The 144,179-nt window shown below is 41.2% G+C and overlaps 1 protein-coding gene across 2 annotated transcripts; it reads right to left on the minus strand.

The window, feature by feature from the left end:
• Nucleotides 1–2,040: 2,040 nt before the first annotated feature.
• On the minus strand, nt 2,041–113,340 carry khdrbs3 (KH domain containing, RNA binding, signal transduction associated 3). Of its 2 annotated transcripts, XR_011311097.1 has the most exons (11): nt 112,886–113,340; nt 64,103–64,221; nt 53,755–53,871; nt 45,521–45,667; nt 44,371–44,510; nt 35,613–35,793; nt 22,257–22,339; nt 8,053–8,105; nt 6,035–6,174; nt 3,786–3,840; nt 2,041–2,218 (listed from the first exon to the last, which is right to left on the minus strand). XR_011311097.1 is itself a non-coding variant. In XM_069703382.1 (9 exons), exons 1-9 carry the CDS (start codon nt 112,974–112,976, stop codon nt 6,083–6,085), a joined length of 1,023 nt encoding a protein of 340 aa, XP_069559483.1. In that variant the 5' UTR covers nt 112,977–113,340; the 3' UTR covers nt 5,011–6,082. The 2 variants fall into 2 exon arrangements, 1 of the variants encoding a protein (XP_069559483.1); XM_069703382.1 differs by lacking the exons at nt 2,041–2,218; nt 3,786–3,840 and having other exon boundaries at nt 5,011–6,174.
• Nucleotides 113,341–144,179: the final 30,839 nt, after the last annotated feature.

The following is a 144,179-nucleotide window of genomic DNA, read 5'->3' on the forward strand; positions in this document are numbered from 1 at the left end:
GATGATATTTACTTTCTTGTTGTGAGTTCCATGAGTAGATCTCATGTCTGAAAGGTCATTATGGAAGCAGAAACAGCAGCTGGATCGCTTAGCTTAGTTTAGCAGAAGAAATGTAAACAGGGTGAGCAGCTCGCAGCTCGCTCTGTTCACAAATGGCAGAATCAAGCAACCAACACTTTTAAAGAAAGTGAATTTAAAAAACAATGATTCAACCAGTTCACAAACAACCAGAGGATTCTATACGATGTTCCTGGTCCAAAAAACAGTCCCACTCAAAAACCCACCTGATTTTTTTTTTTTTGCTTTAGATAAACCAGATGTAACATATCTATTAACAAGCTTTCAATGTGCTGGAGGCAGACATGTTGAACAGAGCAAGGTTAGCCATTTCTCTCTATTTACATCTTTATGCTAAGCTAACTGTATCTAGGACAGCGTGCTTTCATCACATTTGATTAACAGTCCTGACAACATATACAAACGACCCCATAGTTCATATTTTGATTCAAATGTTGCTGTTCTGATTGGTACACAAAAACACACATTTTGTTGTAAGCTCCGCCCACTTTAAATCGGTAACAAATTACATAAAGACAAATACGGAAATATTTTATTGGAAATAATGGGAACTGTTGTACTGTTGGCAGACACATAGATTTTTTTTTTTTAGATTTTATACACTTTATTAATCCCCGAGGGGAAATGTCTTCACTACAGCAGGGGGCTCCCAGGGGGGAGATGCTGCAGCAGGCTGCCACGACCGCGGCGCCAGATAACCTGACCTGAGGTGCATGTTAGTGAGTTCACGTAGGACCGAGTCACTCGCAGGAAGAAGCTGATTCAGAAAACAGGTTCTGGTGGCCTTTAAACTAGTATTTCTGGTTTTGCTGCAGATCTCTCAGTGGTCCCAATGTTCACGACCCATCGATTTGTATTCTACTGTTGAAATGGACTTGTCTCCCTGTGACAGATCCCCCCTGTCAGTTTTAGCCCCCCCTCCCTTAAATGCATTCTTAATCAAATAAGCTGCTCTTACTTTATTAACTCAGACAAGCTCACTCCAGATAAGCCTGTCGCTTTAAGCCACTTCATAGTGGGAATCAGCCCCCGGAGGTGATGAGAGTTGACTCCGGGAGCCCGAGACGCGAGCTTTAGGTCGCCGTGTTATTGTCTGAGGCTTGGCCCGAGGCTCCGGAGAGAATCACTTCCTCTAATGGAAAACTATTGTCTGCCACCGAGGACATGCGACTGTGTGGAATACGGATCAGCCTATCTGGACTTATGCACAAGACAGAATGAAGCTCTCCATCCGATAGAAAGCTATTTTGGAATTGTAATATCCACCGAAGTCGATTCTGATTAAGCAATACATCTGGAGTCGACTGTATTCGTGTGCGAGGCCGGGTGGTGTTTTTCCAGCATCGCAGTGATGCACACAGAAAAAAAGAAAAAAAAACAGCATAAAAGAAGAAGAAATAGCAACCTTTTCTCTCCGTGCTGTCCCACATTTTAACTCCGGCAAGGGGACTTAACATCAAAAAACTGTCATTATAAAGCAACAATAAGGCACTCGGTGAATTCTTTATTCACTGGGTCGGATTCTATATAGGTTAATGAGCACAACAATTGGAGAATAAAAGTGTCTTTGCTAGAATTATAGAGTCCTTCCCTTAGCATATTGCATTATTTACCATTCCTTCCACCGAGGTGACGACTCACATCTAATGCGAGAGGGAGACACACATCCCCTCCAATAACAGTTGGAATCAAGAAAAAAAATGCCGGTCAGGTTCACAGTCAGTTCAGAGCACTCCTGTGTGTATGTAAAATGTATACAGAGGCAGAGGAGCTCTGAAGGAAATATTCTCCCCGACAGATCGTCATCCCAGAGGATGAGGAACTCCATTTGCCTCACGGGTCTCCTCCCCCTTCTTCCTTTTCTCCGAAGAATGATGATGTGTGATAAATGCATTACCCCCCCCCCCTCCCTTCCTCCCCCTTCACTTCCCTTCCCTTCCTCCTTCCCTCCAAACCCCTCAACCCTCCCTGGTTTCTGCATCTCAACAGGTCACTCCATCTCATCCACTGCAGGATTCACCTCAGTCCAGACTGTGAAAATCCACCGCCGAGGGGGGGAATCCTGACTGAAGCTGGACAGTCTGACTTCATGTGGGCTTTAATGTTGAGACCCAAGTTCATGGTGTGTGGTTCATCAAGTCTATTAATAAGGAAGGGAAGAAGAAAGAGAAGTACAATATGAGGTTTAATAAAAATAATAGAAAAGAAAAGCAAGAAGGATTTTTTTTTTCCAGTGCTCTCCTTTGACACATTCTTTGTATTGCAGAAGTTTTCGGCGGATGCAATTAGTCCGGCATCACGTTTCTTCACTTAATACAAGGACAGAGTGCCATTTTCAAAATGCAGCTACAGGGACCCCGTTGTGGGTCAGATGACACAGAGTGTTCTTACACACTAATTGCATAGGTACAAAGAGAGGCAGCGAGTCTGGCAGGACAGGAAATCCCCTGAGAGGACTGACGGAGGGTCTAACGGCGGAGCTGAGGGTCGAACTAGATTCAATTCTGGAGGATTTCGAGCGTTCCGGAAAAATATTTTTATCGTTAAACATCCATCAAGAGAGCATTAAGTTGCCTCAAAGTCACATTAATATTTGATGTCATGATAACACTGTGTCCTCCGCAGAATTTTTCATTTTGTACTTCTTAAAGGTTTTTAAATAGACACTCAAACGGTTCGGGACCATCATTTGACAATTTCTCTGCGGGTCACACCCTCATCCGGGAGGATTTCTTTTGTTATGACTGTTACTAACCTTAACCCAACCCACATAAAGTGCTTGAATTGCATGGTTAAGATAGATACATTAACTATTCTTCGTTTTTCTGTAGACGTTTTATGAATTTGGAAAAGTATCCATATTCAAAATATTCTTGACCGTCTTAGGTTAGGTCTTAGGCCATAGGTTAGAATATTATTATGTTTTTAGTCATGTTATGAGCCTTATTTAACTGGTTATATGGCACTGTTTAGATCAATACCAATTATATATTTATACTTTATACAGCATCACTGAATGTCCAAAAGAACACTTTCATTTTTTCTTGGAATCTTTTGACGTATCCGCCTTTCAAGATCAAAACATTTTAAATTTGACCCGTTTGAGTTTCTGTATATTATCATGTTCACATGGTCAAAATCATACCAGACACATTCCATGTACTTTTTGATAATTGAAAGAACTGTTAAATTAAGTAGAATACTAAGAGTCACCAGATCCAGCCTTCAAGCATTTTATATTTTTGACCCTTATTTGACTCTGTAAAATCTGTATGATGCATTTACATGCATAAATTCATCAAAGGTATTCTCATTTAAGTGCATGGTTATATTGTATGAGTACAGTACGAGGACTGAAAGGAAGCTGAACTGAAGCTACTGACAGTTTTTCCGCAAACCTCTTGGTACCTTTTCAAGAATCCCCAACAGTCACCAGATTCAACCCTGAACCCTATTTGACCCCAAATATTAACTATGATATGACATGAATAAAAGATGATTAGAGACATACACCTTTTAATCAGTGAAAGAACTGTAAAATTAGGCTGTTTGCCATTTTTTTCTGCGGACTCCTTTGAAGTCATTCAAGACTCTCTGAGGTTTGCCAATCTTTTTGACCCATATTTGACCCCATAGTTTCAGTTTATTTTGATGTTTACATGCAAAACAGCATCATAAACACTTAACACTTAATGCAGCAAACTCACCTTTAGCACCAGTGAGATAATTGGATGCAAGGTCCTGTGTAGCCGGGACTTTGACCTAGAAAGGAATATAAACAACAGTATGACCAGGCAAGTTGTTCATATTTCATCACTAATAATATACAAACAAATGCCAACACACATCATATTTTATGGTTCAATTATTGTAACAGAGGATATATTTTATCAAAGTCTTAGGATAAAGTTATTTCACTACACAGTTTGTTGAAATATTACTGCTATTTATCAAACTTTTTTACAGTGTTTTTTTTTTTGTTACAGATATCTAATTATTCCCAGCTTTGTGTCTAGATTACAGAGACAGGAAAACATGTTACATTAAAGTTTAGAGAGGGTTTATGAGCAACTACGTTAGGGGAGAGGTTAAACTGGGTCAGGTTGTTTACCTTGTGGAACGGAGGTCTTTTTAAACAGCTACTGCCATCCTCTCTCTGCGGAGGTCAGCTGGGGGTCATTTAGAGTCTCTTTAATGGACGGGGCAAAGGCAGGCTCTTTAAAGGACTGGGAGAGGGTCACATGACCGGAGGAGAACAGAAAGAGCAAAACAAGAAGAGAGAAAGAGAACCTTCCACCCCCCCCCCTCCAACCCCTCCCCCTCCCCCCACCTCACCCTCTCCATCCCCCGCCCGACCCCCCGCACCGCACCGCACCGAACACGGCCCCCCAGAGGAGGTCAGGGGAGGCTTTTGGCGGGGTCGCTACGGGGCCGCTTCTGTCAGAGTAAACACTCAGGAAGTTAATGTGTGTTTACTGATGACGGCCCGACGTGATCGGCATTCGCTTCACATTGAATTATGTGAGCAAACAGAACGGATAGAGTTTCAAGAGTGGCGACGTCGTTATCGCTAAATCCTCTAAATCTCAGTCGGAGAGATTTCCTACGAAATGCATCACATGGCGCTCAAATACAAATAGGAAACCACTCTTATCAGATTACCAAGGTCATCATCAAGGTCAAACAGCCATCCGCTGCGTGCACTGTTTATATGTACTTTTGGTAATGCCATCTTGGGATTTTAAGCTGGACCATATGATGTTTTAGTCTGTTTTTCATTTTAAGATAATAATAATCATCACAGTTTGAGTCGTTACAGGCTTCTACGCGGTTCCTAAATATTCCAAACGTATCGAGTGTTTTCATTTGGGTTTGTTAGTTTAAATTATGAGGCTTTTTAGGAGTCCATAATTATTCTCTTCAACACAAGTGTTTTCTTTCAAAATGTTTATTCAGCATCAACAAAGAAGAAAATATTAAAGGGCTTACATAAGCTCAAAATCAATATAGTTGATCAAATCTCCAGATGGAAGTGATTGCCAATTCATCAGCGTGTGATTTCGTAAACTTTTTCGAACTCATGATTATGCCTTCAAAGTCAGAAAAGTATCTGGTTTTTAAATCAAAAAATGACATCAAAGTTATTTATTTAGATCTAAAAGAATCACAAACATGAAAAAGCTCCCGGACTGTTTTGCAGCTCTGGTTGTTCGGTGTACATAAAAGTATGCGCAGCTATTTATAGATGTGTTTAAGTGGATGTTTGGGGGCATAATCAATGGACACAACTACACAGGCTTTTTTTCAGAATAAAACAGCTGACAATATCCACAGTTGCACACCATGCTTCTATAAGCCCTTTAACACTAACGACCTATTATTTTACAAAAAGGAGGGAAACAGCAATACAATATGTATACAGTATGACTTTTTCTCTTTTCCAGTTTGTAAATGTTTCATTTACAGGGGGACACAATTTCACCAATTACCCTTCAGAAAAATGTATCTACAGTACTGCACTTTCCTAGAACTAAGCTACTACAATTTAAAGTGATCAACCACGCAGTTGAAGGTTTAAAGAAGAGAGGGTTATAAATTACGTTGCGCTGGTAGCTGTGTAGAGGCGAACAGCTTATAGTGGTTCACTAATCATTACCGAGTAAAATAGCCTGATTCAATGTCATTCTTCACAATCACATAGCTGAGAGAGAAACTTAATGTTCTATGGAGTCTTTCTTAATCCTAACGTCCACTCGATTTCTCCTGGGAAAGGACAGATTGCTTAAATTTCTTGACACATGTTACCCAGTGGGGAGTATGTTTTGGTATTCAGGGGGATTCCATAAACCAGTTTTGTCTCATTCGGTGTCTCGCTATCACTCTTTCATTGGATTTATTTTGCGGTTTTAAGTTTTCAATTCTAAAAAGGTGGGAGCGTCCATAAAAAATCCATTACTTGGGTTGAAACAGCCATGAGGACTCAGGTGCGGGTTGTATAAACAGTTCAATATCTGGAGTATGGCTGATCTCTGTACACTCCCTTGGTTGTTCGTGCTGCCGGAGCCTTGCCGCGATTGTTTGCCCACTCTTCCTGACCTGATTCGGAAGACAAGAGAAGAAACAGATGGGGAGTGATTACAGAGGCACCGCACTTTAATCATTCACCCATAACAACCCGTGTAAGTCTTCCAAGCTGTATGCAAATACAGTCGAGACGCTCCGTGCTGCAGGACGTCGGGAGCACTCGGGAGTGCGTGGCATCGGCGTGGCTCGTAAAAACAAAAGCCCCGTTCTGAGCGGAGAGACTCCGACCAAGAAGCTTGACTTTCACCTGGAAGGATTCATCTCCGATAATTGAATGAGAGGATCAAATAGCTACTTGAAAAGGACCCGTTTAGTGGCTCCCAGCATAAAGGTCACAATTACCATTAGCCCAAATCAGCACCACCACCCCGCCCCCTCCTCCCAACACACACACACACACACACACACACACACACACACACACACACACACACACACACACACACACACACACACACACACACACACACACACACACACACACACACTACTGTCAATGTGAAAGTGCCAGTATCGATGGCACCCTTTGTCTGATCTTCAGCCAGCGCTGAGACTCCCCTCGAGCGGAGCCGCACAAAGGCTTGTTTTTTTGTTTTCTGTGTACTGGCTCTCTGTTGGCAGCACACAGCCAATACCCCTTAATTAAACCTGTCACCCTTCCACTGACAGTCACTTTGAAGAAACACACCAAGGTAACCTTGTGTTTTGAGAACAAGGAGGCACATCAATGCTGTTTATCTGTTTCCTTTGAACTGTCACCCTCTTCTCTGTGTGACCTGCACGGGAGCATTTAAAGAAAAAAAATGATGTGCAGGTAGGCAACGCTCTAATGAGCAGAGGCTGCTCTTCCGTTTGTTTGGTCCAAAAAGTTGGGAACGTTTTTAATGGAGTCGACTTACTTCCAAAAAAAACACATTTTAAATCTGTAAAAAGAAAATATATACTGCAGGCCGTCGATCTGGTTTTACGATGCAAAAAATATGATTGCCATCTTTACACTTGGATCACCTCATAAGTACCCGTCTGTATTATAAAAGGACAAAATGTCTCAAAGGAAAATCACAACTGTATCTGTTATATAGCTTCAAGACATGTAAAACATGTTTTTAACATACTGTAGTTATGCATCACTGTGAATAAAAAGTAGCTCATTATAACATCTGTGTGCTGAAAACTGCCTCTTCTATATCTGCACCTACATAGTGAGACTTTGTAGAAAACAAATCTGTTCACGCCACAACCGCACTCTAAATAACTGTTTATGGCGAACTCGTTTTATTCTCCGGTTCAAACAAAGGCCACACATACCGAGCGTTTATAAAAGACGGATCAACCTTCAGCTGTACAGCCGCACGGTCAACTGCGCAGTGCAGTGCTGCGTATTAGCTCCACTATCATTGGAATGCACTCTGCAGCAGGTACGACCTTGGCCCATTTCTTACTGTATCTTGTCAGGAGCTGACACAGGACTGTTGAGCATAATGCCAGCGGTGGGAGTTTGGACACAACTTGGGAAAAACTTTATGCGAGTCAGTGGGGAAGGGTTTTGTTCGTAACGATTTTGTGAAAATGGGTTAAAACAGCACAAGAAAATTTGGATTTGGTGTCCAAACATTTACAACATGTTCGTTTTGGGTGGGAAGGGTATTTCCTGTTAGTCAGATGACATTAAAAGTGATAATGGTATTTAGGTGTCACCTAAATATCCAAATGAACTGAGGACATTCACTTTAAACATCATCATTTCGAATGTGTTCAAAGAAGCACACAATTAGCCAGGTGCTATGGCAACCGACATGAAGCCAGCACAGCAGAGGCAGGAAATGGAAATACATATTGTTCTGATAGTTGACATTATAAATACCGGAGGACAAAAGGTCTGCGACTCACCGTACGAATCATAGGACTCCCCGCTGTGTCCGTATTCATAGTAGTCATCTGAGCTGGAAACAAACAGAACAATCAGGCGAGTGTTAGAATCTGGAGATGAACGAAAAAAAACAATCCTGCATCAAACAAATTGCAACTATCAGCAAATGAATTGAATGCAACTTATTTTTACTTGTATTATCATATTCATTACGATAAAGGAAGTGTTTTTTTTTTCTTTTCTTCAGGTATTCATACTGCGCTGGAAATAAAAGTAAGAAACAAACTGAAGGCAGCGTTCAATCACTCAAAAGTTTGGCCACATTTGTGGTTCTACAAGGCAATTTTCTCCACCGTATCTGTGCACAACCTTCCAGTTCCATATCACTGCATATGGAGATCTATGAGAGGTGGCAACTTTAATGAAAAATAAAAAGACGGGGAGGCAAGTTGCACAGCGCTTCATTTCTCGCTCATTTCTTTCTTTCTTTATTTGCGGTCGCCAGTGAGATGCTGACAGAACAATCCTGCGTCAGTATCATTCAGTAACAGCGCTATCACTCAAGAGAGGCAATTCATCATAAGGCTGCCACTGAGCCGACACCAGCCATCACAGCTGGGTCCTCTCCGCCTGCCTGTCAGTCAGTCTGTCAGCGACAGCAGCACCTCTCTGCTCTCCAGATTAGAGGGCTGAAAGCACCGTCCAAAACCCAACACAGCACATCAACGCCGGCTGACTGCTGAGGGCACAGAGGTGACAGTAATGACACACCGGAGTGGAAGTAACGAATTTCTATTTTACTCCTGTTACCGTAAGAGAGGAGCTTTCTGCGGCACGATCTCAGAAAGCCAAACGGAGGTCCAGGAGGTTGAGCCGGTCCACTCCTTTATCAAATTACACCACAGTTAGCAGCTCGCCAGGAAATCAATTTTATACAAATCCAGCCTGCTGTTCAGTCTGCTGTCAGTGAGCAACGTCTGCTTCACAAAAACAAGCTGTACCATTGTGAAAACATTTAGTAATCATCAACTCCGCTTTGTTTATTTCAATAAGCTCCAAAAGATTCACTGATGCACCTCTTGGTGTTTCCTCCACTAATGAGGATACAAACGACTATCCAAGGAAATGATTTGGTGATTAACTATTACATACTACAATAAACATTTAGTGTTCATGTTGCAGAAGATTGCATTACTTTTTACTGATGGGCAATTTTAAGCTATATGCTATCGTTTTGCTAAATAATGCAGTTGCTTCACGTTATCTTATCTGTCATCCAGCTAACTTGCTGGCTTTGCTGGCACACTGAATTGTTTGTGGCAAAATGATTAGAAATATACAAACTAATAGAGTATAATAAACCTATGTTAGCCTGTTGTGGGGGGAAATGAGGTGCTTTGCTAATACAGGCTGAATTCTGAGAAAGCAGTAGTTCAACAATCAATTCACCCAAAATAGAAAAAAAAAACCAAAAAAAAACACTTTTTTAGATTTTTTTTTTTTTTTAGATTAGGTTTTGAAATATCAGTGTTTTCTATTTCTGCCGCGCTAACGCAATGGAAGTGATTGAGATTTAACGTGGTGCTCACCATTGAAAAACAACATTTTAAGAATTTGACTGTAACGTGTCTTTGCAGAAACAGTGTCTCTGTCCTTTGAGTTGTCCAGGGCGATGGGGACATTATGCCTAAACGGAAACTTGAATTTTTGGTTTATATCTTTATGCCGAATACATAATACACAAAAAATATAAACCTTCATTTTTTTTTTGGCGGAGGAGGCAGAAACCTCCAAACAAATGTGAAATCTTGGGCTGAGCAAATGCAGTGCAACTTTGGTCTAATCCTTATTCTGACAGCCTAACTGACACTGATAATCATAATCTGATTGGTTGTTTTCCTGAAACCATTTTTCAGGAAGGATAAACAACGCGGCCAATTGAGGACAGAGTGAGGAATCGTTTTAAGAGCACTGTAGAGACTCAATGAGACATGAGACAGCCCCCTAAAGAGGCTCGCGCCTTAAGTCAGGCTTAGCATACATTTTACACAGTCCATAATTCAACCACAAACAATGCCAAGCCAGCAGAAGCAAACAAGGCTGCTCCCCTGTGCTACAGCCGCCCTCCAAGCAAGAGGCGCTGCGTTTTCCAGTCAGCCGCTCGCAGCTGAAGTGCCACCAGACATCTGCCAGGGATGTCAAGGCACTGGAATATCTCTGACACCCCTGAGAGGGAGGAGAGGGGGGAGGCCGAGTGTCACGTGACAGCACGGATGCGTTTCGGCTCGTCATGTTGTGTACCCTGAGACAAGACCTGACAGGACACTAAATAATTAGATTTCACACAATACTAAAATGCGGTGTATTCCAGAGGGGTCTAAACATCAGTTTTATGACTGACAGAAAATCTATTTGTCACAATCACAGGTGCCTGCAGACACATTGTGAAGTGTTGGATAATTTTGGGCTTTCCTGTATGGCGCTGTCGTATTCAGCAATAAAATACACCCATATAAGACAAACCAGGGTAATACACAGCACTGCTTAAACCTTTTTAAAGGCTTGCTTACATGCTCCAGACTCTCATTTTTCTTTTAATGTATTTTCACTGTCTCACAAAAACTGGAAGCCAGGATTCCTGTAAAAAAAAAAAAAAATAAATAAAAAAAGGCCATTTTTAGCACTTAACTCTTGAAGTTTCTCTGTTGCTAATGGCGGAAAGCACCGATAATAGTAGTGTGCTGTGCTGAAAGCTGCCAGTGCAGACCTGCTCTTTGCACAAAGGAGAAGAGGGCAACGGAGGCTGTTAGGCGCCTCTAATTTCTGAGGTGACATTTTGTCAATATTGCTACACAACTTCTCCCCGTAGTTACTTTCTCCTCTCTATTACAGAGGCCGCAGTCTTCAGACGCATCCTGAAGGTCAAAGATTCTGGTGAAATTCTGCTTTGTGAAGCCAAAAGTTCGGCAGCGTCTGATGCCCGACAGCACATTTAGCATATTTTAATTTAAGCATTCTGACCTTTTCTTTTATTAATGCAGTACAGTAAAGTTCATTGATTGTTAAGAGGAGTACAACTTGCCAGAGGCGCTACAGACCAGAGAAAATGTGTTTATGTTTTGGCCTTTTAAGCAGAGGAGTAACTGCCTTGCCCTTATTTTATTAGCATTGTATAATAATAATGATTGTCGTGCAGACGAGGCTGGATTATTTAAAATTGAGTTTTTAAAAGAGTAAAACAATGAAACTAATAAACAATAAAAAGTTTAATAAAAGTTATTCCAAAATTGACTTTTTCATTCATGTTGTTAAAAGCTATCCTGCTTGTGAGCGAGGCAAGCGAGCTAGCTGGACAGTAAGTATGCTAATGTGAACCTACTGACTAATATAGCTGTAGGCTGTCATTTACCCCGATGGACCCGAGACTATTTCAGGGTAATTTCACTACCTTCACTTTTTATAGTCATTATACGTCATTATGGGGGGCTAACCTTTCATGCTATATCTTGGTTTTTTTTCAGGACAGTCTCGGCTATCCAGATCTTTCGTCATTTGATTTGACAAGAAGATCTCTTGAGATTTCTTTTTTTATGGTTTTGTACAGGAGATTGTTTAGAATCTGGCAGTAATTTGAAAACAAATTTGCTCAGTGCCTGAAGGAAAATAAATGTCATCAATGAGTCCAGGTGGCCAGGGGCCCAAACCAGGGACTCACACTGGGGGCATACGCCCCTGTGATATGTGCTAATAACTAGGCCGTTATTATCATAATTTTTTTCACAGAAAGGGGGATTTTATGTCAGCCCTATGATGGAGACAATGCAGAGGTCAGCAGGGATTTCAAAATCGGATTTGCTCAAAAAGTTTTGACATACTCAGAAAGGACGGGTATCGTCAGAAAAGGTAAGTTCGGCTGTTTATCTTGATGTGCAACACGTTGGGAAGCGATCAGGACTTTGGGAGTTATTCAATTAAGAGTAGCGGGGTGGGTGGAGAGGGACGCAGTGCTTCATACTGAGTGTAACGACGATTACATTCATTGACATTGTTGGAAAGCATTTTAAAAGGATTTCTCATGCATCTCTGATAAATACCCGCTGGGAAATTTAACGGAGAAGGGTGGCAATTTAGACGCAATTTGCGTCCACTGGGTTCCAAGCTACATGTTAGCATTAAACAGGAAGACCATTTTTTTCTTTCCACACCTTTTAGTGATTGTAATGGTAACCTTTTTAAACTGTTAAATTGTATTAGCATGGCTAACAACAAGAATACAACATCTTTAAAGGAAAACACTTTTTACAATCACGATACGATTTAGTTTGAGCGACGTCTAACACACAAGATTAACAGTAAAGTTAGCGGGAAGAAACACTGAACAACTTAAACCTTAAAAACCCTCTCGACTGCCTCACTGTCACATCCCCTTACAGTCCACATTTATCATCATTGATATAAGTCAAAAGTGCACAGCTGGCAGCACCAACACAAGCATGCGATGAGGTGACTGGGGTGGATCTCACCCGAGATATCACCCTGTCATAGGTGCAAAAGTGCTTTGACTTTCTAAATAGGTCAGCTTTTGATTTGACATTCATTAGCAGGAGGCGTCCGCTGCTTTGTGTCTCCCCGAACTTCACCGGCCAAGAAAAACAAAACGAGAAAAAACACAAATCGGTGTGAAGCAGCCGGCATTGGAAGCAAACACAACACCTATTAGATAAGTGTGTCTCTTTCATCCGGCCTGTTTTCCTCATGTAAAGACCCTGCCTCTCTAACACATCTGTCATCTCTGTAAATGCTTCATCTTAAGCACTGATGCCGCTGTGCCGGGGCACTATGAAACAGATGGCAGTGTTAAATCTGAATGATGTAGTACACGTCCCTGGTGGACTTTGTTTCCTTACATTGCCATTACTCTTCCAGTCCTGTGTGATAAATTTGAAGGAATCTAGTAGGACATTACGAGGGGCGGTGGAGATGACACGGCAGCGGTCCGACAGAGGCTGCTTTTCTTCTGTTAGCCTATTTCCTGCAAATTGCACACTTTAACTGTGAATCCTTAAGCAAAAACGACTTCCTCGATGCTTCTTCTGTAATCGTGTTTTTCATTCATTCTTGGCACAAGGTTGAAAAGTAAAATGCTGATGAAAAATGTCCCACACTGAGTGCCCTGATAATAGCAGCTTAGTGAATTCCACAGACAAAATGGCAATGAAAATAGATGGGGGACAAAAAAAAGAAAAGAAAAGTAGCATCACCTTTTTTTTTTACCATTTTGTATGAAATGAAGCCTACAAATGGAAACCTTCGTTATGGATACACTGGTGATTGCTCAGTGTGGTGGCTGATTGCAGAGCTATCTTTACTGCTGACCCCGCGCTGAAGGGCCACAAAGAGGGACAAAAGGGCCTCTGGCAAAGATTTGACTTTCCAAATAAGTTGTCTTGCTGCTTTTGAGCCGACCATTTATGCTACCTTACCTCTTTTTTTGAAAACTACATTCAAGCCTCCCTCAAGGAAAACATGTTCTTTTCAAGTCCAGTCAGCCTCCGGTATTCTTTAAAACCCAACATGTTTTGGTTGTGAATCTGGAATCTGTGAAATACTTCATGTTTTATTTAAGGGGCATTAAATTTGCAATATGTGACTTTTTGTCTTGAGACACACACATAGTGGTGTAAATCCCGCCCTCCTCCTCCTCCTCCTCCTACTTCAGATGGTCTAATTCCCTACACAGCACCTTTCACTCATCTTGACAAGCTGTCGGCCCTGAAAACAGCATCTAGGTACCCGGCCTCTGTGAAGCCACCGCGGGCATTTCAGAAGCAGACAGCTTACACAACCGATCGGCTCGAAGAATAAATAACACAAGTATTTCTCTCACACTAACTGTCTGCCTTTAGGCTCCTGCACAACAAGCAGACCTGAAATTAGTAGCAACGACAGAGGCCAAATGACAATGACAATGAAACGCTTTGTGTCACCTCATGCAGATGAAAACTCCTTAGCGGCTCGTGACCTTTTCAGGAAAAGAAAAGAAAAGAAAAGAAAAGAAAAGAAAAGAAAAGAAAAGAAAAGAAAAGAAAAGAAAAGAAAAGAAAAGAAAAGAAAAGAAAAGAAAAGAAAAGAAAAGAAAAGAAAAGAAAAGAAGGGGAAAATATGAAGAAATTGCATTTAATGGGTGAGATTACTGATCCATTTGTCTAAACAACCAGTCTGACATCTCTTTATGAACTGAAGTCAAACTCATCACAGATCCAAATATAAAACTATCGGCCATAGTTGCCATAGATGCTCAGTTATGGCCCAGTGGAAGTAGATGGCCAACTTAATGTGTCAGGACCTTTTAGCTGGGAATCTATGACCCTTCTCTGGCTACCATTTTTAGGCATGCTATCGACAAGGCTGGAGGGACGGCAATGTCGGCCTGTTCGTTAGTCGGTCTGTCTAGCACTTTGGTCCAGACTGAAATATCTCATCAACTAACGGATAGGTTGACATGAAATCTTTCTGCAGTTCAGCTGAGTTTGTACCTTCTTTTTTTTTTAAACTAGTCAAACTCTTGTAAAGTCAGCAGCTGGCTGAGACGGCAACCCCCCTCCCAAACTCCCTCTCAACTTCAGTCAGCATTTTGACATCAGGAATACTATTTATTTTGATATTGTTAAATTTCCTTCCAGTAAGATATTATTGAGTTTATATTTGGTAAATGCTACTGTTGTTGCTGTTGTAACAATACTTTGGTCATAATACCTGGTATGAATTTATTCTTCTTTTTAAAGGATAATCTAAAACACCCAATTCTTTAGTTAAGCAAAAACAACAACAAAACAACCATACGTTATCCATATCCATCCCTATAGCTGGCTGCTGGATACCGATGAGAATATCCCAGTTCAGTTCCATTCACTAAAAGCACAATCTTGATCTCATTGTACGTAATGGTCACCCTCAATGATCTATTGAATATAAATAAAGGCTGAATGAATAAACATAGTACCAGTGTTTTGTGACTATTATGTTTTATGATAGCCCCCTTTAAATCCTCCACAAACACAGCGGTTAAGCCCTTTAGAAACCTACAGAAAAACCTTGATGTATGTTGAGTGTTGCCTCACTCATTTTGCTCCACTATCTCACATCTCTCACGAACTGAAATGTCCATAAATATACAACTTCCCCACGATGAGGGCTGTTTGTTAGAGCCTTTCCTCTGCGTTTAATGAGTACATGTAGCTTCACATGCAGCCGCTGGATCCTTCTGAGTGTCTCCAAAGAGTGTCACATGTGACACAACAGCTGTAACTTCATTAATTACTGTCACACAGAGTCACAGTTTATGAGCTGCAGGTAAATTACTGTCACACAGCGTTCGTCCTCAGGCTGAGTATTGAGCTCCAGCACAGCTGTCGGGATAGTTTAATTTTACTGTTAATAAAAGCCTGAATAGTTCACTAAAGTTAAAAGTATTTTTTCTGTCATGTCAAGTATGTTATTATCTTGTCTTACAGCAGGATATTTGCAATAGGGACATTATTGTGCTTCCCACATAGAAGTGACATCTCGAATCATTACAGCACAATAAAAACACATTAGGTTACTGCAGTTAACTTTTCAGAAATAACAAATATGATTCCAAGCTGACACAGGTCAAGGAAGTTGCCATGGTTTCACATATTTAGTGTTTAAATCACGAATGCGGTGTTTTTATTTGTCCCTGAATTATTAGCCGAATAGCACTACTATTTTAGGTTTGTGTGTGTGTGTCTCAGTGATGAGCATGTCTTGTTTTTTTCAGACTATTTCAAGTATTGAATTCCAAACTTCTCCACTATGAAACTTGGTAATCCAGCCACTCTTCTCCTCTGCTCTCCTCCGTGCCCGCCGCTTGTACTAAGATTTACTGTTGTTCCTCAGGGATGCGCCTGCCCTTTAAAACACTGTCACACAGCTATCCTTGTGCCCGCGGGCCTCTGGGATTCAGCCTTACGATGTAGTGTACCAAAGCAAGGTGCAAGGAAAGGTGCAAGGTGCCAGCAGGGGGAAGTCTCTGAGGTGTCAGGTATGAAATAAGGCTGTGATCGCACTCGAGAGCTGCCAGAGATTCCCTCGCCTCGACCTCTCCGAGCGTCCAGCCAGGGCCGTGCCACAGCTGTCATCTTTCTCATTTCCCTACAGAGGCCACACATCCTCTCCACTAATAAAATTAAAAGATGCTCTCCACACAAGCAGCCCCCTCCAGCCTCCTTGACCTTACAACTTGATTGGTAGCTAAGCGCTGTAGCTTTGGAGAACTCTCCGGAGATGGAGCCCTCTACTGCCTCTCCAAAAAAAAGATGATAGCTCAGTGCTCTTTGTTGTGTAAACACGGTAAGAGGAGGCTGTGATCTGGGAGGTTGCAGACCGACTGCCACGCCAAGGTAGTGGTTCCATCAGACTCCCCCAGGCGTCAGCTCTCTTCTGAAAGATGTAAATGTCATGAAATGTCTTCGGGACGTCTAAAAACTGCTTTTTAGCTCAACACTCATGTCTTAAGGTTGTGAGCGCCTTATTTGCCTTTCAAATGTAATTATGTCTAAATTACTCAGTTCTGGCTGTTCTGGATGACACAGTGTGTACAGTATAGTTACACAGGTTGTCTACTTTCATTTGTCAGGGGTTACAGTTTTTTTTTTCTTTGTGGACAGTAATGTGTGACAGAACATTTGGTACAAGATAAACAGATTTGATCAGATGTAAAGTAACTGCGTATATACACTGACATACTGTTTACATATGTAAAAGCCACTGTGTGTAGATTTCAATATAATAATAGTATTTTTGAAATGATTCTGCATGCAAAACATTCTTGGGAAAGAATTTAAAATCTGGCTGCTTTTTTGAGTACTCCTAGAATTTAAGAAATGCAATTTCAATTATTTAATTAGTTGTTCAACAGAAAGTCTGTTAATCATTTTTATAATCAATTCATTATTTTTGTCAATTTACAAGCAACAATGTCAATGATTCAGTTTTAACTCCTTAGTTATGAGACATAACTGTTTTTAATTTGTTATATCTGACAATAAACTGAATATTTTAAGGGTCCCACATTGTACAAATTCAGATTTCTTGTTTGATGATAAAGCAAGTTTAGATGCAATATAAGTACTGTTAAAGTATTGAAATGTCCACAAAAAAAAATGCACACAGCATGTATTCAGCAACTGTGGTATTTAGACTAGCTGTTTGGGCTTCTGTGAGTTTGTGATGTCATAAACTCATGCCATTTGTCCGCTCTCAGCACAATCCACTGTCAAACCTTTTATGGGAATGAAAAAGCAAAGAGGTCATTCTGGCACAGACTAAAGAAAACCTGAGGTTGGCCTGAGTGTACGTCACTCAGAAAAGAGACAGACACAAAACAACCTGTTGTTGGTAGAGCTCCAGAGAGAAGCTTAAGAAAGAAGATATAAAACTGTATTGAGACAGGTTTTGGTGAATACTACCACAGAAATATATCCTTATGGATGTCGAGACTGCTAATAAAACACCCAACAAGTGTAAAATATGGGGCCTTTAAGGTTTTGTAATGTTGATCAGACAAAACAGGCAATTGCATTACATCTTGAACTTATAGGTTATTGTTGCATTATTATTAAACTTTTTCAAGCCAGCTGTGCCACAAACACAATAAATACTTCTTACAGTTAAAGGCTGCAATCTCAAAAGTATTTCTGTTCTCACTCAAGCTATAGGTTTAAGTGTTTCTAAACACAAACAATGTATGGAAATCACAGGCTTTAAAGAATAATTGTCTAAATAAGTTAATTTATTTTTAATGCTAAAGTGCATTTTTATGCTAAATAAGAATACTTAAAACTTTACATTATTTTGAAATATAAATGCAAGACTTGTAATTTTTGTACTGGTACAGATAACTTTACTAAATCAGCAAAGTCCCTGTTTTTCTTCCATCGTAGTGACAATTTAAAGGTACCCAGAGGATTAATGCTTATAAGAGTGGGTCCATGTCTTGTCCATATGTATAAGGAAGCACAAGCTCATGACTGGACACTGTTGTTGGTAATTTACTAAGACATTTAGCTTTGCAACGGGCAAAGTAGAAGATATCTAGCAAGAAAACAGGGATGTAAATGGCTGGATGTATTTAGAGAGCCTAATATTACATCACCTCACAGACCGCTCTTATAAAAGAGACGTCTGAAGGACACTTTGAACAATGTGGAGTCTTACTGGCAGCAGGGTTGCACCTAAAGATTTTTAATTAAACATTTTATCTATAAAATGTCAGAAAACGGTGAAACAAGCCCACAGCCTTCTTTTTTTGGCAAAAATTTAAATCGAAAGACATTAAAATGACTTTAATATTTACATTTCAGCACTAATATACAGTCATTTGAACGGTGAACACTGTGTGGTGATTGTTTACATTAGCTTTAAAGGAAAAAGAGGAATCATGTCTCTACTTTATTAATATACAGGCAGGTATAACGCAATATGATATATTTCTATTGTGTTATATTTATAGATTTATGTAATATGATGTCTCATACAGTAAGATATGATAATCATAATTGGAGTAACAGTCAGGAAACAGATCACCGCCTGCAGCACCAGTTATTACATTTACTATAGAAATATATTCCAACTGAATTAAAGTATCTAAAGCAGCATCAGAATCAGATGAAGAACAGCAGCCTTTAAAAACCATCCTCTTCTTTTCCTTTTTTGTGTTCACAATCGGCAGGTCGGTTTCTAGCATAAGCCACCGGGGTAATACCATGACAGAGAGACTGTAAATTGTTCTGCTTGTTATCCTGCGGCAACTGAAATCCTGCCACGCAGTCGGAGCTCAGACTGGTGACTGGGAGCTCCTTAGGCTGCGAGAAACATTGTTAGGAGACTTCTTGTAGACACACACACACACACACACACACACACACACACACACACACACACACACACACACACACACACACACACACACACACACACACACACACACACACACACACACACACACACACACACACACACACACACACACACACACACACACACACACACACACACACACAAATGCACACATTCTCTTCAAGGCCCTGCTGCTGGGACCTGCTACGACTTCCGTCAGGCTGGAGGTGAAAATAATCCACTTTTGTCTATCACCAAATAGGATTGTGACTGTGAAGAGTGGACACACAGTGTTGTATTGCAGGATTAATTGCAGTTGCAAAAACTAATTGTAAAAAAATAGATCACCGTGGACCTATAAAGTACTATTTTTTATGGCATTAGCATGTCTAATATCAATAATAAATGTAATATTGCACATAGTGTATGCATAAATAATATTATCTACATCATTTCAAATGTGCTGCCTGCAGGAGTGAACAAAGAACAAACAAAGAGAATATGCCACACAATATATCCTGTGTTTAAGAGCAAACCATCAAAATTTGATCAATCTCAGGTCCACCATAAAGACTGCTATAAGCTTACATACATGCACAGTGTCAGCCTACAGGAAGAGTCATTTCTGAACTCAATGCAGGACACAGGACGCACAAATCAGAGAAGAAGTAAGTGAATCAGCCATCTCTGGGGGCGCAGGCTTCTGTGTCTGGGCCCTATTAGCTGCTTCGTCTCCCGCCAGATAAGACATGAAAATCTCTGAGTCCACCGAGCCTCCAGCCTCCACATGATGGACTCCCCCCATTTTTTTTCCTACCCTCCCTGCGCCGTCACCCAAAACTGGCACCGAAAACACCCCCACCATTATTCACCAGGCCGCTTTTTTAAAACAAATAGCTGCAGATTCCTGAGGCGGACTCAGCTTCCACAGCGAGCATCTGTACACCCACCCGCCGACACTTCAAGATACAAAACCTTGGTGTGTTAGAGAGGGGAGAGGAGTGTGTGTGTGTGTGTGTGTGTGTGTGTGTGTGTGTGTGTGTGTGTGTGTGTGTGTGTGTGTGTGTGTGTGTGTGTGTGTGTGTGTGTGTGTGTGTGTGAGTGTGTGAGATCTGGGCTAAAAAAAAAAAAAGCCACGGAGATAGCACAAAAGATGGATGAAACCTGGGTGACATACATCCTGACATCTCTACAAAAGAAAACATCGACCACCCTGATCACAAAAGGCAGGGGACAGAATAACGTCTTTTTTTTTTCTCCTGTTCCTTTTCTTTTTCCAGCTGCTGCCAGATCAATCCAAGTTTTGACACTCTAAATGTGGCAAGAGTCATTCGTTCTTTGAAACAGCACAGGCACGCATACATAAATGTAGCATATTGTGTGCAAATAAAAAAAAAAACAGCGGGACACCAAAGCGAAAGCCTTTGACCTTGTGAGGCTTGGAGAGTGTGATAGCTGCCTGGATATAAGAAAATCAATATTCTGCATTTAGCTGTGCAGGACCCTCTGCTAAATGGAACAGCATATACCACTAAGATTGTTTAGTTTGCCAACGACATGAGATGCACTCTGAGGTATATGCATCTTTCGCCAGATATTTTGAAAGGTGATTAAAACACAGATAATGTGGTTATCGCAATCAGCTGCCGTTAATTCCTCGGAGGAAACCGCGGTTACGTCACTGAGTCTGTGGGGGAGAGGTTTATTTTGAGACCTTAGATTCAAAGATTAGCTTCTTAGCAACGACTCGGCTCAGACTTCTTAAATCTTCCACAACAGCCTAATTGTATTGTTTTTAAAGTGGAAGTGGGACATCGAAGATGGCGACGTTAAATTCTGCTTTTCAGAGTTTAATCTTAAAGGACACCGCAAAAGTCAGTCAAAACATCTCACGAAATACTTCACAGTTCTTTGGAGTTTGAAAACGGGGCCGAAAATGAGCACAAATGGCCCCTGACAGCTTCGAGCACCATAATCCAGCTGTTCTCAGCCCAGTCGACTTCAAAATCTCAAAGTTAACCTCATATTCTCTCACATTTAGTGAAGGTCAAATGATCAGACCACAAACTCACTGCCCTCGGATGCTGCTCATGAACTCTATTTTACACTAAATACAAGTCACTGCATATTTGAGTGCTGTTTAATTCACTGCACTCATTTTCATGTTTTTGCCCTGGTAGGAAGGAAGTATGATAACATGATAACCTAGTTTTAATTTCTGAGTTATTTATTCCCCGTGCTGTACTCAGTTGCCAGTATATTAGTTACACTTCGCTGAAACTGATACAAGCTAATACAACAGTCATGCAATAAATCCGACCTGCATGATCGTTATAATGTTCAGTTTTTTGTGTAACTGTATAAGAGAGGTGTTGATTCAACTGTATTATCTTATACACACGTGTTTCTATTATTTATATTAGAATTGAGAGCAAATTCTAATTCTGTCATAAAATATTGGTCAAAGTGAACTTTCTCTACCAACCGGAGCTACTGTGGAGTTGGTAGAGAGCTTATAGAGTTGTTGTGGCATCAGATCAACATTATCAGTACATTAGAATTGTTTTTATGTCCCAAGCCTAAGATTTACTCTCTTTTTAGCTCTGTTTTGACCCCTACCAACTCTTGATAGGATTATGTGTCTCTGTAGCTGCCAAATGCTTCACTTCTGTACGCTAAACAGCAAGTTGTTAACATTGTAGTTTAGTTCTAGGATTTTTGTACTTTTCTGCAGAAAACAGCTGTCTGCATTGATGAGAAAGGTGAGAGTTCACCAAAACGATATAGCAGCGAGCTGTAAAACTAAAACAACAAGCGGAAAGATGCTCGTATAGAGGGTATATCCACATACGGAGGAAGTTGGGGTAGATGGCCGGATGAACAAAACATCGGACTAACATGGGAGACTGCTGTTCGTTCCCCATTTCAAACCAACAGACTGTGTTTATTCTAACCAGGATCATTCAATAGTCTTGAGCTGGACTATATCATTGCCACCATATTTTATTCCAAACCCTGATCCATTTTTAAGCCAAACCAAGTTGTTTTTGTGCCATTAGAAATGTGGGAAGTATTCAGACGGTAGAGGACAAATGAGCTGTACAGTATGGTCCTTTGCAATGGATGACTTGTTGTATAAAAGCCAGATATGGTAGGTATCTGTCCACCACACTGAGCCACACACATTCTACCTTAATGGAGAGCTCACTGCTTCATTCACTCAACATTATTGTGGAAAGAATGAAAATGTTTTATATAATGAGGTAGCAGTAAGTGTTATTGGGGGGGGGGGGGCACAACTTACTTTTGTCCTTGATTACTGTAGTTGTTGTCATACGATTCATATCCTTGGTCATCATAAGCTGTTCCGTAGCCGTCGTCATATTCCTGAAGTCAGAGACACAATTGACCCAGTTAGATGATGCGCAAAGAGGACAAATAATCCAACAAAACGTTAACATTAATAAGACGTTGATATGACAACCTGTTCAACATTACACCTGTTGAAATGGAGAGCAAAGAAGCTGAGAAGGAATTATTTCTGAGTCCAAATAAATAGCTTCTGTTACCAAACCATGATATCCGGTTATGGATTTATTTTCAGTTTCTGTCATATTCTTACATGTGAAGTTGTTTTTTTTCTTTTTACTGAAGCCTTCAACTTAGCACACGTGGGTCAAAGTGGTCCATGTGCCGCTGTTAGTGTCGAAGCCCATACGCAGCACCATTAGAGTGGAAAATGCAGCCCTGCCCTTGTCTCCGTGTCGACTGACTGACAGTGGGATGTAAAGACTCTCGCTGTAGCTACGTTTCATCAGCACCTCAAAGGACGAGCATCAAACATCTGTTTGTGCTCCAGCAATCTGCCCCACCCTCCTTCACCCTCCTCCACCCTCCCCCCGTACCCCACCCAGGCCCCCGCCAAGAGGAACATCAAAGCGAAACCAGTGCTGCACCCGTCCTAATTTGGGATAAATAGGATTTATGTTCCACAAAAGGCGTCGACCCCTAGCGACGCGTCTCTCATCCCCCACACACTTCTTGGCTAATTCCATCTGCCCCTTATTTGCATGCTTGAAATGAAATGTCTGTAAGATTTAGCAGCGGAGGCAAAAACACTCATCACATCCATGTTATTATTAAGGCCTTAATTCCTGATTAGAAACATGCATCTGCCAAATGACAGTTTTTGAATCGACTCTTTTTTCTTTAATCCTCCAGAAACGAAGTATGTGACCCGGATGTTGTAAGACTTCCTTGTTTCTGGGCAAAAAAAACACGATTTGGTGCAACAGTCGTTGAAACATTTGTTTTCTTAAACTGCGCGGGAAATCTGCCAGGTGCATTTTAGGAATCTGCTGCATATCCTCAAACCTCTCCTTTGTCATCCCTTCGAGTGACTTTTCAAGACCTGTTTGCAGGTGCGTTGTTTGCGTGCGTGAGAGGACTGTGGGTCTTTGTCAGTTTTCTTCTATTTGTCTAAAAGTAGCTTAAAGGGAATTCAAGTCCCTCATGGCATTTGTAATTCTGCAGTTACAAGAGATTTTGCAAAGTCAACAATTCCCCACGCTAATGCGGGGACTGAGTTAAGTCAACAACTGTACTTTTGACAATATTAAACCCCTCAATCCCCCTTTTAAAAACAAACAAACAATAGGAGCAGCGGCTCTCGAAAGGCAGTGCAATTTTGTCAAAAGGGATGTAAGTAAAAGCACTTTTTTAACAGCAGAGGAAATCTAAAACTTTCATTTGCCTGAAAATAGGAACAAAACAATGGCGATATTTATGAGTGACAGAGAGGGAAAAGAGGGTTGCGGACAAAAAAAGTATGCAATGCATGCTTACATATATATATATATATATATATATATATATATATATATATATGTGTGTGTGTGTGTGTGTGGATATATATATACGCATAGTATATATAAAACAGAAGAAAAATGTTTTTGTCTGAAGTACTGGAATATTACCCACATGCCCACCTGCATGCAACCTTATATCTTGGATACAAATTTTGCTGTCATTCCTCCAAACCAAATGTCCCTTCACTGTCAGGGACCTCAGTCTCTGAAAGCATCTTCTTGAATCAACTGTACCAATCAGTTTTGCTACTTGTTATCAGTTTAATTGTTTAAATTTTGTTTGCTTTTTTGTTTGTCACTTTGTAATTCATGCACAATTTAATGCACTGAAGCTGTACAGTAAGTGTTACCATTGTGATACTGATAGTGCTCCATCTATGTTGTGTTCAATTTATTGGCGATTTTTAAGCTGTGATTCCTGCAAATTGTGTTTATTCAAACTTGATTGTACAGGTGTTGCCAAATAACATTCTTGGTGCCACTTCAGTGGGTGCTATGTGGATAACAGGTGATGTTCTGGCTTTGTAACAGTGTTTGGCAATATATTGTTATCATATCAATATTGTGATATGAGACTAGATATCGTCATAGATTTTGGATATTGTAACATCGTGATGTCGCACAATTACTGTCTTTTCCTGGCTTTACAGTTGAGGTGTGTGGGTTTCTAAAATACCAGACAGTTTTAGCTGTTCTATTATTTGTCATCACTCACTTAGTCATTATATCAACATTAATGATAATTGTCTTTAGTCAAACTATCAATATTGAAGTATCTTAAATATTGTGATATTAGATTTTGCCCAGTCCAACAATACAAAGGGTCTACATGCCATACATATACAGTACTTTCATATAAATAGATATGATGCAGTGTTTTCACATTCTGCTGCTCATGTCACTATGCAGGAATTTAGTCTGTCTAATTCATTTGGCAGTATGAACTCAAATTTTGAGTATTGTTTCTGATTGGTTCTCTTTTAATTCACACCACCTTTCATATGTCAATCAAATCAATGGGCATTGCTCTAAGCAACCACACCGAGCTTGTCGGCCATGTCATCTGATGAGATGAAGCGATGTTTAATAAAGAGTCATTCAGGGACCAGTTTTAAAACACCTGTGAACAGTATCCAGCCCTGTTGATGGTTCTGTCATCACTCAGCATGGAGTCGACCTGAATGTAGACTTGGTTTGAGGTTCTGGACACATTTTTTCTTCACTGCAGTCAGTTATGATCTACATTCTTCTTCTTCTTTTGGTGTTCGAGCTTTAAAATCAAAACATTCAGATCTTACATCAAGATATATTGAAGACTTTTTAATAAAAGTGACATTATTCAGAGTTGAGTTCTGTTGGGAGGTTTATGCTGAGTAGTTTATATTTCGTTTTTAGGAGTTTTCGGTTTTATTGCTCTGTTTAAAACATTCGTTGGAAAAATCATCAAATGGAATTGGTAACATTACTTTGATGAGGTCACTAGTAGACTGTAACCTATTACATTTCAAACATAGCCCTTCCCAGCACTGGGTTTCATAATAGCAGTGGCTCTAAATAGTTGATTACACTACATGGTCAGGGTGAAGCAACACGAGCATCAATGATCACATTTGGTTGCATTAAGTCAGCAGATACTTTTATCCAAAGCCAATTACAGCCCCACCTCCACCCTTCAACCTCTGCACACTGACACTGTCACTAACAACAATATTTTAACAATGAACTTTTTAATTAATACTTTAGCATTTTAAAGTAAAACAGACAAACATACACTGTTTATTTAAAGCCACATCTCACATGTTTAATGGTGAAACAGCTTTCACTAATAGACAAAAAAGAATGTATGTTGCTTGAAATGTCTTCCCATTTGAAATGAACACAATGTCTCTGTCTTTGTCAGAAACACGTCTGTTTTTGTTTCACTCTTCGAAGGAGCGTCCTACTTCAATCTACTTAAAAGTCGACCCTATTAAACTGTATCTATTGTAGCCGAAAACTAACAAGTGTGGTGGTGAATATTGCATGATGAGAATCTCGGGTGGAGGGCAAATAGTAAACTTGTGTATCTGTGGTTATACAGGAAGCCTCGGTTGTCTAACAAGACATTTTAGTCTGCTGTCTTCAGCTGGTGATGTCACACTGACGACACACTTTTTATATATCAAATAAGGCCAGATGTTCGCTCGCCATTCGGGCACAATAAATAAGGTATCCAAAGGAGGAAAAAAAGTTGGCTTTATGTTACAAATGTAACAGGTAAAAGTCACAATTAGGGAGACCAGGTGTCCCACTTTTCGGTGGTGTCCTACATTTTGATCGATTCAAAGCTTTCAAAAGTCAACACTGCAGCACAGACGCTTTTCTAAAATGTGGCTATTTCCAAAAGCTGTGAAGAAAGCAGAGGAGGCTGTTATTATGAGGATGAAATTGTCAATAACAAAAACTCATTTACCACACAGTGCATCTCTCCCTGACATATGAGGTTGGGTCAGAAAGTTCAGAGACTGCTCCTGTTGCGCATGAATGGTCCGCATCACCGTGACGTGTTCGGAGCTCAGAGAATGGGTAACCTTCATAAGTAACGACTCTAAGTTTCTTCGCTTGATCAAGAGTTGAACACGCTTTTCTTTCTTCTTTCTTTTCTTTCAGAATAAGGCAAACATACAATGTCGGTTTGAAAAGGTAACTTAGTAAATAATAATGTGGAACAATATATACAGTAGAAAACAATCCCCTCTACTGTTCAGAGTCAAACTAAATCAACACAGTCAATTAGCACCTAGACATTCGAGTCCAGCAGGACTAGAAATGGAAAGAAAAGTTATAAAAATGTTTTTACAAAGTCTAGTGTCGGCGCTTCTAAGTTACATAACGTGATGTGGAACGCGCCACGTCAGACATGCGGTTGTATTTCAAGCTGAAAACTCAACGGTTAATAATGACACAGCAGCAGGATCATGAAATGCTTGTACTGAAAAGGTGGGGCTAATTAAAAATAATGAGCTGTGTGGGCCGCAGTCTGCCGACCCAAGCCACCGCGATCATGAACCTTTATCACTGTTTAATAAGTTATTTAATGTTTGCGCTGCAAGTTTCAGCTCAACGTCGACACCCAGCAAGGCTTCCACAACCAAGGACACGTCTCTCCTTCAAAATACCGCCTTTTATTTCTTTTTAAATGTGTCGTGTTGAATTCCATTTCCCTCCGTATCAGAGATAATAATTACATGTGATTGAAAAACAAAATGCAAATGTGGCATTAACATTCAGAAAACTTATTGGAACAAAATAAATGGACCACACCTGATAAATAAACTTTCCTAGTTCCATATTATGCTGGGAGGAAATGTTATTCATGTTAAAAAAACAAAAAAAAAATACACAGCAATGCTTTCTTCTCATGTGCATTATAATTTTAGAACATTCCTGTTGCAGGGCGGCACAGCGGTGCAGTGGTTAGCATTGTCACCTCTCAGGGAAAAAGTTCCAGGTTCGTGCCTGCGTGGGTTCTCTCCAGGTACTCCAGCTTCCTCCCACCATCCAAAGAACATGCATCTCAGGTTAATTGGTGATTATGGTCTGGTGAATAGGTGCGAATGAGAGCGTGAATGTTCTGGGATATGTTACCCCCATGACCCTGTTCATGATACATGGTATGGGTATAGATAATGAGTGGATGGAATCCTGTTGCAACTATATTTAGACATTCTAAATTGATTGATTTGGTAAAAAGACTGTATTTGTAATGCATTTTTATCCACAGAATAATATTAATGGTCTTTCATTTATACACACACTCACATACCAATGGTAGAAAGCTACAAAGCAAAGCACTGCATTAACCAGGAGTCATTGGGGTTTATTGTTTTTCTTAGGGACACTGTAACAGGAGCCACGGATTGAGCACCACCCTCCTGCTTTTACATGCATTTTGATTAGTCAGCTATAGTCGGTGTGTCACGGATTGAGCACCACCCTCCTGCTTTTACATGCATTTTGATTAGTCAGCTATAGTCAGTGTGTCACGTCCACGTGCTGTCCTAAAGGGTGCACAAGTTTAAAGTTGAATATTACAATCATACTTACATTAGGATTGCCACACTAACACTATTGAAAAACTGGCTGCTAGAGGCTTACATTATATCCCATTACAAACTAGGGACATTTCAAGCAAAAATACTTATAGAAAATGTTTCAAAACTCTTCGACGCATTGAGCGTTTAGGTGAATTACTGCCACCGTCTGACGGGAGTATCACATAACAACCAGGTGCCAGTAAAAATAGGGGAAATAAGGAAGAACTATTGGAGTGAACAACGTAATGATAATGTTACTACATAAAACACCAAAGGGTCATTAAAGTGCAGCTTTAACATGCACCAATTCAAAAAAGACACATCACACCTTTGCCCACCTTTACAGTTCTGTCAGAACGTCTCGTCAGAGTTACTCTATAGCTGTTTGAAATGTTTCCACACCTGGCATTCAGCAAGAACTGTAGTTAAACACGCAAATCCCATTTTAACAATTAAAATTCCCACGTTTCATGGTACAGAGTGACAGAATATAAGCTATAAATGAGTGGTAGGGTTTATATTTTGCCACAAACACAAAAACACTGATCCACACTGCATTACACTGGTTTACAGGCAGTAGATGTGGTACTAAAACTCTCAGTTGCATGTTTCCAGTCTCTCCATATACTCCAGGCTGTCTGTTGATTGCTGTATTTATGGGACTGAGGTCAGGTCCAGGGGTTATATGGGTGGATCTTAGGGATCTACAGGACAGAATTACTGGATTTTCTCTGAATAATAATCTGTTGCATTGACCGCTTAAAAGTGCAACCAGGATCACGAGAGTGCCATTCATTTTCTCTGTGGGAATCATCGATATCTGCCACAAATTTCACCAAAATCTTGACTCCGATTGGCTTTCCACACACTCAGATATTTTATTTTATTTTATTTACTTGGAAAATATCAATTTAGCCACACAAGTTGCCAGAAATGCAGCCAAATTTCAAGTTTAGTTGTTGAAATATTTGGACCAAAGTATCCAAACTGACAGGCATAGCCTACTAGCAAGATCTAAAGCAAAAATAAAAACCTGCCTAAACTCTCATACACAGCGTTGTGTCACCGTGGCTGATGCAGACCAGACTCAGTGGGTGCAGGGCAGGTAGTCAACCTATTCGTTTTCAGCACAGGGCATGTGCTATTACTGCTAACAGAGTCCTCCTCTCATCTCGTTGGTGACTTTATCTGGGAGCTGTCCACTCACATTGGACAACGGTGGCTGGTATTAAGGGCAACATTAAACTTTAACAATGGCATGTTATTGCCATTTATTAGAGCAGCTACTCTATAATTGAGTTACAAGCGAGCTGAGGGGAGAAACATGCCTGGTTTATAAATCACAGTGGCATATTGAAAATTATTCTTTTCTCTGGTGCGCGTGTGACGTGAAAAAAGCAGACGTGAAGCGATTATAACATCTGACGTGTTTGTGTTGGTATATAGCGTTTACTCCAAATATTTTTGGAGAACACAATAGCACGACAATACTGCAACAGTGCTGTGTTTCCAGCTCTAAACAGGATTAGTGTGACAGTGAGAGGTTGAAGAGGGGAGGGAGAGACAGAGAGCAGGGAGGGAGAGGAGACAGCGGCCCCTAAGTGAGTCTTTCATTTGTATGCCAGTGGATGGCTGAGAGGCGTGTTGTTAAAAGATAAGGACTGGCCTCTGAGGCCACTGAAGACTAACAGAGGGTCTGGCACTGCATGTTACAACAGCAGTATCACAGCCGCTCCACTGTGCTCTACAATACCACTGTAACAGATAGGATACCACTGACACCCAGAACAGGCTTTTCAGGCGCTGGATTTGTTCCCTGCAGTCTGCACTAAATCCAAATGAGTTCAACAACACCCTGTCCTCACATTATGAAGTTCGCCGAGAACTGCACACGCTGCACGGCCCCAAAAAGGCGTCGCAAATGCACTAAGAACTAAGAGAGAGAATATTAACCAAATGAAAAGAAGAAGAAAGGCCAGACGACTGAGTTACGGCGCCATCTGTTCAAAGAGAAATGTCTCTGTACAGCTGTGCCACTCACTGCTCCAAACTTCTTAACGATAAAAGCAAAATAACACCCCGTGATATTGCTCTACAGAAAACAAATAATCCAGTCGTCGCAACCCCGGGTCATCTGTCTCGGTCTAAATTTTCTCAACGTAGCTACGTGTCATTTCTTCGCCTCTTCTTGCCAGCATATTTCAGAGAGCTGAACAGGCTGGAATTTACTGGAGCTTTTCTGCTGCAGGGGTAGAAAAAAAAAAAAAAACTCCTCACGCTATCAGATTGAGGATGCCAAAAAGTTGGCCCCATGCATCAAGCTGAAGTATCACTAGCCTGTGTTACGCTTGATAAATGTCTTTCCTTCAGTCGTTTGAACACCTTTGGTTTTGATCTTGGCTACGTTTTAAGTAAAAGTCTATTAACATCTGCCAAGTGTGATATGGGGAATTCATGTCATTAATAAATTAGCCCCGCAGAGAAAAACATCTGCAGCTGTGAAATTGTGAAATTTGTTGAAAACCGGTGCCTCGGGAAAAGCAAGTGTAGTAGTCAAGTCGTGTCAGAGTTGTGAAGGACTGGAGCATATCCAAGCTCTCTAGTCTATGCAGGGCTAACACTCAGTCCTAGGTCCTCAGGCTACACACACACTCATAACTACACATAATTTAGAGTCACAAAGTCAAAAAGGAACATGGAGAAAGTGCTCGGTCCACCAGGACCGCCCTGACTGACCTGTGTGTTTGAACCAAGTGGGAACATACTGTAATTTACAGCATTGGTTTGTGAATTGCTGTTTTGAAGCCAGAAGACATTACAGCATTCACAGACTGAGTAGTAGCACCCCCACCCATGACCTGAAAAGTGATTCTGATGTAAATAATTGGTAGAGCTCCCCTTTAAACTAATACAAACCAGGTGACAACCCCCTGTAATGTCACACATTTGTTTATGAATATGCTGAAGCTTCATGTCTGGCATCTTGGCCGTTTTTTGGAGCCAGAAGTGACCCTATTTGGACGAGCTGGGGAGGAGAGAGAGTAATGGATCTGACTGGGGACCTGAGGACATTATGCCCCACCCACTTATTACGGAAACCTGACTGCACTTCAGGCATGTCAATCAATCCAGACCCCAAACGTTGCTCTCTTTGAGGCCTATTATCTAAATAATTGTGGAATTATTTTCATAACACTGATCAGAAGGCGTGAATTCAGGTAATGACACCATAACGACTTGTAATTTATTGACTTTGTATTTCAAGAGAAAAGTTGACGCCTTTTGGACAGGAGTCTATTGGAGCCACCAGGCTTCAGAACAGCAGTTCACAAACCGATTGGTGATGTCACGATTGAGTCCGCTTGGCCTAATATCGAATTAATTCTGGAGTTCTTTTCAGAAGGACGGCCACAACACTGATCTGAAGTAGTGAATTGTGACTTGTGGAAAAAAATGATTTATTTTTTACTTCAGGAGAGGAGTTGATGCTTTTTAAATTAAAGAGTTTCTTAGGAGCACGCCCCTAGTGGCCCTGGGTGGTATTGCACTTTAAGACTGGAAACTATGTCCATGTTTATATAGTCTTGTGGTTTGAACTTTTGGGACCTTTTTACTCTGATGCAGCAACAAAAGGATGTACAATTTATGGGATTTTACAATGTGCCATTTCTGATAGAAATGATTACATATAGACTAAGAGTCTACGGCCACGAGCAGCTCTGTGAAGGGCGTTGTAAATGCTAACATCAGCATGCTAATCCCAGCAAGCATGTTAGCATAGTGATCGATAGCCAGTATAACCTTTAACATGAACGTTAACAAGTTCCTGGTTTAGTGTGTTAGCATGCTAATGCTTTTTAGGATTACATACAGAGTAGTGTTGAGTTTGAGTTTGAATAAACCAAACTATCACAAGCGTCAAAATTTCACCTGCTCTCGGTATCGCAGGGAAGTCAGGGGGATTGAAAAAGCTGTAGGGACTGATCCTCTGTGGAGCATAAATGTTTGAACCAAAACTTGTGCCAATCCACCTGATAAAAGCCTTTTGGATTCATCATAAAGAATAAATAATATGTGTACCACAGTTCAAGTTGAAGTTGAGATATTTCAGTCAAGCTGCTAACATGGCTAAAAATAATAGAAGAAAAGTTGTCTTGCAAACACGAATTCGAGCTGCATTTATGAAAAAAAATATATATATTAGAGGATTACTGAAATGTGTAATTTGTGGGGGAAAATACAGAAGACTGACACTTGTAAGAGATAAAAAAAATAATAATTAAATTGTCCTTGCAATTAATAGAAATCCCAGGTTTTGTCCCGTGTGAGTAGGTTTCAATCTTCTATTCATGGCTGGTCTTGCCTGCCACACCAGTTGGATGCAGCTTCTTTATTACTGTATCTGAAATATTTTCCCAACCATTACATCCCATTTCTATTAAAAAAAAAAAAACGGCTACAAGGACGAGTGAATTAGAGAAACACGATTCAATTAACAATGCCTGGCTCTCAGCAGGACTGGACATGCAGAGAAGTGCCTGAGGGGGTTATTGAAGTTTGTTTAGTCTTTTGTGTGTGTGTGTGTGTGTGTGTGTTTCAACATACAGCAAGGATTTACAATGCTCAGAACAAATTACTGTATGTGGAGGATTTAACATAAACAATACCAACCCACATGCTTTGCACACTTCTTGGTCCTCTCACCAAAAATAATTAAGCATGCGTGTGAACAGAAACAAACACAGTTAAAGCTACTTAAACCTCTAGATATAGCATGAAAGTGAAGCGCTGCTACTTTGATTAGCCTCCTCGGATCCCGTTCCATATTGGCAATGTCGAATCTGCACACAGAAGATGTCACACAGTCTCTCTCTTAATGAGAATTACATCATGTTTAATTTTTCTCCAATGGGATTAGCAGCAGGTAAGACAGAGATCTCAATGCGCCTAATGAATTTCATGAAATGAGATTTGGCTGCAATCATAGAAACCATTCCAGACGGATGGGGCGGCCGAGACTGGATCACGGGATAATAACATTTCTGTGATTTTGTTTGGTAACAATTGGATTCAGAGTCATTTGATACTGATGGAAACAGAAGCTTTAAGGTGGATCATGTCGACCAAAAACCTTTCAGTCGGAGTTGCTGTACGCTTAGGCGTCATGGTGACAAAATCAACCAGGAGGAAACCATGGTCTGGTGTTTTTTTGTCTGAGCAAGACATGAGAAGAAGATGAAGAACAAGAAGATGAAGAAGAAAACGCAGAAGAATACGCCTCCAGCAGAACAAGTGTTTTGGCCTGTGGCGATGCTGCGCAGCATAAGGAGAACGGCGGGAACATGCTTATGAGCGTATGAGCGAATGCTAAGCAGCGACAAATGAAGGCAACAAATGTGAACAAGAAGCATCTCCTTGTCATTTCATTGATGAATACACCAGCCTATTTGTCAGCGCCTGGCGGAGAACACTTGTCCCGGGATAGTGATGTATTCAGATAGTACAAAGCATCTCATTCAGCCTCTAATTTGCCGCGATGTGGTTATAGTTATCCCGCGGCAGATGTTGGGGGGGTCCCCCCCCCCCCCCCCCGAGCAGACACACAGGTGCATGTGTTGGGGGGATGCAGTTTACAACTGTGACAATGATGGGAAACAGCTGGTCCTGGAGTCATTCTGAGCGACCTCCACGCATTTGAATTGCAACCTCTGAATAAACCTGTCAGATGTGGTTAGGTATGGGCTGCTGGGGCAATTTTCCAACGTGGGGCCACCTCCTCTCTCCTATCTGCTAAATATGCGATGTTGATGCTGGGGTCTCTGGGGAAGTTGCCTTGACAGTGCGGCAGAAGACTCTCCTGGCAAATGCACAAAGGCTCTGACTCTTAAGCCTAATATATTCCTCTCTGGGAGGCGTTGATATTGCAGCCAGGTTCTCATAGTACTGTGCAGGTAAGCTGCAAGACCAGATCACAATAATTGCTGCAATAACAAATCCACACTCTTTATCCTAACGTTTCAGGTAGCATGACACAATTCTAAATATGGTGGACTGTTCAAAGCTGAATGTACGTTTGAATTCAACTTGTACACACTGATACTCAAGCAGCTACGTTTATATTTTTTAAAGGGCCAGTTCACCCAAATCATAAAACAACACACTGTACTTTCTTACCTTTGTAGTCATGTAGAGTTTTGTGAGCTTTATGGAGGTTTATTCACAAAAACATCCAAGTAAAAGTGTAAATTCAACTAAATTTGAAAATATGCATATCAAGTCTGTGTTTTCAGAGTTGTGAGAATAAATTAAAGCAATAGTTTGTTCCAGGTGTTTTAACCATTGGCTTCCCGTTCTGTCCCCATGATGGTGAGCCAAACTCCCAACTACTAACTTCCTGATGCTTTTAGAAGACCACCATGCATGAAGACAGTATTCAGTATTCTTCGCCTCATGCATCTCCCTCCAACTCTCCCGTTGCCCCCCCGGGGAAATGCGCCTCACAGTTTGAACACCTCTGATCCACAGTAACCAGGACACTGTCAGCGGAAAAAGAACCTTTTTAGATGTCATTTTTAGATAGAGTTCAATTCACCTCCATTTTACCGGGGTGGAAAACCTGGACAAACAAAAAAAACTGTGTCAAACTGTGGCCATTACCAGATACAAGCAGAGGTCAACGTTTAGCCCAAGTACATTTGAACCATAATTTGAAATGGGGCTGCTTGACTCTGGCTAAAATGATGAATCCCTATTTTTCCTGGTTCTTTAAGACTTTAAGGACAATATATTTGTATTGCACTTTCACTTTGAAACAGAACACTGCTTTGACTCTCATGTTATGCTTCATTCCTGATAAAGTACAAATCTTCGTATCAAAATTGGACAACAGATGGGACGAGCTGCCTGCTTCTGCTCCACACAGGTGATTTTTGCTTTGCCTGTCTGTGTAGATCACACTTCTACTCCAGAGGGTGCACAAAAGTGAAGCCAAAACAACCTCCATCGCCCCCTGGTGGCTTGGCTGACTGTGACTTTAGCAAGCGCTTGATTTGCAGTGGAGCACGTATTTGTAAACATTAATATCACAGTCGATCATAATCATTTAATTGTAGGAAGCCAAAATCATGATCGAGATTATTACTAGATTAATTTTGCAACAAAAATCTGAAAGAATTAATTGTTTATCACCACTATTCTGCTGCTCGACAAGGTCATCGATATTTTATTTTAAGCTAAGGTATGATTAGGTTTGGGCAACCAGCACTTGGTTAAGTTATAGGGACAGATCCGAGTTATGGTTAGTAAAGAAGCAAATGCTAACTTCGCCTAAAACACTACGCAGACTCTGGTCTCCTGTAATTAAGTCGAACACGCTTTACACTCATCCTTTAACTTTCTCTGTCATTGCTCATTTTAAATGTCAGTGTAGCAGATATACCACTCATCACTGGTCCACAACTTCAGCAACATTTGGGAAAACAATTTCTGAAAATGGGCAAAAACAGTGAAATGACTTGTTTACAGTTGTGGAAAAAACTGTGAAATAAAACAGAGAAGAGCAACAAATTCTCAAATTTCAGAAACTGGAATGAGTGCTACCTTGGACATCATTGATTTATCAAGTATTGTAATTCAGCCCGACCACACTGACAAACACAGATATATTTGCATGTATGCTCTCAATGCTAACCTCTTACGTTGTTTTCATATACTCACATATTCGCCGTACGTGTCCTGGACTATGGGAGGAGCCGGCCGGTACCCGGCGGTCGGCGGGGCCCCTCTGGCTCTCTGCACCCCCCTCCCTCTGGAGGACGGGGCCCGGCTGGGCGGGGCTCCTCTGGGCGCCGCACCTCGGGGCACCGCTGCATGCAGGGGAGGAACTCCTCCGCGACTCCTGACACAAGACACAAACATCCGCCCAGGTTCAGATGAAAAAGCAGAAAAAACTAATATGTAGTTTATGTCCTATTAGCTGTTTTTTTAAGAGAACGTAATAAATTCTGTGAATTTCCTGGAGGGAGAATGTGTGTGTGTGTGTGTGTGTGTGTGTGTGTGTGTGTGTGTGTGTGTGTGTGTGTGTGTGTGTGTGTGTGTGTGTGTGTGTGTGTGTGTGTGTGTGTAGCAGGGATGGATCAGATGCACTACGCTCACAGGATCTTTAAAGGTATTAAAAGATACCGTTACAAGGATACTAGTATACAGTATATCATCAATATGAGATGTCCGCTGCACTCCAACGTCTTCATGATGAGCTGCTATAATTTATTATGTTTGCAGTCAAACTGCCTCATCTACTTCCACTCCAGTTAGTGATTTCCTACACGGGCCAGAATGACTTGACTACAACAAGCGGAGCGATGAATGTGATGCATTCGGCAGGCAGGTTATATGTGTAGGTGGAGGGAGAGGAACAGCGAGAGTGGAGGGCAAGTTTCTCCAGTGGAGAAAAAGTGAGTCACGTCGATTACTCAAAACATAGCATGTCTTGTGTGTGGCTGAATAGCTTTCCTGTCTATTAAGGAAAGTGTAGATGAAAAAATCTAACTGGTGATTTTTGCCTCTTTCCTCGTGAATGTTTTTCTGCGTTTGTTGATTTTGAAATGGTTGAAGAACGGCTTTGCATTTGGATGCTGAAAAAAAAGAAAAAAAAAAAGATTTGAACCGTGAGTGTTTTAGATATTGTTTCTGAAATTTGGAATTGTGAGAGAATACAAACATATTTATCATAAACCCCTGCAGCAAACTAGTGAAATACTGATGTGAACAGTCATCCAGAGGAATTAAGAGAGAACCCAGAGTCTGTAACACACAGTGTACCCAAGACAGAAGCAAATCCACGCAGCTCTGTTGGAAAGCAAAGGCAGTCTGACCTTGTGGTTTGGTAAAATCTTGCGCAAGCTTTGTGGACCGACTCTTTTAAAAGCAGTTAACCAATCTGAAGCAGCAGGTCACTTTATTTCTATGCTTTCCATTTCAGCAGCTTTCCATGTTTCTGCGGTGAAACATCAAAGATTTGAGGCAGGAAGAGAAGAATAAAATAAAAAAGAAGAAGCTGTAATTGTGAGCCTAATGAGGACAGCGGGGGGTGTTTACTTGATAGAAATTGGACCACCCTCAAGCAGAGGGAGCAAAACAAAACAAAAAATACAAATAAGAAGTTGAGTACAGACAGTCAAATCCCCATTTAAGAGCAGAACTTCTCTTTGAGCAACAGCTGCAGTCAAAGTCAAAGCAAAGAGGGACAATGGATGTTAAGTCTCCACGTGAATCGCTCAAAACTAAGCACATGTGAGCGTGGATATCTAGGAAACTACATGCCACTTCCTGCGTTGGAGCCTGTGGGACTTGGGTCTTATCACGCTCATATAAGACATGCTAAATGCTAATTACAGTGTAGTTTTAAACACAGCCAATTATATTCAGACTTAGAGCAAGACAAACAGCCCGTCTCAGTGACCTTGTTTATCTGGAAATCTGATGAAAGAAGTGTGTTTTCCTTTATAAACATAAAGAGCAAACAACAGAGCCCTATTTCTATTATTTTCTGTTGTTATTTCTTTAAAGCACAGTGTCGGTGGAGAGAGCGTTAAAGTCCTCTAATGGCCGTGAGTTTTGTATTTGGAGTCTTGTGAGGTCCCCGAGGAGCTGAAATTAGCGTGGGTTCGCAGGGAGAGTTGAGAGGCAAGAATCTGCTGGAGATTATTTGCATATAAAGGCTTTTATGCAAATGTGGCTTTGCTTTGCTAATGTTTATGGAGACCAGACGTTGCATCACTAGGCAGTATTTACTATCAGTGTTGTTTTCCTATTAAAGGTGCTTGCTCACCAGCCTGACCTGTTTCATCACTCGTGGCTACTCAGTTAAAATACGGCATCGTAACATGGGCCTCCGTTCACCAACTGTACACTGGATCTGCTGTACCGTGGGGTCTTTGAGGTATTTACAAGCAGTGGTGTTTCCTATAAACATTTGAATCAGGAGAGACTGGCTTCCTGATGAAATGCGCTAATGATTACATTTACAGCAGGATAAAACTGTGATTCTGGATTGTCTTAATGCTCCTGATAGAGGGGGAGAACATTTTTGGATGCCTTTACAGGAAGTATTAAAAGTTTCTTCTCTACTTTACAATATCTCCCACGATAATGTTTTTTTAATTGTTACTGGGGGAGTACGATGAATTCAAACTGTCTATTATTGCACAAAGAAATCACAGGGAATTATGTAATATTTGATCCGTAACTACTGTTTCAAACTTTACAACAGTATTGATACTAAAAGTGGAGGACTTCAACCCCCTCAAGTAAAATAAAGAAGTGTCTTGTCTCTTGCTTTTTTTGCTCATTATATACGCTGCTCAAAAAAATAAAGGGAACACTTAAACAACACATCCTAGATCTCAATGAATGAAATATTCCAGTTGAAAATCGTTATTCGTTACATAGTGGAATGTGTTGAGAACAAAATAACATAACAATGATCAATGGAAATCAAAATCATTATCCCACGGAGGTCTGGATTCAGAATCATACTCAAAATAAAAGTGGAAAAATCTGATCCAACTTCTGTGGAAATTCCTCAAGACAAGTCAAAATGAGGCTCAGTAGTGTGTGTGGCCTCCACGTGCCTATGCACTCTCTACAACGCCTGGGCATGCTCCTGATGAGACGACAGATGTTCTCCTGAGGGATCTCCTCCCAGACCTGGATCAAAGTATCAGTCCACTCCTGGACAGTCTGTGGTGGACATGGTGTCAGTGGATGGAACGAGACACGATGTCCCAGATGTGCTGGATTGGATTCAGGTCTGGGGAACGGGCAGGCCGGTCCGTAGCATCAATGCTTTCATCATGCAGGAACTGCTGACACATTCCAGCCACATGAGGCCTAGCATTGTCATGCATCAGAAGGAACCCAGGGCCCACTGCACCAGCAGATGGTCTTACAATGAGTCTGAGGATCTCATCCCGGTACCTAATGGCAGTCAGGGTACCTCTGGATAGCACATGGAGGGCTGTGCGGCCCTCCAAAGAAATGCCTCCTCAGACCGTCGCTGACCCACCGCCAAACCGGTCACGCTGGAGGATGTTGCAGGCAGCAGAACGTTCTCCACGGCGTCTCCAGACTCTGTCACGTCTGTCACATGTGCTCAGTGTGAACCTGCTCTCATCCGTGAAGAGCACCGGGCGCCGACGGAGAAGCTGCCAATCTTGGTGTTCTCTGGCAAATGCCGATCGCCCTGCACGGTGTTGGGCTGTAAGCACAGACCCCACTTGTGGACGTCGGGCCCTCGTACCGCCCTCATGGAGTCTGTTTCTGACAGTTTGAGCAGAAACATGCACATTAGTGGCCTGCTGGAGGTCATTTTGTAGGGCTCTGACAGTGCTCCTCCTGTATGTAGATGTAAATCGTGGTGTAGTAAGTGTTACCTTGTATGTCGATGAAGTTGTTGTCTATAACTAAAACAAAGACTGCAACAGTCAATATTAAAAGCACTTTATCTATTACGAATACGTTTCAGCCTTATTTTGGTAATAGAAAGTTGAACTTTTTCCTTTTATTTTAGTGATGAGCATATACTGTTGATTTTCTGTCAGAAGATTCAACATAGGGAAGCTTTTATTTTGAAGCACTCAGAAGGAAACTCAAAACACAAAACAAAACTTGGTCATTTGTTTATTTGTTGACAGTTGATCAGTTTGAAATACTCCAAGTAATAAGCAGAAGTCATAGTTAGCTGTAACTTAGAGACTCCACACCTCCAACTCCACAGCAAAGTAACCAACTTTACTGACTCCGGCTCGTGTAGAAAAGCACTCCCACTGCAGACTCTTTGTGTAGCATGAAATCCGACCACCGTTGCCCACGGCATGATGAAAATGACTAATTGATTACTGGTTCTACTGTCTTCTGATGTTCTTCTTCTGTGGTATTTCTAACAAAGCAGCTGCTCGAGGAATGTTTGCTTCACACAGACCTGACTGCTGTTACCAATACCAGCAGGACTGACTATAAGAAGCAGATACATGAACAACACCAAATGCAAATGTAGCTGTACAGCTGGCCCCTTAAATGTATAATTTTTTGTTAAACCTGATCTGCAAATTCAATTTTTTTTTAATTTAATTGTAAAACTTTAATGAGATTATGAGATTTGCTCTGTAATATGAATATTACAATTTTAACTATGCAGGAACAATCATGCACATACCGTTGAATTTAAGCTGTTGTTATGTAACCTGTTTGGGTTGAGTATCAATTTGTTATTGTTCAGATAAAAGAAGCTTATTTGGCTGGTTTGCATGGAGCTCAGCAATGTGAATAAACGTTCCTAAACGTTCCTAAACATGAGTAGCTCCTGAACAATTTAGTCAAAAGCAGCACTCAGAGGAAAACAAAGGTTGGAGACAAGTTTAAGGGATATTTTGATTGCAATACAGATCATTATATCCTCAGTTCATATATTTTTACATGCATATTTATTTTATTTTGTTATGTCAAGTGTGAAAAATTTGCCCTCAAAATTTGATTTTAATGCTAGCATAAAAAAGACACACAACTACCTTCATATTTATTTATAAATGTGTATCTAACACTTTGAAAAACAGCGCATTTACTACGGCACTCCTGTTACCACATTGTTCACTTTTAAATCTAAAAACGAAAAGGTCAGCCAGGAGGACAGACGTCCATGGAGAACCACGACTTTAGAGCTTTTCAAGAGCACAACATCAATTTATTGATGTACAAAAACAAGATATTGAATGACATGAACAGAGAGAGTGAGGTTTGATTTTTAAGAAAGGACAGCAGATATGAACAGATTGGAGCCCTGAAGTTTAGCAGGGAAGGAGTGATCAGAGAGAAAAGAGCCAAATGAGTGAAATAGTCCTCGTGATTGAACTTTAAGCTTTATTGACAGCTGCGTCCACAGAAAACTGGACTCACCAGCGTTAGATGTTCGCCTTCTCTTTCTATTTGCTGCACACAAAAAAAAAAACAGGCAATAAACTTAGTGTACAAGCAGCCATGTGCAGCGCTCTACAGTTTAAATGATAACAGTAGTGCTTTGTTTTTTTTAGGTTTATGCCAATCATTTCTGGTTTCTCCCTTTTCTTTTGTAATTCCTGCTGAGGTCTGCACACAGTCAGCATCATTAGAAACACTGCAGCTCATTTTTCTGCCTCCAGAAGAAGCTATTTGCTGCCACTCATTCTTGTAAAATATGAGACACAGAGAGAGAGAGAGATAACCCGTCACATTAAACAGGAAGTCTTTTGTCTGCTGTTCCAAGTCTTTTTTTCCACTGCTGGGTCCTGTTGGAATAATTTCCGATTGGCACTGACACACTATGATACACTTTGCTTCCTGACAGTCACACCAACAAGTATTACATGACAAAATAGGCTGCTTATCACTGCTTTTCAAAATGACGAATTTGTGTGTGTGTGTGTGTGTGTGTGTGTGTGTGTGTGTGTGTGTGTGTGTGTGTGTGTGTGTGTGTGTGTGTGTGTGTGTGTGTGTGTGTGTGTGTGTGTGTGTGAACAGTTATGGGTTTTGTAAAGATTAGGTAAACAATACTACCCAGTTGGGTTAAAGGTAAGATAGTCAACATTACACTTTCTTATCTGCTGGTAGGTGAAACTGAAGTCCCTGTGGTCACAGTCAGACACTTTGCTCACCATCTAAGAGATGCTGTAACGGCTTCACGCTGAACAGGACAGTTCATATTCACGCGACCGCAGGAGGTCAATTGTCGGGACAACAGAAACACAGACGGACAGATTTACTGAAGCTTCTGTGTTGTTTTGTGCAGTTTGTGTCATTTCTGTATGTATTTGCAAGATGTGGTTACTTCTTGGTGCACATGCATTAATGAAGACGGGTTAACAAAGAGTGTCTATTGTGTTGGATTTACTGAGGTCACACAATTTGTGATGGTCAGTTTTGCAAAGAAAATTCTCTGCCTTTAAAAAAAAGAACAGAATTCCAAACTTATGATGAGTTTAGACCAAACGGGAATTACATTTTTCCCACAGAGCGATTGCATCCAAAGTCAATTCAAAGACGCAAATATCAGGGAATGTGCGTCCTTTGAGTTGAAAATATTTTACTTGAGCGTCTGTACTCACGTGAGTAACTTGTCCGAACACAACATTAGTTAGCCAGGAGGAAAAAGAGTGAAAAAAAAAAGGCAGAATACCGTCCCTGAGATAAATACATCCTAATTTATTGTGGACAAAAAATGGACACGTTTCAGATATAAACCATCATCAGTGTTTGGTGTTTATTGGTTTTATTTCTACTTTGTGCTGTAGCCTACAGACATACAGTAGTTACAACCGTTTCCTGTGTTTTAGTTGTTAAAAAAAACTTTTTTGTAACTATTTCTGATATCTTATTTCTTCTCCTTCTTTGAAGACCTGCGTGGTAGGTGTTGATGTGTTATACTATTGGGAGTATGCATAGTGTTTTATTTAGAAAATTGAGCAGATGCTCTATGCTGTTCCTGTGTCTGGCTGCCTTTTATGAAGTCAGAAGTTTATATATTCTCAAAGTTCTAAAACTTGAAGTAAACGAATGTAAAAAAAAAAAAGAAGCTCTGAACACTTTAATTTCCTCCATCAAACTGATGTCAGCTCTGTCATGTGTGCCCACAAACTGTCAAGAACACCAGAGTAGAAATATAGACGTGAAAATGTGCACGACACGTCCCCTTTATGTCGGCCCTCGAGCTGCTGCCTGAATGATTCAGCCAACAGACACGTTTAGTAACTTGAGTAAATCTAACCCGACTTGTTTGGGCCTTCGTTAAAAACAGGTGTCACTGACCCACCCGTACGGAGAAAACTGAAGCCGCCGTGAAGGAAAAATTGAATAAATGCATGTCTTTTATCCTGAAAACTCACTGGATGTTTCTTGAGCTATTGTATAAGACGCAGGCGGTCGTACATGTGCTGCATCACTCCCTGTCCTCTGAAACATCCACTGGCTTCCCGACCTCAGTGGATCCAGTTTAAAGTCCTTCTCACTCACAAAGCCCTGCACAACCGGGCCTCCTCCGACCTCACGACCTGTTCCTCCACCACACTTCTTCCCCCAGCCGCCGCTCCTCTAACGTCAACCTTCTGTCTCCACCGCTCAGACCCGAACACCGGACCTGCAACTATCTCCCCAAACAAATCCGAGACTGCACTGATCTGCCCACATTCATTCACAACTGAACACCCACTTTTTTAGAGCTGCTTTCCATGTGTGATTCATGTTGTTTTGCTTTTTATTAGCAGATTTTATGTAATGTTGTCTAATTTATACTTTCATTGTGCTGCTTTGATCATTTTGACCTGTAAAGCAAGGCTGCCAACACTTTTTTGGCTTGTGAGCTACTTCCAAAATGGCCAGGTCAATGTAATTTACCAAAACAATCCATTGCTGAAAGTGCATATAAATGTTCTTTAGATTGCGGTATGAACCCTCCACATCACAATATGTTTATATACCTTATTCTGATGACTGCGGGTGGCCAATAGCCCAAACCAGGGACTCAGACTTTGAGCATGTGCCCCTGCGATTTGCGTGAAACTAGGGTAGTCCCACGAATGTTAATTTTTTTTAAAACTTTTTGTCATACAAAGTGAGATGTCCAGTTAACCCTTATGTTGAAGACAAAGTAGAAGTCAGCTGCGATTTCAAAACCGGATTAGTTGAAAAAGTTTTGTTGAACAGAGAAACAACGATGATCATCAGAATATTATTTTTAAATATTCGGCACGTGAAGCGATCAGAACTTCAGGTGTGATTCAATCAAGAGTAGCGGGTGTGGAGATGGACGCGGTGCTAAATGCAGCGTAACGATGATTAAGTTTGATGCAGATCGACAAGGCACTGACAGTGTTGGAAAGCTAAAGCCGTGCAGTTTCATGGGATGTGCGCCGCATGTTTCATGCCGCACGTGTGATGAATAGTTGATGCGCAATTAAACAGAGAAGAAGAGGCGTGAATTCAGATCATGAAATAGTGTTGCAATGTTTGAGGCCACATCAATGTAGCGATCTGCTCCAGAAAAGCAAAGTCTGGAAAGCTACAGAAGCCACTGGCTGCTTTTTATATCAACCAAGTGGCATGCTGAGGTGAGGATGACAATTTGAAAAAAAATAAAAATCAAATGGCTTAGTTTTTTTGAATGAAGCGCGATCTACCAGCATAGGCATTGAGATCGCTCTATTGGGGACCCCTGCTGTGAAGGGTAGTCGAGTATACTGAAAAGCACTATACAAATAAAATGTATTATTATTATTATTGCTCCAACTCTAAATGATACAATTAACAACAGGATACTGTGCACGTCCATTTGTAGAAAAAAAAAAAAACCTGGCTTCCCAGTAGCTCCTTAATTGTAAATAATACTCCCCAGCTGAACCAAAGTGCTCAACATCGCACACACACGGACACACACTTGGAAGCAGGTTACCTGGGAGGCCCTGGAACAGGTGTCCCTCTTCCACGGGCGGCTGACTTGCCCCTCACCGATGGCACCTTGGCGTCCTCCGAGCCGCCATTCAGGTATGTGAGCTCCTGCAGCTGGGCCTGTCTGATCTCATCATTGTAATCCTGCACACAGAGAGGCATCGTGTTCACACACACACACACACACAGACAGCAAGAGACTCGCTTTCAATTACACTGTATTAAATTACGTCCTTTATCTCCAGGGCTACAGCCTCGGGAATATCTAATTAATGTACTTTACAGTACTGCCGTGACCGCTGCTCCTGAGGCAGCAAAACATTTCAGATCTCCCGTTGATAAATCCTCGGGAACCCCATTCGCCTTTATCTCCGCACACAGTTGTTTTTTGTTGCTAAATTAAAACACATAATTAATATGGAAATAGGTCTTTAATCAGAAAATGACTGATATGATTGTTGTGTGTCCGCTCTGTCAATAAATATGTTTGGTGGCGATGCCGAGGAGACGTAACAGAGGAGGGGGAACGTTGGAAGGGTCTGCCGATAATTAACGATGAGATGTAAATCATCACCGCTCGGAGCATCGGAGAGATCATCCATAATGAATGGAGGAGGAGTAAATAAGCTCCATGCTGCACGCTGCCGCTGCCAAGGAGGGTTTGGCCCATGCAGAGATTCCCTCCTGTGCTCTTTTATTCCTCTTATACCCACGACTTCCCACACAGGATCACACACACTGAATCAGACACTTACCACACACACACACACACACACACACACACACACACACACACACACACACACACACACACACACACACACACACACACACACACACACACACACACACACACACACACACCGAAGACCCCGACAGAATTACAGTTGAAGTTACAGACAAAAAGAGGGAGTGGAACAGCGACACGTCTCAGGCTGGAAACGAGTTGGCCGGGGCCAAAGTGCAGCTGAAGAGAGATTCAGGAGGAGAATAAGGAAACGTCAGAGCATGTGTGCGTGTGTGTGTGTGTGTGTGTGTGTGTGTGTGTGTGTGTGTGTGTGTGTGTGTGTGTGTGTGTGTGTGTGTGTGTGTGTGTGTGTGTGTGTGTGTGTGTGTGTGTGTGTGTGTGTGTGTGTAGAGAAAAGGGAACATACCGGTATGAGAAACTTCTTGATCTCCTCCAGAGCGTGACCCATCCTGGCGTAGGCCTCAGCCGGCGGGGCGAACACCTCGATGAGGACGTGCAGGTCTTCGTTCAGGTGGTGATATTTGGCCTCGCCGCTCTGCCGTAGCTCCTCTTCCTGATGGTACAAAATAACAACAGTTTGGTGTCATATATGCGGCGTCTAGGGAATGAGTTCGCTGTCACAGTGAGGAACATTTATCTTATTTTTTTCTGTATTTCGGCGAGGATTTACTGCTAGGAGTTTTTTTTTCATAACTGTCAACATAATGAGGTTTGATGCTTCGCTGCTGCAGAGTTACAAAACGACACAGAAAACATTCAGGCGGGTTGTTGTAAACTTTTTCCTGTCACTTTTAACTGATTGCTGTTGTCTTCCTAACAAATGTATAGATGGTGCACAGTATACACTCACATTGCTTGTTGCATTTTAGCTCATCAGCATCACTGTGATCAATGCAACGTCATTAAAATGAATTACACGACCCTGGGAGGAAAGAAAAGTTCTGATTTATACTTGATAGGATGCAGTATTGATTTTTGTAAAACAAGAGTGCCCTATGTTACAAAAGAAATAAGTAGTCATTTAAAAAAGTCACTTAAACTGAGAAAAACTGGTTTATTTATTTATATTCCATGTAATGTGGATGGAAAGTTCCTGTGAGGTGTAGTTCAGTAAAACAGCAAACGGCTTGGCTGGAAATTGTTTTCAGATGACAGAAATTAATTGGTGGCCCCATTACATCACTGAGTGTTGGTGGATTGTTAAAACATACCGTACTTATATCAGTAACCTGACTGCACCACAGGCCTGTCAATCAGACAGACACGCCCCCCAAAACACCTCTTTTTGAGACTTATTTTCCAATTAATGACGGGATTATTTTCAGATGGACTGCTAGAAAACTAAACAGAATGAGGGACATCAGCTAGCAAATCCAAAATGACTTGAACATTTTCATATTGACTTTAAAATTCAAAATAATTTATGGGACTCAATGGAGACGGAGACTTTTTGGAGCCAACCCCTAGTGGCACTCTACAGACACTTCAGCTTCGGTCTCATTTGTCTGACCCAGGAGCTACTTTTGTAGTCTATGGCTCCTCGTCAGCCCGTCTGACAGACCAATGGGTGACGATAGGTTGGTTGGCACTTTTTAGACAAAGCACTTTGTTGTGTTAAAATCAAGGTCACCTTGTTGTCGACAGCGAGTGTTTTCTGGATTTGTTCAGGGTGTTAACGTTGTACAATTTCCACCGTCTGCTAGCTTCCTAAAATTAGCTACAAATATTTTGTAATTGCTACTTTAAACAAACTGTACACAGTAAGAACTTAATGTATTCGGATACAGGACCAATCTACAGTCTCTATCCTTTTAAAAACTGTCTTTACAAATGCATGGAAGGAGTTTTACGGAATATTTGATGACTGCAATAGGGTCAGTTTGTCAGGTGAGATACATGGTGGTTGGCAGTGCCAGGAGTGTCTGTTCAAAACAACTGCTGTGTTCGAGTTTCACGCTTGAATCTCTAACTTGCAGCAGTTTTACAGTGGCTGATGTTCAGGCGTAAAAGAGCGCACATTTGTTTATAAGTTCCACTCAAACCCCTGAAAGCAGAGCAGATGACACTCGCTCCTGTCCACCTGCAGAGGGCCGGAGCATTTAGGCTGCAACAGAAGAGTGTAAACAGAGTCGGGCTGCACAAGGCCGTTCAGGCCCGACAGAAGCAGGCCAGTATAATGTTATTGATGGCGAGAAGTAGGACAGCAAAACCCCCAAATGTCTCCCACCACATCACACAAAGGAAACAACAGGTTTGGCGTCCCAGTTTCTCCTTTTTGAACAGACACACACACACACACACACACACACACACACACACACACACACACACACACACACACACACACACACACACACACAAAACTCTTCTCTGGGGCCTTTCCAATGGCTGCAACTTCCTCTTCCGCTTCTCCCTCTCCAGCATCATGCAAACCAGTGTCTCTGATGTCATCTAATTATAAATAACCTTATTTTAAGTGTGCCTGTGGTATGTTAATGATATGTTAATTTCCCCCATAAATCTGTGCCTTTACGAGCAGAGGGCTCCTTTGCGCATCGCGCCAGAACTGCCGGTGTCGAGCGGGGAATGTGAGCAGGGTGTCGGAAGGAGACAACTGCGAGTAGATCTGTCTCTCCTCTTCGCTTTCATGTGCTTTATTTGCATTCAAAAAAAGATATGAAATACAATCATTACTGCGTGCTTAGAACTTAAAAAAACAGAGAATACAGTCTAATGTTAGCAGGTGTCGTTTGAGGACTTCCAATTTAAGACCTGTTCTTTTACTCATCACTCCATAAACGTGTCACTGATACAACTAATAGATGTCTCATTAGGTATGAAATCAGCGTGTATGTGACCACATGATTAGCATCAGTTTTAATACGTAGGTTGTCACACTCTCTCCCTCTCCCAGCGCTGATAAGAAGCAGCCGTGATCCAGCCGAGTCCTATAGCAGCTCAGCAGCCCACGGCGGGAGATTACAGCTGTCTGTTTTTCCTATCTATTGGCAGCATCTTCCTTCTGTTTACATTTTTATTTCTTGGTAAATCTGCTTACGAAAAGCCGTTCGCCCTGGAAACGGAGGGCCGCGGCGCTCGGACGCAGGAGCTCCCCGCAGACGGAGCTTAAGAGGTACACGACGAACGTCGAGCTTCAATTGAGGTTCACATTCAAATGAAATATTTAAGGGAAGATGCTGGGAAAATTCTCTCATGTGCTCTGCATGACAGGTGATGCGTTACACTGGATGCAATACAGCCATCTACGGCAGTGATGAACTACACAGCTCTATCAGCCTTGTTCATCTGCACCTCTGACAGCCAAAGTGGCTTTGAGACACAAAAAGCGGCTTTCTTCTTTAGCAGGACAAACATAGATATATTATGAAGACATGTATTTAGAGGCAGGAGCTGTCTTAAAGCAGCAAGACTCCCCTCTGTATCGGCCTTCCTTTACTGGCTGTTAGTGAAATGAGAAAGTGATTTAAATATTATTCATTTGATTTAAAAGCACCACGTGCATCAGTTTTTATCTCCACACACAGATCCCTCAAATCTAGTGTCCATTCACGGCGCTTTAGGAGACCAAACACTTTCCGCTGTTGGCCGGATTTCATTGGATTTTCTCCAACTCCTGATGTTCTTAAGACTCATCTTAGAATATCTATCTTGAGCTTTTTAAATATTGAGGAACCATCAATGACCACAAACTAGTTGGAAGAGATGTCTTCACATTAAGGTCTTTGCAAAAGGCCACTTCATTTCTGAAGCTTTCGGGCCATCAAAGCTCCATCAGATACACACCAGTCTATTGTTGTGCAAACTGTGGGTTTAATCTAGGGATGGGTCATGATTTTTCAAATAGTCATTCAAATATGAAAATTATTGATTCGTAGATGCGACTATCGTTCTTCCTTATTTCCCGCTTTTACTGGTGTTTGGTTGTAGTGTGTTACTCCTGTCAGAAGGTGGCGGTAATGCACCTACAAACTCTCTCCTAACCATCATTAAACTACAGAAGAACATGTTGCTGTCAGACTCTGGAGTTTTACGAGGTTAAACTGTGTGGCGCTGTGAGATTAGATGTCATGAACATAACGAACCTGTAAAGACCACCACAGACATCAAAAAGTTCTGTGTGGAACTCCTTTAAAAAATAAATGAGGATGAGGTGCAGTCAAACTCTGCAGGTAAAGCCAGCAGATCATTAGTCTACCACAGTTCTGCACAGTCGTTAGAGTGAAGCCCCGAGCAGACGGTAAATCTACTGATCAATAATCAATGTCCAGACGAAGTGAGTTTGTTGTTGGACGTGTAACGCAAACAATGGCCAAGTTGGATAGCATTTGTTGAGCCTGAGTTTACAGCCCGAGTTCATGTTCATGTCTAGTTTAAACACAATGCAAAATGAACCACTGTCTGCCTCAAACTTTTGCAGGTAAACCATGTAAAACGGAGTGGGTTTTTTTTTAGGACCGATTCAGTATCTCAAAACATAACATCATAACATTGAAGTGTATACATTTTTTTCTTACACCCCAATGTATTGCTCACTGACTGAACTCCTGGGTCTCCGTTATATGGGGAGTATTGAGTGAGTGCATTAAGGGTTGATGTCAGACTCAACCTTCCATATTAGCTTGTTAGCATCGTGAGCATGTTAGCATGCTGACGTTAGCATTTAGCTCGAAACAGATGAATCTCTGCTGAGAGAGTTCAGCACGTGGCAGTTTGTTTCTTTTACCTTTGAGCTACAGCACAGACACATTCATTTCAAATACACACAAAAGAAGATGCACACACAATACAGCGCACTAGAAATCATTACAGCCTGCTGAACAAGACTGTCTACCCAGCACCACCAATACCTTCAGGGAAGACAAGAAGAAAAGAGGTATACTTTTCAAAAAGGCTGACTGTGCAAAAGGCGTGGACAATGACACTGTGGCAGAGAACGGGAGTGAAGAGCTTTACATTTGACATTTACTGCACTGGGAGCTGCAAAACAGACATCAATTCATATGACAATGTCAATACTTTATTACTTAGTAAAGCCTGTAAGTATAATGAAAAGTGTCATTTATTGCAAAACACTGCCCACCTGAATCACGTCTCCCATCGTTCATGTGCTTGTTAATGTGATTTAAATGATGTGATCCTGTAGATTTTCAAATGGCGCATGGACCTGCAGCACAACAGGACCACAGCTAGACTCATATTGTGTCGGGGGAAAGCTCTTCCTCATGCGTGGAGGTATTCCTCCACAACAGTACCTCGCAGATGACGGCCGACGCAGGACTTACCAGAAGTGAGACAAAGAAAAGCTGATTGTTTTGTCTGTCAGGAAAATTAAAGAGGGAGTACAGGTCTCGGGGAAGGAAAATGGATGAGTTAATCACGGCGCTAACGAGGAGGGGGCGCGGAACACGGATGCCTTTACATCATCCCGCTCTGACAGCGACAGGACGACTGAGGTGCCACAGCCAGGCGGGGAGACTCTGACTCCCGACAGCTCGGTGCCTTTCAACCTCTCTGCACTCCCAGTCTCGTCAGCATGAGATCAAGGTCCCGCAGCGGCCAATATTTGTGAAATTACACCAGCTCTCCCTGCGTCTCCGCCGTATGCACGAGCTTAAAAGGGAGCGTTCTCAACATCGTTCAGAAGAGTTTTACCCTTCAAGTAAAGCAGTAAGAGCACAATTACATTTAATGCTCTTCTGTCAGTCAAAGGCAAACCAGAAGTACAGTCTGTATCTTGTCCTATAATTAGAAATAGTCCTTAAAGAGTTCACTTTGTGCTTCTACTCAGTGTCAACCAACAGTGACGCCACCCGTTGGTTTTTCAACGGCCTTTATGAAACGTCGAGTTCGGATTTGGTCCGACGCCATCTTTGCTAGTTCAGAGCGGTTTGGAGCCGGTAGTGACCATATTTGGGCGAGCTGTAACCTGACTGCACCACAGGCCTGCCAATCAAACAGACACGCCCCCAAAAACATGGGTTTTTGAAGCTTATTTTATAATTAATACCAGGCATTTTATGAGACTAGTTGAATGGGAGTCTATGGAGCCAACCTCTAGTGGCACTCAGTGGTATTGCAGCTTAAAGCACTTCAGCATTGACCTCATTTTTCAGAACCGGATTGGAAAGTCCACTTTTATATACAATCAATGTCTTCTGCACAGATAAGACAGCTTTTTTTTTTTTTGACTTGAGTCCTTCTTCTTGCTCTGCAGTGGCTCTCTGACCTACACCAGGAATTTCAAGTGTCGAAAATGACAATGACTCATGTGACACGCAGGCTGAAAACAGAAAGTCAGCAACTGGCTGAACATCAGTTTTGTCGCAAGTGAATATCCCGCCTAGAAAATAAAAAGAAGAGGACGCAGTCCTGCACCGGAGCATCCCTACAACAGAAAGCTGTCGGTCATAAATCCCGCAGCGGGTTGGCGCAGACAGGTGAGGGCTGCCGAGGTCAGCACATCTCCGTGACAGATCTTTTCTCCAGGTACACGACAGGAGTCGACCATCAGAGACTATTGATCACAGTAATCAGAAAGGAATGCGCCGTGTGATAGGCAGAATCACCGTCGCCACCAACAAATCAGCCCTGACAAACAGAGGGAGGGGGGAGACGCAGACGAGCCAAGCGAAGTCGATTTACTCCCGTTTAAACAGCCCAGTGTGCAATCAATTCTGCTGCTAAAGATCTGCTGTTAGAGGCATTTATGTCCTCTCTCTTTACGTGCTGACATGATCAGACGTGATGGAAGTTATTCAACTGGATTGTGTTGGAAATTTCAAGCTATGTCCGTCCTCACAAAATCTATCATTTTTTATTTGAACTTTGGTGCCAATCATTACAAAGAGCAATTTTCTCTCTCCGAGTCTGAATTCATATGAAGCCATGGATTCACCTTCACTTTAAAACCTTGTTAAAGAGTAACACAATCTTCCCTGTGGACACTCTGCACATGATTGGTTGTGTGTATTCTGCAGGCTTTAAAGACGTTTGGTGTGTTTGGTGATCCCCAAGATCATTCACATTTCCATAAACTTTTGAAATTTGTTTTTCAAGATGCAGCTGCTTTTGCAAAACTCTAAAGCAGCCAACACGACCCGAGAGCTGTCAATCAAATTCGGGTACCGGGAGTGACTCGAGACTAACAGATAAACATAAACATTTTTTGTTTCTTCCAAGTTGTAATGATAAGGAAGTGAAAAGGAACAATTTCATTCATGAGGAAGAGTCCGCGTGTCTGTTTTCTGATTATCGAAAACATTATGAATATTTGAAATATTTTTTAACTCACAGGTTATAGCTGAACAAATGATCTATCTGATAATAATGGATTCATTATTTAAGAAATGTATAAGCAAACATTCACTGATGCTTGAATGTCCTCTTATATTCGATTTTCTTATATTTAATTTTCAATATTGAGTAAAAGCATAAATGTTGTGATTTATTACACTTTATCTTTACTGTTTTGACACAAGACAGTGGAACAATGGTGAGTCTTGTAGAGACTATCCTCAGTCATATTTTCAAAAAGAAGGCATGTCACATGTCAGTCACTCTCAGAATGTTATTTCAGCAGCATCATGACTATAAAGCTCTGACATTAGGAATATCACTTGCGAGGGCAAACTCCATATATAGCAGAACTCTTCTCCCTGTTAGTTAAATTACTTTTAGTAATTTACCTAACTTTGGTAAAATTACTTTTACAATGAAGTTACATAAAATTATGCTAAAATAAAGTTAAACAAAGCACAACCACTTTTACTCTGAAGCTCCCGACTCGTCTCAGGTTGGAAGTGTTGTCGTAGTTGCTGAATCCAGTCAACAGACGATAGAAAACAAAAGTTAGCTGAAAATTAAACTGTTGGATGTCAGCGGTGACGTTAAACATGAAGATGTATTTGTCGGAGTGAGAAACTGACTTCTGGCCACCACTTAAAGCCTCCAGTTAATTTTGTTCATGCACCGATGCTAACAGGCTTACCGGCTCGCTGCGGGGCAAACAGTTTTCTGGTAGCTTTTATTACACCGGCTCAGTCTAAAGAACAAATCAAATGTTGATTAAAGAATCATCGTTTCAATTTAAAAATCTGAAAATAAGGAATACTGATACTTAAGTGACACCATTTTTTTCCATCACTCTCAATATCAAATTACATATACTTGGATTTGACCCTGTTGAACAGACAAAACTGAACTTTTTAACAGGCCAACTGTAAAGAACACGGATTAAATGCTCATAAAATGTATCTTAACTCAAATCTGAATTTTTTTTTCCTATTGTTTAATTTTATGTATAACGATGCTCATTTCTGTTGTCAGTCATCTACAGTCACTTGCGTACAAAAACTTGTGGGCTTACAATTTTTCGGGAAAAGAAAACAGCACAAAGTCGCCTAATATTGAAGCATATCTGAATGTTATGACATGAAAAAGCTCGGGATCCTCAGGTTTACATCCTCCTTTATGAGTCTCTCTCAGAACTCTAAAGGTGGATCCACCTTCGCTTCAAACCTTGTTAAAGAGTAATAGTAGCAGAAGATAAAATAATGTGGGGGTACAGCAGGGAGAGCAGGGCAAAAAAAAAAAAAAAGAAATACCAGACCGGAGTGTTACCTTTTCTTTGTCTCTCATGGATCCTTTTCCCAGAATTGACATCTTTGTGAGAGTGTCCTCCTGTAGTCTCTTTAACGAGTTCCCGCGTGGCCCCAGGAGTTTGCCGACAAAGTTGAACTGCAAGAGAGCGAGAGAGCGCCGATCAGTCAGAATCTGTGTGTTTGAGATAAAGAGCAAAGGCGTTTCTTATGTCACTCGGCCTGACCATAGGCTCCAGCTAATGAAAACTTCTCAGCAGCTTTTCCGGTCTTGATACGATCAGTGAAGAAGCATCTCTGAGATGTCTTATCCAGAGTTCAGCGGGTCACCTTTTCATCGCCGCTGGTTTTATACTGCGAGAAGATGCTTCGTGGCCGATTCTCTATCTCAAAATCTGAGCATAACATTTACATTAACTTCACAAGGTACTGTTGCAGGGTTTGGTTTCAGACGTGGGGAAAATACAATGATCACAAACATCTAATCATGAAGAAATCATCATCATCATCATTTTTATAATTACAGCTAGCTGTGTTACAAAAAAAAAAAAATCATTATGTAAATTATAACACTATTAAGGTAGTAACTCTATAATCACCCTTAGTAAAGAGAATTGCTTTTCCATCTTTCCTACCAAGGATAGTGTCATATACTGTTTTACCACTTTGTCTTTTTAGACTAAACTGTACATAAAACTTCAAATAAAAAATAAAAATGTATTACCCAAAATGATGCAAAGGGGGTTACAATACTAATTTAAAGTTGTTTGTATTTTAGCCAAAAAATGTGTATACAGTAAGTTATAGGAAATGGCCTCTCCATCCTCACAGGAAAACACACCCGTGTACAGTACGGGCAAAAAGTCTATAATATCAAATTACCTATGAAATGTTATCAATCTCAATTAATATGTGAAATAAATTGTCAGAATCCTGAACCAAGGTTGCTTGAATGTTTTTGTTTTTTGTTTTTTTATCTTTGCATAAGATCTATGTTTGGTGCACAAAATATACAGTATGACCTTATTGTACAAGATAATAACTAGGCATGCACAAAATGTTAGATCACTCTTGTTCAGACAAGATAACGATTTGTGCTTACACGTTATTATCCTGTACACACTAGTTAAATATCGTTTTTCATCAGCATCTTTCAGGATTCTCTGAGATCTATGGAATCCCACATGATGAACATACAAAGTGTACAAGACATTCTGATTCCTAGTTCCTATGTCAAGCTCCTCAACTTCCCACAATGCAACATTTACTCAAGTTATGTTACTTTATGTTAATTTTCTCATGCCTCCTCTGTAGCCATTGCCAGAAAAAAAAGGAACATGTTTGCATGCTTTTTGTAGCAGCCCCACCAATGACGAGAAAAGTGGTACAGGATTGGGGGAGTTTACTTTTAAACTGAGAATAACAAAGTGGCAACCCACTGTGAACTGCTATTTTTGAGCATCCAGGCTGGTATCTTGTCTGTTGCCATCTTGGTTTTTTAGAGCCAGAAGTGGCCATATTTGGACAAACTGGGGAGGAGCCAAAGGTTTGATCTGTCTGAGAACCTGAAGACTTTATACCCCTCCAATGTATACCAGCAATCTGACTGCACCCCAGGCAAGTCAATCAAACCAGTTACGCCCCCAAACATACCTCTCCTTAAGGCCTAATACATAGACTGTATATAAAAGTGGACGTAGCTTACGAGTCTGAAAAGTGAGGCCAATTCGGAAGTGCCTTAAAGTGCAATACGACTGAGATCACTGGCAGTTCATCTAAAAATAATCCCAACATTAATAAGATATTAAGCATCAAAAAGTAGCATGTTTGGGGGACGTGTTTGTTTGATTGACAGGTCTGTGGGGCAGCAGTTGTATCGGTGGGCGGGACGTAGTTTCCTTGGTTTCCAATGAGATAAAGTCAGATCCACCGCTTGCTCCTGCCCCAGGAAGTCTAAATATGGTCACTTCAGGCTCCAAAAAAATAAGATGGTGACGGCCATGATGCCGAACTCGAGGCTTCAGAACGACAGTTCACAAACCAATGGGTGACGTCACGGTTGGTTGCCGCTTGGCCTCATATCTAATTCATTCTGGATTTATTTTCAGATGGACCACCATCCAACTGATCTGTTGGAGGGAATTTAGCAATTGAGTCTTTTTTGGAGCCAGCCCCTCGAGGCCATCAGTGGTTTTGCACATTAAGGAAATTCAGCATTGCTGCGTTCCCTTTTTAGATCCAAAGACTAAATCCACATTTCTATGCAGTCTAGAGAATAACCAACAAACAACCAATGAAATCTATTCAGGAATTGAACCAAGCAATCAGCTCATAGCCCGCTACAGGGAACTCTTCGGATTTAACTATTTAATGAATACAAAAATCTGAAAGGAGCCAGTCCTGTACTGATGTGTTAAAAACCATCACTACATTTGTCCTTACATATGTAACTGTGATTATCTCTGAAAATTATGCAGTATTAAGTCAGTATTTAGGTCATGCGAGTCCATCGCTGCTGCCTGCTTGCTTTTTCCAAAATCTTTACCTTCTGATACCAGCAGGAAACGTTTCCCCAAATGTGTTGGAATATTTGAATATGAATTTTCAGTGAGGAACATTATCATAATGTGCTTATTTGAGTTAACATTGAACTTGACCACCGCTGGCGCATCAAAGGCTTCACGGGTTGGATCACTTCACAAGGTCACCGCTTCTTTCGACGTGAAAAACACAAATGCTATGCATTACTATGTCAAGGCATGTCGTGCGCAGACACCCATCAAAGTCATACAACCTTTACACGGGCTAAACACAATCGCTCCAGCTGCCGGAGACAGACAGAGAGACAAAAGGCGAGTGGGGTGTCCCCCCCCTCCACCTACCCTCTGTTTTCCCTTTAACAGTGAGTTATACAGCTGTCTCCCTCCACTATCTAGGTCATCAATTAGCAAGCAGGAGTTTACAAAAAAAAAAAAAGCAGGCAGTTTTGTTCTGCACCTCACCTATATCTCTCCTGCCTTTTGTTCAGAAAGCGAGTGCTTATTAGGAGGCTTCTGCCAATTCCTGGGTGAGGGATTTGAAAGGCAAGCTTTAGTGATTCGCTCTAATGCAGTAACCGACTGTTGTTGTTTTTTTTTATCCTGTCCAGGCAGAACTCCAGCAGCTCTCAGCTACTGTATGTTCCTTCAGCTTTTATAATTACACCAAGTCCTGTGACTGGATGTGAGCATACATGGCCCCATTCAGAGCTTCCCTCAAACTAAGTACCGCGTCCCACTGTGCTAATTCAAACCCTCCACTCCTGAAAGGGAAGAAGTGGCCTTCTAAAAAGCTTGCACCTGGATCGATGAATATGGAAGACGTGTCGAACTTCACGTTAGCGCTTCTAAATCTGTATGCTTCCTCCATCACCTGAAATATTTCAATACCTCCAATGTAATTTGCACGCTAATTAAGTCCAAATACATCGAGCAGGACATGAATTGTTGGGTCAGGAAAAATTCAATTTAAAATTATCTGAGCAAACAAAATGCCTCCTCACTCTAATGGATTCAGGTTTACAAAAGACTCATCGGAGGAGACAGCGTTGCCGGGGCAAATGGAGGGTGTCAGGAAATATTTAAAATGTGCTGAGTTTAACCGATGTCCTGCGCATCCATCATTTCCACCTGGATAGCGCCTTGATCACTGAGCTGTGCCATCTCTCGAAATGATTCGCAGAGCTGGATCACACAGCCGACATCTCCCGGCGTTAATACAGCTTTTGTGCAGCCGCTCCATCCTTCCTGACAGGTTGTGTGTCGGACACGGTGTCCTGGATGTTCTCTGTAGATATCTCAAGTCCTCTGACTCGCGGCCGGCGCGCTCACCGATGGGTAAAAACGCTCGAACAAGCAGAAAAGCTTGTTTTCTGATCGAGAACAAAGCTTTTCAATGTTATAGTGCAGGAGCCGTATCTACCGAGCCTACATTGGGCAGGAGAAGCTCATTTACAGGAGGGAGGTGACATTAATGCAGACATAAATTTACTCTGTTTGAGGTTCTGTGGAAATCAGGGACACAATTACAGACAGTCTGGCTTCCAGGTGAGCAGAGAGGACAAATGCCTTCCTTCATTTCGGTACGGAGGTGTCTGTGGTGGACAGAATCCACTGAAGGGGGAAAAACGTCACTGTAGTCCTGGTTTAAATTCAATTCCAGCGCACTCCCTCATTACTCTGCGCTAACCGACCGATCCAGCAGAACACCTGAAGAAACTCTTCCTCTAACATCCTCTGAAAACTCCCCGGACTAATTACATGATTTAATTATGTCAGCTTTAGTACCCAGAGTGATTAATCCAATTACTGAGCTGTAATCTTACACTTCTGTGGTTATAAACAAAACTGAATCAGAGGCACAAAACATAAAATATATAAAGTTTGTCAAATTATTTATATTTCTTTTCTATTCATTTATGTTGTTAAATTATGTGGGAGGAGGTCCATTTTTTTTTTTATCTCTCCTGTCACATTGCTTTTATGTTGTTTGTATGAGTGCAAATACTAATAATAATGAAAAAGTACATTACTGGTGTTCACATTGAACAGGAGGAATGTGGCTCTGGTGCAGCTTCAACATTAAGATGCGTGCTGTAATCTCCTAACTGTCTGGAATTAAGGCTTAAAATGCGCAGATATTTATTTGACAACAATAATAGTAAAGTTTGAAGAAGAGAATCAAAGATATAAATAAATATTGAATTAAGCATGAAGGGCCGGATCTGAGCAAACAGCCCCACAAACCCAAAGTTGTTTGTGGTGATTAGTTTGACTTGATCGAGTTGTTATTTTGATTCAGAACGTGGTATTATATAGCATAAATTCACATTATAAGAAACTAACCTAAAAGGACATCTGACAATGAATCAGTTTGAACTTTAAAAAAAAGTAATAGACCAGATTTCTGTATACAAGTTATGGGGAGGTGGTTCGGGTAGATGGACGGCACAGTCGAGGACTTTTGACACCGAAGACAAGAGTCCCAACTGTGGTCAGATCTGGGCTTCAAAAACACTTTCGTTAAGGTTTGGACAAGGTCGTGGTTTTGGTTCAAGTCTAACAAAGTAAATGGCTCATTCTTCAATACTGTGGCACAGTGTTTTAGAAGTAGACTTAGACGATGATTCTTCTCTAGATTTTCACATAGTCAAAGTCAAATGACTTAGTCACACGACCGTAGAGAAGATTTTAACGACCAATATCAGCCTATCGCAGGCATATAGGAATTTCACCTTACAAGGTGGCTGATATTCGCCGAAGTAAAAACTTTTGTACAGAACACAATGCAGTTTCCCAAATTGTTCTGTTTGCGCTTTTTAATAATGATTTATAATTATCAAATTCCCAGTGACATTTACTGCATCTTTGTCATGAGTGTCAAAGGTGTTTGATAACCTCATTTGAAAGATCATGGTAAAAAAATGTATGTTGCAATGTTTTTACTCCCTATCAGTATCAGTCACGCTCGACAAAAAAAAGTTCAATAATGCCTTGGTTGTTACCAAAAGATGTCGTGCTGCAAAAGCAGAAAACAACCATAGGAACATTCAGAGATATTATACGTATGTTTATTAAAAAGATTTCATCTTTAGGATGCTTTTATTAAAAATGTGCTGTTGCCGGTTATCTGTATATAAACAACATTTCAGGAAAGCAAGGTTCACTATTGAGGCCCTGTTTAATTTACAGCTGACTGTTTTGTACAGATTAATTTTTTTAATCCGTAAACAGTTAACTTTATTAAAAACTTTAACTGTATTGTAAAAGACACAGAGCTTCAAAAGTGGCAGTGCAGCTGATGTTTGGCCTCAGGCTCTGAAGCAGGTTAATTCAACCATAACTCACTATAATGTTACACGTCATGTTACACATAATAAAGTGGTGTGATGTAATGGTATTTGCGGGGAGCTATTTTAGGTTCCTGACTATTTAAAAAGAGATCATACAGATTTGCTTTGTATTTGTTTGATTAATGCCAGTAAATGTCAGAGTGAAGTCTTAATCTGGACATTTAAACACGTCGACAGACAGTCGGTACGTTTGCACACATCTCCTCATATGGACAATCCTCCAAATATACGAGTCTTACTCAACAGATAGCTGTAATCCCCGCTGTTTATCAGATATCAAAATCCGACTTCTATACTGTGATTGATGCACTGGGGTTTCGCTAATGCTTTAGTTATCGTGAGGGATTATGCGCCTTACGAAATAAACCTGCCTGGGCTTCTGCACTGGTTCATGTCATTAGAGTGTGTGAGAGGATTGTGCTGCAGCCGTCTGTAATCACCGCAATAAAAGCTGATGTGTTTAATCACAGGTTTTCACCTGCTGCTCTGTTGTGGTGTTAGCGGCAAGAAAATACAAAAAGATGCAAATAAAATACACCCCCTAAAAATAAAAAAAAAGTGAGAAAATTTGAATTGTTACATGTTGGGTGTCAGCCGGAACAAAAAAAAGATTTGTGTGCATGAGTGGAAATACAATGGGGCACAGTAGAAAGGATGTATGATTAATCACACTTAACTTGGATAGGGCTGGGGGGTGGTTGGGGGAGAGGAGGGGAGGAGGGGTGCACGTGAGATCTTTTCATCATTCGCTGAATGTATTACTGCAAATCTGGCGAAAGGTGAGCTCACAGAGAGCCAGTCGCTGAGTGTGTTGTGCTGAGGACAGCAGGACGGGAGCGACGGCAGAAAGGATAAATCACCGCTCCCAGCACAGAGGAAAGCCACAGTCTCAACTTGAAATAAACCAGTGGGACTTCCTTACGCCTCGCTAATGGCCTGCGGTGCTTTCTTGCCAAAAGATTGCCGTCGAAGAGAAGGGGTCCACAGTTCTGGGAGATGTACAGATGAGCGCTGATAATGCATCAACGCTCACAAAGCGGGGTATTTTTAGTTGCCGAGTAGGTGCGACATGATGTGTCACACCGCTTAAATCATGATTTCAAATCTTTAATCTATTTCTGTAGACAGGCTTTCAATTAAACGGTGTCGTTTTCTAAAAAAGAGAGCTCCTGTATTTAAATGCCCATTACACAACCCAGCACATCATCCAGCACTGTAATATCATCACTCGTGCCAATATCTTAGAAAGTCGAAGAATTCTTCATCGTTGGATATTAAAAATCAGTGCTGAGAAATGGTTGTATTTCATCACGGAGACGCAGCAGCCTGGAACCCGCTGCGTGCTGTCCTTGCCAGCTTCATTTTGATAAAAAGCTATGTTTGCCGAGGATGGATTTAACCTCGCCGCTCGTGCTCCTAAAAGGCTATTTGGAAAATGGCCGCGCCACTTCAATGCCAGAAGCCAAAAGGTGATGCTCGCGGCTCAGGAGGGAAGCCGTTGGAGTCAGGCTGATCACTCTTGCCATTGCTACCTGTCAGATAGAACAAATTGAATTTGTCTTCCTTCGGTGGCTTGTTGAGGCTCTAAACAGCGTATTAGTGGCTCTACTTATCAAAGCTGTCAAAGCAAATCTGTTTAGCTGTGAACCTGGGAGACTCACATCAGCCTCCAGGTAACATTACATACATACAATGTGGAGTACGTACGCAGGCGGCGCCGGCCAACATTATTATGTGGAAATAATTTCAACTCGACAACATATACCTGGACACAAATGAGTCTCCTGAACAACGTCCACTGAAAACCAGAAAGTATGTTTTGATTTGGCTAAATTTGTTTTCTTAAAGACTTGTTGTTGTTGTTGTTGTTAAAAGGCTTTCAATCACTATATTTCAGTTTTAAAGTAGGTTGAACGATGTTGAAACCTGTGCTGTGTTTTAAATGGCGTACTTCCCTTAGTACACTCACTTATTGCACACTTACATGTTAGTACACTTACTTGTGTAGTAGCTCAATTTTGACAGGGTCTCAAATCGCACACTGCTGTTCTTCACGTGTCGGATATAACTGCAGCATTTAAATGCATCACCTGCCAACATATCTGCTGGCTTTATTTATTTTGCCCATAAATGAACGTTTTTTTGTTCCCTCTGTTTAACGCAATCAACATACTGATGGCTCTAACAGCTGTTTAGTGGTACTTAGTGAAAAATAAACACTTTTGTGTGGATGTGTACTACTTTATTGTATATTGTGGGGTTCTACAACGGCGGCCGAGTCCTCAGACACTACTAGAAAAAATACTTTCAGCTGGTGGTGCCTCCCTTTCCACTATGTAGCTATAACAGTGACCGTTGAGGGTCAAAAGTGTTCAACAGAGTAACTAATCCTTACAAATGTTACTTTCTTCAATTCATTGAAAGCATCTGACAATGACAAATAGCTCATCTAGAAAAATGGTATTGAGCAAACCATCATAGTAAGACCTGTAAATGAGAAAGGAAAACGATTATATAAATCAGGCTACGGATGACACATTAACACACCCCTCAGTAAACACCTTCAGAATATAGATGCGAATAAAACTCAGGAGTTTGGTGTGTGTAAGTGCAACTGAAGTGGAGATTTCTGGGTCAGAGTTTAAGTCGTTTTTGCCTGCAGAGTCTCACCATAAGACGGCTGAGGCGCAAAGAATCCTTCACCTTTAATAAAAAGAGGTAAATATATTGTAATTTTATTGACCATCCTCAAAAGGGATTGTCCTGGATGTCTCGACATCTCTTGGCCATGATAGCAGTGTGGCTTCCTCTATGGATGGTAAGGTTGAGCCTCCACACTTGTTCACACTGAAGGGACATTTTGAAACAACCGCTGCATGAGGTTTGGTTGAGATGCTCCAAATGTAAAAGAGTCATTTACTTTCATATATTTTGCCAAAGAAAACCTAAATTACATTCAAATTAGCTTCAGCTGTATTTGTGTTGAGCACTAATTGGTAAATATTAGCATGCTAACATCCTACACAACAAAAGTACCTGATACGAACCCCGGGGCGATGAAATACCAAAACAAATAAAGTACAGTAAAGAGTCGATACTGGGTTTAATGATGGCCAAAAGATTGATAATATATCTGCAACACATCAGCATGCAATCTTTGTCTCTGACGTGAGACTGAAAAAACAAGTGCTGCTTAGCAGAACCGCTAGCATGCTGGTAGACCTGTTTGACTTGTTGAACACAAATCAATAGTTGCTGGTCCCGATCAGGGATGTAAGGAAGGTGAAACAAGGCCAAACAAAGCCCTGGTATTAGAAGGGATTATTTAATGCATGTGTATTGGTAAATGTTTCCTCCGTTTTCACTCCCACATACTCCCAGGGATCGCAGGTTTTTGTTTTTTACAAGTGTTTTACATTAAAGGGAATCGAGTTTGAGAATGTGTTTGTCACAGATGTGATTCGTCTCTGCAGTGGGTCCGCCACTAACTGTTAAATTAAGTGCTGGGCGTGGACTGATATAAAACCTACTGATTTTTACACTCAGCATGTTAAACTGACTTTATTTTACTCTGCATGTAATTAAAATTCTTGTGATATTAAGCAGAAAAGCATATTTTTGGGGAACTAAACCTCGAGCTTTATTGTTTCAGACTCTGCAGTGTTTCCTTCCCACTATCCTCTGCGCTTCAGGTTGCTGCTGTCCTCCTCTCTGGGGGGGATGAGGTGAAAACTTGAGTGATGTCCCCGTCTAAGAGCTGCCCCGTTCACTTTTAGCCTCCCCACCGGGCTCCCAGTGAGAAACCTTTGTCATGTACTGAGCGGGTGCCGGTGAAGGCTCCACGAGGTGGGCGAGGCTGGAGTGCTTTCAACGGCGTTATTGTTCCAAACCTCTCCCCATTGAGGTAAAGCTGACTCCACACATGTGACTTATAGGCTGCGTTATGAAGACACTCTCCTCATACAAGCTCTTACATTTCTAGGAAAAAAAAAAAAAGACCTCAAATCCACCATGTATCACAAGAAATCCACTGCACACTCAAGAAAATGAAATCCACTGAGATAATTCCTTTAAATCATATATTCATAAATATTCATTGACAAATTAATATACCGAGACATCAAAGCGTCATTCACCAAGGTCATCGCAACGGAGAGGTGTGTGCATGTAGGAAGGAGGAGAGATCGTTACAGGCGTAACGCTTTTAAAAGCTGAAACAGTTCTTCAGACAGGAAGTAACATCCCGAACACAATCCTACCCCAGTTCTGTCAGCCTGAACACCGGATTCCAGATATGCTACATCTAATAACATAAAGCATCAACAAAAAGTGTCAGGTGGCTGTTGGAAGGAATTTAAATCAAAACCAGAGCTACTGTAGTTGACTTCATTATCTATAAATAACACAATCTACAATTCTCTAACTGCACACATCTCATTCTTGGAGAGGTCTCTGGTGGTGGTGGTGCTGTAACACTTACTTTAGGAAACTGCTTGACTGGTATTAAAACTTTCTGGCCCAGTTTCATGTTCTTGTTGATGACGACGTCGATGAACTTCTCCTCTTCCTTCCCCTCGTCTTTCTGAATTTTATCGATTTCTAGAAAGAAGGAAGAAGAAACGTAATGAGCTGGTGTCGAAAAGCAGCAAATGAACAGCGCCATGGTACGACTGATACTAACGCAGATCTCCATTATCAATTAAAAGAATACCTGAATTTATAAACCCCATCTCCAGAAAAGTTGTAAAATGTAGTGAAACAAGAATTCATGATTTGTTAATTCTTTTGAATTGTTACAAACTGGAAAAACTACAAAGAAAATATCATGTGACGTAAGGACATGGATGGCCGAGCCTGTTTGAAAACATCGAGCTGAACTTTCCGCAGAGCTCTAAACATTTGAGTTATGTGTTGCTCTTTTGTGTGACAAGACAGGTTTGGACAACAATAATTAAACCTCTCAAGCTAACTATACTATGTTAAGACTCAAGAGAACGTCTGCAGCGTCACTGGATCTACAGTCTCTAACTGTTGTTGGCCAACAAATGCTCCAAATTTAAACTGGGTCTCACGTTATTGTTTGTACATGTCAATTAGCGATCTTAAGAGGTGTTAATACATCTAATTTTGAACTTTTGGGGGAAAAAAAGCTTAATTTCAAAACGTTGAAATCTTCCTTCAACTTAATATTGTTTTTGTTTTTTTATTATCGGGAAAATTTCAAAAAGTCTCCTTAAATTTCAAATTCTTGATTTTTTTCAAAATTCCAACAATATAAAAATGTTTGCTAAATTAGCCAAAGAAAGCACAGTGACAGCAGTGTAATGTCTTCTGAGTGCAGACTGACGAAATAAATGATTTGAACTTGGAGGCTACACATTTATTTATTTTACAGAAAGGTAGCTTTACAAACTACAGTAGGACTCTGATTTTCAATCATTCGAGCCCTGCTGAGCAGCACTCAGCAGATTTGTTCAATCTTTTTTTAGACCTGAAAAACAAACCTTATCAATACAGTTTTTACCGACAACATGTTAGTTCCCTTTAGCATCAGTCCCCTCGCCGACTGGCAGAGTCTCGGTCACCATTAACACTTGGTAATTTGAACAGAGACACCAATTTACTTGAGCAGACACGACATGTGCTACAGTCCCTTTCATGTGCTCATATAAAAAAAATAAAAAATGAAGGGGAGGACACTGGAGCTCGTACCTCCAGGCTACCAAAAATACTGGCTGTCACGCTTCTTCTTTTCAGCAGAGGAAGACTTTGATGTATTTGGAGATGTAACCTTGAACGTTTAATCAGATGGATAACATCTGTGTTTCAGTTGCCAGGAAAATGGTTTTGTGGAGAGGGCAGCGGAGAGGTGCAGGGAGGTCTACGGCGATGACTGCAGGCTAAAAGCCCGGCAGAGGAAAGGTTGAGGCAGAGGGCGAACTCCATCACAGATTTATTTCTCCTGTGGAAAATGATTTTTGAATAGCGGGGGGTGGAGGGGGGGGGTATAGAAATCAGATTAAAACAGAGCAATCACGATGGTTTAGCTTTTTCAGCGCAGGTTATTTGAAGACTAGCTCAGTGTCAGATGCGATGCTGACGAGATTCAGTTCCAAATAAGCTTCGCGGCAAATCTGAAAACACGGTAAAACGGAAAAAAACTCATGTTTAAACGCCACACGAGCCGACACACCTCTCACCCACCTTTGAATTACACCGAACTGAGCGTATCAGCAGCCACAAACTGGAAACTCAAAAATGCAATTGTGATTTCTCAACAAAGCTCTGCAGCATTACATTAGCAGAATGTAATTAAAACCTTTGATATGATTTTTTTTTTAACGAGGATAAAAGAAGTATCAGTGAGATGGAGATATCTTTAAGCTTCAGTTTATCCCAGGGGGGGCAGGGAGAGCACACGTTCTGAGAAAAGACAACATTAATATTAATGCATCGCCTAGCAACGTGCCAAGACAGAGTTTTCTCCTTCCACCAGGCGTTGTCCTCAAAACATCCAGCCTCTGATGCGTTGGGAGATAGTGACTAAGATTGCGTTTCAAATGCATTTTTTTTTTCCTTTTCAAGCTCACAGCACAACCCCCCAGAGTTGCTCGCAAAGATACATTTTTGCATTTCAAGTCCAAATAAACTCCAACACCGCTCAGCAATCAATCAGCAGGTATATAAGCAGCCAAAACTGCAGCTTGAAATGAGCTGAACCTCGACGCACGCCATCGCAGAATCAAGCCACTGCGAATTAACTAACCACGGCTCTTTGTAAAGGATCTTGTTTGCGCCGCAGTTTATGAGGGAGAAAATGCAGCGACGTGAACGGAGAACCACCTCCACCTCAGTCGTTACCGAGCGCTCCAACAAAAGAGATTAAACATGCATCACTGACACAACCACAATGTGCCTGTTGTTGTTTTTTTACATTCCTTTCCACAGACTCTCCTGTTCCAACTCCATTTGGCTGGTCGAGAGTCACAACGCAGACCTCTATTGAATCCTGGAAGTCAATGAAAAATATCATTACTCGTCTTCTTTCTTTTTTTTGGCCCGTTCTTTATTTTTCCTACAACAACAATGCTGACTCATGATGAAGAATGAAAGGAATTCAGTGGGTTGATACAGCTTTTACAGTCAGCTGCTCAGACACAAAAATGAAATCAATGAATTCATTAAATATTGAATTCTGAAGATTTCCTGTTTGATGTTTGACTCTATAATGTCTTTAGGATCCAATTGCTCTGTAGTGTATATTGTCGTACCCTCTCTATGTTAACTCCCAAGTCCTCAGCACAAGTTTTGTAAAAAAAGATTTATTTATTTTTTTGGTCCATATATCACAGCTGTGGAGAGTAAAATATTGAATTTTGAAGATTTTTTTTAAAGTTATGCTTCAGTCTGATTCTCCCTGGTCGAAGGAGCTCTGGAGGAGCTACCTTGACTAAACATTGCTGAATATGAATGTATATCCTGTTCCCCTGCTGAAACATGCTGGTTTTTCTTATTGCTGAAGTGCCGCAGTCATTTTTATTCCTTTACTTCTACAGTCAAGTGAAAAAATAAGTACATCCCATGGAAATCGTGGCTTTTTTAAAAAAAATATTTTTGGACAAGCAAACATTTGATCCTATTTGAAAATAGTGGCTACGGATAAAGGTGGTATACTCAAACTAATAACACACTATTGACATTAAAAGTAAGAACACCACAACATTTATCTCACCTTCAGATCCATACATTTTTAATCTCACACATTTACCTGTAGTGCACAAAAATGAAACCTACTGCATGCGTAGAGCATTGTGAATTACAGGAAAATTAAACTTCTAGCTAAAACACATGATTAGGGTACCTAAATAAGCACATGGTTGGGGTTAGGAAAAACAAAAACAATTCAACATAAACATGGTCACCTCCTGGATTCTCACCTCATCGTCCCGCTTGGCAGTCCGTGACTAATGCTTCCAAGCCACCGCTCCTACCTCCTAACAACGCCAAAACATGTCCTTTGTTTCCTCTGTTGAGGGCCTTTGGTCACATGATACTGCGTCACGTGACATTTACGTATGCGTAAGTTTCACGCCTTCAAAAGGTGTAACTGTCACATCTTGACAGACCAAAGTGTGACTATTTCACATTTTACTATAAGGGGGCGGGCGTGTCTACTTCAAGCTTTGCCGGGATACTGGGTTGTACATTTACACTTCTGATATCTAGTTTGTTGTTGTCTTTGCTGTGGAAGTGTGTGAAGTCATCATGCCAAGATCTAAAGAGCTCTCTAAGGCCTTCAGAAAAAAAGGATGTGGATGCCGATGAGTAGGGCAAGGGATTTAAACAGATCTCCAAATTATTTGAAATAAATCATTAGACTGTAAGTAAAATCATCTTCAAGTGATGTATATTTCAAACGACTGCCAACATGTCCAGGACTGGCTGCCCAGAAAATTCAGCCCTAAAACAGACTGACTGATGTAAAAAGAGTCTCAAAGAACCTCAAATTCCATTCCAGGATCGGCAGCTAACTCTGCTGTTAGTATCAAAGTGCAGTGTTTACAGTCAAAAAAAAGATTACAGGCCGTTGACCTGAATGGGAGACGTGTCAGGAAAGAGCCTCCGCTGTCCACAAAGAACATTATAGTGAAAGCACAGTTTGCCAATGAACACAAAGAACAGGCCTTTTGAAATAATGTTCTCTGGACATCTATCTGAGAGTTGAAATTGAACCAGAAGTGGACCTTTCAACAGGTTAATGATCCTAAGAACACAACAAATCCACCAAGGAATGACTCAGAAAGAAGTGATTGAGGGTTATAGAATGACACCTGGCAACTAAAGGAACGTTTAATGAAGGAGTGGTCAAAGATTTTAATAAGCTGATGTCAAAGATTGGTGGATAATTGTACAAAATGCCAATAAGAAGTTATTTCTGCTAAATGATTGAAAATGCGTTTCTGAGGCCAAGGCTGTACTTACTCCTTTTCACAGAAAAATATCACATCTTTTGATATTTTTGTTGTTGTTCACCTCCAAATCAAATGTTTGCTTTTCTTTTTCTCAGACTCTATCCGAGTTTTGAATGAGTTGCAAACTTGCAGCATACACAATTCTATAAAATACTTGGTATTCATTTGTGAGTGTCCAAAATGGTTTAACATGATTCAAATTAACGGGACAATTCTGGGGTATTACAACTTATTATTTGAGCATAGCCATCATTTTGGAAGATGGTGACATTTCTAACAAATGCACAAGACAGACGAGCTCTAATACAGGTAGACAGACACACAAAAATTACTTTATTTGAAAGCAAAAAACAAAACAAAGCGCATTATACACAAAAGCTAAAGGAGCATTCTAGCTCCTGGGTTATTTGTTACTGTACATGCACATTAGTGTTGCTCCCACTGGCCCTGTCTGTGCGATCCAGCACAGTTCAGAGGCTTTACACTAAAGGGTTGTACCGCAAATAAAAACTCCTTTTCTAGACAGTGCAACGTTTTACAAATATAGACCGAGTAGACAAAGTGCTTGTCGGATTGCTTCAGCACGCCTTTCCAGTGGTGGACAGTTTGTTTAACTTTCTTAAACCAACAACTGGACAATGATAAAGTGACTGCCAGGTATGTGTATTTCTCTCTCAAGTTCCCCATTTTAACTTACAACTACTTCCATAATTGTTCACGTGTACGACTGCGTTTGAGGAGAGACCGTTGTGTGTGCAACGTTACCCCCATTCATCACATCGGGCCCCTTTCTGTAACAGCAGGTTTTTCAACCAGCCTTCAAGTGTGGCCATTCATAGCTCAGCTGGTATGTGGTCAGATGATACTTGCTTTGTTTTATGCATATCCTAACCTTAATGGCCGGTACAATGACGCAAGGCACCAAAATACACTCAGGATGGCCTTTGCTCTGGAGCCTCGTATCTTCTGCGCTCTCCTGGTACAAGACTGAATGGAACTGAAGGAATGAAACGGATTCAGGTGTTCTTCAGCAATAAGACAAACCGACACGTTTCAACACCCTCATTGGACAGGATATACATACTGTACATGTTCGACATTACTGAAGCCATGTGACTCCTCCAGAGCAACTAAGACCAGAGAGTCAGAGTGACGCATAACTGCAGAAGATCTTTAATATTCAATATATTATTCATTCTTTCCATACGGGTCTCCGTGCGGCTGAGACATATTGGCTTAAAAAGCTGATTTCTTTTCAATTTTCAAATAACGTCAAATGTCATCACTGTTGCTGAATGATGTCCTCAGAAGTAAAAGAAGAGAGAGTCAAATGACAAATATAAAACCAGAGTTTAAATAAACTGTAATCTCAAATCTTGTTCTCCCTGAGCCGTTCATGTTCGGAAGTGTTTCGAAAGTTTCTCTTGCGTTAAACATGTCAACTTTGCAACCTTTGCACGCATTAAAAAAATATTTACAGTTGATAAAATGCCTCCGCCTGGGTGATGACACCCAACAACGGGACATCATTCCAGCTGTCTGCTTTCCTATTAGAAATGGAATCACTTAAAAGCAGCTCTGTGATTTAGGCCTTACCATTTAAAATTCATAAGCTGGGCAGATTTTGTGGGATTATGCATGACTTCAGCTGCGAGCTGGAGAGCCGAGTTGGGGACGGAGGCAATTGGGTCATTAAGTCGGCCATTTTCGTGCCGAAGGGTGAGACACATCATAAATAGCTGCAGTATCTCCACACTGTTTGAACCACATTGTTACCGGACAAGACGAAGGGAAACTGACAGCCAACAGGATCACGGAGTGAACGTGTACACCAAACCTCATTTTCATCTGTAATGCAAATAGAATGAATGTAAATTGTACTTGTTTTATTTTACTAGTAAATTGATCTGCTTGTATTTCTTAAAGCTGCAGATTTGTTTTGCTTTGTTTTTCTTATAAAAAAAAAAAAAAGAAGCATTTCATGTGCCATGAAATGGGAGAATCCAGCCACTCCTAAATGATTTGGTTTTAAATATTAAAACAGCTTTAAATTGCACTCATTTCAGAGCTAAACTTGCTGTATTCGCTGCTCGTAATTTTCAATAAACCTCTTTCAGGCCGTTATAAGCCATTTATGCTCCATGCTTCAATGTGTCATGTTCAGTAGCGGTCCTGAACAACAACCTTTTCCTAAAGCTAAACACCAGCTTTCAATTACCATTAACATCTAGCTAGCTAGTTCAAAAATACACCTTGTAAAAGCAACAATTGATTGAAGCTCTATCAACAGTATTGCTTGAAAAACAGTGGTGTGTTGATGCGCACATTGTTCTGCCCAAGCCAGACCCAAAGTCAGGTCACGAGTAGAAGAGTCCGGGTGTGCTCCATTGAGAACCGTTTGCAGTCGTTGCGTCCTCGTGGTAGACCCAAGGTTCATTTTGAAACTACTGGAGCAGCTTTAACCGACCGGTGTGCCCCTGAACTGGCCGACACTCTGCCACCGCTGCAGCTGCACCTGGAAAAGAAAAGCCCTCAGCTTCAACGTCACTGCACTTAATCACCGACGCTGGATGCCGATTGGTCCCGTCAGAGTGGCTGAACAGGGTGTCCAGGCTATGATCACAAACTGAAGCTGTTAGCGATAGTCTGGTGGAGCCAGGCTAATTTTGCCCTGCATCCAGCTCGCGTGCTAAGCTAGGTTAATCGCCTCCCGACTTGAGCTCCACAGGAGTAACATTCATATTTATCCAATCATTCTCCCCAAATAAGCAGATGTCTCACACCATGTGGAACTACTGAATAAATGCCATTGAAAAAGATACAGAAAAGGTCCGTGTTCATTCATTTAAGTGGATGATCGACTAAAACCCACTGGCTTCGCATAAGGATAAGGGAATGTTTACTTTTTGAATGATCATAGTTTCATTTGCCATCGCTGATTACCGATAATATGAAAGTGATGAGAGCCACAGGAAGTGTGAAAACGGCACAGGGTCAGCAGTCCTCTGATAAGACAGTGTGGTGCCACTTTGGTAAACAATATGTATGAAGGAAAGGTTCACAGCGAACACATATAACGAGAGCGCCGTCCTCCCCGTATACATCCATTCAAACACAAATGATCTGTGTGCTCGCGGTGTCTTTGGATGTTCAAGGGTATTCTGACACCAGTTTGAGACCCAAACTTTGAATTAGCACAACACTCTTTGAATTATAGATCTAATGACACCTTTTTTTTTTTTTTTTATTGTGCGAGTGGAAGCTGTGGATGAGACTGAGGTAGCAGGGAGATGAATGAAAACCCTGCCAGTGTTTTCTTTCACAGAGCGGGTGGAGCTATAAAACCGCATATCTTGGTTCAATTTAGCGGAACTGACTGCTGCTCTGGAATTAATTGTACATAAAAAGTGTTTCATGCCACATTTTACTTTATGTTAGTGACCCCAACCTACGGGTATTTATCCAACTGTGGTGTTTATCTGACGGTGGTGCCTCTGGGCAATGTACACCTCCTACATAAACCTTTTTAGTTGCCGTGAAGACAGATTGTCAGGAGTTGCATCAGCCTTCATACTGACCTATTAACAGACGTTGCCTATGGAGGGGCAACGTCTGACATTTCAATTTAGCAGCATCGGTTTCTTTTATTGTGTTTGATGTAAAATGGTATGTGTCGAGTTACATTTGTTATCTCCAGGCGATGCAGCTCCTAATCATGAAATACAGGCAAAACTGACAATTTTTCTGTCTTCATTTGTATTTTATGAATGTTATTATCATTTGCCCTCTTCATTTCAGCACAGCACAGACAGGATGCACCTGCATAGAAAGAGCTTAGCTCTCACTGCATTTCCCTCCATACATAATTTAATTGAAAATTGGAAGACTGAGTTTTTCTTCCACGCCAGCAAGTGTCTGGAGCAATGAAAACATATCTTGTCTAAACAGCACAACGGTAATTTATCGTCAGCTTTCCGCCACTTTCTTTAAGCAGCCGATGCTATGCTGCCGTCTGCGGCAGGCAGACTCATTATTTTGTTGTTTTGCAATTACGTGTCAAATGAATGAAATGCTCAAACAGGAATGTCACATTATTATTCTCATTTTCCAGTTTCTATCCAGCAGAACATGTTTATACAAACACAGTCAGAGGACACCGAGGTCACTCACAAAGTTGAAGTATTCAAAATAAAATGTTAAAATATTCAAGATGAAAGCTTGTTAGCGTAATAAAACCTCATATTTACATTTAAAGAGCCTGATAAGCAATTTCCTCAATCAGTTTGAAAACAAATCGTTCAATAATGCAGTTTAAACAAATTTGATTGTTGAAAATACTTTTTTTTTTCTTAGCTTTTCTTTTTGGCTTGAAGCTCAGCTGAAAAAGATTATTTCATGTATTTCCATGCAACGATCAGACTTCAGCAACATTTCAATGAAATGTTTTGTCTATCATAAATTATTAAAGTAAAACGGTGTAACTTTTGTTCGACTGTGGCTACAATTGGCAGTTATGGTATGATGATAAATTAAATAGCTTTCTAGTCTGGCCACAAAAATAATAATGACCGTTCATTCCAGACAGAGCAGTTAATGCTGAAGCAGTTTTATAGCTTATGAATTTGTAACTTTCAATTTATAAGAGTAACAATGTGCTATTTTATTTAAAAGTTACATATAGTTTTGCTTTGATGCTTTAGAGAAAAATATACAGATGGAAACTCTGTTTTTAGGAGCTTCCGTTGGTGGATGAAATATCAAAAGGGGAAAAATATGTCAATCATAATGGTGATTTATCAAAATGCCTTGTTTGTAGTATTCAGGTTACAATTAAGAAATACAAATATATTCATAAATAGAGAGTAATCCTGCTACTTGCTAAAACCTATTTCACCTTTTTTTTTTTGGCTTGAAACATGAATAAAAGCATGAATTGAGTATCAAAACAATCTTTCAACATTCTAATCAATTGATTCAGATCTACATAGCAGCATTCAAATCCTAAATCATTGTAAATATAACAGACTTCTGAGAACAGAACTGAAAACGGGACCATTTCCCAGTCTCGATAAATTAAAACAAACCTCGGTGGTTTGGTCATTATTTATGTTGTCTGCTGGTCCTATAAACCATCGACACCGGACTGACTGACTGCCAAGGGTTTCAGGCTATATGGTCAGTGCCAGAGACAGTTTGCCCCGAACACATTTCATGTGTGCTAGCAGTGTGACCACACACATTTAGCGTGAATCATGGTGTCAAGGCTGTGACCCTTGAAAGAGAAACGCTTACGCTCCAAAAAAAAAAAAAAGAAAAAGAAAAAACACGCCTGGACTCGCTCCTGTCCTGAAATCTCAATTTCACTCTGGCTCCTCCATTGCCTTGACAAGGTCAGGCTGGCAGCAGGAATTCGTCTCGCCCCCTAATCTGGAGATTACATTCTCGGCGGCCGGGCGAGGCCCTCCCTCCTTCCCCTACTCTTTCTGCCTCTCTCCCTGCAACCCTGCCAGCCTGGCTCGCTACGGAGAGGTAACGAGCCAAGACCCGCTTACAGTGTAGAGATAATGTCCACGGATTAAGACAGAGAGCCCCTCGAGTGGTGCCTCTTTCATTTCAGTATCCGGCCTGTGACGCATCATAAACACACCGAGCCAGTCAGACTCCGCTCCGTGTAAGTCAAACTCTCTCCTCTTATGGAAGTGTACGTTAGCGCGTGATGCTGATCCGCCGAACTCCCCGGTAATGGCTGCAGAATTTTACACAATTACAAAAGAACATTTTCACTGCAAAAATCATGGGATCTTTGGGGGTGCTCTTGTGGCCCTCGAGGTGAGTCACCAATTTAAAATGGTTGTGTAAGAACATTAAAGTTCCTTGAAGATGCCTTCGGGTGGCAGGGCTGTTCAGAGTGCATGAGACAAGTGCTCCGAGGCGTCTACCTCGTGTGACATCCTTCCATAAACGTCAGGCCTGTTGTTGGCTCATCATTTCAATAGTCACTGGGTGCATCTATCTGCTCATTTAAAGACTTGAGATTTTCAAAGTGTTCTTAACCCGACGGAAGATTTTGCACCTCGGCCCTTATCCAAGCAACTATGTAGCTGCAATAAACAGAAAGGAGGACGAGATGGTTTTCATGTGTAGCAGATCCAAGAAATGTTACTTCAGGTGTCATTACCATCCACTACAGCAAAATATGTAACGTTCATGCCTACACAGCCCAGAGCGTGGCGAGCTCACGTTTTGATGTCGTGGACGGGCGTGGCTATTTCACGCTTTGCTGTGATTCTGTTTTTTTTTTTGTTTTTTTGTGTGACGTCATATATCACAGGAAATGAAAATAGAAACACCAAAGACAAGTGAAAGAATCCTTTTAAGCAAGCAAGACAATGTGATAATGTGATCAACACACTAAATTCGTGACACTTTTTTTTGGTGCCGGGAAAACATTTTCACATTAATAAGGAAGCATGACAACAGAAGGAGGAGGGGAAAAAACACAAGAAGTTCATCTCTGATGATACTCATCTTTGTAATACATTTAAATTTTTCCTGATCAGAGGAATCTGGGAGATGCACACTAGACACAAACTCATTGATTCAGATCATTTCTCTATCAAGAAACTCACTTGTATGACAGTCAACTTCCTTGACAAGTAGAGATGCTTCTGCTGAGCTGTTCCATAAAAAAAAAATAAAAAAAAATACAACTGATCAATAAGAAAACACTTCTGTGAACTTACTACGGAAGTACTGCAGTGTATTTATGAACAATATCAAAGGACACTGTATTTTTGGGCTACATAAAGTGCAAGTACATTTCAAATCAAATTGATAAAAGTCTAAGTTAAAGATAAGATACAAAAAAAAAATGCTGAATTTATAATGACTTTGATCCTCAAACTTCCTATATGGGTTAATAATATTCCCCCATCCATAATTCAACATTTTTTCACACAATGGATTGGAAAACATCAGTCTGCTTCGGCGCCCCGTTTCCTAAAAGCAGCCGCTAAAACAAACCCGTGTATTTCTCACTGAATATTTGGAGATCACAGACATTTGGAGAGAGAGGGAGAGATTTTACATGAGAACCACATCTTTCGTTTACAAAGTGTCGCTAAAAACATACAGCAGCTGTCTTGAAAATGAACGACTACACTTTGTGTGTGTGTATTTCTTATTTCTCTCATTTGTCAGACAAAGGTGGTAGTTTTGCCTCAACTTAGTGAAGCTGTGAATACAAAAGAATCCAGAAGTGACAAGGAAGCAGTGCTGCTACAAATTACGTTAGCTTCAGCTAAAAACGTCTCGCAATTAGTTGCACAATCACAATTCGTAGTTTGTTGACTTCATGAATGTTGATATTTCTACATATTCTACTCTTCAAAATGGTAGCCTGTGGTGGTGGTGGTGGTTACCAGGGGGAGCAATGTGCAGCAATTAGGTCTGCAGCGGATTCCCGTATGTCGCGGTAAGAAATTGAATGGTTATCATACATGAACAAGGGCTTACTAGCGCTATAAAGTGCAACAAACGAAGACTGCGACTCCTCTTTCCTCCACGACTGCCTGTCAGACCCAGCAAAGGGCGTCACACACAAAAATCAGCGGAGACCGAGAAAAGTGAAAGTGAATCCCCAGCTGTAATTAACTCATTCAAATCAGCGTGGGAGAACTCTGGATATCTCAGAAATGTCATCGAAGGCCGATATCAGTTTAAAAAAAAAAAAAAGTGGATGCAGCATGGCAACGAAAGAGGGAAAACATGTTGGAGAAATCCTCAGAGCAGGTCAAAGTATGCCTCCCGATCACACATCATCCCATCATAAAATGTGCTACGCTGTGTGCAGCAATGTTTTAATGACTGGCTCCATTTTGCTTATCTCATGCACAAGGAAGCAGAAACCCGCACACACACACACACACACACTCCTGCCAATGGTTTCACACCTTTGCGCTGGTCTATAGGTGGCAGTAATGCACAGACAAACAGCAATACGCCAGTAAAAGCAGAGAAGAAGAAAACTGCTGGTGAGTTAACATGAACGCAAACAATCCATATTTCGAAATGTAAAAAAGAAAAACATTAGCTCTGTAAATTTTTTATAAGGAAGGAAACACATTCAATGCACCTGAAGGATACGCACTAAAAGTGTAACACTAAATGTAAACAGAAACTTTGTTTACAAGAAAACCCCACAGGGCACCGTTAAAGACAGTTCCCGAGCAGCATTTTAAAGCGCTTGATATACTTAACGCATTATGGCTACCATACATATCCTGCAAGGGAATTAATAAATCCACAAGAGGCAGATAAAGAACAGCTGAAGAAGGGGAGCAGTGCATCAGCATGCGAAGAGAAGTGGGTAGTGTAAACTTCCTGGAGGACAACAATGGCGTATATGTTGGAGGTTGAAGTCTGAGATTACGTGTTAAAAGAGAAAGCATAACACACCACTAATGCTATGCAGCTATAATGGGAGGGAAAGTGAGATGAACACCAAATGCATTTGTAAAATAATGTACTAAACACATACGCTTGTAATGAGTGTGACTGCAGGGTCATGATCAAGGAAGAAGGTGCACTACAGTAGAGGTGGAGCACATGACTGAGTTGAGCTGATAAAAGCCCTGTATGTTCCCAATACGTTGCTCTAACACGATATGCCGCTGTTCTCTGAGATTACACTTGAATCACCATCTTTGTTGATCAGAAAGAGCAGCGGCTGGACTGATTTCTCTTCATCAGGCTGCAACACAGCAGCGGGTGGATGTCCTGAAAAAAGGCCGACGCTGCAAAGATACGTTATTTTAAAGATCTATTAATTCAAAATAAATCACGAGTCTGGTCACAACCCAACCTCAATGATATACTTGTTTTCTTCTTCTTTTTTTTTTTTTGGTTGACCCCCGACATGAAAGGACCGCATCGCAGCCACTTTATCCCACAATTAGAATCCGATGTTTATCGGTCCGACATCCCCGTGTCTAATGAAGTTTCCCATAAAACTGTCATTAGGCTTGGAGAGGAAAAGGGGGGAGGGGGGTGGGTTCAGGATGAAAATGAAAACTGTGCAGCTTAATGTGCATCATTATCTGGGACTCATCTCAGGGCCCTGCGTTATCAAAATACACTGAATCATCATAACTCATGATGTCCACACCACCTTCATTTTTTATTTCAATTACTCATCGCTTGTCAATTAACACGGCAGACAAATGCTTGTAGAGAGCATGTAAGTGCCTCTTAAAAGCCTTGTTTTGGATCTACACTCGCTGAGTCTCACATTCTGGCAAAGAGAGAAATTCATTTCCACACTAAGTCATTGAGCATTAGGGAAGCATTAAAGGCAGCGTGTGCGTTTGTGATATTATCACATGCATATTATCCTCTTAACATTTCTGGTGTGCAGCAAACACGCTACGTTCCTCCCAGCAACACTCGCCCCCTAATTGCAACAAGCTCAGTCGACCTCTGCTCCTGACTGAGACCAATCAATTAGATTGCACTTTGTCGTCTTTCCATGGTGGCGAGCATCAAACAATTCAAGAAGGAAAAAGATCAATATTGCAAATAAAATAAGGCACTTGATGTTCTCCAGCGGAGAGGCACTCTCTGTGTTTGGCATTCACTTCCAGGCTGCTGGCAAAGACTCAGTTCAGCTCTACAAATACATCCTCTGTGTTTTTATTACCACAGATCATCTGAAGGTTTTGGATTTGGGATTAATGATCGATGCCACCGGCTACACGAACACGCAGTAGACGCATTCACCCGAATCAATCATACACACTGTTTATACTTAGTAGAGATGTGATGATATAAAAGTTGTTCATTCGACTTACTTACAAAGTTTAGTTAACTCTTCAAAGAGAACAGATGATTGAACAGCAAAGCATGTAATACACCATCAGTCCACCAGAGGGCAGTGTGTCAGTGTCACCGCTTTAGCTTACGAGGCATTAAAAACCACAAAGTGGTCTTTAGGACATGTGACATAAGCATGGGGGAAGGTTTAGAGGGAAAACTGGTTAGTTTTGAGCGAAAACAACACGCAGACCCACAAAAACGCACTTCCACGTTGTCGTCTTTCGGACTCAAACGTGACTTGGACTTTCCGCCGTCCCTCAGCCTCCTCATAAGCACTTCACAGCCTTTACACTTCTTCTCATCTCTGTCAGGTAACGTCCATCAATTGTCCCTCTGGCGCCGTCAAGCGTCACAAAGACACGTTGCCCTCTAGTGGACTGGCGGGTTTATTACATGCTTTTCCGTGGTACTGGACTGACAAGCAGATGAAGTCGCATGTTTCATCACTGTGAAAAAACGTAAGTTAAATATTTAGCCTCATGTTCAGAAGTAAGGATCCAGTGGTTACTGAGCTGTAAGATGAAGAGGCTCTCAAAAACTTAACACGTGGGTTTTGCCATCGTGAGGAGTACCACTTATCCTGTGAAATCAGTTGTAAAAGATCATTTCTGGGTCAAACAATTGCTTTTACAATCGCTTTTTACCAGAGTTTAATAACAGTCTTTGGTTGCATTATGGGAAGTGTAGGACCTGCTGTCAGGGAACTTAACACATACTCGAGACTACAAGTCAAGATATCTCTGTCTCTGCTTCTTTGGTTTTGACCTTTCATTTTTTTTTTTTATCTGCCTCTTTCGAGGCTGTGGAATACGACTTTATTAAGGTTAGTATAAAGCTAATTTAACACATTTGGGATATTACAACCTTTAGAGTATAATTAGCGGGTGAGACGTTATGATGCATTAAACTCAGTGGGACATTTAAGAGAATTACCCCATGCTCATAAGTCAATAATAAAATTTTGCTGCATCACTTCCTCCTTTTATGGTGCTCCATCACCCAGCTTCCACTGCAACATCAGAACCAGCTGCAGTCTGTGAGGACAGACTGGATTCTTGTATGAAAGACAACATGCAGATTCTGCTGTCTACAACTGACCACAAACTCATTCATAATCTAAATGCCAACTGGTCAAACAAATGTTGTTTTTCACTCAGTGGAAGAATAATGGTGTTGTAGCCTGCAGCCAGCGGACACCGGCTGGTTGTGTTGAAGGTATAACGCGGAGCTCTGCTTGTCGAGAAGCTGTTTTTGATTGTGCTAAAATAAAAAATAAATACAGAGGATTCTGTTTCAAACACAAGCTGAGAATAATCGGTGTTGACCATTTTAACCATCTAGCTGTAGACTCCCATCGGACCCCCGGCGTCATTCGCAACGCGACACACGGTGACAACGTCGTCTTCAGAGCGACAGACTGAGAAGAATCTCAGCCAAAAGCAGAGATACCAGAAATCCACTGCGGAGGACGACGATAACAACAGTCCACGGACAGAAGACGAAATAAACTGTCCGCTGGAAGGAAGCCGCGTCACCAGAGTAGCTGCGCGTAATTTGTTACCATAGCAACCCATGCAGATGAGTTGGTGGTGTCTGGACACACCAAATCCGATCTGTTTACTTGCAAATAGCAGTGCGGACATACAGTCCTAAAGATGATTTCAGCAAAAAAAAAAAAAAAAAAATGGGACTGCAGTCTGAACAAAGCCGAAGAGCCTGCAGCCCCTCTAACGGCTCTCTGACGCAGCGCTGCTTCGAGCTAACAGCTCACCATGTTAACCATCACCGTTCAAACTGCTCGCATGCCGACATTCAAGGATCAGTACTTAAGTGCAAAGCTGATGGGATGTCGTAAGTTTTCACATTTTAAATAATGACAAATTTGACCTAATTGTGGCTCTGAATGGAAAGTTAAAGGATCACCGAAGTTATTGAAAATGTGCCGTGTGGTGAACATGGATATTTGAACCAAATCTCAATTAATCAAATATTGTAAGGATATTTCACAAAAAAATGTCATGTTAATGGTGGTGCTATAGAGGACAAGTCTGGATCACCAAAGTCAATACGCTTCACAAATGTCTGTACATTATTATTTTGGCGACCTGGGTAGAAGCACTACATTCAACTTCTTCTCATCTCAGGTCTTAAAATATGAACATTTTGTAAAAGCCTGCTGGTGTCTCAGGGATACACACAAAGTGTCTTCGGGTCAGGCACCATGAACCACGTGGTTACCGTTAGAAAAAGTAAGTAATGTAGAGTAATTTGCATAAATTATGTACATTCCGTAACGTAAATGAATTACTTCAAATGAATCCAGGTTGACTTTTGTTTTATGACGCTCTTCAACACCAGTCCCCTCGTTAGCTCCATTAAACCACCCCTAACTCCCCCCTACTCAGACTTTATCACATGACCTCCTGGTTTGACCGTGGTCATCACGGCGCTGACGCCAGAGGACCTCTTGTACGTGTCTCTCCAGCAGCTCTGATAGATGGGCAGTATTTGCCGTCCTGGGAATGAGAAAGGGCTGATACTTCAGTTGGTCTCACCAAAACCTTCCTCAGTTCAATTTGAGATAATAGATCTTCTGATGCCCTGTTTGTTCCCAATATTCAGGCTGTAGTGAAAACTAACCTGCAAAATATTCACCACTGAGTGACACCAACTATGAACACTACTGTTAATTAAAAAAAAGTGGCCACCTAATGTTCTCGGAGCACCTTGCAACACTCACACGGGAAATAAATGAGCAGGTTTAATGTAATGGGGTCGGTCTGTATATTAGACTTTGAGATTCTCCAGTACAGAGAATGGCTGCTGCAGACTAAGTACCATGTAAGTAAAGTAAAACAAGACTAAATATCAAAAGGAAAATGTCTTGGTCAAGCTGGGGGTGAGAGATCTTGAAGCATAGCCAGATGCCTAAAAAGATGGAGGTCTGCCTGCTCAGGGAGCAGACCATGACCAGGTAGGAGGGAGGTCCTAATGAGTCTCTGAAGGCTCCACAGAGGGAAGAGGGACTCCATGCTGCCTTAACACAGTTGCTCAGGCCAGCTGTACAGTTGATAGGCCTGCTACGAGGGCAGAAATCCCCTCTATCCCTCGTTTGCTCTTACTTTATTTCCTTCCTCCTCCGCTTTGCACTTACATGAACTCTCTACGGTCACGTGAATATTTTAAGGCCACGAAGCCTTTGCGCTCCTTATTTTTTTTTTTTTTTTGCTGATTGGTGCTGAAGCTTGCTCTAAAGTTGAGTCACTCGGGACGAAGGCATCAGCCGAAAATGTAAAATATCGTAACTGGTGTGTGGACCACGTTGCGATCCGAGCACCTAAATCCACAGCGGGACAAACATCTCCCAGTTTATGGATGCTCTGCTGAAAGAAAATGTTTTGACCGTGAACTCGGCTCTGTGGGGAAGAAAAACCAACAGCTGTATTTTGGGTTTGTTGAATACACTTCTTCTCTTTCCCCGTTCACGTGGTTGTCTCAACGAGGCTGTTACAAGACTCAGCAGGGGAGGAAGAAAGAGATCATTAAGACGGTTAATGCAAATTTTTGTCTATCATGGTCTCTTTTTTTCTTTAAATTGATACGTCTTTTTTTTTTTTGCACTGTGCCTATTTACTAAAGGCTTATTTACTGAAGGCTTACATAGTCAATGTTGACTATTTAAAAAACATTTACTTGACTTTGTTTAAAATGGCCCGCCATGTCATTCCCTCATGAATCATGAAATTTATAGGCAATGTATATGCAAAAATACTGTAATGACTTCAGGAACTAATTAAGTAGTTATGTGATATGTATTTTCCACATTTCTTTTGCTGAACCTTCATTACATGACTGTCAAAAGTTTAATTACAAGAGGAGATTAAAATGATTTCAGGATGATCAAATATTAATACAGCTAGTGCGATCATTTCTCTTGGCTGTAATATTTCTTAATAATAAGTTGACTTGGTATAAGGTATTTTTAACTCGCACATAATTTGTCTGCAGGAGACTTGACCTCAATGAAAACCCAGAGACCAATCACTCAAGATGAAGCTTTTGTCTGAGGTTTTGAATCATTCAAGTACAATTAAGATTTTCACGGTCACTTCAACGGAGATATTTTATATAAAATATTACATTACTCCTCACAGCTTCGGACACAGTTTGGACAACAGTAAAAAGTACTTCAGCGCCTACTCAGCGGCCCATGATGGCGCATAGAGTTACAGTAAGTAATACCCTTGAATGGTCAAGAAACTGATCCACACTGCTCTTTTATTTCCAGGGATGCACACTGGAAGCATTGTTCACTTTTACTTTTCAGTGCACCTTTCACTTTGAAACCAAGAACGGCACACAGGTGCTAAATTTAGTTGAAGGAGACGGAGCGGTAGGCCAACGCCGGGACAGGAAGCCAAAGAGATTGGATCCGAGGTGGGGGAAAGTGGGTTTAATCTGCGGTAGCAAATTAGGATGCTAAACATTAGCCCATAAATCATTAATTCCAGAGTGGAATTACATTCACGCTAATTACTGTGCTTCAGTAGCTTAATTCATTTGACTTTAGCTTGTTTTACTTGCAAATATGGAGAACTGACTTCAGGTTCTCCTCACAAACCAGAGAGATTTCAGATATTACCATGAGGTGACTGAAGCATTATTACAGTATTTCAACTGAATCAGTGTTGTTTCTACCGTAAAATCTAATCTCAAAGCACCACACAATATTTTACCGGAGCCTGGTAGTATCATGTTCCTCATCTTGTTTTATTGTATTTTTAATAGCAGTTGGAAAACAGCTTTTAGGCACATTACTGCCACTTTCTGGCGGTAGTAACGCATTGCCACCAGGCACCAGTCATAACAAGGGAAATAAATCCTTACTTATCCCTATAATGATTAGTGTAAAACACCCCATATTGAACTCCGATTTAATTAACACATTTACATTCTATATCTACATTTTGCTTTTCAACAGCGAGTTACTTTTAAATGAAAAACACAGTTTATATATTAAAGAGTTGAGACATAAAATAGTGATTAGCTTTGGAGTTATTGGCAGGAAGAACCAGAAGAAACAAGCTGTTCCCCTCATTTCAACAAGCTCTATTAGGAGACAGCTTCATCTTTAGCATATGCTCTAACGATCAGCGTGGTATACTGCCGACGTTCTATTGAACTCAGAAACAGAACAAATCGGCATATTTCCCTACATGTCAAACTATTCCTTTAAAGTTTAAGGCTGGCAGTAGTTTAAGTTAATTCTGCACACCTTCCTTGTGCCATTGAGGCTGCTTTCACACCTCCCATGTTTGGTGCAGACCTTAGGACTTTTCGGTTTGATCCTAACCTAAATAGCAAGTGTGAAAGGTGCCTTGGACCACAGTCTGAACCAAAGGACCAAAATTTGGTCCGACCAAAAGAAGTGGTCTCGGTCCGGATCAAACTGAACCACGGTTCAGTTCTTTTGCAGTGTGAAAACAGTTTGGACTTTCAGACCAATTACAGAAAATTGAGGCAGCATATCACCACTTATTAGAGAATAGAATACAAAACAAAACCAGAAAAGAAGCAAAGCTGTAGCGCATGGAGAGAGCGGGGAAGAATTTCAAAGTAATTTGGTCTGATGTTATTTTATAAAATGTTGTTTTCTGAGAGAAATAGTTGGCAATTATAACACCATGTTAACAACAATATAGAGGCAACAAAATAAATATGTTCATTCATTTTTCTCCATTCAAACAAAAAAGGCGCACGCAGTCTACAAACCAATCAATGTCAAGTATAGGGACGTAAGTATATCATGCAAAGTCCTTTAGTCCACTAGGAAATTGCCATGTGAAACCAAAACAAATGCAAAATGCAAACAATGTAACAAGAGCTAAGGTGTGAAAACTTATCAGCACACCAAATGTGCATTAGTCCACCAGTAATAATTGTCCTCCCACAAATGCACTTTAGTTTTTACTTTTTGCTAAAGGGAACTGTGTCCAGCTGTTTTATGAAATGACTTCAGCTTTTTGTGAGAAGGAAATTCTGTATCTGTGATGCATTTAAAACATTTTTGTAACAAATAGGCCACAGAGAAGGCAGGACAGTCAACATTTTCTCTATTTGAACAGAACCGGCAACGTCCTCACACCTTCTTGTTGCTTTATGGAAGCTTACTGCAAACCAGCCTGCGGTTTGTAATGCATCACTTAACATTAAATATTTGTATGTTTTCTCCATCTGCTTTTGTCCGCGGCGAGGTCAGCCGCCGACGATCAGGTAGGATAAATGTTAAATGTTTTGAAGCTTTTAGTACAGTATTGCGAGACAGAAGGTCTAGAGAGGCAACGAAAGGCAGAAACAGAGATGTAGATAGAAGGGAGGTGAGGGGGGGAGGTGGTTAGCAGTAGGCAGCTGGGACCGACTGTGCTGAACGGGCAGCAGCCAGGCTGATGGATTACACCAGCTCTCTCCTGGGTAAACGGACACCGCCACCCCTCCCCTTTTAACAATGTCTCAGCCTGTATCGTCACTGAAATGTCTCCAAAGATGGAGGTGAACATGCAGCTGAGCCACTTAATCTGAGAGGCTACATTTTCAACCACAAGCAGTGGATTTGAGAGACCCCTTGAAAAAGATATTTTTTCTAAACAAATCTGATATAATTTTCACAGAGACGACTCGACCACCAATATCATCGGCGATCTGAGAGCGAACGCAGAAAAAAAAACCAAGACAATCCAGCCCCTCATCGATTCAGTCAAGACTAATTGCCGGGAAAGAAGCCCATATTGTTTTCATGCATATTTCCTCATTGTCATTTGCAGTGCAGCTGTGAGTTGCTCCTTTGGCCGCGGCTCGGCATGTGTTTTTTTTACAGGTTATGACGCCGGGCATCATCGTTGCTTCTGCTTGAATGAATGAAGCATTTTAGAGGCCGCTGATAGCTACACGAGCCACTTCAATCAGGTCTGTGATAAAAGGTCACACTGCTTAAGAGTGTACTCGGACTAAATAAATAATGAGTAATGGGAATGTACAAGAGCAGCGCAAATTAACCCACCCTCCCCCCCACCCCAACACACACACACACACACACACACACACACACACACACACACACACACACACACACACACACACACACACACACACACACACACACTTTCACATTTCCGCTCATAGTGTCCATGTCAAGGGGTCCTCAGGTTTCACAGGTACAAGCCGAGGCCCCGGTAAAGCCCCTGACATTTTCCCAACCACTTCATCAAGCTTTAAAGCTCGGAAATCCCACAGTCATGCCCCTGTCTGAGCGCGCTCCGTGTGCTGGAGGTGCAGCGCAACAATTCACAGACACAGAAATTCAATCCCAGGAACGGTAATCCTCTCCTGCAGCGAAACACAAACACAATAGTGAGAATTGTCTTGGAAAATAAGCAAATATTCAAATAGTGGAGAGTGTTCGAAAAAAAAAAAAAAAAGAAAAGAAAGAAGCTTATATTGTCAATTCCTCGGATGCTTGAAGACGCAAGCCTCGAGGCAAAAGAGCTGTAAAATTATAGATGAAACAATTACGCCTGTAAATAGCTGTAACGTCGTTCACATAACAGCTGGCTAATTGTAAAAGACTATTTCCAATAAAAATACTCTAAAAGGCAAGTGTCCATTAAAGCTGCATCCTGGGACACCTCAGCAACAGTCAGCAGTTTAATCACTACTATCTGTAAATCACTTCATAGCCACGACTGTGAGTTACCATAGCAACAATATAATAATGACTTTAATGGGTGTGTAAACCAAATATATTTACCGGAACAAGGTGATTGGTAACTTTTAGTTTTCGTGTTATTGCTTGTTTTTGTCAAGCCATGCTTTAAGTGTGACAGTAAACTGGACTGCAGCTGATAACATTTCACATAATCAGTTACTACTTTTTAAAATAATGGATGAATTATTAAGTTTGTAAAACAAGTCATGTACATTGACTCGTATAAGAATAGTCTTTGGATAGAGTAGTCGTGTACATCCACAAAATCTCAGCGGGATAAAAGCTCGATCCAAATATGGATAAAATTGCAATACAAGAAACACACTGAAATAGCAAACCTGAATCGTTTGTGTGTCCTCTAAAACTGTTACAAATCACTGTAAAAAAAAATGAGTCATTGACTCTTCCTGATCTGACAATAACTATTATTAACTGTTGATTAATTTGATGTCAGTCAACTAATGCCTCATTCTGCAGATTACTTTATACAGTATCATAAAGATCACTCTGCTTTGTGTCACCGGACTCAATCTAATATCCAGCATAAAGCAGCACTAGATGAACGCACGTGTCTCTGCTGGTTTCACCACAAACGTCCGTCTATAGACTTCACAGGACGTTTAAAAGACAGTTCGTATTTGAGTTGACTTGTTACAAAATCCTTGTGTGGAGTTTTGCCTCGTTCACTTTGCTCTGCATTCACCACGTTGAAGATGAAGAGTCTGCAACAGGTTCAGTTAAGGAGATGCATGTAATCAAGGCTTCAACACATCGCTAACAGGAGCTGAAGTTGTGTTTTTTTTCTTTCCAGCTGTTTGTTGGAGTCTCTCCTCTGAGTTTATGAAAGACCTGCAGCTCCAAACAGCAGCAGGATCCACGTGAGCGTCTCCACAAAGGGAGAGAGTTTATACACGAGGCACAACTTCATTAAGTCCTTATAATTATAAACCATCCCGTGGACGTGGAGACAGAATCAATTAGGATCCAACGGCAAATGATACCGTTAACTTTTGTTCACGTCGGACGGGAGAGCCGTCACACACCATCACGGTTTATAAGCTGCAGTTTTATTGTTTCTAGCACCTTCGAGCCGAGACACGAGAGCCATCAAGGCCGTCGGGATTTTCTTATTTTACAGGAATAAAAGTCTCACCTGTGCTAAATATATATATTCCCTCATGTCTCCTGTTTTTTACGGTAATGACATACAGGTGCTTCGACTCTAACTTCGGATACAACAGGAAATACGGTTGCAGAGTACCAATGAAAACATGCTATTGTACAGTAAGCTGCTGTAGTTGGATAAGTCATCACAACATGGACAGAACGTTCAGTGTCGTCGCTGAAAGTTGACAAAGATGGTGATACTGTGTGTCTTCAGAGGTGAGTGCACAACACAGGGACATGGAGCAGCACACTACGGTGTACATCAATATGCTCCATCCACACATTAGTTTACCACTAATGGGCAAATACTGCTAATTATACCACCAATCCGCTAAAGAGAATGGAAGGTGACACCGATTGGTTTATTTCATGTTCCTCCATTGACTACAATATATGAAAGTGGACGTAGCTTCCGATTGTGAAACATGAGGTTAGTACGGAAGTGCCATAAACTGCAATACCACAGACGGTCACTAGAGTTTGGCTCCAAAAAGCCCCCGACTCCCACTCGACTGCTCGCATGACATATAAACTCGATAAATCTTTTCCACAAGTTCTTATGGTGTTGTTAGCTAAAGTCTGTCTTTCTTATGAGTTTTCTAGCAGTCCGTCTGAAAATAAACCTGTCATCAATTAGCAATTCAGTCTCAAAAACCTGTATTTTTGGGGGCGTGCGTGTCTTTTTGATTGACAGGCCTTTGGTGCAGTCAAGTTTCCGCTATCGGTGGGCGGGGCTTAATATTGCGCGTTTCCAATCAGACAGTTAAATCCAGCGTTCCCCCCCCATCCAAATCACTTCTGGCTCCAAACTGCTGCCAACTAGTAAGTAAGTAAAAATCTGAACTCGAGGCTTCATAACTGCCGTTTACAAACGAATGGCTGACGTCACTGTTGGTTGCTGCTTGTTTTTATGCCCAAAGCACACCATTATTAATTAAGGTAATAAGTAAAACCTATTTGGACCATGTCCTTATCACTGCGCTCACATTATCTGCTATTAAAGAAGCAAAAGTGGGTTTGTAGAAGTCCTAAATGCATTCCAGTTGTCACCTTTGCTGTATTTTTCAGCAGCACATTTTGACATAAATTTCTAAGCAAAAAAAAAAAAAAGAGTATATTAGTGTGTAGAAATGACCCAGCCAACAGCGTTATTGATTCATTAATCTGCAGTTCCTCTTTGAAATTATCCCGTGCTTCTTTGATGGCACAATCTTCAGTAGGTCACCATATCTGATTAACCTTCAGTTTCGTGGCCAAGCTTTTAGAAGCAGGGGAAGACATGAACAGAGCCTTCCTATATTCCGCTCCCATTGCAAGTGATTAAATCAATTGTGAGCGCTTAGCCTCGCCTCAGACCCTCGCTGCCGGAGCGATAGCGTCGGCCTGCTGATTCCATGTTCGCTGAGTCACCCGGCACGCACTGCCAAGTACTTCCCAGATCCCTGGGAAGCGCTTCAAACCTGGGATTTTATGAAAGAGGATACTGCGGAGAACCACAGTGGGGAGCCGGTTTTGCGACAAGATCAACGGGGAGGAAATGAGTGGGAGGGGGGGGGGGGGAGCTAAAAAAAAAAAAAAAAAGACGGGGTGCTTTTTGTGAGGCTCATTGTGCTTGATCAAAGCCTGAAGCGGATGGAGCACCTCTTACTCCTGCAGCTACTCCTGCCTCTATACGGTCTGGTTGCCTGAGGTCACAAGTGGCTCGCGGGCTCCAAGTTGCAAGGAAGCCTGCAATTAATCATCCTACATGGGGGCTTAACAAGGAGATCACTTCACCGTCTTTATTAAAGATATTGAATTACGGAGCGTTTTTCATTTGTGGAGTGGATTTTGCTACCCATTTCTTTATCCTTCCCCAAAGGAGGCGATATGTGTGATCGAGTAGCGCGCAAACCGATGGAAAATAATGACTCGGTGTTACCGGACTGGCCTGTGGGCAGAGATTAAGGAAATGAAAAAAGAGTTCACGGAGTCGTTCGTGCCGCTCCAACCGGTCTCATTATCGAGCACACACCAGAGGAGATGACACCCGAGTCTCGGAGCACCTGCGTCCTCGCTAACTTTGCCGTGACTCCAGACGACATGACGATGGAGAAAATTAAAGCTGGAAGCGAACGGGGAGAGGGAGGAGGAGCTGGGAGGGGGGGGACGCGGGGGAGGGGGGCAATAACAGCAGTGCTCGGTATAAGTCTTCGCTCTATTGACTGATAGCTGGGATGGACACCAACGGTGGATCCGGCCTTTAGAGGTATTTCCTGCGCTCACAAATACCCCACACAAAAAACTCGGTGAGCAATAGCTCTGCATTATGGGAAAGATAATCAACACATTGCATAAAAGAGCGAATGCACGGCAAAGTCTTATCTTTTCACCTTCTCGCTCGCTGACTTTGGCAGACACTTTTAAAATGTATCTGGAACTGGAGCAGGTGATTATCTTTGTACAGGCCACCGGAGCTGCTGCACCAACTCCTCCACACCGGTGAAAGCTTTCTGTCCAAGCATCTGCACCTTCCAAAGCACACATAAATAGTGCAAGGTAGAGCGGCTGTTGTGGGGGAGCATTCATTCTGCAGATTGGAGTTTTTTCTTCTCCAAACATTTTTCAGAAGCAGAGCTATTCTGGTTCGCTGTCAGCGTGCGGCGCGATGAAAAAAAAACAAGTGGTTTGGGAGTTATATGTGCAGAAAGCTGAAAACGGTGCTGAAAGATTGTAAATAAAAATGCAACAATGTGTTTTTTTCATTCATACCAGACGGGTAAGCAGAAATCTAAGAATAGAGCATAACAATAAAATATAGTCTCTTCTTTTTTAGCATGCATTCAGCAGCGTTCACTTGCTCCATGCAGCCTCACTTGCCAAACTTTTTTCTTATCCTTGTGCTGGTTTGGGGTGTAATAATGAAGCTGATGAAACTTTCTTACATTAACATCAAACCAATTACCTAACGTTGATGTGTTAGACCACCAACATGACTTGTTGCACCGTGTCCAATAAGCTTTTTACTATGCAGGAAAACGAATGACGAAAAGGTTTGGGGAAGATGTTTTTACACCAAAAAAAGATCGACGGATGGAATGATTACATATAATGCAAAAAGAGAAGCTGATAATGACAAATAAAATACAATTTTAGTTGATGACTGTCATCCAAGTAATTGTGGTTTTATGTAACTGATTTCATGATTTAATAATGTATTTATATGCAGAAGAATTCTGCAAAATTGTGATTATGTAATAATTGTGAGAGGCCTAATAACAAACCCACAGAGAACCATCTCCGACAGTGTGGTTCAGGTTTATATGGCGTTTTAGTGTTTTTCAGATCACCGTTTTGGTTTTATGGATCGAAACGTCACTTCTTCCTCTCGCCATTCTCACCAACCCCATTTGTTTGAAGCAAAAAAGCTGCGATATCCTGCTACACACTGCACAACCAACGTTAGCAACCAGCTAGGGGATATAGTGGAACATTCAGCAGCTAAAAAGAGAGTGTGCAGTGGACCAGGTGGTCAGAAAGAGGACTTCACTTGAATGCTGTTGCCATGAAGAAGAAGCCAGTAGGAGGCAAATCAGACCGTCAGCAAATTCAAAATGCTTCTTAACCACAGCCGTTAACAGAAAAAGGCACCACACTAATTCACCAACATAACAGCTGGAATGAGACTAAAAACTCTCTTCTCTCACTGACAACATTTTAAACTGATATGATGCTTCTTGAGAAATGCAAATTAATTCCAGCCTGAGTTAAGTTAAATGGATTTGAGTTTGTATCATCAACTTTTTAATCAAAGAACCAGATTTGTTTCTGTTTGTGAGTTCCAACTCTCTTGACATTGTCAAATGGGAAAAATCAATGAGACAGAACAAAGGGCTTTCAGTGTAGCTCCACCCAATTTGTAAAATAGCCCCTCCTACTTTGCTTATATTAATTATGATGAGTCACATTTGGAGATTTTGAGAAAACCCAGTTAGGCCCAGTCACGTGCATTACAGCTGCTTTGTGTTTTGTTCTGCTCTGTTCTACTTCATATTGCTCCATTGTGGGGTTATATAATCACTAAGATTTACTGTGCTGTACTGCAGGTGATTTGAGGAGTGCAACTACCTCGGCTACCAGCACAGCATCTCTGATGTTGCCTGGATACGGTTCCTGCCAGCTAGTGCAGTTTATTTAATCGTGTAGGTTAACTAGTTAACTCGGACAACCTGGCACAGTTAGAGAGTTTCATTTAGCAGGAGTGTTAGGCTTAAAAGATTAGCTCTCCTTTTGTTTTTTTTTTTTTTTTAAACCACCATTTGTGATGCCACTCAGTCAAGAAAAATGCAGTTCTTTGACAACTCCCGTTAAATTCAAACTTGATGAATCACGTCGTGTTCGCCTTCAGAGCGCTTCAGCTTCTAAGAAATAAAACAGTTGTGGCGTTCAAGGAAGTCACTTTACAAACGGTTAACATTCGTGAGCTTTATAGGAAACTGTGCATTGAAATATACTGTATATAGTTCCCCACTCTGCCTCAGTGTAATACAATGTGTTGTTGTCAGAAAAACAATAAAAAGGTGAGTGTTGGTGCATCAGCATCCTGCCAACAGGAATACGTCAGGATATGCGGGCGGACACAGACCTCCATCTCCCAACAGTTGCAGCCGCCGCAGCCCGGCTGTCAGGAAGATGAAAATATGCCCGGCTTCATTTAGCGCTGCGGGGATCCTATGGAGAAAAGGGGCAGGTAGAGCTAATGGAGTGCTCTTAGGACACAGCGGGGCTGTCGGCTCAGCAACGGCGCCGGCTGTCTCTCCAGGACGCGCCCATTTTTATGACGATCTCTCCGAGGCCACAGCACGGGGGCCGAGGAGTCATCAGGCTCAGTGGCCAGATTGCGCAGGATTTACAGGAAACAAAATTAATTCTCAGGGAAGTTCAGATTATTTCAGAACCTGCCATGTTGACATAAATCATGTGGGCGGCTCTTGTTGTTTGGGTTGTTTTTTTTTTATTCACTGCTGTGAAGTATTTTAGTCTTTCCTATTCAAGTCTTCCAGGAAATGGCAAGAGTCAGGTTCTTAAGTAAAATTCAGTCCTCACATGAATTGCACAGACCCCATACGAGCAGGTGTATGTTGGTCTCCCCTGTACATATTCATGCATTAGCAGGCCCATCTGTGTAATCAAACTTTTCTCACCGCTGAGCGAGAGCTATATCTATCATGAGCTGTCAGTCTAGCAGAGCAATGAGAGAGATGCAGCAGCTGCACTGACTGACAGAGAGGAAATTGAAGTGTCACGTGAAACATGTTAACCATATATCGCCGCGTGTTGTCAACCGCTGGCGCGCCTCTCCAGCAACCCCAACCCAAAAAAACAACATCAGGAACTGAAATTTAAAGGGAGGAGATGCTGAAATAACCGAGGTTGTTTCCCCCAATTACAGAGCATGTAAAAGCACGAGGCGAGGCTTTGAATTCTTCCCTGCAGCGTCCTTTATCTTGGAGATGTGGGCCGGCTCTCCAGCTCTGGGTCTGACAGTAATGTTTGACAGTGCTGTCAATGTCAGACCTGAGACATGAGACGTATGAGCAAATAAGGCGGTGAAAATGAGAAAAAACAAACAGGGAAACTGTGAAGGGTATGCACACCCTTCAGCATGACAGTTCACAATATAACACACTGAAGACGTGGCTTTATGTCATCCGAAAGTGAGAATGTGTTCTCACACCACGGCAGAGGCATGTGTAATGCCTCGGTGCATCACCGCCCACTGCACATCATTAGCACGGCGGCTCACAGTTGAGGAATATCGGCGGCAGCTGTCCACTGCTGTCATCCAGTTCAGGTCGGAGCCGGCGCTCGGAGACTGTCGGAGCGAAATCGCACCTCATGGGGTTAATGGGGTATTTGCATCTGCACAAAAACATCTGGAGTGTTGTTGTGCCGTGACGGAGGCAGATAATAGAAAGTTTATTTATCTGAGAGCTGGCAGTTAAAACGCCGTTAAATGATGTCTGTGAAAGTCGGGGTGTGAAACACGCCTTTGAAGCACATGCATGGAGGTGATAATAGGATGGGATCTCAGCAGCTAAAGGTCAGACACACGTTTTGTGTCACTAACTGTGCTGCTGGTGGGGCATATTTTCAGTTCCTCTTCATTTTTGAATGAGGAAATATAAAAATGCACTAATAAAACCTTTGGATTACACTTCTGACTCCTTAAAAAAAAAAAAAAAAACAAGCTCCCTACTTAACATTTAAACCCATTCAAAAAATAATTTACTCACCTTAATAGAGGCAGGACAACACAAGGGGAAGTTATTTCTGAGTATCTGTGTCAGACTCATTATGTCAAGTGGTGAAACTGAAAACAGGGTTCATCAAGGACCAGAAATCTGCTTCTAAATAATCTGCATTCTCCTGCAGAGCCAAAGCCATCGTTACGCATTGTTATGCAAAAACACAACAGCACACCCTGTTCATGAGGATTTCAGCGTTGCCACGGGGCTTTATTCACCGTGTTGTAATTGTTGTGTTTACGACTCTTCTTTTGATGAATAAACTCCACGAAGTAAAACAAACCTGCGCAGGCCGCCCACACACACTAAAATATTACTGTCAAAACACGGGCTTGACTGTCGGTGCACCTTTTAGCACCGAAGCTCAGCTTTAAATTCAGGAAATGCGACGCAGAGTTACACGACGTTCCTTCCTGGCTCTGAATGTCTGAAAATGAGCCGGTGCGACCGCTCTCCACCAATTCAATGAAAAACAGAAAGATCAGCTGCGATGAAGACAGTTTCTCCCAATTCATCGGACAATTACAGTAATAATGAATTGATTCAATGTTTGGCTAAATGTCAAAATGCTCCGTTTAGACCAATAATCTATTCTGTTTACTGTCATACAGAACATTTTAAGCGTTTTTGTTTTTCATGAATTTTTTTTTCTACTGATAATTGTCTGAATTGGATTCTGCATTTCTAAACAGGTCAGCACCACTTGCAGTGGATTATGATAAAAACAATTTAAAAAAAACAAACAATCTTCGTGCTTAAGGCAATTCTTATAAAAAGTTTTCTCTGAATCCGGAGCCCGTAATTGATGATGTCCTCATTTAAACATGCACAACCACTGAGAGAGACAGAGCAGCAAAGTCAGCGCGGTCAGCAGGGCTTTTCTTTGTCTTGTACGTTGTAGAACAGATATGAGAGTTGCTGTGACGGTGGTTGGAGCTGCAGCAGGAGTTTGCTCCTCTTCCTGCTGCTCCGATCTCCCGTGCTTCGGTCCCTGCAGACGTCTTCCGGTGCTTTTGCTCCGAGGACGGCGAAGCAGACGCACACGTCTCATTAATTATGTCTCAGTTGAACTATCAGTCCGGAGCTCCCAGCCATTTGACTAAGGCAGAGGTAATGAAACCCCGTGCATTGGAGCTAAACCAGACAGCGTGGTGATGGAGGGAGGGGCGGGGGGTGCAGGGGGGTGCCAGGTTGGGAGGGAGCTAAATGGGAGGCTGAAGCCTGTGCTGAGGTTGAATCAATTTAAAGCTACGGTTTGGCAGTACAGGGTCGGTGGGTCAGGCGAAGGTTTTCAAAAGAAAAAAACACCACAGCTTTGATCTGCAGAAGCCCATCAGACATTCTCAGAAGAAAGTCGTGACCCGAACTCAGGCAGATCATGACGGTCCGGGCAACACGAGGCGTTTTGGACCACAGGAACTATTTCACAGTGCTAAGAACGGGAGGAGGCTATAACTCTGTTTTGTGGGGCTTTTTCAGCTCCTAACCTCTGCCTGGGTTCTCTCCCCCGTTACAACAGGAACTAAACAGTAAGCAGGTGAACGACAGCTACCAACGAGTTTCAGATGGAGGGACAATAGTCCGGGCTTTATTAAGACGTTACACACCGCAGGAAATACAGCGTGACTTCTGTCGAACCGAGAGAAATATCCAAAGTCGCTCCGTTTCCGTCGTACTATGCAGCGGTGTGATGCTGTTTGAAGCACCGGAGGTTGTTCTAGATGTTCTGGAGTTAGTGAAGTAACTGACAGCAGATCATAACAAGGCTTCCAGTTGATTTTGTGAATCAGTTAATACATCTTAAATGTAATTATGATAAATTTGACTGTTCCATTTGTTTCTATTGGCCCTCTTGAATGAAACACACTTTGGATCTTCAGACAGGTCAAACTTGTTCATGAGTTTCAACTGGACACACAAAAATTAAAACTGTATTTCCTCCATTGAAGAAATACGTGGCGGAGCGTTGTTCCGGCAGCAGTGTGTCATTTAACAGTTCCTATTAGCAGTGCAAATGCAAACAGCAAAAGGCCTTAGAACCTATTTAATTCTGGGGCAAACTCTCTGGGTTGTAGTTCCCCCTCAAGAAAGTCCAGAGAACTGTTTGGCCCAGAAATGTACTTGAAATCAGCTGAATTGCCTAAAACAGCAGCAGTCATATCATACCAGCATGAGCGGTATTTAAAGCACCAGAGATCAAAGCTTATCAATAAACATGTCCTACATGTAAAGCAATGAGAAGGTCACGGTCAATTAGATGTATACAGTAACAGCGATGACATTCACCATGTCACAAAAGGAGAGGGTTGGACCCCTCCGGGACCAAGGGACAGATAGAGACGAGACGTACCGCCGCGGGACGTCAATGACTGATGCCAGCGGAGACAACAGTGTTTTTGCTTTTGTCCAAATTGAAGAAACATAACCATAAATTTGCAAGCGGCAGATCGATACAGCCCGGACGCAGCACAAGTCCTGAAAAAAGGTATCCAAGGGAAACCATTCGATAACTCCAATCAGAGAGGGACCGGTAGCCCTGCTATTAATCTTCCATTACCACCCACAGGCCAGCAGCCATGCCGAGAGGTTCGGTGACAGATTCGGCCATTAGAGCTCGCACCGATGTTTCTACCTGGCAATCAGACAGATTTCTCCGTGTATTATTGGTGCAATCTCAACCATTCATCAGACGTGCTCCGTTAGAGTGGTCACGTTACAGAAGGGCGGCACCGCTGCCTTTTGCTTTCACCAACACGACTCGGCGCGCTGCATCACCAGGAACTGAGCCAACATATTGAGGATTTCATCTGGTATTGTTTACATGACACATCATTGATCGGCCCGAGTTGGATTTCCGACATTCGAGGGCTCCTTTTTGTTTTCTCGCATTTTTTTTGGAATGCATCTGTATGAATGCAGTAACTGTAAGCTAAAACCGTACCTAGTTAGGAGCAGACGAAATGTTTCTCTTTCTCATTTTGATGACAAGTACTGGCTTGTGACTGGGCTTAATAGTAATGTTCCCATTATGCACAGCAGCATCCCCTGAGACCACCCTTAAATACGGGACTACTCAATCATGACGAGAGGAACCCATGTTGGAATGAAATGGGTCATACGATACTTTAAATAAATATGATAATGAGGCAGACAGTAGCGATTGCCAGGGGGGTTATTTGTGTTATACGGAGAGAACAGTAGGTAGACTGGAGCTGAATATTAACACTGCAGTGGATGTGGAGGGAGGAAGAAGTGGTCTACAGCAGCGCGAGTTAAAGTCTAGGTGAGCCGAGTGTCAACATATTCACACAAAAAATAATAAATATCACAATTTTCCTTGTTTTTTTTGTCAGTAATATGTGAAATGATTTTATAAGAAACATGATTACCAACTCTCTGCTGCAGTTTAACCTCAGTGTGCTGACTTGAGTGGGAGTGTGTTTTATTGCTCATGAGTTAGACTTCTTTTAAAACTTGTGTTGTCCAACAGTTGAAGGGAAAACACTCCTACATCCGTGGCTAGTGTTTGGCCAGACAAAATCTATTTCCACACACTTCAGTGGTTGATTAAGAATTAAAGAAAATAGTTAGGAAAAATGTGGTTAATATTTATATGTAAAAACACACCAACGTCTATCAGTCTTACTCAGGTAATTTCCTGTCTTTAGTGATTGCAACAAAGACTCTGTGTATTAGAGCTCAACTGTCCAATATCATATCTTCCAATATCCGCCTGTCACAGGTATGCTACTATCAGTGTCTTTACGATTATTTACAGTTATTAATAATTATTAAATTCCCAGTGAAGTTTACTGTTTCCGGGCACTGATGACATCACGTATCTTTGTCACAAATGTCAAAAGGTGTCAAAAGGGTTTAAGACTTATTGCAAAATATGTGTTGACTGGCGATATAGTGCATGACTCCATGCACTATACTGTATCACCAGGAACTGGGGAATAACATGGTATTTGATTTGATCTCGTATTGCTTGCATGATACATCATCACATAATTGATCGGCTCAGTTGGATTTCCAACATTCCCTCCAGGAAGATGTTTTCTAGCAGTTCTGGAATTTATTTGTATGAATGCAGTAACTGTAACCTAAAGGTACAGAAATAGTGATAGTGGTTCTCTTTTGATTTTGATTAGGATTAAAAGGACACACACACACACACACACACACACACACACACACACACACACACACACACACACACACACACACACACACACACACACAAAGAACATCAGCCCATATATTGATATCAGGAATCTTTTGCCTCCTTATATGAGGCTCAAACCATCCAGAATCAGTCGGGCTCTAATGTGTATTTGAGATACAGTTGGACTAAAAACAGCAGATTTCAAACTGAAATGTTTCAGTGTATTTTTTACAAAGAAAAAAAGATGTTTCTTTGAATACTAATATGACACATCTTGTCTGACAAGATCGTGCTCTAAAATGAACACGCTTTCTTATAGAAGTGAAGTACAGAAGTACGGCAGCTCCGAAGTCGACAGCTGAGACATGATTGAGGTGAAGCTATGTCACAGCAGGAGACTTTGCAAGCACTCTGATTGTTCCGTGAACCCTGGACTTGTATTTCAGCGTACTATGATTTTAAAAAAAGAAACGTGGGAAAACTCGACAGGACATCTGCAACCACGCAAAAGGCAGAGAGGTTAGAGGAGAAACCATCGCGGGATCGAGCTTTAACAGAGTGCCTGGTGATGAACGGGAAGGTGGCTCCTGTAATTTGGACTCTTCCCTCTCAGCAGGGGTCACAGTTATCTCTTGCCGGGCGACCCGAGGAGCTCAGTGGGGGTAATGTACTTCTGACAGTGAGATCCATGACACGTATATACAACACAATTTACCCCGCAGCGCTGCAAAGGGCCTCAAAGGCAGAGTGTGAGGGAGTGAAAAGGAGCAATAAGTCAAGGGTTGTGCAGTGATGTCACTTTACACAAAGGGTTAGATCCACGGATTAGCGCGTCCTGATATTTGGCTTTTGTTACACATCACATATCGATCTGCGATGTGATCCCGCTCTGATACACGAGGACTCCTCCCTGACCGGCGCGCAGCTGAATTTGCAGCGAAATGTAATTTTTCTGCACATCATGTATCTTTAATGAAAGTAAATGAATTATTCTGTTTGCAACATTGTGTATCTTTGTGTGTGTGTGTGTGTGTGTGTGTGTGTGTGTGTGTGTGTGTGTGTGTGTGTGTGTGTGTGTGTGTGTGTGTGTGTGTGATGATAATTTAAAGGCTACATCAGAGCCTTTTCAGACAAAACTCAACTCAGAATACGTGTCACTTTTTTGGGTTAAACATAGGCAAATTCAAAAATGACAAACTGAACACAATATATGACTAACATTATGAGTCATAGTGTTACACAATTACAAAAAGACTATACAGTGTATATCATATTAGTCACATATGATTCTGCAGCTTCCTCCAGAGCTGACATACTCCTGCTGTTAAAACTGTTAAATGAACAGACTCTTAATTAAATTCAAATATCTGAAAAGCGAATGATGAATGAAGCGGGTGCGTTAAAAAAAAAAAAGAAAAAAAAAAAGGCAGTTCCAGCTTTGTTTTTATATACATGGGTGTGAGTGGGGCTCCAGTAAATAAAGCAGCTCTGTAACAGTGACCTAAGATAAAGAATGCAGCAAGGTCTCCCGTGTTTGTGTTTTGTTTTGTGAATCGATGCACTTTCCCTCATTGATCCAGAATACGATGCTGCTCGCGCATGCAGGTGTTTCATTTATGTTACAAGGTTACAAGCTCTCTGCCCAGTGCGCGCGCCACCTGCATGCTCTGGAATTCCGTCCCTCAGCTGCGGACTTGCAGAGATACTGTTTAGCCTCCGGTTAGCGTCAGACCCGACCGTCAGCGAGGGACTCGTGCGGCTCGCCGGCCCCCCGAAAACAGCTTCGATTCACGGCCCTGAAATGCAATCCACTCCCCAGTGCGTCTCCCTGGATCCTGTGTTCTTATCAGCTCCTCATCCTAGAGGAGCTGTCAATACAACAACCACAGAGAAAGAAAACCATTCCTTCCCCCTGCTTCTCGTATCAACGCGGCACATCTTCGCACAGAAACCGGCCCTGGTCAGACAGCAATTAAAGCCCCGGGCCCCGGGCGGAGGGGGTGGGCACGCACCAACCACAGATCTATAAACCTGATTTCTATCCGTTCACCTCGAGCAGCTTTCCACCGACACGCCGGCTCAGGAGGCGTCAACTGTGTGGACTGCATGCTCGCTGTAATTACAATCATCTTTGTCAGAGATGCATTGCATATGACAGAAAACAACTGAGCTGTGATACTTGTGATCCCGTCTCGAATGAATGAGCTGCCTTCTAAACAGCTGAAGCTGGAACGACTGGAGTTTTACTTTTATAAATACCTTTGTGCACGACAAATCCTTCTATTCAGCTGTAGCGATATTCTCTATTTTTATTTTTGTCAATAAATAAATAAAGATGTTGCTAACAATTACTGCCTGCAAGGGCTGCACAATTAATCGCCAAAAAAAATCTCAATCTGGATTCATGGATCTCGTATTAAATGCCAATGATTCTGCCGAATTTTCATTTAGGACATCAGCTAAATCAAAACAAGCGCTCCTGCTCTCCCTCAACCAATAACAACACAGTGTCACACCATGTGATGCAGAGCAGCAGGAACCGACAGGAAGGCAAAAAAAAAAAAACACGGAGACAGAAAGAAAGAAAAAAAGAAACGCTCAGAAAAAGACTTGTTCAGAGGTTGTATTATATAAAAGAAGACAAGAGACTGAACTTGATTGTTTTAACGTGCCGTTTCAGATTCATGAAGCTGCTGCATTAAAAGCTAAAAACAAGAGCTTTCCCTTTCTGTTGAGAACTGCATGCACCTCGCAGGGCCGCGCACAGCTACGTGGAAAACGACCAGACATGGTCGAAGTCGTAGGTCTACTGTTTAAAAACGATGCTATCTTCTTTGTCAGGTTAATCAATGATGATAAATTGTGCGGATAAAAACCATTTGATTCCAGTCAAACTTGGATTTGAAGTGTCACTATTGAGTGATAAGGGCTGCATGCATTTTTCAGGAGAACTGATTGCAGCTGCCGGGTGAAGCGGTACCCGTTATTTCAGCCGAGGTCATTATAAAATGTGGATGTAATTCTTGAACAACTCGGCATGACTCCGGTCGCGGATCAGGGACCGTGAGATTTTCTTCTGTAGCAGGTAATTGAGTGCACTACTAACATTTCTCCTGAAAGAAATCATAAAAGAGAATCGTCATCTCACTTCTCAGCACAAAAAAACCCCAACCTGATTCTTGTAGTTCCAGAGTCGTGCAGTCTCACTGCCTCTGTGTCCAAAGCCTTTTCTGTGTAACTTGCACACAGCAACAAAAAGCACGGCTGAAAGCAGCTCCATATTAGAGGAAATAGTTCCAAAATTACACAAAGTACCTTTCTGCAATTCTCATGTATTTTGTTGCAGTTGAAGGTTCTTGAAATTATTAATAAAAACGTTTTCAGTATTTTGTCCTCTTATCCAGAATATTGTTATTGCAGAAAAACTGTGAAAGACTGATTTTATTAAGAATAATTTATTCTTGGTCTGTCCCACATGCCTCACTGAGCTCCTGTAAATACACACTTGCACACCAAGTGTATCAATCCGCAGCTGAAAATAGTCCCTGATAAAACACCTATTTTCTCCAGTTTGAGGAACATTTACTCTTTTCCATGTTGTTTTTGGATATTCAGCCTTTTTTTTTTTTAATGAATGACACTATAAATGTAGTTGCGACATATTGTTATACACTAACAAGGAAAGGGACATGAGGTATTATTAAGAGGCAGTTTGGCATGTAGTGTCCTTTTGTTTTGGACCAATTGCTTACATTTGTCTAGAAATGGACAGTTCACCTTAAAGCGACTCCAAATACTAATTTACATTATTCAATAAAATAATGTGGAGTCTAAATCAGTAAAATGTCAGCAATAGACACTGTAGGGTTCAATATTTAACTATTGCTGAGAATAAAGCGTCATTAAATGGATGCAAACGAAGCAGCGGCCTCATCCAGTCTTGTTGAACACTGACATCATTTCTAGGAAAGACCTGAAACAGGGAAACTGTGCCTGAACACACATAATTATTTTTGGTATAATTGTGTTTCCTCAACTAATGTTAGGCTCTTAAATTAAAAGGGTTTTCTTCTGTATTAATATACATTGTGTTGCCATAATAACAAGAACTAATTATTGGGTAAGACAATGTCCACTTGCAGACCAGCTGTGCCTCTTAAATAAAGGTTTGTGCTGCTTTTGTGAGAGCCGTGCTCTCCGAACAGTACGCCACACGGCCTGTTTTGTTCAGGCTATATAAAAAAAACGACGACTCCAGAGAAGCTCCAAACAGTTTCCGCACACTTAATGATGGCCGTCGAGAGAGAAGCAGGGATTTAACAAGCAGACGGACAGATCTCCATTTCCAGGTCAAACTTTAACAAGGCTCTTATTGGGCAAATCCTAGGTCAAACTCTAACAAGAAGTGCTGCCACATGACACCGCGAACCGGCGGTGAGAACGGGGTTCCATTACCGAGGAGAGAGCGGATAATTGGGCTTGTTGTGAGGGTCGTATACCCTGATTTGACCCTTTGTTTACGCTTTCACTACAAGAGTTAATGAACGCTTTACAGCCAATTGGAACAGTTGCAACACGTGATCCCGGTGCTGTATCAATCACAATGAGGATAATTTAGTCAATATGTTTAAAAGCAGCCATTTTAACTTCAATTTCAATTTGTGATTTTAAATCACAAATTGTGCTTTGTGCTAAAAGATTTTGCTGGTATGCGAACGAGAGAGGAAAAAAAAAAAAAAGGGTACGAGATAGCAGAGGGAGACGTCCCCTAAAAATCTGTGAACACAATTAGGCTTTAATATCAGGCTCCTAAAATAGAGACGGGAGACACAGCGAAGCAAGCAGCCCAGCAGGACACGGGGAAAGGTCTCCCGGCACCGGTGGTAAACGAGCATCCATCACCCCTCCTCTCTTGGCACATCACAGGAGAACTTCTCCTGCTCCAAAAACCCAGAAAATGCACTTAACTTTGGTTTACTGATACCCCGCCACCCTCGCTCATTAAAGATTCATGCCCACCGCCGCCAAAGCCCGTCCGTTCGTTCGTTTTTCTCTTCTCAAAAAAAAAAAGGTCGGCAGGACATTTAATACTCAACGTGACAAAGAAGATTAATGCTCTTAATAGTTTCTTATGAAAGAATGATGACGCCTGGCAACGTTTTGCCTCTTTGCATTACATCAAAACAATACTTGACACAAATGTGTGATGACAGAAGCATGTAATCTGCCTCTGTTTAGTTTTTTTGGTGATTGGATTTGCAGTATCCGTGTTCAACATGACACACGGTAGGTGAATGTTCTGCTCTCCTTGTCACTTTGTGTGTTCTGCGACGACATAACAAGGCTCCTTTAGTAAAGACTGCTGTATAAGTCAGTATAATGTTTCTGTTAAAATACTGAATCAAAAAAAAAAGTTAGGAAATAGACTTTACCTGACAGCAGAACACCTCTAAAATAACAGATTAGGCCCTAAACAGAGTTTTGTTTATGAGGCGGTGCAGATGACAGAGAGGCATTCAAGAAACAAGACGGAGCAGCGTCTATTCTTTCCTTTCATCCTCACTACTCGTTGGGCGGCAGCATCTGCTGTTCGGCACAGGCGAACACACCGACACCGGCAGCGTCTCAGACAGCATCGCCTCGACAGTAAATCTGAAATCAGTAGCCAAAGGGCATGGATACATTTAAATGCGCGAAAGAAATGTAAAGCAGAGCACAAACTCTACATTCAAATGAAAGAAATAAAAGTTGTGTTTTCGACGCGGTCGGGCGATCCGAGAGCCCTTGAACTGTGGAAAAAAAAAAAAAAAAAACAACGATTTGCAGGCTTTTATTGTGAGCTTTTGATATCTCAGGCCAAGGATTAGACTCACGGAAGTAATAAAGGAGGCTGTATACATAGTGGGCACATTAAATCAAAGCGGGCGAGGGATGGAGGGCTGACTAAACTCTACAAATTCCCACAACGACAAAAAGAAGGTTACGATCTCGGGCGTTTTTTTTTCCCGCGTCGTACTGCTGTTAAAGGGGAGCTCCAAAACACAATATTGTAGCTGAGACATTATTTACTGAGAGTGTAGGTGACTTACACCATCTGTTTATAAAGCAACAGGCTCAGGCAGACGCTCTGCCAGCGAAGAGGCACAAGGTCCCCGGGCTTATCTCGGTAGAGGTGTGCTGCTGCTCCTCGGCACCAGCGAGGTGGAACGATAAACATAATTAAATTGAGTTGGATTACACAAAATGGATCGGATCAGTTGGGAAGGCGGAGAAGCTAATCCAGTGCAATCCTCTGTATAGAGGTGCCAACCACACAAAACAACATAAATAAAGAGAGGAGGGAAAGGGGAGGCTGTCACGTGGAGATCAAGGCGAAGCGAAGGACCCCTTCAAGTTAAAAAAAAAAAAAAAAAAACACACTCCAAAGTCAAACATTAGTGCAGTTTAGAGCCCAAAAAATAAGAAAGCGGGCAAAAATACATCTGATCCTCTGCTGGATCTCAAGCAGAAATCGAGCGCTTTCATGATGAAAGGACGTTGCTGTACGTGCGCGGCACACTGGATGTGTTTTGGAGAGCGTTCGTGGTGTCAAAAAAGGAATAAGGAGTGAATTTACACCACAGTTTTCCTTTTGAGGAAGTGGGGAAATCACACTCATCTTCCATCACTTCTGTCATGACAAAAGATGTAGTCATGAGTGTGAGGTGCCACTCCCTCCTGCTTCTCACCTTGTGTTTTAGTTATAGACGAGATAAGGCGTGACAGCCGGACTCAACAGCAGCAGGGATCTGAACTTTTGTTTATTTATCACTTCTATGGCAACACTTTTTTCTTTTTTTTCCCCCATTCCCTTCCTCCATTTTTTTTTTCCAATTGCATTTTCCCTTTTGTAACTGACTTTGGTACAATCCCCTTACAAATAACCTTCCCCTGGGGAAAGAGACTCTTACTTTGTGTCCATCCCTGCCAGCCCACTCCCACTCCTCTCTTTCTTTTATATCCCCGTCTGCCTTTGTCTCTGCGCCGCAGACACAGCAAACACATTGATACAGTCTGGGAGTTTTCCACTGCTCTTCAAACTAATCCAGTGTAATCCTGCTCTGTCTGTGTCCCGTCTTGGGCATTATCATCCAATAAAATGATGATTAATGGATCCTCATAAGTAATGCAGGGGAAGCCTAAAGCGAGGCTATACACTGTCGAGGTGATGACATGGCCTCCAGCAATAAAAGATCTAAACTGCTTGCTCCAACTGAACGCTGAGGCTTTTTTTCTTTGGCACCAGGTGTGGAAAAATGTCAAGTAGTAAAAGTCAGCCTTTAATGACCGTTTGCAGTCTTTATACACACAAATGTATCTTTCATTGCTCTTCTACTGCTGCTTGGGATGAGACTATGTGCAGCATTTAAGCACTTTGAAGAAAAAGATATCTCGAAAAATATTGTTGTTTTTTGTTTTTTTTCAAAAGATACCTAAAATTTTAAACCATACCCAGCTCTACCAAAAGCCCCAGATACACACACCTCTAAATGATCTCCTTACCAGAGGGGTGAAATATCAGCTTTCAGCATACGCCTGCCTAAACAAGTGCAGTTTGCATTATTAAAACCGCCCTGGCTGGCTGCTTTAATTGAGTCTCCTCTTGGATAGCCGTCCGAGCAGACAGCTCAAGGCAGGCCTCTCAGCAATGTATGCATGCAGGTGGAAGCGGGAGGAAAACGCACATCTCCGTGGCATTTGAAATATGAATGCTGCATTTATACCCGGCAGAATGTCTGACATGGAAATCTGACAGCCTCGACATTAAATCAACAAGCCGAGCCCAAGGCGAGCTTTGGGCCAGGCCGAGACTGTAAACTGTACAATATGGAGATGGGATGGCGCCGACAATGATGGAGATGTAAGGAAACACCAAGAGGCAACAGCTGGGGAGGATTGAACGATTATTAAGAGCTGGTGTTCTGCCATCAGCAGAAAACAGAGGGAAACGTCAGGGTCTTCATTCTGCAGCATAAAGAGATGTATGGATTTAAATACTCATTGTACCATTAGATACTGATAGGAACAATTCTAAAAAATGACTTTCTTTTGACAAAAATTAGGGAAGATATTTCAATATCGCCAAACTCTTCAGTATATACAATCAGCCACAACATCAAAAATGTACTAAAACAAAAGCAGTGACAAATTACACAAAATATGCAAAATGTGAATATTTTGCATCAAAATTCTTCATATGGCGCAAAGTTGTTCAAAAAAAGTTTTTCTACAGACGCGTCTCAGTCCGGACGCTCTGCTGGCTCAGATTGGACTTCGCGCGTCACTCTCAACCTGATCCACGGAGACAACGTCATTTACAGGCAGAGTGAGCAGAATCTATGCTGCCACCGAGCACAGATATCAGAAAGTGTCGATTTTAGTGCCGTGGAGGACAACGATAACAACAGTCCACGGACAGCAGCCGAAATAAACTGTCTGCTGCCAATTCAGTGGCGGCAGCTTCAGTGGTGGAAAGACGCGTCACCAGCGTCGTGTCTGATTTGATCACTTGCTAATAACGGCGCAGTCTGTTGTAAAACCAAAACAACGAGCTGAAAGACACTGAACGCTCCATCAAGCTGAAGCAAATTCAACATAAGTGACAATTCTCATGATTTTAAGCAGGCCCTTTAACATTAAATAGTCATTTGATGCATTACTCATGCATTTATTGATTAGTGCACCAGGCTCATGCTTCAAATTGTTTATTGTATTTCTGCCACGTTGTTTCTTTGGGCTATTTTCCAGCAGTCAGTCTGGTTTAATTCTGTTAATCCAAGTGAAGTTACAACACTGCAGCACACGGCTTTCTTCTAGGCCTGTTTGATTACTTCTCACCGATAACCAGTGCGTCTGTTTGTTTACATGCAGCGGCGTACGGATGAGTCGTGTTGATATTCCAGTGATCGCGTTAGAGCCCATCAGGTGGAGTAACTGGGTGAGAAAAGAGTGAAATCCCACCAATTGTCAGCTCATTATTGCTCTCGAAACAAGTGAGAAGCTGCCTTCAACATTAGCAGCGGAATTAAAGGCGTCACGTGACGCACCGCGTCGGCACACGAGGTGTTGTTAGGTTTTCTAGCCGTTAGTCCTGGCCTACATTTCACCCCTGGATTCCAGAGGGAGCCGCGGTGAAGCAGAGGAAGCGCAGCGCTGCGGACACCTCTCAGCCACAGCAGCACTTCCACTACTCGCCCGGGTGCAGAGCGAGTTTCCGCAGCTTCTCCCGCCTCCGTCTGCCCTCTTGCAGTTCACTTGCAAGTTCAGTACATCTGCGGGTCAAAATCAGCGGTCGGGTCTCGGCCTCGGACAGATTGGGCGCCGTGGCTGCGCCTTCACCTCCACCTCGCTGTGTGGCTCAGCGTGTCAGCCAGCCGCGGATCCACAGATCATTATCGCTATCTAGTTCTGTTTCCCCAACAAAACGATATCGCTGACTTTGATCCGATGCCAGAGCTTATTTTTGTTCACTTCTGGGCATCCTAACCCAGGAACTGCTCTACCTCGGGGCAAAACGCAAGCAGGGCTAAAAATACCCCTCTGTTGTGATGATGAGATGGGAGCGTATGAAGTAACGATGGAGCACGGATGGTCTGGAGTACAGTTACTGTCTCACACCTGTACAGATAAGGCACTTTTTTTTTTTTTTTTTTTTTGTCATTGTTGCTGTTGTTTTTCTTTCTTTCTGTGTGTGTGTGTGTGTGTGTGTGTGTGTGTGTGTGTGTGTGTGTGTGTGTGTGTGTGTGTGTGTGTGTGTGTGTGTGTGTGTGTGTGTGTGTGTGTGTGTGTGTGTGTGTGTGAGAGAGAGAGAGAGAGTTAATGTCATGCAAACATTGTGCCTGGCTCCTACTGTGGAATATCCAATTAAAAAGCAGTGGATGCGGAGCTTGTGTGCAGGACCGAGGTTACGTCGTCCAAACTGGGCCAGAGGTCCTGAAACATTCAGAGCCGGGCCGCACACTGCTCTGCATCCACATCCCGAACAAACACAATCCATCTGCTGCAGGGAGACACTTTACATTTTTAACCTGGTATTATTTACAACTACCTTCTGTAGGAAAGTCACATAGAAACATGACTCATCCTACTTCAAAGTCAGTTCTATTCTAATGATTTATAATTATGATAGTTGTGTACAAAAACAGTGGAGATAATAACAAACATCAAAACTACAATCTCTAACGAACCAGACGATCGAATGTAATTGAGTGACTAGCACTTCAGTCTAAAGCTGAAACTTAGTTCAGAGTTGACAGAGAAAATGTAAGCAGAAGGAGCACAGTACAAGAACATGACATGAAGGTGTATGAGGAACATGGTTCCTTTTATGTAGCAAGAACACGATCGATTCGGGATTTTCGGGGCCAAGATATTGATACAAGGAGGTAAAAAAAAACAATTCCAATAGGGATATATATCGACTGAAATGTTGTTATCAAACCCTTGGAGATGAAGATATGTAATACAAGTGGGATATTTTACAGTTTAACGATAAACTTTATTGTCCAAAGTGACATCGGTGAACTGAAACAACAGTAAACGTGATACTCATAAATAACTCTCAACTTAAAAAAAACCTTTGTATTATGTTCTGTAAAAAAAAACAAGTTCTCAACATGGCACATACACGTACATTTATACCAATATACTGTATATGTGATAATATAGGCTGATAGTGATGGCTGATAAATCTGTCGGGCTCTGATATGGTGAAGATTTTCAGATGAGATTTTGATATGCTAAAATGCAGATGTTCAGGAAAAAAAAAATCTATTTATCTGTTTGAATTATTTATCAACAAAGTTTTTCCATATAATTTCAGATGAAACATCTTTGGACTTTAGTTTTTAAATATGGTGTAGACGTACTGTTATTCACAAACTAAAATGACTAACATCAGTTCTTCCCAGAAAGCCTTTCAGCTGTGATTTTCAGTCGTCCAGCTCACGTTTTTGACGTTGCATTTCAGGCCTAAAATACAACCTGAAGTGTATTTTTACACTTCCAGTCTATTTCCCTGCATTTTACACGGCGAGCAGCACCACACCGACCGTTCGTTGGACTCTAAAGCGATTTCCCGAAACGCAGGTGACCTCCTGCTGAACGCCGAGGCCGAGCGCCTCCTGGGCGAAGCTGCCGCTGCTCTGCTAGCCTGCTGTGCACACACGGCTTAAGGCAGCTGCATTTTGCAAAGTCAGCAAGCAGCCTCACTTTTCATCCACTATTTTCCCGCACGTTACTTCTCAGACGCTTCAGTGTCATTACTTGCCGGTGCGGTTCCTCGTTCTCTCCATTTTTGCGTTCGTGAGGAAGAACAACAGCCTTGTTTGCTACTTGGAACGAGCCATGCAGCGGGTCAGAGTGAATATACTTTTTTTTTTTTTTTTTTTTTTTTGCCTCGTGAGGAAAAGGTGAGTAGAATTGGAATAATAAAAGTAGGGTGAAGATTTTTGTTTCTGTCCAACTGCTGTTTCCAAGGTGAAAGAGTGAACTTTCACACTCAAACCAACAGTTACATCCACACTGGAAACAAATGAGTGTTATTCACAGAGCTCTAAAGAGGCGTTTTCATACCTGGAAGCCCCTCATTAGTATGCTGCTGAGGATGTTACATCCCATGTAGACTGCTGGTCCTGCTTGTGTCTCATTTTGGCGGAAGACATTCCTCCAGCTCCCAGTGCCCGCCGCCGCCCGCATGAGGCTTGTCAACAGCGGCAGAGATATGGTCCTCCTGGGAGAGGAGCTCCACGAATGGCCCGTACTTATCAAAGCAGCCCGCCCTGTCCCAGAGCTTCCAACACAATGCGCCCCCCTCCTCCCCCGCCCCCAATTTTTTCCCTGAATACAAGTCTCTCCAGACCTGGAGTAATCTCATATTCGCCCGTTTGCACGCAGTAACTCGAGTTACTCCGGCTCTGTTCCCTGCATCCCCTGCCAATTGCATAATCAAGTCCAGAACTCATCAGCAAGATGGCAGAAGAAGTGCTCTATTAAGCTGCATCATGTTCCATCTGTTGTGTAAGAGAGAGATAACAGTATTTACAGTTTTGGAGTTGTGGCAGACTGTTTCGGCCAAATTTTGTGCACCGCAGAGTTCTGCTTACTTCATAAAATGTCACGGATTAATTCTGCCACTGCGACGTTGTCCAACTGCAGTCTTTGCCCCCCGACAGAAATATCACAAACTAACTTTGTTGGAAGTGTTACATCAAGAACTTGTGTTTGGTAAAACTGTTTAAATGCCTGGTTTGTCCGGGCTCGCACTCAAAAAAGTATTCCATCGTTTTTGTTTTTTTTTATTCCATTTTTAAAGAACGGCCATTATTTGCTGTGACTCTACAGAGGACCTGCCGTGTGGATAGAGGACTCAGAGACGTGAAAACACGGCCTTATCAGCCTGGAATGAATTTACTTTCAGTGTTTGAATCAGCTCACCTACACAGGCATTAACACGAGTCTGTACTTTCAAACAAGACTCCAGTGTGGAACTGAGACTCTGGGCCATTACGTCCATTTATCCAACACACATTGGACAGATGACAGTTATTCTACAAGAAGTACTTTGTTTAACTCATCAGGGTTTAAAGTGGTGATCACAGACTGAATGATGGTGAAAACTAGAATCAGTGGATCTCATATATTTCAGTCCGCAGTTAATAATGTGCTCATTTGTTTTTTTTATTAGCAGGCCAACCGAGGACATGACAGGACACTTAACCCATTCATGCCAGGATCTCCTAATAGTTCAAATATCAGTGGTTAAATGTAACCAAGTACTTTTACTCAAGTCCTGTACTTAAGTACAAATCTGAGGTATTTTTACTAGACTTGAATGTTTCCTTTTTATGCAGCTTTATACTTCTACTCCACTCAACTCAGGGGCAAATCTTTTTACTTTCTTTTACTCCATTACATTCAACTGACAGCTTCACTTACTTTTGAGATTACCGCTTTTTATCCCTTTTCTGTCCAGTGAAAACCATGTATCTCCAAATTTACTAATATCAATTTTTTTCTGATCACCTGAAGTACTAATTATTATCATTTGTTATTTTTAAGCTAAACTGTTTTTTTTTTTTAAACTTAGATTCACTTGAAAATGCTTTTTATTCAGTTGTTGACTTGTCAGAGAAATGTGTTTTTTACAGAAACACCACAAACATATGATGAACTTATGGACTATAATGAATTAGATCAAACTAACCGACAGGACATAAAGTAGTTCACATACTCACAACCTCAAATAACTACAGCAGTAAAAAGCACAGTAATATTCATTCAAAAACATCATATATAGTAAAACACTGACAGGAAGCATGTACTGCACAGTGTGTATTTATACTCATAGATTACTATTATAGATATTAGGTTACTGAAGATACTTTAAGTATATTTTGATGATATGTTTTCATGCAGGACTTTAAACTGTAGTGGAGTATTTCCACAGTGTAATCAGTAACTGAATACTCTGCTATCATTGCCAAAAATGCTCAAACAAATCAGGTTTAAATTAATGGCTGGAAGAATATCTGTGCATTTTTCATAATTTGATAAAGTCGAGCTCTAAAGCTGGGAGTTAATCGACAAGTGAATCAAACTGTTTGAAAGCTACACAAGTGTTTCAATTTGCTGCTTTTGTCTTTTTAAAATGACTGTAAATTGAGTATTTTTGTGTTTTGGACTGGTAGTCAGACAAAACAAAGGTCTGTGAAGATGTCATCTTTGGCTTCAAGGAATTGAAAAGGTGTTTATCACAATCTTCTGACATTTTCTACGCTTAGCTTAATCGATTAATTGGGGAAATAATTATCACATTCATGAAACTGCTCATGAGATGAAGCCCCTGGAATAACTGAATATTCATAGTGAGGTTGCAGAAGGTGACAGACTACTTCGGAGCCCTTTTAAAGACCCCAAGAGGTCCCTAAGTTTGAGGAGCAGCAACTAGGAGAGATGTAGCTGTCAGAATAAAAAAATAAAAATAAAAAAAAGAAGCTTGGTTGCAGGAGCTGCATCGGGGGATTCAATAGAATTAGTTAGAGTGTAGCAGACTGTTTACAGACGAGACTCCTTGTCTGTTACCTTAAAAGACAACAACAGCCTCTCAACAAAGCCCATGAGTGGGACTTGAAGGATGCACTTGGATGCTATAACAGAGCACTTCCCACACGGGGAGCTCTAAGGTGCTGCTTCTCCAGAAGTGTTTGCAAAAAAAAAATTCAGACAGCTTCAAAGCACAAAAAAAAAAGGCTGTGCAACGGATTAATTAAAGCGTCTGCCGCTGCTCCATCCGCTCAGGGTTCCATTTCAGTCACGTCCACTTCTTCAAAGTAGGGAAACACATGTACATTTCAATAAGAGGGCGATTATTCCAACACTTCCACATGTCTGCAACGGGGAGAGGGATGACTGCAGTCTGCAAACTGGGATGTCAAGTGGTTTTAGCTTTAGTGTCTCACTGCTGCTTCCCATTCTCAAACTCTGGGCTATATGTTCACATCGTGTCATGTGAAATATTCACTTTGTCATCACTTCTCCTCATCAACATGCATCCAGCTTTGTGCCAGATCAAAAGCAGCACGGAAAATTAAAAAAAAAAAAAAAAAAAAGGTGCCAACAGGCAGAGTTTTCATCATTTATACCCACGTTTGTCCGATTTAAATGGAAAGTTCAGGGCTGAAGGTGCAGTTTTTAGTTGAACCTGCCCCGTTTTGCTGAGTTCTACAGCACAGCATGCCGCCTGACGCACCTTTTCTCCATAACTACTCGGCAAAACAGCCATGATGCTAAAAGGACCTCGCTGTTTTAGTGTGACCAAACAGGAAATTGTAAGTAGACCCACAAACCTCATATTTATAACTCCAAGTAGGCGGACTGGTGGAGTCACGTAGCCTGCAGCACAACACAGCGTTAAACCTGAACACTGTGATAAAGGCTCAAACAGTTTTCCTCGCAGCTAAACTGTTTACGTTCCTATTTAACCACGGACATTTACCTTGATCCAGTAGCCGCAGGGAGTGCTGAAAAGACGGATCCAGCGTGTCCTTCTCTGCCATAAGCTCCGGCAAGTACTTTTCGCTCCCCATCTCGTCCCGCTGGGTTTTGGGCTCCAAAGGAAAAGCGACTCAAATGGAATTCAAGTAAAAAAACAAAACTTGTTCAGCGTCCAGACGGCTCCAAGTTGCGATATTTATTTGATGCGAAACCGATAATGTCATTCGCGCTCGCGCTACAAGAGCATGTCTCAGTCCTCGCGGAAAGAAAAAAAAAAAAAAAAAACACGCTCGCGCGCGCGCGCGCAAACACACACACGCACACGCACACACACGCACGATGAACGTTTATATGTGAGCGGCAGGTTTTATCCCATCCGAGTGTTGTTCAGCCCGCATCACAGCCGGAGTGCTCCTTTCCTCTCTGGGTGAACAGGCTCTTTGAAGCTCCCTCTGTTGTATCCAGAGCTGAACTGAGGCGCAGGCAGCTATTGGTCGCCGCGCGCGACGCACAAGCGGTAGAAGGGGCGGAGCGATACGCCGGAGCTGTCCGCGGTGCTGAGTCCCCCAATTATCATATCATTATCATCAACTCTCCATGCACAGGAGCGGCAATTCACAGAAGCCCAAGTAGGGCAAGTTTGTCCCTGCAAACAGACTAACGGAGCCAGTTCACTTCTCTGTAGTGTAAATGATACACAATATCTCCACAGCAGCTCATCTCATTGTGTGCTCATCTTAGTTTTTGAAGACACACAGAACACAAAGAATTTGCAAACAGGCCATGGTTAAAAAGCTGAATGCATACACAGCAAATATTATTCCTCAAAACTTCCGTTCATTCTCAGAAGAACAGGCCAACTAATGTAAAACTAACTCAAAACCATCTGATCAGTCACCATAGCTGTGATAAATGTGATTAACATGACCACATAAAAAGACAAATAAATGGCAGTTTACATGTTTTTTGGGTTTTTTTTTTTTTAAATCCAGGGACCAACAGTGTTGAGAAGCAACTGGTGGCATAATTGAATTACAAAATACATGCAAAAGTAAATTAATGATAAAGAAATGTGTAGTTGAATTACGGTTACTTTTCAAAAGGCGAGTGATTACACCTGCATCTATTCTTTTCAATAAAAAGTAGGATATGATAGTCATTCTGTTGCTTTTCATCTTTTTTCTAGACAGGAAATGTATTCTGCCTTTGGTAGTATGTTCCTTAAAATTGTTGGCTTTGATTTTGATTGGTTCTCTTGTTTTAATTTGCTCTGCCTGTAATCTGTCAATCAAATCAATGTGCATTACTCTTAGAAACCAGACCAAAGCAGTTGCCAAAGTTGTCACATAATACAATGAGATATTTAAAAACAGTCATTCAGAAACTAGTGTTAAAGTATAGTGAACAGTAGCCAGCCCTGTTGATCACTCAGCATGGAGTCGACCTGAATGTAGACTTGGTTTGAGGTTCAGGGAAAAATGTTCCTTCACTGCAGTCAGTTGTGATCTACATACTTGTTATTTGTTTTGGTGGTTATGCTTCAAAATGAAAACATTTCAGTCTTAATTCAAGCTTCATTTAAGAACTTTTCATAAAAGTTTGACAGTAATCAATTCATTTTCTGGGACTTTTCAGCTTTATTGCCCAACTTAAAACATGTTTAAAATGTAATAAAATATAAGTAGTTACATTCCTTCATAAAGCAATTAAAATAGTTACATTACCTATTACATTAATTAGCAGAAAAGTAACCTTCCCAACACTGGAAACCTACTAATACTTGTAGTGGAACACTAAACACAAGACTTTTTTTGCACTATGAGAGCACTAGTAAAGCTAAACTCATAAAGCTGACATGATGAGGCATGGCCCCTCTGAAAGACAGGGAAACATTAGGTAATAATGCAGGATTATATTTCATATCATACTTCAACATTGCAAATGCACAAATAAATTCTGCAAATAATCAGAGTCCCAAAAACCAACACTGTGGACGTGTTGATGATTATTGTTTTCTAGCTTTAAACAAACCATTCTTGAGTCTTTGATTTTCCACTGATGTGACACGTTAGCTATCAAATATCAAATAATATGAAGTTATTCAATATATAAACTATTGTTTAATTGGTTCTAAAAAAGCCTTGTATTGTTTCTTTTCTTATCGGATCTATTTTCATTCCATTTTGTGTCATTCATTCAAAACGGAATCAAAAAGACACAGTACAGATACGACAATGAGGGAATGAAAAATAGCATTAATATCTATGAGCTCCCCGATGAGTAAGAGACGGACAGTGAGTCAGTCGACAGAGATTGTTTTTATGGTTAAATCTATTCTGAAAATATATTTTCCCAAGTGTTTTCTCGCATATAATGTCATTAGAAATAGAAACACAAGGTGTGGGCATACAAATGACCCCCAGTAGACCCCGACAGATCCAACCCGGCAGATGCACACATAGAACTAGATCATTAGACTGCTTGCACAGGACCGAGACACGCTGTGGTCTTTGGGGGTCAGCGTATAAATAATATCTGTTTGTATGGTATAGAAAAGGACTTGGTGTTATGATGATGTATGTTAATCAAGGCACATGTGTCACATACAGATGCGGGAACATCTCAGGAGGCTATATAATTGTCCTCTTTACTCATTTAAGTAATTGATTAGGCCTGCATGACTCCTTAGGTTGCTTTTACTTGTTAGGACAACCTGTCAATAGTCCTCAGGAAATCCATTCACCTTCCTATAGGTCAAGCATGCCTTTCTCCTGGGCGTGTTTATGAATTCATTAAATAAGAAAATCCTGTTGTTTAGCAAACACAGCCGCATAAAGCCCCTCCGGTCATCATCGGAGCCAAACCCCAGTGAGTCTTCATTTTCATAAAAGAGAACAGACGACGGCACCGGGCGTTGTTTAAGAGACAGATATCGAGTTTATCCAGGCAGCGAGATATCACAAGATACAGGCCACAAATCCACTTTGTCAGACAGAGCTTTCCCGGAAACATACAACGAATGCAAAACTGTCTTTGTGAGAATTTGGGATGTTTAGCAGACAGGAGGGAGACAGGATTTGTACACAAGCTTCACATTTGTTCGAAAATGTGGAGAAAAAGATAAGAATTCTGTCAATATTTGTGGAGGATGCTGAGGTAGCCTCAGGTGGGCGGCTATCTGTAGGCTGATCAGCACTGGTTATATAATTGAGATTTTTTTTTTTTTTCTGCCATTCTATTTCAATAACTTGGAGAGAAATGTGACCCAGAGGCTAAAACTGAGATGGGTTTATGTATATTTATCAATGTTTATAGCCTTCATGAACTTTGGAATATGCTATTGGTTATTTTGCTTTTATTGCATGATTTGTGCTCTGGAATAGCCACTGTGGGCATTAATAAGGATTATTTTTATATTTATAGATATTATGCATGGAAAATAAATGAGTTGAACCATGCACAGGGAGGTCTGCAGAGTTGAGGGGTCTACAGTGACCTGGTTGAAGAGTTCTTTGGAAAGATGCTTGACAGAAAAAAAAAGTTTTTTTCCACAGTGGCACATACAATACAATAGGATACAGTCTGATACAATACAATACAATGCGATGCGATGCGATGCGATGCGATGCGATGCGATGCGATGCGATGCGATGCGATGCGATGCGATGCGATGCGATACGATACGATACGATGCGATGCGATGCGATGCGATACGATACGATACGATACAATGCGATTCAGTACGATGCGATACGATACGATACGATACGATACGATACGATACGATACGATACGATACGATACGATACGATACGATACGATACGATACGATACGATACGATACGATATGATCCAATACAATACGATACGATACGGTACATTACATTCTAATGTGATACAGTACGATACGATACGATGCGATGCGCTACGTTACAGTATAATGCGATACAGTGCGATACGATACAGTGTGGTATATATATAAATATATACTTAACACAACTTAAGTCAGTATATTACAGAATTCACCAAAAAAAAAGACAGTACACTCTAACACTTGAGGAATATTGCACAAATGAGACTACATTACATACCTCAAAAAAACCTAAAACTCTAAGCTAAAAAATGAATTATTGCACAGCCAGTCTGCATATAGTACATCATACTGGATAGTGTAAGAATACATTCAACAGCTTAGATATTCCTCATGTTGCATAATCATATTGCACTATTAAGGACTACGTTTGAGACATACTGTAGGATACATGGGGAAAATATGTGGAAATGTTTACACATGGGAATCTACATGGGCTTCACACCAGAAATGTGTTCCAAAACCACATTTCCCATGTGCACAATATGCGGTCACGTGAAATTAATGTCGTTTTTCTGTAAGGGTTTAAAAAAAAAATCAAATTAAAAAGTGAAGCAACTGGTAACGTATCATGAAACTAAAGCCGTCCAAACGAGACAAGTGTCATATAACTTCCCGTCTCAAGCATGTTGTAGGGTTTATACTTTTTTTTAAACTCTGATTCTTCCCAGACACTTGTTTATGAGTGATTCACGGCAAAGAGAAGCGCATTATGAATCAGCTTACTTTTTAATCTCTCCCAGAGACCATTAAAAACTGGCTCAAATGCACTAATCTCCTATTCAGAAGAGCGACTTATTTATAGATATGCTTGCCATCTGTTGCTAACCGCCTTCATAAACAAAAGCCCCGCATTGTCATTGATGTTTGAATTAAAGTTGCGGGGCCCGTACGTCTTCCTCAAGATGCTTGTTTGTGACTGAGACACATCAGTTGCAATGAAAATAATCATGGTTTATGGGGCAACGTTTTTATATAAGTCACAGCCGACCACAAGGGCAGCAGCCCTGGTGTAAACAAAGCTGTGAGAAATGTTCTGTCAGACGGGTGTAAAGAATGAAGAACAGCGGGCTATTACATTGACAAAGTGTTATTTTGATCATTGGAGAGCGGCTGCCCCCTTCCTCGCCCCGCAGCCTGTCCCGGCCCACTAAATATGATGTTGACTGCACCTTCTCGGCCCGTGTGGCGCCCCAGGGCGTCATATATGGCACATACACCCATACTGTTATGTCTGCACTCACCCTGCCTTCACAGTCAATGTTTCTGCCTCTGCTAACAAGAAGCAGGGATGGTCAGAGCTTCTTCCTCTGTGACGTGATGCAAATGCCAACTGATTTAAATGGAAAGACTTGTCTTGTCAGCTTTCAATCTTTACAAAATCCCCAGAGAGAGGACGTCACGTGGCTCTTGTCACCTGAGGAGTAATTAGACCCTGATGTCTCCGCCAGCTGATTGCTGTGTCACTTTGTGTCATGCAAAGGACATGAGCTGGGAATCCACAGGCTCATGGAGAGGATGTGTGTGTGTGTGTGTGTGTGTGTGTGTGTGTGTGTGTGTGTGTGTGTGTGTGTGTGTGTGTGTGTGTGTGTGTGTGTGTGTGTGTGTGTGTGTGTGTGTGTGTGTGTGTGTGTGTGTGTGTGTGTTGGGAGGGATGTGGGAGGGAGGGGGCTTCACTGAGTTTTCCCACTTTGTTTCTCCCTTCCAAATGGACGGGATTGCAGCAGCAAATGAGGAGCACTTTTAACACCTTAGAAAGGGTGGATTCCCTCCATCGTGGTGTGAGCAGACGGATTGCCAGGAGAGTGACAACACTGCCTCCTTGTGACCGTGTCTAATTATTTAGGCAGACATGAGAAGTTCATGAGAAGCAAGAGTGTTTTCTAGCCTGTTAGAGGAGAAGTAGGTTGGAAATAAAGCCATGTACGAGTTAGGAGTTTGTGTGTGTGCTGAGAGGTTGGCTAATTGCCATAAAGCTTTGCTGTAAATGAGGCAGTTTGCTTAATTTATCAGCACTTCCCGTGTATAATGTGCAGCTCTGTCGATAAAAGCATAATTAGAGATGCAACTGGCTTGTAATTAAATGCAAAATTGAAGGTATTTGGAGAAACTAGTTGTGATGGGTAACAGAATTATTAGAGGATTTTTTTTTTTAAATGTCATTTTAATGCCCCCTTTTTGCATTTATCCTCAATCTCCTTCTGCTTAAGAGGTTTTAGAAACTGCATGTTAGCTATCTGAAAGAATAAAGCCTTAATAATGTAAAGTGCGCTCTCTCTTACACTTTGAAAATACTTTCAATTCTCTCCAATAAAAGCGGCATAAAGCACAATTTGTCCCGCAGTCGCTCTTGTCTTCCAAAGTAATTTTAACAAAGCTCCCTCTTTTCGAAGATATCGTTTTCTTCCTTGCCCCAACAATGCTGCTCCAGTCACAAAAAGGCGCCTTATTGTGGCTACTAAATGGAGCGCTTGCATCCATTAAAGAGCCATCCAACGGAATTATATTGCCAGCGCCAATTTATCTATCTATATAGGTACATTGATCACGCATCGTCGGCTGTGGAGTGCAGACTCCGGTCTCCTCTCCTGGAAGTGTTGTGCAAAAGAAACCTAATGAGAAACTGTCAGCAGCGCACAGGTAAACAAATCAATGGCACCCAGCAGTGCTCTCAAGGTCGAGACACACACGCACACACACACACACACACACACACACACACACACACACACACACACACACACACACACACACACACACACACACACAGCATCACCCCTTATCCCCCTCCAAACCAACCTGAGGTTGGAGCCTCTGCAGTGTGTAAAGGGCGCTGTCAAGATTTGACTCGCAGCAGATAAACAGGGTTCAGACGGGATTACTTACACCAACATCATGCGTTAACTTTGAAGAATAGTTTGACATTTGGGGAAAATGTGATTCTTTGCTTTCTTGCCAAGAATTAGATGAGAAGATCGGTACCTCTCTCATGTGCGAGTGTTGTATGTGAAGCCGGAGCTCACAGCTAGCAGCAGGTTGGCCTAGCTCACAGCACAACATACTGAAACGGGGTAAACAGAGAGCCTGGTTCTTCCCGAAGGTAATGCAATCTGTCTAGCAGCAACTTTGCAGTGCTCTGTTTTTTTTTGCCTGAGTAGCTGTTTCCACCTGTTTTCAGTCTTCATGCTAAGCTAAGCTGACTAGCAGCTAATAGTAGCAAGGTCAGGGAAGGCCTTGACTTCCTGGGGCTGGCAGGTGTGTGGAGTGTCAGACCAGTGGTCCTTACCCTGCTCAAAACTGCTGTTGAAGTGAGTGACTGTGCCTGGAGGATACTGGTCAGTCGGGAACCTGCAGTGATACGGAAACCAGATTCCAATCAGGCCACAACCTTATTGGACCTTATAGAAGGTCTTGTTCTTTGGTTCCAGAGTCCTAGATGCCCAGTAGTCTCACTGTTCCTCGGATTAACTGGTTCAGTTTCTTTTGAGGCAAACCTGTGAACTTCCTCGGCAGGTCGATGTCCAGGAGGTGCTACTGCCCAGTTTATGTCTGGGTTTTAGGCAACGCTGATCCTGCAAGAAGCAGCTCTAGTATCTGAAATGTACAGGTGCAGCTAAAGTGTTGGAGATCTAAGGGGCATCTGCTGGTCCTCTCTGATTAGTGGGTAAAGTGTATCTAGGAGGGTGAGCTGGATAAAGAACTAGAAGCTGCAGTTGCGAGTGTCAACGTACGTGCTGGAACAGCTGCTACACGGAGGAGATATTTCTTTATAGGGGTGCTGCAACTTGCACCAGTCAGCAGGAGAAACAGCAAAGATCCAGAGGTGAGCCAAACATGTTGAATGAGCTACTCCGAGGACGGTTGTGGTTCAGATCATAGAGGGTTACCCGATAATCATAAGGTCAGTGGTTCAATGCCAAAGTGTCCATGGGCAAGACACAAAGTTGCTTCCAAAAGTTGATGTGTGTGCGTGAATAGCTGTAAACTGCTTTATAGGCTGCTGTGTAAGTGCATGGTAGGTTTGTGTACACATGGAACCCTCAACAAGAAAGCCAGTGAACGTATTCTACAAAAATGTTAACCTATTCCTTTAAATATGTATCTACACATTTAAGACTGCTTTATTCTTGAATAAAAACTCAAAGTTTTGCTTGTAAATTTCACTGAACAATTCTGAAATATAAGTCCACATGTATAGTACATATGTAGAGCATGTTACCTCAATGTGAAGTCGTGTCCAGATGCTGTACACATCTGTGGAATAATTCTCTAAAAAAAATGGGGCATTTGCATAAAAAAAACTAAAAAAAAAAAAAAAAAAAAAAATCAGACTGCAGTGAAAAACAAGTCTGCATGTTTCTTTGCAAAAACGGAAATGATACCAAGTAATGTAAAAGTGTATAAATAGAAGGTGACTCAATTGGATTGTGTTTCTTCGTCTTTAATGATTGAAAGCTTAATAGAGCAGCCTGAAGAAGACCAAGAATATGTGGAGACTAAGTGTGTGGTGGGAGTTCTCATAGCGCACTTACATGCCGGAGAGGCACAAGGTCAACAGCAGTAATTATTCTGTGGGAAGCGCCTTGGTCTTCAGTGGGTGATTTCATTTCCTGTCATTAGCCACAGCGATTAAGCACAAGAGCAATGATAGTATGATAGCATCAGCAAGCACCACACAGCCCCAGACTGCTCTCAGTATCCTCAGATATTGTCTAAATGTCGCTTTGCGTAGGTTAAGCCTCCTGTTGTCCGTCCGCCCGTCCGTCCGTCCGTCCATCCATCCATCCCTTATGGAATTATGACAGTGACTAAGTTTCAGATAAAGGAACAATCTCCAACCATGTGCCTGTTGTCACATGATCATAATTCCATGTTAAGGTCAAATGAAAACAGCTGAACCATATCCACACAAGATCCATTGAAATACACACCAGTGATACACACTGTTACACTTCGTTTCTCGTTGTGAGAAGTACCAGAAGACTAAATACCAGAAGACTAAATTAAGAAAGAGGATCTCCCACACTTGGTTTCATTGAAATTAATTTATCAACACCCTAACATTTTAAATTAAGCAACAAAGTGGTTGTGTGAAATTCATTTTACACTGTTGAACTAACATCATCACATGTAGTAGTAGGTCACAACATGCAGAAAAAAACAAAACGTGTGAAAGATGACAATAGGAATGAATAACAATGTTTCTGGAAAGTACTGACTGAATGAGATCCATAATGTTAACATTAGGAAGCATTTTTTTTTCTCCAATGGGAAATATGGGAGAGAGAAGACAGAAAAACACTTCCTCTAAATTCCCTGGAAAAATCAGGATATATGGGACAGATAAATTGTAGAGGCAGAAACAAAAACTCACAAGGGGCCAAGTATGGATTGCAATATTCATCACTAAGGTTTCCTTAAGTGGCAGGACAGCCTAATGGTACAAGAGTTCACTCTGTAACCAAGAGGTGACCGGAAGGTCACAGGTTTGATCTCAATGGATGTCAATATCCATTAAAGTCAAAGCTGTTCTCTCACTGCAAAGTCTGTCTGGGTAATAGAGTTGGTCATTACTTCACGTCCTGTAAAGGAAAAGATGATAGCAGGTGGAGATGCTTATTTGTAACGTTATATATTCATTTCAGGGGACGGAAAATCATTATCCGCAATTCACCATTCAGCTGCACTTAAATCAGAGGAACTAATATGTTGAAGTGTCTCGAGTTACAGAAGCAGCATGAAAATATTTTGCTTTTATTCATTCTTATCTGCAGGTTTCACCTTTCCTACATGAAGGTTAGTAGGTTTTAAATCTGTCTGTACACTGTAAGTAAGCACAACTCAGTGTTTGTCATTTTTTTATATCTACTATGGAGATTAATTATTAATCAAATTTAATGGAGTCAAAGAAATTTGTTCAGACTGAGACAAGTCTTAAAACGCAGAGTAAAGTACAAGAATAAAAACATCAAAACAACGAGCTGGAAGGAGATAAAATGCCCCATTACACATGGCTACTTAACCCAAAGTTGTTGTGAGAATGCTGATTAATACAGTTTTAACTTTTCCCTGTCCTTTATGCCCACATCTCCACTTCGTTCATAGTGCTAATTGTGTCAAAAGTAAGAATACTAATGCGACAGAGTTAACAGGAGAAGGTCTTTAATTATGAAGTGTTTTGAACTAAAGGGAGCTAAGTATTGACTTCAGGTTAGGCAGAGGCCAAAACAACAAAGAAACAATTCTAACAGGGAAGATGATACAAATATAACCAAACACATTAGAGAAACCAAATTACAACTACTTACGTCCCTAACTAAGATCCACAAGAGAAAACAAGACAAAAACAAAGAGGGCATTTTAGTCCTAAAAAATCCTGAAGAGCAAAAAAACATCAATGCAGCACTGATTGTAGGCTCCTATAAGCACCGGGAGTCCGTGGACCAGTCACCGCAGCCTGGTACAGATCTACTTCCCAATCACACCTGTCACACATCGTGCACGAAACAACAGAACAAATAATAACCAAGGAAATAACAACTTCAGATTAAGATGGTGTGGGTGGTAAACATTATAGGTGAGAAATGTCGGCATGTTAAGTTTAGCGTTTTTGTCAGATTGTACACATGTGATCTGGTTTGTTCTGGTTCTGCACTGCAATTGTTGTGAGTTAAAAAAAAAATGTACTGATTGGTTTGTGTGCATGTGTTATCAATTTGGCCAATTGGCTTTTCCACTTGAATGGAGAAAAATGAATGAACAGATTGATTTTATTTTGTTGCCACTATATAATTGTTATTATGGCGTTAAAACCAGCAAATGTTTTATTATTTTCCTCTCAGAAAATAAATAATATGTTTTGTCATTTTTGTGCATTTTGATATTTTTTTTTGTCTGACCAAAGTTCAGTCCTCTCCTCCTCTTCCCATGTGATACAGATTCTCTGTTTTTCTTCGGTTGGGATGATACGCTGCCTCATCTTTCTACAGTTGGTCTGAACCATCCAGAAAAAGTTTTCACACTGCAAATGAATCAAACCATGCCCAGTTTATTCCCAACCAAGACAACTTCTTTTGGTTAGACCAAATTTCAGTCCTTTGGTGGTACGAGGCACCTTTCACACGTGACCAAACTGAAAAGTCTCAAGGTCCAGATCAGGATGTAGGCTTGAGAGCACCCTGACTCATACAATATGGGTTGTCTTTTCTTAGCACTAATGTTGTCTTTGCATATAGTTCTAAGCAAGTATTTAATCATCAATTTAGCGAGACTTCAGTTTCACTACTACTTGAGAAAGAGGATGTGAGGTATATAACGAGCTGTCAATGACTGGAAGGACTGTAAATAATATATTTCTCAAACATGACAGCACAGGTGTCGTTTTGTGTGTATAATCAGTACTAGAAGAGATGAAAATCTGAACTATTATAAAGCCACAACTTTGAAACACAGAAATAAAACTTCAAGTATGGCAAAACAAGCAAAAATTCATCACTATGGAAATCCAGCACCAAAGTACAAACATCCAGTCAAAAGTAGAGCAGCATGATCTGTAACAATAAAAAAAAAAGGACCAGGCAAAAAGGCTTGGTCACAGATGTAAGTAAACAGGCGAACTGTATAGGAAACACTGGAACAAGGTGGTGCGAAGGACAACAACAATCTGGCACAGGAGGGATGGTAGACTCAGTCTATATGCACATAAGCGCAGGGATAATTGAACACAGGTGGAAACAATCAGGGCGGGAAAGACAATCACGATGGCAGGAAGACACGAAGAAGTCAAGAGACCTAAAATGAGAGACAAGATGAGGTTCAAAATAAAACAGGAAATGGACATAAACACTGAAAATAAAAGAAAACCAATTTAACTGACGAGGGCAAGTTGTGACATGAACAATATGGCTGTGGTTCATTTGATCTTAACCTTATTCAAGATATGTTTCATCTTCACTTTAATGAGCTATAAGTCATTATTTTAGTCTAAAACATTCAAAAATGTGCTATTAAATCATCTATAGAATGTGAAGAAATTACACTTTTGATGATATGCCAAAGACACCTATGAAATTTACTGAAGCTTGTGGCATCCCAGCAGGTTGTAATACCACCCCGTTCCACAAGAGGTGATAGGGAGTCACTGTAGCATGCACAGTTTGCCCTTAAACATAAACATTAGTGGAAGACACGGTTCAGACCCAGCAGCAACCAAACGTGACGTCACCCATTGGTTTGTGAACTGTCGCTTTGAAGCCGGGAGTTCCTCGAGTTTTCATCTTGCTATTTTAGAGCCAGAAATGACCATATTTGGACAAGCAAGTCGTGAAATGGATTGAGAACCCGAGGACGCTACACTCGCCCTCCCATGGTGAAAACCTGACTTCCGCATTGGCCTCACTTTTCATACCCAGAAGGTACAGCCACGTTTTAAGGCAGTTTATGGTTCAGGCCTGTTTCAGTAGCCTTGGATAGCCCAATTAACTCGTCAACTAACTGTCAACCAAACTAAGGCAATTTCGTCTTGCAAAGAAACCAAGTGTACTGACCAAATCGAAACAAATCTTTAGTGCACCTATGACAACACAAACTGTACAGAAAAACTTGTAAATGTTGTCGTTATAAAGTTTTGCTGTGGCAGTTTTTTGCCACTGTGGTCTTGCTAAAAAGCAAAAGTCAGAGTATATATATGAGTTAGTAGTGTTTTCTCTACCAGCTCTCAGTTTCAGCAGTTTGGCCCTGCTGTTAGAGAGTAGTTGGCTTTGTTTCAATTTTCTTTTTAAATAACAATAAACTTCCATTGTATGGACCCAGTAGCTGATCAACTAAAAATAATGAAGCAAGATTGAAAATTCCACTATACATTCATGAGCACATTGTATGCTTTACTATGCATGTCTAACTACACTACCATTGTTGCAGTTAGTATGTGAAAGATTTTGTGGTAATGCACTGCTTCCTATTTGTTTGGAGTCTGGATTATGAATTACACAGTCCTTGGCCGATGCTCACACATTGCATTTTTATTGGCAGTTGTCCATCTATTGTGAATAAGGTTTTAGTCTTGGACATTGAAAGAAAAGAAAGATTTATAGAATAACCATGAAAAATATAATATCCCCGAGCACTCTTCATAGCAGGGAAAACCTCGTTTTCATAGTCCAATGTTTTTTCTCAAGGAATGAACATGTTTCATGTCCAGGAGGCAAATACAGATGACAAAGAAAAGCTTTCATCTGAAAAACCGGCCTGAATAGGATTACGGTTTATGCTAAATGAAAGACACATCGAAATTTGATGACTGGAATCATAAGTTTTGATTGGAAAAATAATTTGAAAAAGATCAAAATAAAATTAGGATGTAACACTGCATATCTGGATTGGGTGGTGGGGAGGGGGGTTGTACAGTAACCAGGCTGAAGGTGTCCATTAGCACCGTCACAGCAAACCTTCATTATCCCCTGTTAGCTGCAGAAAAAACCCCAGAGAAGATAGAAGTGCTGAGGAGGAAAGGGATAATTGGCTCAGACTCTCACAACCAGCAGCAAGCACTGCAGCGGTCTGCTGGAACCGGGGAAACATCTTTGTCAGCACAGGGATGAGGGCAGCTTATTACACAGGGAGCAGCAGTGAGTGGCAGGTACAAAGGAGGAAATTCTGAGGAATGATAATTATCTTTTAAAGTGGAAATGCTCGAAAACAAGCGCTGAGGCCAAGGGGGGGTAATGGCAGCTTTACTTGACAGTTTGGATAGAGCGTTGTGTCGGTGAGTGGAGGGAGAAACCGCACTCCTCCTAAACCTGAGATCATCTGAACCTGAAAATAACACTGGAAAAGTGACATACTGTTGAAATGTGTAATCATGTATACATTTGAGGTGTCTACACACCTTATAGTATTTTGTCACATATAGACTGTCCATATTCGCATCATTTTGAATTGAAAAATAATGATATTTCCACAGGGTGGGCGTCCAAAGTGCAACTAACGTTTACTCTATCTTATAAATCAGTATTTAGTTGTTTTGACTTGAGATTGTAGTTACGTAAAATAAGAATTTAGCAGAATTAACATTTCAATGTGATTATTCAACAGCTGTTGATTGTTTTCAGATTCTCAGCCTTTAATTATTGATCACATTTGAATAATTAACTTTATTAGCATGTAGCAAATATTTTCATCCTACAATTAAGGCAGTTTTAATGGCAAAAAAGAAACTAAAGAAATAACTTTTTGAAAGTACCAATATAAACATAAAGTGTCAAAAATTGTCAATTTCAAAGGCAAGACCTTAAATGCTTTAAAAAAAAATTGCATTCAATTTAGACTTTCTTGTGATGCATTGTCAGTGTAGTTGTAATGCTTCTTCTTCTCAAAGTGATCAAATAAAGTGTTCACAGTTATCCTGATCCAGTTAAAATTAATGTATTATTTTAAGTGCTTAAAGATCCAATCATCTCAAAAGCATGTCATGCAAGAGAGCCAATAAAAACAAAAATTAAATTGTCAAAGTTGTCATTTTGACTTTAAAGTGTATTGATTGATTTGTGACGTCAACTCAAAGCGTCGTTTTGATCTGCTACCGTTTGCCCTGTTAAAATAACTGCATTGTAATTTAAGTCAATAGGCAATATTATTTGAAATATACAAATTTGAATAATCTAGCATGATTGTCGACAAGGAGTTCCAAGATATGAAGTGTCTGTAAAGCTTTTTGTTTGGAAGAAATCTGTCTTTGTGATGAGGGTGTTTGTCCATGACACACTGCATTTTTATACTGATATCAGCTTAACTGTTATAGGAATGAATAATATCTTACTTTGTGTAGTAAGGCACGAGACTTTGATTTTCTCAAATTAATAGATTAAAGAACATTTGTGTCCAAAAGTTACTTGAATGAGCACAGACATTGAATAAATGAGAAAATTAATTCATCTCCTTTTAGCAGCAGGAACATAAGGGAGAAACATCAGGTTTATGAAGTGTGAATTAATTCATTCTTTTGGATTGTAGATTTGTCAGATTCTAATATAGATTTCTGTGACTTCATTGGTGATAAAAACTCTGTTCAATTCAGTCTAAACATTTCTGTTCATGTTGCTCAATAATACTGACTGAAGAGAAGTACAAACAAATTGTGATGTATCCTTTCCACCAGTTCGCAGTCCAGGGATTACTACTGAAAAGGTTGATATGTTTGAATGAGAGACAAATATTTGGAGGATATACAGCTAAGTACTCTGAATGGTGGGAGAGAGAAATGTATAATCCTCAAATGGATGAATTCTTCATCGCTACATCGGTTTTATTCTGCACATAACATGTTGATTCTTCTGTAAGGTGGGGAGAAGATGTGCTTTAAAGCAATCTTCTGTGTCAAAGGATTGTTTATGGAAGCAAAAATCTCACTGCAGCATCCCGATCAAACACAAAGTAAGGAATAAAAAAAAGAAGGAATTATTTCAACTAAAACAACTTTGGTAACCTCGTAATTCCCAACTTGCCTTCACAGAACTTAAACCTGAGCATGAGTGAAAAGTCATTCCACAGGACATTTTAATCAGTCAATTATAACAGAGTAGAACTGCTGTGTGTAGTGAACGCCAGGGATAACCTGAACTGACACAAAGGGGTTTCAATAACAGGCGGCCACCCCAGTGGGTGAGGGTGACCTGACAAAGCTGGCTGCTTATGAAAATACTAAAACTGAAGAAAGGAAGAGAAGAAGACAGACCACAACCCAGGGAGCCAACCAGTGAACCTGTGGACGGCAAACCAAAATCCAAGCAATTCACGAAATATGCCGTCACGAACTATACGACCATCAGAACGGAGTAAACGCACAGCACACAAATGACTGGAGGCCACAACGAGCCGCTGTGTCGGAAACCAAAGGAAACATCATTTAGAGGCTAAAATCAAGAGTGAAATGAAAAATGCTAAAAGCACGATATGGCAAGTTTATTTGTACAGCACATTTCAACGGTGAAGCAATTAACATGCTTTATATAAAATATAAAAGGCATTGAGGGAAAATCTAAAACAAAAGTCAAAATTAAAAAGAGTTAGGTAAAAGAAAAAAAAAAGAAATACAAGAGTAAAAGTTATAGTGTAGTAGAAGAAGCCAGAAGGAAACAGAAAAGTCTTCAGGCTTGATTTGAAAAGAACTGAGAGTTGCAGCAGACCTGCAGCTCTCTGGGAGTTTGTTCCAGATATGTGGAGAATGAAAAGCTGAACGCTGCCTCTCCGTGTTCAGTTTTAATTCTGGAGAGAAAGCAGGCGACCTGACAGGTCTGGATCGTTCGTAAAGTATAATAGCACATCAGAAATGTGCTTTAAAAACAAAAGGTTCTTTGGCAATAAGAAACTGTAGTACTGGTACTACTGCTGTTCTTATGCCCTGTGTTGTTTAGTCATGGTGAAATAATTTGTGTGATGTGTTACCAGAAAAACGCAGATGTCAGCGAGTTGCTAGCTCCGTGTCGTTGTCAGTATCTGCCCTGTGTGATCGCTCACCAGCTCTGGTGTGAACTTAGTGTGGTGTGGTGAGATAAAAGTTATATTCATTGTCACGAATGATCCTTCTTTCTGCAAGTACGCATCTAAATATTTATTGAACGTTTAAGCTAAAAGTACAAGAAATTACTATATGGAGCTGTAAAATAAACAGCAGTCTGTGCTCTGCCCAAAGACAAACAACATTACAAACATTACCTGAGGCTTTGGGGGCTGTCAACCTGTTCTCATTCAAGGGCGTCATTTACTGCCGTTTTATCAAAGCTGGGACATACGCACAAAGATCATGGCTTGGGTTCAAATGAATAATTTTAAGTAACGTTATGCATGTTAACTACATTACAATGTCTAAACGACTCACTTACATTACTTAAATAGAGTATAGTAAGTTGACTTTTGCTTCCTCATGGTTTCAAACACCAGTTTCCCAAGTATAAGACCTGTGTTCAGTCCATCCAACCACCCACAGCCTCCCTCCTACATGGACTTTGTCACTCTTATTACTTCATCTTTCCTTGATGAGGAATGTTTGCGGTGAGAGTGATATAGAATAGCAACTGATACAAGTATAGTTTAGGACATCTTATGTAATAGTTAAAAAAAAAAAACGTATTTGTATTTATCTGAGGCTAACTGCTTTGACAAAATGGCATAATAATAATAATAATAATAATAATAAACTTTATTTGTATAGCACTTTTCTAAACTCCAGTTACAGTTGCTTCATATATAATAAGCCGTTAAAACAAAACAAGTGAATTCTAACAAGTCTCAACAACCCAATGATCGTATAAAACAACCATAAAAACAAATTAAAACAGGCTATAAAATAAATAAGAGTTGATCACTAAAATCAAGTAAAATCAGCAAAGGCTCTCCGATAAAAATATGTTTTAAGAAGAGATTTAAAAGATGCTGCGGACTCTGCAGATCTTATTTCCTCAGGCAGCTCGTTCCATAACTTGGGGGCTCTGACTGAAAATGCTTTGTTACATTTAGTTTTAAGACGCGTCTCCGAAACAGATAAAACGATTTTTGTCTGAGGATCTCAGACTACAGGCAGGCTTATATGGGACAATCAGGTCAGCTAAATAGGGGGGAGAGAGGCTGTGAAGTGTCTTAAAAGTCAACAGTAAAATCTTAAACTCAATTCTAAAACATACTGGGAGCCGGTGCAAGGAGGCCACAACGGGGCGACGTGGTCCCTTTTCTTAGTTTTAGTTAAAAGTCTGTCAATTAACCAATCAGCAATGATCACCTTATGCGCCAAAACTCTCCCACTGCTGTAACTACATTTAGAAAAAAACTCACACTGGTTGCCGATTGGTCCGCCCTTCAGAGTGGCATTGACAATGTTAATGTGAACGGGGTTTCCAGACTTTAATCACAGCAAACAACACTGAAGCTATGAGCAATAGTACAACTAGATATCTGGATATTTCTGCAGTATATGTCTGATCACCAGCTGTGTGTTATGATAGATGTCCAATATTTCAACAGCTTGTGGTGCCCAAAAAACAAACAAAAAAGACTTAAAAAGCTCTGTATTCCAGTGTTCTGCATCTGTCTTTCTGTCCTTCATACAAAAGTAGCAAAACAAACAGCATGTCTGAGAATATATCAGAGAGCATGTCCCTGTCGGCGCTTTGTCCCACAGCAGAGCATCTCTGCGCTCCTCCAGCGGCTGTCAGCGGGCCCGTCTGGCTATTAGGGCTGGACGAGCGGCTTCTGCTCTCCATTAGAACTGTCAGCTCCGCTGAGTGACTCTCTTTAATCACTTCAAATATCATTTCACACAAGGAATTTCAATCCCCTCCAGAGCAGCGGAGAAGACGAAGGCGCATCAAGTCAGCGTTCGCCGGCTGGCAGCTGGAAACGTCTCACACACGAAGTTGTGACTTTTTTCAGAGGGAACATGCGAGGCTGTTTTGGTGTGAGAGCGCTAAATGAGAAAAGATGAAAAGAATCAGAGTTGATTACCGTAAATCCAACGCGCTCATCAACACAGCGCGAGCATCCCTCCCTTTGACTCATGACGTGCTCTCACATATAGCGCACATCCTTTAAGCCATGATTCTGATATGACCAAGTGATCCCTCATGATGGATCAGATCAGAGACTCCATTTTCTGCTTGTCTGATGTTTCAATGTCAAAACTATTTGCTGGGAAGCTTTGTTTCCGCGGTCCTGCCAGCTGACCCCCCATTGGAATAACTATCTGCCCACACTCGTGTTAGCTGCAGAGGAGCACTGGTATCTTCTCTGACTGTATCATGCTCTTTCCCTCCCGCCCAGACACATACCACAAACTCCACTGTTACATGTTCTGCTTGCGATTGCTCTATTATTGACCTTTGACTTTCATTGAGGTCAACAGTCATGAGTTTAAGGAACTCGCTGATGCAGTAGCTTTTCTCCAGGGGCTATCAGCTCCAACATACGCTCTCTTTATGGATTCAGCAGTGGGCTGGAAAACCTGCACTGGTATTTTTTGAATTGGAGAGGTCAAAGGTCAGGTTTGTATGTGGAGAAGCCAGGAAGTTATTCTTGACTAAATGAGTGTTGGATTAAATTATTCATTTTTTTTTTCTTTTTTAAGAAAATATGTTTTCCCTGCTTCAATTTGAAAAAAAGAAACCAAAATGTTTTTCACCACAAAACATAAACTCTGACTTTTTAAGAGTCAGTAAAAGGCTTCCGTTTGCTGTATGTGCTGATACTTTGACTGGGAGTTTGTTTCTCCTGTAATATATATCAATATAAGACAAGAACAAGACTGTGTCAGCCTAACGCAAGTCTCTGTAACTTCTATTTAACCATGCCACTGTGGCCGCAGCTCAGAATCACACCAAAGCTTGAAATACACCTGAGAGTCCAGTGGGGCACCGAATGTCAGTGTGATGGTTGGAGTTACAGTATATAGACTTCTAAATTACTCAGCAGCTCTACAACAACACTTTTTTTCTGCTTCCGGCAGGTAGAGTTTGGTAATTGGCCCAAATTACCCAATTACTTCAACTTTTTCCATTTAACTCACAGCGAAGCTGTGGGGTTCGACCTTCGACTATATATGAAAATGTATGGAGCTTCCGAGTCTGACAAGTGAAGCCAATGTGGAAGTGCCATAAACTGCAATACCACCGAGGGCCACTAGGCATGGCTCAAAAAAGGCTCAGGCTCCATAGACTCCTGTTCAACTTCTCTCATGAGTCAATCATTTTTTCTCAGTCTTTATGGTCTCATTCTTAAAGCCAGTCATTGTTATCAGTTTTCTTAAATAATCCTGTCATTAATTAGATATTACAGTTCAAAAAGCAGTATGTTTGGAGTCGTGTCTGTTTGATTGACAGGCCTGCGGTGCAGTCAGATTTACACCATAGGTGGGCGGGGCATACTCGCTCTCCTTTGCTTCCAAATATGGTCACTGCTGACTCTGAACTAGCGGTCACCACACCATAAAACCGAACTCGAGACTTCAGAACAGCATTTCACAAACCAACGTGTGCAATCTGAATTTAATATAAATGTTTTTTATTGCATAAGAATTCAGTTTTTTATTAATAGAAAGAATGTAACATAAGTTGATAATGTAAGGTTTCAATTTCACAATGTAAAGTGACCTTAGATGATCTTGGACTGTTATAATTCAGCATTAACTAAATAAAACTGAACTGAATTGAACTCAATATGCTGTTTCCTCTTTCAAATGTCACGCTGTCATTCTTTGGGAGCAACTGCACTTCTCCAAATGCTAAATGTCATAAAGTCTGACTGACAATTAAGCGTCAGTGGCAGTCTGGGTTTTTCCTGTCACGAACCGGAGCTCGTGCTATCCATTACCTGTGTCCTCTTCAACCTTTGAGGACCGAGGGCCCATGTTCCTGTGTGAAAGGACATGGCTCCAGCATCGCGTGGCACATCCCTCTCTGTCTCTGCGGGGGCCTGCTGGGACCTCTTAGGTGACAGCGTCACTCGAGCTGAGGTTGAGGGCTTCCTCCGGCCGGCTGCTTGGCTGCCTGCCCGCCTGCCTGCCCCTCTTCCCCCCATGCTCGATGGACATTGATCCCCCAGCAGCGACATCGTGTCCCAGGGAGGGGTAAGCAGATCCACCTCGTTGCCTCCAACAATCATTCTGCCCCTGTAGGGACAGGTCGTGGTAAATTAATAGTGTGCTTGCAGCGACTAGATATTGTTAATGTATTTGCTATTGATGGAGTGAGATAACATGAGTAGCTTCAGCCTTACTTAACACAAAACATAAATCCTCCAAGGCCATTGAGGAGGAGCAGCACAGGCACTGAGGAATTTCCAGCTCCCAGCGAAGTTACAGCACAGAAGCATGAATTGAATTCATGAGTAATACCATAAGCACTATTAGAGGAAGTTTACGTATTGATCTGTATGTGATTTACACCATACAGCCAAAGTCAAGTATTACAAAAATTACAGTTTAGAAGATGTGGTTTTAATTTTGCTTTCCTGACAGTTGAGTGGCCAACAGCACTTTGTTGGCACAGACATTGTTTTTTTTCAGTTAAGAAACATTGGGAAATTAAGAAAGGCTGTGACCAAAGCGGAGATGTAGATGATCATTAATGCGTTTATTTCTCCTCTTTTAGACTACTGCAATGCTCTTTTCAGCTGTTTCAGTCAGTTCTCTTTGAATCGGCTTTAAACCGTCCAGAAAACAGCTGCTCACCTTTTAACCGGACATAACAAGAGATCGCACTTCACTCCAAATCTATCCTCACGTCACTGGCTTACAAAAAGTTCCTCCTTCATTTTGAAATTCTGTTGCTAACCTTTACTGTGTTCAGATCAAAGGCGAAACGAATGTTCGCCTCATGTTACTTGCGCAAGTAGGGTTGCTCAAGTTAAACATTTACAATTTGCGCGGACACAGATTTGCGTCCTTTCGCATCGCCCGCCGCGTATTCGCGGACATTCGTGTCTTTACATTGACTTTGTATGTAATCGCTCTGCAGGAGTAATTCGCTTTGCGTTTGGTCTGAACACAGCTTTAGAGCTCTCCATGGTCAAACCCCCCATTACATTGTTGATCTCCTACTTCCTGACATACTAAATTGCACACTTAAGTCCGCTGATCAAAAACTACTGGCCGTCCCTTGAACCGTTTTAAAACCCGGGGTGACCGAGCTTTTCAAACTGTTGCACTAAAGTTGTGGAGCGTTCTCCCTCCCGTCACTAAGATCTCTCGGTTGCTGCGACATTCTTTAGACAGTTAAAAACGTTTATATTATCACAGGCTTTTGGTTAGCCTGTAACCCTTTAACGGTTTATCTCTTCACTTGTGATTTCAATTTAAATTGTGATTTTATCTATTATTTTAACTGTTGTTGTGATTTTAACTGTTCAAAATCATGCTGTTTTGGGGCTGTTTTATTCATGTAAAGCACTTGGTGATTTTATATCTGTGAAAGGTGCGATACAAATAATCTTTACTTACTTACTTCCTTTGTATGAAAGACAATAATCCATTAAACCTTGTAATTCTCTGCTCAAAACCATGACAGTCGTCTGTTGTGTTGAATACATCAAAATGAATACATGCTCCAAAAAATTGGACTCTCTGTACGACTTCTTTATTCATTGCCAACATGATGCTTCAAAAACGTGATGTTATTGCCTCTTTAATGAGGCTCTGTTAGGTAATCACCTGTTAGCACCACTTAAACACCTATAAGACCCAGTTTTCACATCCCTGGTAGAAAAAATATCAAAGTCATTTATTTCCTGAAAGGTGCACTTTACCTAAAACCTGGGGCATAATCCACTTGATCTTTCGTAAGAGCTGTCACACTTCTACATATACACTGTCTAAGCCCACTTTGAAGTTCTGGATTTGACGGGCTTTGGTGTGCTGTAACATGACTTATAAGACAGATCTGCTTTAAATTTGCTCTGAGAGGAGAGAAAAAAAAATAGACCTCAGAGGATGTCCATCATTTAGCAGCATTATTCATACATTCAGTGCCTACAGAAGATCATCATACTAATTTGAAAGAACCAAGAACTGTTTTACAGCCTGAAATCAAAACCCATTTCAAATATGTTTTCTAGCTTTATTTACACTGTTTCTCTTTGAGCATTCAAGTCACTGTCATGGTTTTAGTATGTTTAGCTGTTTATTGGTCTGTTCCCTGTGTCCCTCCTGTGTCTCCTGCCAGCCACGCCCACCTCACATGTCCCCAATCTGCCCCACCTGCAGTCACTCTACAAACACCAGGCCAGTATACATCAACCCATTCTCCTTCCCAAGGCATCAAATACTGATGTTTTGTCACAACCGTTGGCGGCAAAGAGATACGCACAAATTACCCTTTGGTGTCTAAGACATGCGCACAAGGTACCGTATGTGTTACACATCATGATGAGCCAGGTCATGAAAGGTCCTGTGAAGAGGTACAGAGGGGGTGAAGACCTAGTCGGAAGGAGATTGAAGGTGGAACAAATCCAGGGCCTGGAAGAGTGGTGTTTGAGTCCATGATAAAGCTAAAAGCAACATGGATTTCTTTTAAGTAACCCAAATCATGACAGGCCAACAAGACATTAGTCTATGTTTGACACGTGAACAAATGTGACCGCTTTAAACCCCCAAGCAGTATCTGTCACCTACTTTAGCAGTAAGGCAGCAGTTTAATATAGAGAACTGCTACCTGTGTGTAGAAAAAAGTGTCGGTGGCGGCAAGAACAGTGTAAAAACTGATATTCGTGGTCTTTAGCATGAATAAAAGTCAGAAGCTGCCAGGCCTTAGACTCTTAAATGATCAGTATTCTAAGTGAAAATTAAAACTAATCAAACTTAGCTCTTGTTCTTAATGGAACTGAATGACTCCTGATAACCTTGACTCTTCTATTTTACTTTCTACTTACTTTTCTAGAGAACAAGACAAGAGAAGACAGAAGAAGCACGTGTACAATCACGGACTCAAACATATTGAAAATCAAAAGGTTGTGGCTGCATTATTGGTTTCTCTGCTGCATGGAAATACATACTGTTCCTTAACCTAACACCTGGTAACACACGGTTTTGGCCTGTTTCTAAGGTTGTGGAACCACAGGTGAGGCAAGTTAACAAACAATAGTCACTAATATTTGTTTCCATCAATTTGATTTGATGGAATGTTTCACAATAAAAGCCTTGTTTAAAAAAAAATGAAGGGTTTCTGCCCACTGCAATGCTAGGGAGCTTTTAATTTGAAACAGATACACAAATGGTTCAGTTTGTATCAACATGTGACACAGTGACTTTACCAGGGCAAATGGTAGCGGATCAAAACGAGGCTACAAGTTGACATCATGAATCAAACAGTACAAAGTAAATGATCCATTTGGTTTTATTGGCTCTCTTGCATAACATGAGATGGTTGGATCTTCAAGCACTTAAAAATGTAAGTGAATGTCAACTCAGTCAAGACAACTTTGAACATTTTATAATAATAATTTCCTCACTTAAGGAAAATAAGTGTCAGAGCGTTGTTCTGGTGTGCTCCAGCAGCACTACACTGTACACCTCTGCAGAAAATGTTGTACCAAAATACTTCTGACTCTACTGGAAGACAAATACATTTTAATCACATTTTGGCATCAACATGGGCCTAAACAATCCAGCAATGTAGACATTTCAGAGAATGTGTGCCGGGACTGGCTGGGTCTGTGTCACATGTGGTAAAGATGGATGAATTGTCAAAATGTAGAGAGTGAATCTGTGTCTATTGCATAAGATTCTTAATGCTGTGTTAATATCTGCAGGACTCACTGGTGAGCTGCTGTACCAGGAGAACTGGCCACCCACTCTCTAACACTGGTCTTTGGCATTTTATTCACCATTGGTTCACCAGAAAATAAAGCTTGTACACAATCAGTTACTTTTTTTTTTTTTTTTTTTTTTTGCTTGACAACTTTGCTTGGTTGCTAACGGGCCAAAAAAAGCCACAAAGTTCATTGAAAAGATGTGCAGAATTTGTTTGATGAGTCCTGCAAACCATTTATTGTTTGCCAAAGACTTAATCAACCAACAGAGGACATTAGATGAATGTGAATGGTGCAACAATCTTATTTTAGATTTCAGTTGTTCTCATTGGAATGAGCTGAAGTTAAAGCACAGGTTTTCCATTTAAAATTCTGGTGTGCAACTCTTGGCATTTGCAGTTTTAGACTGTGTCATTGTGATTTCTGTTCATGAAGCTCTTTGTTTCGAGCATTTTTTTTTAGTGTTGTATTATGCATATGTATGTTTTCTGACTTGAAATTAAATTTCCCTGTTGCTCACGCTTATATCAGGCTCAGTGTAAATTGTAAAACACGTTTGCATGCAATTAACTTGTTATCTTAAAATTAACATTTTGCTCACCTCTTATTTCACACTCTCAGATTAAAGTTATTCATTGTTTCATTCAATAATTTTTAGCAAGCCCAACATGACTGACAGATATTCTGTTTAGCAGCAAAACGACAAAGTTGTTCACAAAAACTCAAAGTGAAAAGTACTGTTCTAATATTAGTTTCTGGGTAAAAAAAAAAAAGAGTCTGATTACAACATTAGGGCAAACATGAAATAAAACAATCGATATTTTGGCAATGAGGTAGAGCTCGGTAAACGTGAATTACACATGCCCCCCTAACAAACATATTTTAAGCCCTCATAGCAGCATGACTTTCCAGCCTCCCCTCCCCAGTAAAACTACCCAGACACACATTTCACAGGAACTTTGAAATTACAGAGAGTCTGTATTGATTCTTGTATTTATCACTTCACAAAAATGTTCAAGTTTAAAAGCATAAAGGACCATTTGTTGCTGAAATAACCCCACATGCTTTAATTTGATTGGTATTTCTTTGTTTCTGTGACAATGTCAAGGTAGAGGGTCGAATCTGTGATTTAGCATCGCGCTTTCTAGCAAAATGTAATTGTCTTCATGCATTTTCATATTGGTATTCATGTTTTCTTGAAGATACTGTATGATCTCATGTTGATAATTACATTTAAGGTTACTTTATATATTTATTAATTAACATATATAGTTCTTGTGCATTGTCCTCATTGTGATCCTCTTTCTGCTGTGTTGTTGGTGCTTCTTCACTTTACATGGATCAAAACGGATGGTTTAAAAATCATAGAAATGTAATTTTTAAAACCATTTTTTGACCCAAAATGTTACTTGTTCTATTATTTAAAACTTAAAGTATTTTATAATTACTTTACAATGGTTTGAGAAATTAAATGTAACGACTTTATTGTATCATTGTAGGAGAAATCTAAAATTAAACTTACAATCTAAGAAAAGAAAAGGAAGCCAACATATATTATACATAAATATATATATATATATATATATATATTTATATATTTATATTTATATGCCTTCCATGTTTTCTCAGAGACAACATCTGGTTCAATTACTCCACAGAGCTTAACATGTTTGTGCTAACTATCTGAAAGCACATGACAACACATCTCTTTAACAGCGCAGTTGCTTATGAATCTATTCACATCTCGCAGAAGGCCCGACAAGGAGAGACTGTTCCAGTCGGCTGCACAGAGAAAATCAGTCTCTCTCATAATAGCTCTGGGCAATTTCAGACCACACAGAATGACAAGGGAATCAATTTCCCTGGTTAGGTTATAGATGGATTTTCTTCGCCCGCTCTTTTCATTTGAAATAACTGAGATATGTTATATGAATTATTAAGAAATCTTCCGCAGTGTTATATTATGAGGGCTAAACCAGTTTTTTGTTTTTTTTCTTAAAACTAATGAATATTGGTATTATTATACATTGAGAGAATTTTTAATTTGATTGTATTTGCATTTGGTGATCTTGCTTTACATTTTTTTGACCAAAGATTGGGTACTTAGAGTAATCTAGCTACACATCTGTGTGCTCTGAATATTAAACAGTGAATAAATGTCCTGTAATCCATCACAAGAGTTCACAGTAAACTTGGTTGTACTGCATATTGAAGGGGATGGTGGATCCAGCCTGACCTCATGTGGAGGATAAGGTACAAAGCAGTTCCCATAGAAGAGTAACAGAGGATTATGGTTTGCTTATTTTTCTGATTATGTCGTAACATAAAAGTTACTCTTAGTGTCCAATCTTTCTCAATATGTCATTAATAATGCTTTTAATCCTACATGTTTAAGAGATAAGTAGAAACATGCAGTGCACTTTGCTTGCTCACAAACACATGCAAAGGTAAAGATGAGAGTCATACTATCCATACTGATCTCCGATGTATGAAACATGAGAAACTAAAGTCGCTAATTAGCCTAATGAATGCAGTACATGTCAAATATGTCAGCAGGCATGTCGTCATTTAAACCACTGGTGGGATAAAAGTCCGTACCTTAAAACATTGAGACATTATTCCACAGCCACGAGACACATCAGCAGGTGAACGCTGGAAGCTACGAGGTGTTTGCCAAAGTGTATTTCATCCTGCTTGACATGTCAGGCTGAAGTAAATTTTGTGCGACTGCCAGCCAGTTATTGACAGACCACATAAGTGTGTCGGACTGGACTGACCATTTCCCTCAAGCACTGATTGAACCGAGCACTCTTGGAGGTTAAAGCAGAGTCGAGGCCGGCAATCTGGAGGAATATAAATCACTGTGCAGCCTCCGACAAAGTTTGAAAACATCAACATTTTCAGGACACTTGTTTTCCACAGTTGTCTCGCACACTTGTGAAATTTGAGTTAAGGGTGAATATAAGTATTTTAGATTCAAATTTTCATAATTTACCTCCAAAATGTAAAAAAAAAAAAAAGACCAGTGCCCAAAGTGATGTCTTCCAGTCATTAAATGTGTGACAGATATTTTAGTCTTAGCAATGGTTATTTTTTTTATTAACTGATTCATCATACATTCTCAATAAACCTTAAATCTTTTAAGTAGGCTATACAGGCTTTTAACATAATATTATAATAATATAATATAACTTTTTTTTATAAATAATCTTTTAAAATGAGTTTATCAATGTCAGAAAATATCAAACAATTCCCATTATAATATTCCAGGGTCCATTTGGTGTCTCCTCAGACGATAATCACATATAATCAGTAAATCACCACATTGAAGAAGCTGGAAATGGAAAATGTTTGACACCGTTGCTTAAAAACAAAAAGTACTGTAATTGTTAGTAAGAAATCAGCATAATTAGTATAGATATATACAGTATAAAATACAATGCAGAGTATTTGCCCAGATGGACATTCTGAATGCATCTCATATGGAAAAATACCCAACTGCACAAAAATACATTACATAGAAACAATGCCTTTCTTGACGACATATTCTTTTTTATTTTAAATAATAAAATTATACTTCAGTACCTACAACTGTGTTAATGAACTCCAGTATTTCCATTTGCTGATACTTTATACTTCACATTTACCCAGTTACAACGACATGAGGGCTGTATCTAACAATAGAGTCAAATCATATACACAAAACAGCATATGGCATCACACAACAACATATTAAGAGCTTGATTGTCATCTGTCACAACAAAATTACTGCCAAGTCCTGCCAATAATTATCAATATAAAAGTAGTGAAATGACCAAATGTAGCCTGCAGCAAACAACAACTGAGACAAACAACAACACGATTCAAATTAGCTCCACTGCAAATGACCAGAACATTAAAGGTGATGTTGACCTTCGTTAACAAAAGAATCCAACACAGCTCTTCTGTTCTGCATCATGATGTAATAATACATGTCTCTGTGTTGATTTGTACTTGGTTAATATTTAGAATTCAGGCTTTTACTCTGACATGTATGAGTCTATGATGCATTTAGGATCTAAATACCTTCTTCTTTTTTCTCCGCCCCTGCTGTTCAAACCCAGCTGGAGCTTTCGGCTCTTTTTGACTCTTGTCGAGCATTTGACTTTTACACACGAGACCGCTGCAGTCAAGAGGAAAACGCGTTTTATGACCGGCGTGAATGTCAAGTGTAAAACCTAAACGCAATCCCCCCCCCCTCTCCCCCCCCCCTCCTCCCCCCCCCCCCCCCCTCCCTCTCCCGTCTGTCCGGGCTCGCGGTGGGCGGGGCTCTGTTGCCATGACAATGACGTCAATGTTGGTGTCGAGTAACCAAAGGTCAAAATAAAGACAAGTGAATGAAAACGGAAGGAAACTTACGGAGTGGAGACGGAGCACGGCCGAAAAACCTGCTCGAACTTCAAGCCGCTCCACCGCGGCCGGGACGTTGACGCGGTCCCCGTCTGGGAATAACGACGTTTTTTAATTTCGCCGGTAAGGGAACACGTCAAGCGGCGGGGAGGGTTACAGGGTCACAGGCGAGCTAACGAGCAGCTAGCTGTGTCAGCGAGCTAGCCGCAGCCTCGGTCGTTGTTGGCTAGCAGCAGCTCGTGCTAACACGTCCCACGTTACGCTGCCGACCGGACAGACGAAGTTAGGGTCACCGGTTCACCGGGTCACCGGGTCACCGGTTCGCTTGCGACACCGGTGACCTCGCGGCAGTCAGCGCTTGTCACTGAAGGCTATGTTGCTATTTAAGTTAGCTTTTTTGTTGTTGTTGTTGTTGTTGTTCCTGTGTTGCAGTCGAGCCAGGTAGGACACAGGTAGGACACAGGTAGGACACAGGTAGGACACAGGTAGGACACAGGTAGGACACAGGTAGGACACAGGTAGGACACAGGTAGGACACAGGTAGGACACAGGTAGGACACAGGTAGGTGGCCTTGCGACAGCTGAGAGGTAACTTCACTGTGGGGGGACATCATGACTGGGGGGGACATCATGACTAGGGGGACATCATGACTGGGGGGCATCATGACTGGGGGGGGACATCATGACTGGGGGGGGACATCATGACTGGGGGGAGGGCATCATGACTGGGGGGGACATCATGACTGGGGGGGACATCATGACTAGGGGGGACATCATGACTGGGGGGGACATCATGACTAGGGGGACATCATGACTGGGGGGGACATCATGACTGGGGGGGGACATCATGACTAGGGGGACATCATGACTGGGGGGGACATCATGACTGGGGGGACATCATGATGCCTCACCTTCTGCTGTCATTTAACGCGACGCGGCAAAGCTCGCTGGTTAATCTCTCAAAGCAGCGAGTTGAGACACACAAGGTTGTTTTTGATGGAGTCGTGAATCCCAGGAGCGAGGTGAAACCTTTTAGACTTCAGACAGCTGGATATCTTCCACCCTTGTCGTTGAACACGGCCTCAGCCGCACTGTAACCGAGATGAAGTCAGGGGGGGGGACTCCTCTTCTTCTTCTTCTGAAGTTTAGTTTGCATTTATTTGTTCGATTGTTTTTTAGTCAAATTAAAGACCGTAAACAGGAATACAATCGGTGCAGGATGTCCTGTAGACATCACACAGAGGGGACCAGGCTGGCTGGTGTCCTGGTCCCGGACACGTCTTCACGGTGTTCCTCCTTATTATGCAGGTGACATCAGTAAAAAAACAACAACAACAACAACAAAAAAAAGCGTTGTTTTCCACAACTGTCTCATACAATTGTGAATATCAGAATTAGGGCTGCAGAGAAGTAGTTTTATTTGTCAGTGATCTAATGATTAGAATTTGAATTGTTTACATCCAAAATGTAAAAAAACAAAACAACCTGAGCCCAAAGTGATGTTTTCCAAATGAATTGTGTGACAGATAATATTATATATATTTTTATTAGCAATATGTACCATAGTTTTGATATATTAGATAATGAATTAACTATATATACAAAATATACTTCTAATCCTTTGGATACCCATAATATAATATAATATGATATATAATATAATATAACACATGTTATGATATAATACACACATTTCCATTATAATTTCCCAGGGTCCAAATAGTATCTTCTAATCCACTGATCAAAACTTCAATGATAATTGCTTATAAGAGAGAAAAGTTGCAAATTATCAAAATGACTTTGATGATTAATAAATGATCAGAATTGTTAGAATACAACATACATACAGTATACTGGAGGGTTTTAGTAAAAAATAAGCTTTTAAGTGGACGTTCATGCTTGTTTTACTTCTAGTTGCTGTGGATTGCAGTTATCAGTCTCAGACAGGTTTGTTATGTCGTTTTTCAGGTGAGGTTAAATCAGGACTTCTTTAAAGAGGGTCTTATTATGCATGTCACAGTTCTCATGCAACATGGGGAGGAAGAAAGATCTCCGAAGATGAAAAACGTAAAATAGTGTAATGTCGTGCAAGAGGCATGACGATAATTTGTATTTCATGAAAACTCGGGAGATCATTGAACAGTAAAAAGATTTGTGAGTGACTCAGAGGGAAGACGAGTTCAGTCAGATAAAGGCTCTTTAAAGAAAGTTTCTGGGAGACAAATGAACAATATTGAAACGGCAGCTGTAAGAAAGAGAGAAAAAAAAAGCAACTAACAAGTGAATAGAACTGCTGAGTTGCGTTTTGGCCAACTGTAAACAATGCTCACTAAGACACCTGTTTTCTGTTGGCTCGGAAATATATAAGGAAAACAAAGTTTTATTCTTTGAAGAATGCCGCTACCTTGTTTTAATAAGACCGCGACGTCAGGAAGGAGTTACGGGGAGTGATGATCCGGGCTGAGATGGCCGACTTTTAACATCCTCGAGTGTGTCAAATTGACCTCCACACGGTCTGTAGAACATCCTCGACTCCCTGGTTGCTACGGCATAAAAGAAGAAAATGGTGCAGTCATATTCCTCTCCTGACCTCAACCCTACGGACGACCTCTGGAGCATCCTTAAAGGAAAGATTCATAAGAGTGGGCGGCAGCGTACCTCGAAACAGCTGCTCTGGGAGGCAGAAACACACACACACACACACACACACACACACACACAAGTTTAGGATATGAGTTTTTAAAGTGAT

This window comes from Brachyistius frenatus, unplaced genomic scaffold (genome assembly GCF_029030835.1).
Source record: "Brachyistius frenatus isolate BFR_SWC_R1_liver_20210118 unplaced genomic scaffold, ASM2903083v1 Contig_46, whole genome shotgun sequence".
Lineage (NCBI taxonomy): Eukaryota > Metazoa > Chordata > Actinopteri > Embiotocidae > Brachyistius > Brachyistius frenatus.

Coding starts and splice junctions, on each gene's coding strand:
- khdrbs3 (XM_069703382.1), bottom strand. CDS start 112,976: ATGGGGAGCGAAAAGTACTTGCCGGAGCTTATGGCAGAGAAGGACACG. Junction 45,668..53,754: donor CCATGAGAGACAAAGAAAAG/GTAACACTCCGG, acceptor TTGTACCATCAG/GAAGAGGAGCTACGGCAGAG. Junction 6,175..8,052: donor GGAGTCCTATGATTCGTACG/GTGAGTCGCAGA, acceptor CTTCCGAATCAG/GTCAGGAAGAGTGGGCAAAC.